This window comes from Bos indicus, chromosome 16 (assembly GCF_029378745.1).
Source record: "Bos indicus isolate NIAB-ARS_2022 breed Sahiwal x Tharparkar chromosome 16, NIAB-ARS_B.indTharparkar_mat_pri_1.0, whole genome shotgun sequence".
Classification (NCBI taxonomy): Eukaryota; Metazoa; Chordata; class Mammalia; order Artiodactyla; family Bovidae; genus Bos; species Bos indicus.
In genome coordinates, this window is record NC_091775.1 from 2,864,917 (window position 1) to 2,975,018 (window position 110,102).

The window sequence follows — 110,102 nt, forward strand, 5'->3', positions numbered from 1 at the left end:
AAAAAGGAGATTCACCAGGAGGTTATCAGATGGATCGCAGAATCAGAGGAGGCTACAGAAAGTGACTCAGAAATGGGTAGAAACAGAGGGAGGCTAGGTGGCAGAGGCAGCAAGGTCACATCTCAGGACAGCCTGCTCAGGACACCGTCACGAGCATCACTCACACTGGATGCTCCCTGCACGGGTGACAGAGCCGTGAGGGTCCCGCCGCCTCCTCTGCTGCAGTCCAACATGTGTGCCTCCCTCCTCTGACCCACACATCCCTCTGAGGCAGAGCATCTCACCTCTATTTTGCAGAAGAGGAAATTGAGGCTCAGAGAAGCCTAAGGTCACCAGACAATCAATACAGTGAGTGGGACTGGAATCAATAGCTGTCAGACGCCAAAGCCCATAGCCTTCCACTCTGTTCCGCACTGTCTCCTTCGAGGGGTACCACCCACCATTCTTATATAAGTGCAGCTCCCTGGATAGTGCTTCGTAGCAGCCCTGAAATTCTAATGTACTCGCTTTTTTTTTTTTTTTTTGTGCTCGCTTTTTTTGACTGCGTCTTTGGGGTATGTTTTTGGCCCTGACAGATTGTAGCAGGGAATATAAAGACAGCAAAGTCGGCACAAGAAGACCGAGCAAAGAGAGGGTCTGCACCCTGACATGGGTGGATTGAAGCTGCTTCCAGCAGATGACATCTCAGCCATCCGGGGATGCCAGACAGCAGGGCCTGGCCTGAGGCTCAGGGAGGCCTGCAGAATCTGGTCAAGGACCCGTGTCCTCACCTGCCCCCCCGGCTCCCATGTGCCCAGGCTGCGCGTTAGCCACACAGGGCGGGCTTCGTAAAGAGCACTCAGAGGCCGCTGCCCGGCAGCCCTGCCCCATCCAGGGCCGTGCTTTGAGGAGGAGGCCATCTTTGGTGGGGGAGTCTTCTGGCAAAGTCAAAACATGACCCTGCATGTCCTGGAGAGGCAGAGGGCAGAGCCCCAGACGGGGAACCCCAGCGCCCAATCCCAGCCCAGCTTCATCTCCACCGTTCCGGGACCTTGGGACAGCCTCTGGGCTTCGGTTTCCCCATGGCTCCGTCCTTTGTTGGCTGCCCCTGCCCTCCCACCCTCCACCTCCCACACTGGCCAAATTGTGCATAAAAAAAGATCTCAGAGTTCTTTGAGCTCTTTGGAGAGACCGCATAAATGCAAGGCATTATTAGCATCATTACTATTAAATATTAATAATGACATTAGCATTGTCCATTATAAGCCTGAAAAGAAGCTCCGAGAGCCCTGTGTTGAAATGGCTAAGAGAATAATTAGGCCCCTCTGGGCTGCAGGCCCCTTCAGGCCCTCACACAAAATTAGGAAGGCAAATGTGGGTGGGGTACTGAGATTTCCCTTCCAGCCCCCTGCTTAGTTCAACTTGGCTCCTCCCGGACCCACATGAATCATGCTCTTTCCAGTCCCCAGCAACCCATGCCAGAAACGGGTCCCCCACCTCTACACTGTTTATTCCAGGTCAGGAGGCACCCCCAACCCATCCACCAAAACCTTTGCCCTCCTCCTAGCTCCCGCTTTCCCCCATCTGAACTGTCAGAGCAGTCATTCTCCGCCATTTATTCACCAGTCAACAGATAGTTATTTGAGTCTCTGCTAGGCATCAGTCACTAGGTTAAGCTGGGGGTGGGGGTGTGGGAAACATGGGCATGAATGAGAAAATCTCTGCCTTCAGAGACTGCATGGTCAAGGGAATCATCACCAGTATTTTGCATGGCACTTCATACAAACTTGACTTCATCTCTTCCCCGGTGGCTCAGACGGTAAAGGGTCTGCCTCCAATGCCTACAATGTGGGAGACCTGGGTTTGATCCCTGGGTCGGGAAGATCCCCTGGAGAAGGAAATAGCAACCCACTCCAGTATTCTTGCCTGGAAAATCCCATGGACGGTGGAACCTGGTAGGCTACAGTCCATGGGGTGGCAAAGAGTTGGACACGACTGAGCGACTTCACTTTCATACAAACAGTGCCTATAAAAGTCATATTTTAATCTACTTGTCCTTACACTATTCTAAGTTAGGAATAGGATTGTTTGCATTTTGGTGATGAGAACCTGGATTCTCAGAGAAATTAAGTGTCCGTCAGTGACCTGCCATTGTCCTCCAGCTGGGTCATCCAGAGCTGAGAGTCCAGCTCTCCTGAAGGTGAATCCAGAGTCACCCAATCCTTGAAGCAGAGAAGGGCTCAGCCTCATGGGTACACGCACTCATTACAGATGGGGAAGCTGAATCCTAAAAGGGCCCAAAGGGAAGTGTGAATGTTTACTGAGTACCTACCATGTGCTTAATTCAGCATTCACACCAGCTAGGCGAGGTTTGTGTCTTCATCCCTGTTTTTCAGATGGAGAACCTGGGACTCTGAGATTAGTGACTTGCCTGGGGCCACACAGGACTCTGTGGCAAGCTGGTCTGGTTTCAGAGCTTTGCCCAACCCACCTGGCCCTCTTCCTGGAGGCTGCGGATGGACCATCCGGCTCCCACATCCAGACTGCTTCCAGAAAGGTTACAAGCACACTAAAAACAGACCATATCCGGTGGCTCTTTAACCCTCCGCTGTTCTAGGTAGAGACCCGGCTCCAAAAACACACGAACACTCCTGGGAGTGCTAGAAAACTTCTGAAGCCTGAGACCAGAGGTGAAGAGCCTGGTTGCAGGAGGGGCTGGGAAAGGCCATGTGAGGCTCGGGACTAACACGGGAGGAGAGCCACACTGTCAGGGGCCTGCGTCCTGGCAGAGAGCTCCTCCCCACTGGTCCCCTGGGGCTGACCCGAGGCCCCTCCTTGACCACGGGAGATCCCCTGGTGGGCAGGGAGCAGGTGGTCTGAGCAGGGTTGAGTGGCCCTCAAGATGCCTCCTGGGAGCCCCCACTTGGGGTCACCACATTGTCCGGCAAACAGTGGCCATTTGATTAGCTGCCTGATCATCTTCAGCTCGCCTTCTCTGCCCGTCTGGAAGTCTGCGGAAACCCAAATTGGAGATGAGGTGTCCCGCTCTAGACAACAGGAAGACACACTGCTTAGCCCCAGAAAAAAGAAGTGCCCCTTGTAATCAACTGTGCTGAGGATTCTGGGATCTGACAGGCACCTGTCCCCTGCTCTGTCCACCCCAGAGGGGCCGGAGGCTGGGGGCTGGAGTACGTGGATACTGGAGTCCGACCAGCATTCTCCACTTCTCTTCTTGTTTACTCTGAGCAGGTTCTTCAATCTCTCTGAGCCTCATCTGTAGAGCGAGCATAATAATAATAACACATACCCCCTTGGGTGGACAATTCAGTTAAAGCACTTAGTACAGTTCCTGGCTCGTTGGAGACACTCAAGTTGTTGTTAATAATTTATACAATAATTAATAATAATATAAAATGCCGTTGCCATTATCAATCTAATGGACCCACAAGCAAAACTCAGCCTAGACCCCCAAAGGCTCAGCCCACTCTTTTGTCAGAAACAGAAGCACCTGAGGCAGTGAGGAGCCCCCAAGCCCCCCATATCCCTCCGAGATGAAACTTTGGGAGATACTGCCCCAAATCCAGTCCTGGGCTCAGTTAGCACCCTTGTTTGCACTTACTGTGGCTTCTGGAGCCCAGGGGCAGGGCAGGCAGGTTGCAGAGGGGTCTGAGAACATCTTAGAGCCCCTAGTCACCGGTATCATTGGGATGGGAACCGTGGCCTCCCCAAGGACCCACCCCCCACCACAAAGGCGGCAGCTGTCCTAAAACAGTCATAAAGACAGCAGTGTCAATCTAAAGCAATCCCTCTGCAAACATTTCCAGACCATTGGCCCCTGAGTCAGCCAATGCCCAGTCCGCCTCTCCCAGGGCAGCAGCTGAGCCAACCCCTCTTGGCAGCCGTTTCTGCTTGGAGAGAACTCGGGGCGCTCTCATCAGAGCCTTGGTTGACATGGGTGGGGTCAGAGGGCAGGGCTAACCTCAGAAGCTTGAGGCCAAGTGCCAGCCTCAGGAAGACAGACAGACAAGGACAGCGTGGGCAGAGGCAGAAGGAAGGACATCCCGAAAGGGACTTGCTCAGCAGCAGTCCAAGTTATCCAGGAGATGTGGCTCACAGAGCCTCCATCAAGAACGAGGAAGACTGTCCCCGAGCTGGGAAAGCTACATGCAGGGGCAGCGGAAGGCCCTGGAGGGGGGAGAGTGGATGGGACCCGGGCAGGCATTCTGGCCTCGGAGGCTGAGCTACAGGCCTCCCTCAGACCACACCTCCTCCTCCCTTTCCAGGTCCCTTCTCTGTCGATCCAGGCCCGTCCCAAGCCTCTGTGTCCCCCTCCACTCAAAAATACATGGAGCCACGCTCCAGGCTTGACAGGTATGTCCCCTGAAAGCTCTGATGGCCATGCTCCAGGCTTGACAGGTATGCCCCTTAAAGCTCTGATGTTGGCCTGCCCCCACCAGCTGCTTCAGCATCTGGACCGCTCACTGGTCCCGTCTGTGCGAGCTAGACAGCAGGTGGACCAGGGTCGGGGCACAGTGACAGCCTGCCGGGCCACGGCCGCCACAGACGGCTCGTCCCTCCTCCTCCAGGCCCCAGCCTCCCGGGGCACGCCTGCCCAGGACAGGAGCAGAGAGGGGGAGACGTGTCACTCACCAAGTGAGCACCTAGAATCTCAGAGCCGGCAGGGACCCTGGCCATCTTTAGCCCCTTCAGGTGATCGATGAGGCTCAGGAAGACAACGCACTCAGCCTAGAACATTCAGTCAAACTAGTTGGAGGGCCCAGACTGCCTGCAAAGACCCAGACTCTTAGCCTAGTGGGCTTTTCATGACAACACACTGCGGGTTGGTTGAAAGTGTGAGAAGTGGCTCAAGGTCTACTATATAATTTTAAAATATTTTGCCAATCAATGATATATGAGGTGATCCATTTGCATAAAATAATACTAATAACCCATGTAATTATTTACATTAAATTAATAAACCCGGAGGCATGTAATTTAAATCTGCTAAGGTACATTCACTATCTATTTTAAAATTTCCTCTAATGTTCGGTTATCTTGACCAAGAGCCCACCTTACTCTCATAAACAGGGGAAACAATAAAGACGATCAGAGGCAGCCCTCCACCCCACTCGGCCCGCACCTCGTTTCTAATTTGCAGCCCTTCCTCTAAGGGCTGCATGGAGTTTGCTGCCATGGGTCTCAGGGCTTGAGGACTAAGCCACTCTTTCGTGCTTCCTCAGCGCACCCTCTCCAGCCCTTCAGCTCGGCGCTGGGCAGGGAGGGCGGGGGCAGAGGCCAGGCGGCGCAGGAGCTGAGCCGCCCGAGCCTCACGGAAGACGCGCCCGGCCCTTAAACACGGGAAGCAAATGAGGTGAAGCTGGGCGGCTGGGGAAGGGAGGGGCCGGGGCGCGTCTCCAGGCTGAGACCGAGCCAGCCAGTGAGTGGCGCCGACGAGAGGGAGGAGCACATCTCGGTGCAGAGATGCTGCAGTGAACCGGCGGCACACACGCGCACACACACGCACACGCGCACACGCGCGCCCTCGCCCGCCGCTGCACCAGGACGGCAGCGAGCGCTGGGGCTGAGGGAGCGGAGCGGAGGAGGGCGGCCCGGGGCCGGCAGACCGGCTGGCTCGGCTCCCCGGCGTGAGCGGCGTCCCCCTTCCCCGGCCAACACCCTCCTTACATCCCAGGTAGGTGCCAGCCGCTTTTGTCTCCTCCAGCCCAGGGGCTTCCCGGGGCACCGCTGTGGGCAGGGGCTGGGCGCTCAGTTCCTTTGCGGGGGGCAGGGCACAGAGGCAGAGCAGAAACCCCAGCCGGCTGGCAGGGGCCCGTCTGACTTCTCGCCCCAGCCCCCCAGGGGCAGCCGGGATCGAGACCCCTTCCGCCCTGTCAACATAGGTGGCACCCTGCAGGGCCCTGGCAGGCCAGGCCTGGCCGGGAAGCTGAACCCCAAGAGTGTGTCCAGGAGCTCAAGCCACAGGCTGGCAGCAGTGACTGCCCCCAGAGTGGGCAGAGGCCACAGCCCTGCCCTGTGCCCCTGGCCCAGGGCTTGACTGTCCGTGAGTGAGGCCAGGCCCCCGTGCCCCGGCCTGCCGTGTCCCTGGATGGGAGCAAACCTGACTGGCCAGACGCGGCCTGCCCGTGCAGGGTGACCTCTTTATGAAGTCCTGCTTCTGTTAGACAGAGGGGAGGCTGCGGGAGGTAAAGGGAGACTGGAGCACAAGTTTAGGCAAAGGCCCGTCCAGGGGCCCGGACTTAGGGAGGAGAACCTGGGTCAAGTCACATCCCTTCCGCCCTGCCCACCCTCCCCGTCTCCTCGGGGCCCCCCATCCTCGCCGGTGGCAGTGAAGGAGGCACAGAAGTTTGACTTTCCAGCGGGGGAGGGGATGGGCCGGAAGGGGGAGGGGTGCCACCTCGGGGGTCTTGAAAGAGAAGGCAGTCCTGTCCCACCATGGGGTTCCCCAAGCCAGAGGCGGGGGGCGCAGCCATCACCTCCTCCAGGAGGGGTCCCCACGTCTGGGGCGCGAGGAAGGAGGGGTAAGCTGAGACAGCGCCTGTGTGGAAGGAGAGCGTTCGCACGGGGACAAAGCCACAGACCGGTGGGGGCTGAGCCTGAGTCCTGGGGGAAAAGCTGTCAGTCAAGGTTGTTTAGAGGTTCTGGAGCTGGGAGTGCCCATGGCCCCTGCCCCGGAGAACCTGGACTTGCTCGCCCCCGGGTTTCCTGCTCCTAACTTCCCCCTGCTTTACATCCAGCCCGCAGCGGGTCAGACTCCTTTCACCCTTGCCTTCCGGCCTGACCCCCAAAGCCCCAGCCTCCTTCCCCAGCCCAGCTGGCATCCTGTCCTTCTGCTCGAAGGGAGGCGGGAGGAGGAAGACCCCACGTTAGCCAGGGTGTCGCTGGTCTCATCAAATTCCCGGCGGCCGTCTGGGACTCATCTCCCAGCCTCCACGTCCCTGCTTCCCAGGGGCCCTCAGAGAGACCCGATGGGACCGAGGGCAGCGAGGGTGGGCCGGAGGTGGGGCGGAGACATGCCCGACCCTGGCCTTGGGAGCAGGGAGGTCCACGCCCCACCCGGGGCCCACCATCTAACCCTCTCCAGCCAGGCTGCAGGTCCCCTCGAGGACAGCTTTCACCCAAGGTCAGAGTTCTCTCTCCTTCCCCATGAGATCTACCAGGAGCCCCCAGCCATCAGGAGGGGGTTGAGGTGAGACAGACATGGAGGGGCCGCTGCGCCCACGGCAGCAAAGTCCCCTACGCCCCCTCTCCTTCTGGGCCCCCCCTGAGCGGCAGGGGACGCAGAAGCACACTGCCTGAGCAGAGGGGCCTCGCTTATTCCCCTCTTACTCCCCACCCAGTGTCTACACCCCCAAGCTCTCTCTGCAGGCTCCCTGCTGGTCAAATGCACCCCACACCGTCCCCCCCACCCAGGATTTCACTCCTTATGCAACTCCGCTCCAGCACCTTCTCTGCCAGCAGTTGTTTAAATAGACACGTGTGGGAAGGGCCTCTGAGGCAGTGCGCTCAGCAGGATGGTCTCTGACTGGCTGACCAGACTCGCTCCTCAGGAGCAGTACTAAGAAAGAGGTGCCCCCAAAGTGTCTATCAGGGAAGCTGCACCCTTTGAGAAGGCACAGTGCTCCCGACCCCCAGAGATGTCCTCAGCCAAATGTTTGTGAGAAAGCTTATCTCAGAAACCTAAGGTCAGAACCACAGGGTTGGATTCACAGGGAAAAAAAGAACTAGAGCAACAGATATGCCAATGAAGCAAGAGGGACTGAAGCTAGACTGCAGGAGCGACTTCCTCACCAGGACGATGAGCCATGAGGAGTTGGGGCAGCCTTCTTTCCCATGACTGTGTGAGGGGCGGGGACGTGGGGTCCGGGCCAAGCTGAGAGGCACTCTTGCCTGGAGTAGAAATTGGGCTGGATGACCCTGTAAATTTCTCCCAGTTCCAGGTCATCCTGCAATAAATACAGGCGGGAGTGACTCAGGAATCCATGGGCAGACAGGCATCCTTTTCTCTCCCTCTTCCATGCTGGCCACCTCTCACCCTTCTCGACCTCTCCAGTCTAGACCAAACCCCCTGGGGTTTTGCTAACTTGGAATATTCATGGAAGTTTTTGTGGGTTCCATGCCCTGATGGTAACCATCCTGGAGTGAAGAAGTCCTTCCATGGGTTTAATGAGTTCTCTTGCTATAAACTGAGCCCACGTTTCCTTGTTTACCCAAAGAGGGTGCAAACCACAGCTAAGGTGTGTGATGGTCTCACCCAAAACCGAGCACACTCCATCGCAGGACATGGGCCGACCCAAGGGCACCTCCGCTTCTTTATCTGATGACTCCCACCCCACACTCAGGGCACCCCACCTGGATGAAACCTGCTGGTCTCTTCCAGCCTGCATCCTCTCCATGTCTGCCCGCCTCTTAGACCAAAGGCTTCTCCACCCTGGGTCTGGCGGAAGGGTGGCCCTCGTGCAGCATAGCCCCACAGGTGTGATTAACCGGGGCCCTGGAGTGGACACTAGCCGAAGGGGAGGAGCAAGTTCAAACCCAGCCCGGCCAGGTTTGGTTCTGAACCAGCCTGTCCAGAAACGGGGAAATCTCCTCTCAGCAGATCCTCTCAGAGAAGAGGGGACATGCAAAATTGCTCCACTGATTTATTCCTGATTTGGATCTTCCAAACCAAGTTGGAACAATTGCTCCCACTCCTGATGTCGCAGAAAGGGGCCCTCCTCCAAAGCCCTCTCCTCTTCTGCCCCCAGACCCCACGCTTAGCAGGCAGGCAGGCAGGAACCATGGAGTCTGGGCGCTGCATGCCCCACCTCCAGGTCCCCTCAGAAGCCCGCAGAACTTGCCCCTTCTGTCCACTCCCCACTTTGCAGGGTCTCTTCAGTGGAGAGGGTGGGCACGGGAGGGAAAGACTCCAGGCCTCAGATCAAGGGCCGACTCCGCCAGACCAGGGCCCAACGCTTAGGCAGATCCGCGAGCCTGGGAGTCTCAGGTCTCCCCAGAGGGCACGGTTGTGCCAGGGCAGGGCCTCAGGGCACCAGCTGCAAATACAAAGAGCTTGCAGAGACCAGTAGGGCCCAGGAGGGAGGGAGCACCGGGAGCAGGCCAGGGCAGGACCGCGGCCAGCCTGCCCTGTCCCCAAGCAGTCCCTGTTCCCATGGGGACTGAGGGGTTTCCCCTCCCACCCAACACACCCGGGGACCTGCTCCAGCTCAGGACATCAGCCGCCCACCACTGAGGCCTCTCAGGCACAGTCCTCTACCTGCCAGCTCCCGCCCCACTGGGCACGCAGCCCCACGAGGCCACTGCAGACCCCATCCTCCCAGGGGCATGGAGATGGTTTAGACCTTTCTGGAAGATGGTGGTCACATCCCAGGACCCCTTCATAGGCAATTCCTTTCATAGCCAGAGTCCCCCTCCCATCTTAGACTCCACAGGCAGGAGGTGGGGTGGCTGATGAGAAGTACCTGCTCGGGGAAGCCCACGTGTGTGTCCGAGCCAGGTGCCCTCCTGCACGCACAGAGTCTGGGTGTGACCGTGTGCCCCTGTGTCCTCGTCTGCAACAGCATGCCTGTGGGTGCTTGCCGAGGCCCCCCACACCCGCAGGGGTGAAGGGGGAAGGCACCCGTCCAGGGAGACGGGGAGGGGGGAGTCTATCAGTGTTCCCGATACATGTGAGTGTGGCCCAAATGTTGTGACCGTGTGGAAGCCAGGCTCACAGCCAGGCGTGGTGTCTGTGGGCACACTTGTGTGTCCCTCGGTGTGCTGGTGCCCGCGCTTGAGACTGGTGAGGGTTCTCAGTGACAAGCTCTGATGTTTCTCAAGCACTTACTATGGGCCAGGAATGCTGCTGACCTCACAGGAGTCCCGGGAGGTGGGTACATCCCCATTCTGCAGACAGAGACTGAGGCTCAGAGTTCAGTAACATACAGTAACTGGGGTTATATCGGTTGGTTATCCTAAGGTTACACTGGCTAGTAAGCATGAGACCTGTCAACACCAGACCCCCCCCCCCCCCGCCACCGCCTTTAAGCAGTGTGCCGGGTGCGGGGAACCCAGGGTGCCCCTGTAATCCCTAGTGGCTTATAAGAAGTCACTGAGTCTCTGCCCTCAACTGGGCTCCTAACTCCTTTTCCTACCCCCATTCATCCCAAACCTGCTCAGATCTCCGTTGTCAGGGGAAAGGAGAGACAGATTCCAGGGCCGGGAACTCAGTACCCTAGGGGAAGCACTTGGTGGAGGGCATCTTTCATCTGCTGATTGGCCCTGAGCAGGGGTCCTCAGCCCGCAGACCCTGGGAGAGTCCAGCTCCCAGCCTCCCAATCCCCAGTGGTCTCCCAGATCCTTTGTCCCCCAGGCCCAGCAACTCAGCCAGCTCCCCTGAACCTCGAGCAGCTATAAACTCCTACGTTCTCTCAGGACGGGTCCCAAATAGTGGCAGCCTGTGCCCGCCTGTGCCAGCCTGTGCCTGCCCACCCCCGTGCCAGGGCAGCTGCCTGGGGCCAGCTCTGGGCCTGGCATAGCTCCACTCCAGCCCGAGCTCCATCCTGGGTGTTCTAGAGTGTGTCACAGGGCTGGTGTGGGAGATGACTGACCCTTGAGGCTTTCGAGCACATCCTCCGGTTGCATTCAGCTGGGCAGGGGCTCTGCAAGTGTGGTGGTGTTGTTCCTGCCCACCCCTAATGCTTAGCACAGTGCCTGGCACACGGTCTTAAATATACAGTGGGGACGGACACAAGACAAGGCTGCATGCCAGTGCCTCCTATCTCTGACCCAGGCTCTGTAGGGGGAGCGGGCGGAGGGAGGGTGTGTGTGTGGCGGCGGGCGGGGGGGGTGTTCACACAAGGCCTTGGCTCAGTGCACATCTGGTTGAGTTGATCAGTCGCCAGTGATCCCAGAGGACAACCCTAGACACGCCCGGTCCCAGCCCTTCCACACCCACGTCTCCTCTGGGGCCACAGGTCTCAGTCCCCAGGGATGCCCAGGGTGCTTGAACCTAGAGGTGACGGATTGAAGCCCGGATTAAATTGAAGGATGAGTAGAGGGATCGTGTTATTCATGATGTGTGATAATCACTTACAGTAAGAGAGATAACCAGGGCTTCCCTGGTGGCTCAGCGGTAAAGAATCCGCCTGCCAGTGCAAGAGATGCAGGTTCAATCCCTGGGCGAGGAAGATCTCCTGGAGAAGGAAATGGCAACCCACTCCAGTATTCTTGCCTGGAAAGTCCCATGGACAGAGGAGTTTGGCGGGCTATAGTCCTTGGGGTCTCAAAGAGTCAGACATGACTTAGCAACTGAAAGAACAGCAAGCAAAAGAGATGGCAGATACTTCTGACCACTGTCATGTGGAGGGGAATGATCCAGGGTGCAGATCACAGAGAAGCAAGGCAGGGCTGGGTCCTCACACCCTGTGCTGGGCGGAGACGTAAGACACACACACTCACACACACGCGGAGGCATATACACAAAGAACAGATACTCCCCCCATACACAGACACACAGATACATGCATACACACAGAGACAGAAGACCAGACCACACACATACACAGGGACATACGGAACACACAGATGCACACAGACATCACATGCATGCATACACACGCACACCCATCCACTCTCTCCAGCACTGCTGGTGGGCACAGCAGCCCCCTGCCCAAGTCTGCAGACCGGCCTCCGGTCCCTGTCCATCCATCTCTGCGCCGCTCGGGCAGCTCAGGATAAGGGAACGTCTCCCCGAGCCTGCACCCTCACCCTTGTGAGCTCTCAGGACTGGCAGACAGAGGGCAGGCGGCGAACGATGACTGAGCACCTTCTCTGGGCCAGACTCTGGATGGGGCACACTGCCAAAGAGACGTTTTCAAACCGTTCGGAACCGCGGGTCTCTTTGTGTAGAGGGAACCTGGGAGGAAAGTCCAGTGGATACAGCAAATGTAAGGGAGCTGCTCTGGCTGAAGTGGGAAGGGGTCTGCTGCCCCGTCCTCTCTCCGTGCCCCCGCCCCCACCGTCAGCCAAGGCAAGTCCAAACAGCCCGAGGACTGCCCCTGCGGGACGCTCCATACCTCACTGACCACTCCCAACCGCTCTGGGAAGGAAGTGCTATGGTCTCCACTTGGCAGATGAGGACACTGAGGTCCACCAGGGAGGAAGACTCGGCCAAGCTCACAACACTGTTAGGAGACGAAGCCAAGGTCACCGACTCCTGTCTGTGATTCCAAAGCCTGAGGTGGTTTCCAGTGCCCACTGGCTCCCTGTCATGAGAACAGCTTCCTGCATTTGTGACGCTCCAGGGTCCTGCTTCTAGATTCTCCCATGACTGAGCACCCTGCTGACCCTAGCAACCTGAGAGCCTGTGTGAGACTGTGTGTGTGTGAGGTAGTGTGTGTGAGAGTAGGAGGGTGCGTGTGTGTCTGTCTGCCCTGGGGTAACTCTTAAGCAGGACTGAAGCCTGGTCAGCCCACTGTGTGAGTGTGAGTGTGAGCGTCTGACACGACAGCTGTTCTCAGGCAGGTGAGCCTGTTCTGCACCAAGGGCCCTGGGGGAGTGTCCGACACGCTGGAAGCAACGAAACCTTGGGTCGAGGTCTGGAGCGGAAAGGGACAAGAATGGGGAGGGGCAAGCGGTGAGGTGGGTCTGGGCCTACCTGACGTGGGGAGAGGCACGATGCTGGAGTTGGGGCAGGGGAGGGGGTGCACCAGTGTAAACCCACCCCCCACAGAACACCCAGCTCCTCAGCCCACATCGTCCCTGAGCCCTGCGGCCGCTTCTCCCCCCAACCTTCCCAGCTGCTGGGAGGCTGCTGGGGAGGCAGGAAAAGGGTGGTGCTGGCCCATGCTGAGGCTGAAAGAGGTTTGGGAGCCCCTTCTTTGCGGGGAGTGGAGCCCACAGTGAGGCAGAGAGACCCTGAGCTTGCCTGGTCTGCAGGTCCTGCACGGGCCCCAGGCCTCCACTGCCCACCCCGATTCAAGCCAGCATTCCCAGGCCCTCGGTCACCCTGCACTCGGGGGCACCGCTGTCTCAGAGCTGGAGGACACACCAGAGCACCCGCTTTCCACAGGAGGACGCTGAAGCACAGAGCACGTGGGTTTTGGAGCAAGCTAGCAGCGGAGTCCCCAGCCAGGCTGTCTCCCTCAACCTTTGACCCTCTCCTGCTCTTAGCTTCCTGCAAAGCAGGTGGCGGGGCTGAGAGGTGGGACCTGCAGCCGTGAGACCTCTCCCTGCAGCCTGGGGGCCCCGCAACCCAGGCTCACTCTGACCACCGGAAGGAGGCCCCTGAGACACCACACTCCCCCAAACTGCACGGGTTTGCCTGGAGACGGGAGTAGGCGGCCCCGCTCCTGCTCCAGGTTGAGGCCCCCGCCTCTCAGACTGAGGGAAAGAGGCTCTGATTGCTATTGGTGTCCCCAGGGAGCACGTTTTCCAGGTCTTCAGGATTTAACCAAGTCTCTGTTCATCCCGACTTCCCTGGGTAGCTCGGGCGGTAAAGAATCTGCCTGTAAGGCAGGAGAACCATGTTCGATCCCTGGGTTGATCGAACCTGGTTCAATTGATCCCAGATTGGATCCCTGGGTCAATCCCTGGTTGATCCCTGGGTTAATCGAACCTGGTTGTATTGATACCAGGTTGTATCCCTGGATCGATCCATCTCTGGGTCATGAGGATACCCTGGAGAAGGGCAACTCGTCTTGGCAGGCAGGAAGTTTGTCTAGGAGCTGCGTTATCTCTTGCCCAGAGGCCTGTCGGGACCGCTAGTCCATCTGGTTGGGAGCCTTGCTAAGGGGGCCACAGTTATGGCTCCATCATGCACTGCACATAAGGGCGAGAGGGGAGGGCTGAACCAGTGAAACTCCTCCCCACTGCTAGAAAATAAGGCTGGTTCCTGGAGACTAGAGGCAGCTCACAGAGGCCCTCATTACCCTCCAACCCAGCCACTTGGGGAGCGGGACCGGGGAGAGTGGGCCTGAGAAGATGGAGCTGGTTCCCCACACCCGGGCTCAGGCCCCGGCCCCTCCAGCCCTCCAGGAGAGCTGTTCCTGGTGAACAGGCAGCGCCTTCTTGCCTCCCGATTAGTCACTGCCTTCACTTCCCGAGCAGCACCACCCAGCGGGCGGCAGGAGGAGGGGAGGGGGCCCGGGGCAGGGCCAGACCCTCAGGGGGCCAGCAGGAGGCACTCAGCCCGGGAAGAGCTGCTGGGCAATAGCCAGGCTCTTCCCCGGGGCCCTGGGGAGGGTGGGAGCGACTCCAGCCTCTCCTCGGGCTGATTGCAGAAGCGTTGCCGGCTGGTGTGCCCGGAGCCGGGAGGGGTGCTGCTCAGCTCCGAGGCCTCCCCATCCCTCTGTCCCCCCAGGTCCCTCTCAGCCTCCAGCCGGATGCTCCCTGTGCTGGGCTGAGGCTCGTCTCTGCTGCCCACCCCAACCTGGAGCGCCCACCATGGGGACACCCCTCGGGAGGAAAGCACACCTGCTGATGCTGTTAGCTGTGGCCCTAGTCTCCACGCCAGGTAAGAGGGCTTGTCCGGGCTCCGGAGGCAGCAGCGATGTGTCGGGATGTTAGGGATGACTAGAGAGAGAACTGGCTCTGCACTGCTGTAGCACTTCAGCGTGAGGCCATTTCCTTGAGGAATTTTCGTGTCTGTGGATTTTACTTTTCCTGAGATTAGGAGGAGAGGGGACGAGTCTTTGTCTCATTGTAGATGAAAGAAACGTGATCCAGAGAGGGTGAGTGGCTTGCCTTGGGTCACACAGCAAGACTACGGCACAGTCAGAGCTCCACATTAGTGCAGGGTTGTAGCCCTTAAGGCTGCAAGATGAAATTAAAAATTAGCTGCTTAACTGTCCTAGCCACACTTCAAGGCCTCGTGGCCGTATTGGACGGCACAGATTATAGAATATTTCCATCCTCACATAATGCTCTGTTGGATAGGACCGCTCTAGGGTCCCCTGACCACAAAACTCTGGGAGGGAGGGCTCCTCAGGGCAATGCTGAGCCCTGGCAAATGGACCAAATGTGGAACAGGGTCTGCGCAGAGATGAGGCAGAGCAGAGGGTGCCCAGGAAGCAGGCAGGAGAGGCCCAAGGCAAGGTTCTCAAGCCGGGGATCCCAGGTGGCGGGGCAGGCAGAAGGGGAAGGGGTGGGGCGGAGCAAGCCGCAGGCTCCGAGGCCGGGCTGGCAGAGCCAGAGCGTCTCCAGCAGCCTCTGCCACTCAAGTGCCTGCTGGGACCGCTGCTCGGTCTCTCCTCCCTGACCCCCAGCCTAGACCCACAGACATGTCCTTTCCCTTTAAAGATCGCCACGGGAGAAAGCGTGCCCATCGTCTGATGTCCTTCTGGAGCCCTAACCGCTTCAGACTCCACCTTCCCGCCCTGCGGTCCCCTGCAGGGCTGCACACCTTAAATTCCTCGTCTGGGCAGAGAGGGACCCCACTGGTATACTGTCAGATGTCCTCATGTTCTGACCGCCTCCCAGCCCTGCACCCAGGTCAGTGAGGCTGCTAGGAAGTAAGAGAGCCTCCCAGGCGCCCAGCCCTGGCCTAGCTCCTGGTGCCGGGGCTCCCAGGCCTGGAGGTGCTGCTGGGCTAGGTAGCCCAGGCTTCAGGGAGCAGGAGACATCTAGCCCAGAGAGAGCAGAGGAGGGGTGCCTGGGCTCCTCCACATTCCAGACCCTCAGGGGCAGCTCAGTCCTGGGCAAACAGCGTGGGCAGCCTCCGGAGTCCTTAGACCCTGAGAGGCAGGAAGGCCTGGGGAGGTGGGACCTGGTCGGCCCCCTGGCGGAGCGGCAGAGGGAAGAGTGGAGTGTCCCACAGCTGTTTGTCCCGGAAGGGGCCTCGGCTCTTAGCTGTCTCTGTGCACCCACCGTGGGGACACAGTGTTGGACTCCTGCGCCCCAGTGCAAAGCCGCGCGGTGCGGCTTCCCCTGCACGCTCCCAGCTCCCTCTCTGCTTCCTCCGCGAGGCCCCGAAGCCTGTGCATTGAGGAGCAGGGTTGTCAGGACAGGGAATCAGGAGAGAATCAGAGAGGTTGTCAAACAAGGAGAGCATGGAGGGGGCGGATTTGCCCGGGAGTCTGTGTGTGTGTGTGTGTGTATGTGTGTGTGTGTGTGCATGCGGACGTGGGTGGATGTGTGTGGAGCCTCATAGGGAGGCATGGGGTGAGTGAGTGTGTGCCTGTGGATGTTTGGGAGGGTGGAGATGTGAGTGGGTTATTGCATGGAGGACATACTGCATTTGAGGGGATGACAAACGTGTATAGAAGTCCTTACACACAGTGCAGTGGCTCGCAACTCTAACTGCCCTTCAGAACGTCCATGCAGCCCCTTTAAAATCTAGATTCTTTGGCCTCCCTCCTAGAGATGCTGATTCAGTACCTTCAGGACGGATCAGCACCTCTGACGCTGCTGTTGGGAAACAGGTCAAGGATCCTGAGCCCTGTGGCTGAGGACGTGGCTCTGGGGGAGGCTGGCCAGGGGCCACACCCCAGATCTGCTCCTTCTCGCTGTGTGATTTGGGGCCAGTTTTTTAACCTCTAAGTCTCAGTTTTCAGATTAGCCAAACAATAAAATGGGGGTACCTATCTTGTAAAGAGGTTACAAAAAAGAAATGTGGAGCATGATATTTGATAAAGAGTAAGCCCTCAAGAGATAGCATCTATTTTGTGATTATTAATGCCTGGATATTATGAACGCCCATTTTGTATATGTATACACATATACAAGTATATGTGGACATTTGTAGCCGTCTGTGCGTGGAACCTGATGTGTGTATAAACGTATATATCTGACTCCTGGAGTAGCTTAGAGAGTCATGTATGTATATAGTGGATGTCTGTGGGCACGTGAGGAAGTGAGCGTACATGACAGGTGTGGAAAGTGTGCATGTGTGGATGTTGGGGTGAGGGTGTGTATATGGCCTAGTGCAGGGGGTCAAGCTTGGGATCAAGTGTAGAAGGAAGCCAGTCTTGAAGCATCAGCGTGCCCCGGGCCCACTCAGCCACCCACCCCCACCGTGCAGACAGACTTCCTGGAAGCTGCGATTATGCAGGGCTGTTCCCAGCAGCCTGGCTGCCTCCCCAACCCGTCTGCACAGTCCCAGCTGGGGCAGGGGTGCCTCCCCTCCACCACCATCATTAACTCGGGATTAAGCTGGGCCATCTCTGAGGCCCGGGGCAGCCATGAGGGAGAGAGACGGCTGCGGGTGGGGGGAGGCAGGGTGCCGTTTCAGGAAGCCCTGCCTCCCCCTCCATTCTGAGAGCTGCTTAGCAGCTGCCATCATTCCCAGGGGTTTGGAACCGGGCCTCAGCTGTGGCACGGGGTCCACCCCCGCCCCTGGACTAAGGCTGACAGCTGGATGAACCAGGAGAGTAGGCGCTAATTAGTTAATGGGGACCCCACCCCACGACCCTCCAAGGAGGCTAAAATCAGCTTCACTGAGGGACAGGAGCCAACTAGGGGTGGCCTGGCTCCTGCCTGACACCACAAAGGCAAGGCATGCCCGGCCACCCGGTCAGCACATTGAGGCGGGTGTGGGACTGCCCTTTGCCTCACATCCCCCCACAGGGAGCCCGGACCCGCGCCTGGAAGAGCAAGGCATCTGCTCTGGGAGGGGCCAGGCAGAGAAACGCCCTTTGCATGCGGGATGCCCATCCGCTCAGCAAACCCAGGAACCCAAGGTCCAGACCTGTGTGTGCCCCAGGCTTGCCCTGTGACGATGGGCAAGCCGATCCCCTTTCTGGGCCTCTCTTTCTTGAATTGTCACACGGAAATTTTATAAAAATGCCCCAAAGCCACCTGTACAGCATCCACCCGCCCCGAGCCTTCCTTCCCCTAGTCCGCGCCCTGCGCCTCACTTGGGTCCAGGAGCAGGCACTGAGCGCACAGCCTGTGCCGGGCTGGCCCTGCTGTGGGCCTCGGGAGGGGCGTTCATCTTTCCATTTCCCAGGTGAGGAAGCTGAGGCCAAGGGCCCTGTGACAGCCCACAGAGGCCCGAGCCCCAGCACATTCCCTGGGGACGCACCCCAGAAGGAGCACAGGCCCAGGGCCACATGTCCTCTCCCTGCTGCTTGGCCTGTGGCTTCCAGGCGTCTCTCCAGGCCCCTCTCACACCCCACAGGCCAGCTCTCCCGTGAGTCCTCCAGCCACTTCCACTCCAAGGGTCCCTGCACGTGAACCTCAACCCCTTTCGCGGTCCTTGCCTCCTTGCACTGTCAGCTTTCTGCCTTCCTTCCTGGACCCCAGGCTCCGTGTGATGGAAGGAGTCACCGTGCTACTCAGTCCCTAGCCCAGCGCTAAGTATACAGCAGGTACTCAGTACCTGCGAGGGAAGGGTGATTGACTGAACTTGACGAGATGGAGTCTGCCTTGTGGTTTAGTCATTAAGTCATGTCCAACTCTTTGCAACTGCATGGACTGCAGCACGCCAGGCTTCCCTGTCCTCACCATCTCCTGGAGTTTGCTCAAACTCACGTCCATTGAGTTGGTGATGCCATCTCACCATCTCAATCTCTACTGACTCCTTCTCTTGCCTTCAGTCTTTCCCAGCATCAGGCTCTTTCCCCAAAAGTTGGCTCTTTGCATCAGATGGTCAAGTATTGGAGCTTCCAATGAATATTCAAGGTTGATTTCCTTTAGGATAAACTGGTTTGATCTTGCTGTCCAAAGGATTCTCAAGAGTCTTCTCCAGCTTCACAGTTTGAAAGCATCAATTCTTCGGCACTCAGCCATCTTTACGGTCCAACTCTCACATCCATACATGACTACTGGAAAAACCATAGCTTTGACTACACGGACCTTTGTCAGCAAAGTGACGTCTCTGCTTTTTAATACGCTGTCTAGGTTTGTCATGACTTGTCTTCCAAGGAGCAAGCATCTTTTAATTTCATGGCTGCAGTCCCTGTCTGCAGTGATTTTGGAGCCCAAGAAAATCAAGTCTGTCACTGTTTCCGTTGTTTCCCCATCTATTTGCCATGAAGCAATGGGACCGGATGCCATGATCTTAGTTTTTTGAAAGTTGAGGGTTTTTTTAAATTTAAATTTATTTATTTTAATTAGAGGCTAATTACTTTACAGTATTGTATTGGTTTTGCCATACATCAACATGAATCCGCCACGGGTGTACACGTATTCCCACATGAGTTTTAAGCCAGCTTTTTCACTCTCCTCTTTCACTCTCATCAAGAGGCTCTTTAGTTTCTCTTCACTTTCTGCCATGAGGGTGGTATCACCTGAATATCTGAAGTTGTTGATATTTATTTCTCCTGCCAATCTTTATCCCAGCTTGTGATTCATCTGGTGTTTTGTATGATGTACTCTGCATATGAGTTTAATAAGCAGGGTGACAATATACAGCCTTGACGTACCTTTCCCAATTTTGAACCATTGTTCCATGTCCTGTTCTAACTGTTGCTTCTTGACCTGTATACAAGTTTCTCAGGAGACAGGAAAGGTGGTCTGATATTCCCATCTCTTTAAGAATTTTCCAGTTTATTGTGATTCACACAGTCAAAGGCTTTCTCATAGTCAATGAGGCAGATGTTTTTGGAATTCTCTTGCTTTTTCTATGATCCAACAGATGTTGGCCTTTTGATCTCTGGTTCCTCTGCCTTTTCTAAATCCAGCTTTTACATCTGGAAGTTCTCAGTTCACGTACTGTTGAAACCTAGCTTGAAGAATTTTGAGCATTACTTTGCTAGCATATGAAATGAGTGCAATTGCATAGTAAGCTGAACATTCTTTGGCATTGTCTTTCTTTGGGATGTGAATGAAAAGTGACCTTTTCCAGTCTTGTGGCCACTGCTGAGTTTTCCAAATTTGTGGTCTGCCTAACCTATTGAAATTGAAATTTTAATTAGTTATAATTAAATAAAATTTAAAATGTGGTTACTCAGCTGCACCAGCCGTATTTCAGGGGCACAGTGGCCAGTGGCTACTGTACTGGACAGTTCAAAAAATGGAACCTTCCCATCACTGCAGAAAGTTCTATCGGAGACCAGGCTCCAGCTGGCCCCGAGGCCCTGAGACCTTTGGTGATGTCCCCTACCTGCAGCTTGGAGCTCGGCTTGGGGATCCCCAGCTACCTTTGGGCCTGTCTTTGAAGAGCAGCCCCTTGGCCTGCTATTCCCAGAGGAGTCCACAGAGGAGAAGGTGACGCTGGCATGCCGCGCGCGGGCCAGCCCTCCGGCCACCTATAGGTGAGGCCCCGCGGTGGTGCCGGGAGGCCCTGGGTGACGGCAGGCTGTCCTCACATCAGTCCCCCCCACCCCCACTGCAGGTGGAAGATGAACGGCACCGAGATGAAGCTGGAGCCAGGCTCCCGCCAGCAGCTGGTTGGAGGCAACCTGGTCATCATGAACCCCAGCAAGGCCCAGGATGCTGGCGTCTACCAGTGCCTGGCCTCCAACCCCGTGGGCACTGTCGTCAGCAGAGAGGCTGTCCTCCGCTTCGGCTGTGAGCCCCACGGGGGGCTGAGATGCTGGAGGGGTGGCAAAGAGGGTGCTGGGAGGTGTCCAGAAAGGGCGAGTGACTCCTGCCCCACGGAGGCTGACGGGGCAGGGCCCACAGGCTTGAAGGCCAGCGCCTGAGGGCCTGGTTTCCACCTCCAGTTCTGCAGGAATTCTCCAAGGAGGAGCGAGACCCAGTGAAGACCCACGAAGGCTGGGGGGTGATGCTGCCCTGTAACCCGCCCGCCCACTACCCAGGTGAGCCAGGCCCCGGGCGATGCGGGAGGGTACAGGAGGCGTCCGGCCACTCACAGGAGAGGGAGGAGTAAGCGGTGGTGAGGGGCCCTGGAGTGCTGATCCCTGGGTGCCCAGCTCCAGATGACTCTGTGCCCCCAGCACCCCAGACTGGGAGTGTCCGCCGACCACTGCAGGCTGTCTCCCCAGCAGACCGCACTCCCTGAGAGTGGGGCTAAAGATGCGACTTCCCTCTGGGTCTCCCCCCAGCCCCAGTTCAGGGCCCCGTGGCTCTCAGGACCAGGTCTACAGGTCCCCAGCACACAGCGGGGTCCCAGCAGAGCTGCTCCATTGACCAGCGGCCCAGGTCCCTCACATGCCCCCTTCACAGGCTTATCCTACCGCTGGCTCCTCAATGAGTTCCCCAACTTTATCCCGACGGACGGGCGGCACTTCGTGTCCCAGACCACAGGGAACCTGTACATCGCCCGGACCAACGCCTCAGACCTGGGCAACTACTCTTGCCTGGCCACCAGCCACATGGACTTCTCCACCAAGAGCGTCTTCAGCAAGTTTGCTCAGCTCAACCTGGCCGCAGAAGGTCAGGGTTGGTGCGCAGGGCCGGGGGGAGGGGGCTGAAGGCTCAAGGTCGGTGGGAATGCAGATTTTCCGTCTAAAGCTGTAAAGAGCAGCTCAGAGGGCACAGGGTCCAGGCCTGGACCCCAGGGCCCTCCTGCGGCCCAGCCTCAGAGCCTTGCCCCAGACGCCAATGGGAAAGGAAATCAAGAAACACAGGCTCTGAGCTGCGCTAAGGTCACAGGCATAGGAGCCCTGACCTAGAACATTTGTCTGATGTGCACACTTCCCCTCTCCGCAGACACCAGGCTTTTTGCTCCCAGCATCAAGGCCCGGTTCCCAGCAGAGACCTACGCGCTGGTGGGACAGCAGGTCACCCTGGAGTGCTTCGCCTTCGGGAAGTGAGTAGTGGGGAGGGAGGGCACAGCCCCTCCGAGCCCCCAGGGAGAGGGCAGGGCCAGCTCTCAGTCATCTTGGTGCCCCCGCAGGGTCTAGCAGAATACTGGGCCCTCAGTGGGCACTGAGTCTGTAAGTGAGGCATCGTACATGCCAGGGCCCCGACACATGTCGGCTCACTTGGTCTTCCCAGCCCATGACCGGCTCAGGCAGCTTATGTAGCACCCCAGGCTGGAGGCAGGTAACGTGGTGTGTGGACCCAAGCTGGCCTGCCTTATTCAAACCCCAGCTCTGTCACTTGCTGACACGGAGACCTTGGGTAAATCACTTAACCTCTCTGAGCCTCAGTTTCCCTATTTGTTCAGTTCAGTCCCTCAGTCATGTCCGACTCTTCGCAACCCCATGAACCGTAGCACGCCAGGCCTCCCTGTCCATCACCAACTCCCGGAGTCCACCCAAACCCATTTCCATTGAGTCAGTTATGCCATCTAGCCATCTCATCCTCTGTCATCCCCTTCTCCTCCTGCCCTCAATCTTTCCCAGCATCAGAGTCTTTTCAAATGAGTCATCTCTTCACATCAGGTGGCCAAAGTATTCAAATTTCAGCTTTACCATCAGTCCTTCCAATGAACACCCAGGACTGATCTCCTTTAGAATGGACTGGTTGGATCTCCTTGCAGTCCAAGGGACTCTCAAGAGTCTTCTCCAACACCACAGTTCAAAAGCATCAATTCTTCGGCGCTCAGCTTTCTTTATAATCCAGCTCTCACATTCCCTACTTGTACCTAGCGTTAATAATAGTACCTACCTCCTGGGGTTGTTATGAGGTTTGCATGAACTAATATACATACAGTGCTTAGAACGGTATCTGGCATTGAATAAGTATTCTATGGATGCTAACAGTTACCTTTTAAGATAGAAAGTTTATAACAGAAATCTTCCCCTCTGGGGAGAACTCACTGGACCAGTGCTAAGCTGCTAGCAGGTGCTGGATAAATGTCCACAGAATGAAAGAAAGAATGTGACTTGACCATTGGTCCTGTCCTCCCTCCTGTATCTCCTGGATTACCCAGGATGCCCCCTGCTTTGTGGAAGGTGATTGGGCTTCCAGAAAACCCATATTTAAAGCACATAAGAGTCACTGATTCCTCAGTCAATTTAGTACACAGATTACTAACAGCTAAATCCCCTTTGAAAAGTAGAGGCCAGGCCGCGCTGGGGAGAAGGGAGAGGGACCGGTAGAGACTCTGGTCTCAGGCCGCCGCTGAGGAGGTGGGGCCCAGGAGAGGCCGCTGCGGGGTCGGAGGAGGGCAAGCCAGCTTCGGGGTGCAGACCCCCGGCGCTCTGAGCCCCCGGGAGCAGCTTCTCCCTGCCGGTCTCTCCGTCTCTCCTAGACCCCCCTTCCCTTCCCTACCTGCCCAGCGTCCCAGGAGGGCCGGGTCGGGGTGAGGGGCCGGAGGCCCCGGGCGTCTGCCCAGCCCCACCCAGCCCTCTGGCTCTGTCTCCCCGCAGCCCCGTCCCCAGGATCAAATGGCGCAAAGTGGACGGCTCCCTGTCCCCGCAGTGGGCCACGGCCGAGCCCACCCTGCAGATCCCCAGCGTGGGCTTCGAGGACGAGGGCACCTACGAGTGTGAGGCGGAGAACACCAAGGGCCGCGACACCGTCCAGGGTCGCATCATCGTGCAGGGTACGGCCGGCCGGCACCCGCGGCCCCGCCTTCCCAGTCGGTCCCGAGAGGCAGCCCTTGAGCTGCAGAGCGCACGGAACGCGCTACGAAGATTTAAGTCACTAAAAGTTACTGGCAGAGGCGCCAAGTGCCAGTTTTCATGAACTGCTTCTCCCCACCGCCCGCCACCCCCACCCCCCTCCCGGAACCCTCTGCCCTCTGCCGTCCGACGGTCCGGGGACTTAGCCCCGAGGCCCTGCCCGGCTCCGCTGCAGACGCTCCCTTTGGTCTCCATAGCTCAGCCCGAGTGGCTCCGCGTGATCTCAGATCGGGAGGCTGACATCGGTTCCGATCTCCACTGGGCGTGCGCGGCCGCCGGCAAGCCCCGGCCGGCAGTGCGCTGGCTGCGGAACGGGGAGCCTCTGACCTCCCAGGTAAGGGACCTGGGCCGTCCGTCCCCCTGCCACCCAGCGCACTGCGCTCTGCTCCCTGGTCCCCTCCCCCACACCCCCGGGGGCCCTCTGGGCCAGTTAGGGTGCCGGAGGGTAGTTCTAGGTGCTTCTGTACATCCCAGAGCCACGTCCTCCTGGTCAGCTGGAGAGAATCCTGACTGGAGGGTCCCGGGACTTGGGTCCGGGCACACCTCAGCCACAAACGCACCGGTGGGCCTAAGTGGGTCCCTCAGCCCCCTGGCTTCCATGTGCCCACGTGCGTGAGGGCTGGGGAACCTCTGCAGCCTGGGATCCAGGACTGGGAGAGGACCGCACATGGGGGCTTTGTCCAGGCAGCGCCCTCTCCACTGAGCCCCCCGTGAGCACCCACGCGGGCACTGCAGGGGTCCTGATGCCCCTCCCCTGCCCGGGGCGGGCGTTTCTGCACAGGCCCGGGTAGAAGTGCTGGCCGGGGACTTGCGGTTCTCCAAGCTGAGCCTGGAGGACTCTGGCATGTACCAGTGCGTGGCGGAGAACAAGCACGGTACCATCTATGCCAGCGCCGAGCTGGCGGTGCAAGGTAAAGGGCCCAGGGAGAGAGGATGTCCCCAGGGACACCCGGGGGGGGGGGGGGGCGGGTATCCGGGGTCAGGAATTCTGAGCAGCAGCATGTCTACATTCACACACTCACCTGGCAGTTTTCCAACAGCTTCTAAGTAGAACTCAGAGATTGAAGACAGGAGCTGAGGCACTAGACAGAGAGCTCCCAGAGGACAGGGTCTCCGGCTTGACCCACATCTGAAAGTAAATGTCTACTGCTGTAAAAAAAAAAAAAGTGGCAAAAGTCACTAGAAACCAAATCAACTAGACTTGGGTTTAATGCAGCCCCTTTGCTTATGTGACCTTTGGCAAGTTATTAACCTCTTTGTGGCTCAGTTTCTTGATTAATAAAATCAAGAAATCATCATCCAGCCCTCATACAGGCTGTGGGGTTAAAGGAGATGATAGAGCTAAAGCACAGAGAACCTGCCCATCACATAACAGGTGCCTACAAATGTCAGCTGGTCCAGCAGCCTTAGTTGTGTGACTTGAGCTTGCCGTCTGTGTCCTCATCTGTAAATTGGACAGAATGGTACCTATCTCATCAAGTTGTAGTGAGGCTTAACTAAGACTCACTCATTCATTCAACCAGTATTTCTTCAACACCTCCTAAGAAGTCAGTATGAAAGATAAGGTCTCTGCCTTCAAGTATCTTACAATCCAGTGGAGAGGGACAAATAAACAGAAAATCAAATAATTTAAAAGGATAATTTCAGATAGTCATAAAAAATACAGTATAAAGTTTTCTTTTTCCCTGAATGGTGGGGGTAAGGTGGGCCAGTTAGAGGGAATGGTCAGGGAAGACCTCTCTAAGGAAGTCACATTTGGGATGTGAGTCAATCATGTGAGATCTGGGCATTTTGAAGCAAAATCCATGGTAAGTGCAAAGGTCCTGAGGCAGGAAAAACCATGGCATCTTCACGGGACAGAAAAGAAAAAGGAAAAATGGCCCAGGTGATTGGAGCACAGTGAGTGCAGGAAGGAGCAAAATGCAATCAGAGTGGAGATGGCTGTGTGAGCCCTTGGGAGGTGTTGGGCTTCATTCTAAGTGTCTGACTTGTGTGTTTAAAAAGATGTTCCTGGCAGCTGTGTGGAGAAGAGTGTAGAAAGAAAATGCAAAAACAGGAAGACCAAATAAGGGGCTCTCGGTAGTCCAGCGGAGATTTGGTGGTAGTTGAGGTTGTGGGGGGTGAGGAGAAGGGGCTGGGTCCTGGCTGTTTTACAAGTGGTGCTGCTGGGAGTCACTCAAGGATTGGCTGTAGAGGGCCCATCAGATGTTTAGCGTGTAGCCAGGTGACGTCTTAATCAAGCGCAAAGGGGCACTCTTTTGACTCCCCGGGTGACTGCGGGGCTCTCCCCTTCTTCCAGCGCTTGCCCCCGACTTCAGGCTGAACCCCGTAAGGCGTCTGATCCCTGCAGCCCGAGGAGGAGAGGTCGTGATCCCCTGTCAGCCCCGGGCCGCCCCCAAGGCCGTGGTGCTCTGGAGCAAAGGCACTGAGATTTTGGTCAACAGCAGCAGGTACGAGCCCAGCCCCCTCCGCCCCCAGCGATTCCAGCTCCACTCCCTCTCCTTGGATTCCCACCCCCGTTGCAGGACCACAGGGTGTTCCTGGGTCAGCCAGCTGTGCTCCATCCTTGCTGCAGAGTGACTGTGACTCCGGATGGCACCTTGATCATAAGAAACGTCAGTCGGTCCGATGAAGGCAAATACACCTGCTTTGCTGAGAACTTCATGGGGAAAGCCAACAGCACCGGCACCCTGTCTGTGCGAGGTGAGGGCTGTGGTTTGGCTGCGGTCGGGGGCTCGGGCTCCGCAGGGCGCCCTCCCTCCCCACCATCTGGCTCTCGTGTTCCTGTGTTCCTCCCAGCTTCGTTTTTTTTTTAATTAACTTATTTTAATTAGAGGCTAATTACTTTACAATATTGTAGTGGCTTTCGAATCAGCCTCGGGTGATGGGATGGGGAGGGAGGGAGGTGGGAGGGGGTTCGGGATGGGGGACACGTGTTCACCAGTTCCATTTCGAGGCTACCCCGGGGTTTGGTCTCAGTGGCGACCACCATCCAGGATATGCGCCTCCATCCCTCCCACACATTCAGGGGGCTGCTGGCAGGTCAGGGTACTGTTCTCACGCAGCCTGTTCTCTTTTTTCTGGGGTTCAAGGCAAACTCTCTCTCCCTGGCCTGCTGCCCCACCGCAGCCTGCCTCCTCCTGCTGCACTCAGGGGCCCTTTGTCTTGGCAGATGCAACCAAAATCACACTAGCCCCCTCCAGCGCCGACATCAACTTAGGTGACAACCTGACCCTGCAGTGCCACGCCTCCCACGACCCCACCATGGACCTCACCTTCGTCTGGACCCTGGACGACTTCCCCATTGACTTTGACAAGCCTGGGGGTCATTACCAAAGGGCCAGCGTGGTAAGGCCTGAGGCCAGAGAACTCAGGGCTTCTCCCTCCTTGGTAGACAGGGGACCGAAGATGTCCTTAATCATCACCACCCCAAAGCCTTCCCCCTTCCCCCAGGAATGCTGGCAAGCCCATCCCTGGGTCCATAAACACCCTCCCTTAGACAGGCAGCTCCCTGGGTTCCACCCAAAGTCTGTGCACGCAGGAAAAGGTTAGGGGCAAGCCTGGATTCCCAGCATCCAGCAAGAATGAATTCCCACTGCTATCCTGCTGCCTTTCCCCCAAGGCAGATGATATCATTAACCTGAACCAACATTGACTGTCTTCTCTAAAAACAACAAGAACAAAAAAAAAAACTGCTGTTTAATCCCCAGTGGTACCAAGTAGAAAGTAGCTGATTCCTCCCACGAAGCAGAGAGGAACAGTGAGGTGACGAGGTCTGTGGGCATATCGGAGCAGAGGACCGTGAGCCGCACCTCCTGTCCCCTGGCTCACTGCAGGGGAGGGCCCTCTGACCTCCCCCACGCCCTGTCCCTCGTGTGCAGAAGGAGACGGTTGGGGATCTGACCATCCTGAATGCCCAGCTGCGCCACGGCGGGAAGTACACATGCACGGCCCAGACAGTGGTGGACAGCGCGTCTAAGGAGGCCACGGTGCTGGTCCGAGGTAAGGCCAGGCGGTGGTGGACGGTGCGTCTAGGGAGGTACAGGGTTCCCACCCCACCCCCACTATGATGGGCGTCTAACAAGTCTGTTGAGCTGAACTCATCCCGAAGGCCTTTGCAGGTACTGAATGAATAGAATACTCTTCCTCCAAAGCCAAAATTATAAAAATCTACTTCTAAACACATTCCAAGCCTGGAGAAATGTCCTGAGGCTGGAGAATGGGGATGGCAATCCACTCCAGTATTCTTACCTGGGGAATTCCATGGACAGAGGAGCCTGGCGGGCGCATTAGGAGGCCATAAGTTCGCAGAGTCGGACACGACTGAGTGACTGACACTTTCACTGGAGTGTCAGAGGCTCATGCTGGGAAATCTGTTCACGCTTCTGTGACTCCTCCAGCCTGGGACACGTCCTTCCTCCGGGAAAGCCCCCGTCACTCAGCCCGTTCCTTGCCCTCCCACCAAGCGTGTGTTTGCTGCGCCCTCTGCTGCTCCCCCCTGGTACTGCAGCGGCCCACGCAGGCCTGAAGGAGATTGGCTCCCATTGGAAGCTTTGCAATTCTGACCCACTTTGCTCTGACGTCTTGGTGTAGGTCCGCCAGGTGCCCCAGGAGGCGTGGTGGTGAGAGACATCAGCGACACCTCTGTCCAGCTCAGCTGGAGCCGTGGCTTTGACAACCACAGCCCCATTGCCAAGTACACCCTGCAAGCTCGCACTCTGCCTTCAGGGAAGTGGAAGCAGGTTCGGACTAGTAAGTGTGAGGTCCTACCTAGGTCAGTACTGGTTAGCCTGGTGGTTCAGATGGTAAAGAATCCACCTGCAATGTGGGACACCTGGGTTCGATCCTGGGTTGGGAAGATCCCCCGGAGGAAGTCATGACAGCCCACTCCAGTACTCTTGCCTAGAGAATCCCATGGACAGAGTAGCCTGGTGGGCTACGGTCCATGGGGTTGCAAAGAGTTGAATATGACTGAGCAACCAGCACACATGCACGAGTGCTGGAGGGGGTGGGGTTTAGGGGCCAAGGCTGAGCCTGGAGCTTCCAAGGGGGACAGGTGTAGGCCCCTCTGCCTGGAGGAGCTCCCAGGCCATTAGGGAAGAGGGCCACACAGGGAGCAGGAGAACAGGGCGAGAGTTGGAGGAGGAGGCTCAGTCCGCACCCTTGAAGCCCTGGCAGGACCGTTACTGGTGCGATGAAAGCATTCCTGGGGTACAGAGTGCTCACAGCGTCTTACAAAGGTTCCACGGTGGGGAGGTCTGCCTCCTGCTTCCCAGTCACCGATAGAAGAGGCAGTGACTTTTCGTAAACAGCAGGCACCAGTGTGAGAGCTGGGTGTAAGCACGTGATGCGCACCCAGTCCCTGCCCTTTGCATCCAGACCCGTGAGACACTGACTCCCTGTGCCTTGCAGATCCCACCAACATCGAGGGAAACGCCGAGACTGCCCAGGTGCTGGGCCTTACACCCTGGATGGACTACGAGTTCCGGGTCTTAGCCAGCAACATCCTGGGCACTGGGGAGCCCAGTGGACCCTCCAGCAAAATCCAGACCAAGGAAGCAGGTCAGAGCCCTGGGTGAGAAGTAGTGTCAGGGCACAGACACCAGCTCTCCTTAAAGGGTGCTCCAAGCCAACAGCAGTTACATGGAGCTCAACCCTGCTCACCAGATTTCGGACTCTAACAGAACAAATGCGGAAGGAACCTAAGTCAGGGCAAGGCGGCTACGCTGCACAACGCACTGTGCCTTGGTCCACAGGTAGTCGGGGCTGGAAGCCCTCCAGTCCAAACTGTTAACCCAAAGAAACAGGCCAACCTTACCATTGCATGTGAATCTACAATTATCTAAAAGTTTAATTTTTATTTTATTTTTGAAAAATATTTATTTGGCTGCACAGGGTCTTAGTTGTGGGATGTGGGATCTACTTTCCCAACCGGGCATCAAACCCAGGACCCCAGCATTGAGAGATCAAGAGTCTTAGCCACTGGACCGCCACGGGAGCTCCTAAAAGTTTAATTTTTTTAAAAAAATGGAAAAACCAAAGCTGAAGGAAGGAAGGGTCACACTGTCAGAACAGGGACTCGAACCCAGGACCATGGGGTAATGGGCAGCTCTCTTCCTTGGACAGACACGAGCTGCAGGAATCAGGTAGTGAGGAACGTGTGTGCTGTGCGGGGCACTAGGTGAGCAGCCAGCGTCTCTAAGTCCTTCTTTAGATGGTTTCTTTGGCAGCTGAAGGGATGGACAGCCTGCCCACACCCCTCCCTTACAGGCAGGTGGGGAAGGAAGAGGTGAAGGTGAAGCCCAGGACCACAGCCCTGGGCTCTCAAGGCCAGCAGCGCGGAGTTGGGACCTGCCTCCCCTTCCCCACCCACCCAGGGCCGCCCCACCAGCTGTGGGGCAAAGGTCTGCCTTTTTGTGTCCCTGAAACATGGTTTCCTATGTACCCCAGGCTGACTCTCCAGGCTCCTTATGGAATCAGTCAACATTTTTTAACTGGTACTTCTCCTGAGTAAGAATTCCAGAAGGAGCATTTTCTTTGACTGAACTTGGAGAGTCAAAGGTTGAGAAGTGGTCTCCTCCACCGTAGTATCCAGGAGTTGAGCACAAAGCCATGATGCAGAAGAGAGATGGTGAGCTTTCCAATCAGAAGACCTGAGTTCAAATTCAAACTGTGACATTTATTAGCTGTGTGACTTTAAGCAAGTCACTTAACTGCTCTGGGCCTCAACCTTTCCACTCCGAAAAGGGTAATAGGTGTTTAAGTACCCTTTGCAAATGAGAAGGCCCTCAACTCTCATCAGAACCAAGTGATAAGTCTCCATTTGCTGTGTCATCTGCAGAAACATTTGGACCTTCAGCCAAGTTACTCCCTGCCAAGCTTCACAATCTAATTAAATATATTGTTTTAATAGCAGCCTTTTTGAATACTAGAGAAAATTAGGAAATTAAATCTGCCACACACACACACCAAAAAACACCCTGTAACCCAGAAGAAATGTTTTTTGGATTAACTGCACTTCTGGATTATTTATTCCCCTTAAAGAAAACTGGAGTTGGTCTGTTGTTATTGAGTTTACACCAACTAGAGGAATGAGGCTAACGCTCATTTAAAGAGTGTATGCTCTATGTATATGCCAGCCACTGTCTTGTTTAACTCTGTTTTTCTTACAGCCTTTGAGAGAAACGTTATTATCCTTATCTTATGGAGAGGGGAATCAGAGGCTCGGAGAGGTTAAATAACTTGTCCAGAGAAACACAGCTAGTAAGTGGCAGGGGTGCAATTTGATCTCAGATCCACCTGACTCCTGAGCCCACATCCAGAGGGACCCGGCAGACAAAACCAGGGCTCATTGGAATAGTTTCAGAAGACAGATGTAAACTCTAATTGTTTGGTAGAATTTACCTGTGAAGCCATCTGATCCTGGACGTCTGTTTCTTGGGAGTTTCAAATTACTGATTCCATGTCAGTACTGGTAATTGGTCTGTTCCTATTTCCTTTTTCTTCCTGGTTCTGGTTTGGTCTCGGGAGACTACACATTTCTAAGAGTTTGTCCATTCCTTCCAGGTGGTCCATTCTGTGGGCGTGTAGCCAGGGCCCACTGGAACGAATCCTGACCCTGCGATGCTTCTCAGCGCAGCCGCAGGCCCGTCTCCACTAACTGTCTGTCCCTTGGCCCTGACAGCCCCCTCGGTAGCCCCGTCGGGTCTCAGCGGAGGTGGTGGAGCGCCGGGAGAGCTCACCGTGACCTGGACGGTAAGCAACGAGGACAGAGGCAGGAACATGCCTGCGCTGCTCTGGGAGGGCGGTTCTCCCCGACCTGCGGCCCACCCCGCCCCTGGGACTCATCTCCGGAGGGGCGCAGCGTGCAGAGGGCCCGACAGGGCCACTGCGGGGTCCTGACTCCGGAGCGAACGCGGGGCCGTGCCCCCTTGGAGGGGGAAGCCGCAGTCCGGGGGCACCCAGTCCCGGGGAAGCCGGGGGCGGAGAACGGGCAGGGCAGGCGGCCGCCGCCCCTCGCCCACGCGCTCTCTCGCCCGCAGCCCATGTCCCGGGAGTACCAGCACGGAGGCGGCTTCGGCTACCTGGTGTCCTTCCGCAGGCAGGGCGGCACCAGCTGGCAGACCGCGAGGGTGCCTGGCGCCGACGCCCAGTACTTCGTCTACAGCAACGACAGCATCCGGCCCTACACGCCCTTTGAAGTCAAGATCCGCAGCTACAACCGCCGCGGGGACGGGCCCGAGAGCCTTGTGGCCGTCGTGTACTCGGCCGAGGAAGGTGGGCCGCCGGGGCCACCAGGCGCCCCCACCCCTGCGGCTTGTCTGTGGGGTGTAGGGTGGGGGAGGGACCCCTCACCCCGGCTGGGCTCCACAGGCGGGGCAGGGGGGACCCCTGGCTGCCTTTCCAGCCCTGGCAGCCTCCGCCCCACTCAGGCCTGAAGGAGGAAGGCCCTCTGGGAGAGAAGTGGGCCCCCGGGGGTGGGGGGTGCTCTGGGAACCCCCACCAGGCCCCTACCCTACACCTCGGTCTTTTTAAAATCCTGCGCAAGGGCAGTCCCAGTTGGCGGCCGCTCTGCAGGACACAGGGAGGCCCTGGGAATCCACACCCATTCCGTGTTGGTCTCTAGAGCCCAGGGTAGCCCCTCCCAAGGTCTGGGCCAAAGCGGTCTCTTCCTCGGAGATGAACGTGAGCTGGGAACCCGTGCAGCAAGACATGAACGGTATTCTCCTGGGGTACGAGGTGAGTGCCGGCAGGGACTGGGAGAGGAAGGGAGCTTGGGATCAGGCGCAGGGCCACCTCGCAGTTCAGCAGTCTTCCTCCCAGAAGCTCTGCTGCCCTCACCGGGCACACCACATGCAGTCTCTGCAGCACCGCGTTCGCAGCCTCAGCTCAGCCCTCTGGCTGGTGCCTGTGGACAGCCTTGACGTTACTGCCCGGCTGGCCCCCTGGACACTGTGGGAGCCCGGAGGAGGAGATCCAGAAGGGGCATGGCCTGCCATGCCAGAGCCCAGCTGTCCTGGGCATGCTCATGGTGGCAGAGAACAGTACAGCCCCCTCTGTGTACCAGCCGATCATCCTGTTCCGGAGGAACTCTGGCCTAGCGGTTTCTGACCCAAGCCTTGAGCCCACTGGGGTCCATGTGGGGGTTCATGGAGAGTGAGACAGAGCAAGAGGAAGGGAAAGAAGGACCAGCAGAAAATGTTGTTGTCTGAGGGGGAACCATCATACTAGTGGTGCTGTAAACCCTAACCCAGTAGAGTCGGCTCTGGGCTTCAGCAAATACGCTAGGTGAGACCACTGGGGAGAGAGCTTCAAACCCTGCCCTGATTCGGAAGAATATCTAGAAGGTCTTGATGTCATGAGGACTATGCCGATGGGTTTGCATTTACTGGGGAGCCATCATAAGCTTGCTGGCGTGGGGGCTGGGGCACTGCTTTGCAAATATGCGTTCCGTGGCCTTGAAGAGTCCCCACAGGACTCCCGAGTTCATTGATTGGGGCTGGGTTTCGGCAGGCCATCTCTCAGTGGAGTATGTACCCACCCATCTGCTCCCGCATCCAGCCCAGGTACTAAGCTCTCTCCTTGGACTGGGCCCTCTACTGGGATCAGGAAGGGAGCAGCAAATCACACCGGCTTGTCTCTTTTGTGGGCCTAATGGTCGAGTGTCTAGTCTCTGAGCCTGAGACGGAGGGGCCAGGCAGAGCCGGGGTGGCGCAGCGCTGAGACCCGGGGTGTGTCCACTGACCCCCGGCTACACCCGCTCCCTTCAGATCCGCTACTGGAAGGCCGGCGCCAAAGCAGCGGCCGCTGAGCGAGTGAGGACGGCAGGGCTGGACACCAGCGCCCTGGTCACGGGCCTGCACGCCAGCACCAAGTACCACGTGACCGTGCGGGCCTACAACCGGGCCGGCACCGGGCCTGCCAGCCCCTCTGCCAACGCCACGACCATGAAGCCGCGTGAGTCTGGCAGCCTGGGTGCGGGAGGGGCGGGGGGCTCTTGGATCACCTTCCTGGACTGACAGGGCTCCAGCCCCCAAGGCCGCTCGTCTAACGGTAAGAAGGGAGCGGGGCTCACAGCCTCCGCGGCGCCACTCTTGTGCAGTCTCTGTTGGAGCTTGTTTCTCAGGCAGCGGTAACAGAACGTTCTGGGCACAGATGTGACGGGCAGATTATCTAGAAGTGGCCGGCTGAAAGCAAGGGGGCGCGTGGTGGGGAAACATCAGGAAGACTCCTCCTGACTCTCTCCTCGCTCTGGCAGCTCCACGGCGACCCCCTGGCAACATCTCCTGGACTTTCTCGAGCTCCAGCCTGAGTATCAAGTGGGACCCTGTAGTCCCGCTGGGTAATGAGTCTGCAGTCACCGGCTACAAGGTAAGGAGGGGTGAGCAGGCACTGAACGCTGAGGGACAGCGCATCTGTGTGCCCCGTAAACAAAAGGAGCTTCAGTTCCTATGTCTGAGTCAGATGTAAGCACAGCGTCTGGGACCGTGAGAGGCATGACTACGGGAGGGATTCTCCGGGGAGCGTGCAGTAGAGACTGCACGGAGGAAAGAGGTGTGACTGCGGAAACGCAGGGTTCACGAGGGCGGTGACAGACTGGGTGATGTTTGGGGCTCTTCTGGTCTGAGGAGCCTACAAGATCAGTTCAGCTGCTGGGAACAGGAAAGTGGCTCCAGGGAGGAGCTTATTCAAGAGGCTGGTCCTGGTCAACGGGCAACGGGAGGGGTGAGGGGGCAGGACCTCAAGGTCACAGAGCCACGTGGGCTCCTCCCCTTCTGGGGCCAGGGAAGGGAAGGATCAGCCCTGCTGTCGGGAAACCCCGCTGGCCAACCCCTTCCCACAGATGCTGTACCAGAACGACCTACACCCGACTCCCACGCTGCACCTCACCAGCAAGAACTGGATAGAAATCACAGTTCCCGAGGACATCGGCCACGCCCTGGTGCAGATTCGGACCACAGGGCCAGGAGGCGACGGGGTCCCGGCAGAGGTTCACATCGTGCGGAACGGAGGTGCTGTATCCCCCGTCTCCCCCAGGAAGATCAGGGTCCATCCAGACGCAGGGATCATCCCAGCCCAAGCCAGTCCCCAGGGAGACAAAAGGCGGCGTCAGGAACCTCGTTCAGAGTAGCCCTGGACCCACCCTTGCCTCCTCCCTCCTCCCCAAACATCCCTGAGGGCTGAGTGCGCCCCTTGCGAGGGAATAAGAGCAAAGGTCCTCCAAAACTCTGCCCGAGAAAGGCTCAGAGCGCCTCCCCGTCCTGAACACAGCACTCTGTGAGTCTCCTTAGGGAAGGTCTGGACTCTGTCCTGGGGGCGGGGCGGGGATGAGCCCCTCCAGCCCATCCGCCTGTTGGTTTCAGGCACCAGCATGATGGTGGAGAACTCTGCGGTCTGTCCAGCCCCACATCCAGACGCCGCCCTCACCCACTCCATGGCAGCGCTGATCCTCTTAGGCTACCTGCAGCTCTGATCTTGGCGCCCTGCCTCCCCGCCACAGCTGGGCACCCACCTTGATGGACAGCCAGCTGGCCCCAGTCCCTTCCCGATGCCAAGGTGGCCCAGCGCTGTGCCTGAGAACGGCTGGTTTCAAACACTGACTGTATTACAGAGCCCTTTTCGTAGGAGGTAGGATATGTCATATTCTGCCACAGGATAGAACCCATGCAAGGATTTTTTTTTAATCAAGAGGCACCAGGCAGTAACTTCCATGATGATACTGAACCCTAGGCCTGGGCCCTCTAGGGTGCCTGCATGGAAGGCAGGAAGAAGGGGGTTAAACGTGTATCTGTGTATCAGCGGAGTTGGCACTCTGGGATCGCATATGGACTCTGGCCCAGATGGCAGAATCCTAAGCCCAGGAACACTGGACAGGAACGGGCTGAAGTGGGACAAAGCGTCAACCGGAGCGTCGCTGTCTAAGGAGCGTCCCAACCTGAAGACCGGGACTCTTCTTTCTCCTCTGACAGGGCAGCGCAGCTGGATCCTGACATTGTCCCTGAGGACTCCCTCCTGGAGGCCCCCGCCACCCGCCCGGACGGCTGAGAACCAGTGTCCTGGTGTCAGCCTGGCAGCCTGAGCCCCACAGCTCTGGGTGGCCGTGCTCCCAGCTGCTGGGTGGGAGCTCCGAAGGGCTGAGAGGCTGGGCCTCCTGCTGGAAAGCTGCACCAGACTTGGCCTGAGGCGCAGTCACACCTTAGGTGTCGTCACCCTCTTAGCCGACACTGCCAACCCGACCCTGTCACCCCGAGTGACAGAAGCCACGACAGGTGGCTGGTGACTAAAGGGCTCGTCTTGGGGAGGTCCCCTACCACACCAAGACCCATCCTGCACGGTCCCGCCAGGGTCTGGGCAGGAGGTGGGACAGCCGTCGTGACCCACCGGCTTCATCCCACAGAACGAGAGCAGGCATCCTGTGTCTGCAGCCAGGCACCTTCTGAGAAGCCCAGAGGATAAATGCGGCCCTGCCCGCTCCCAGGAACGCTCCGGGCCCCCACGCGGCCTCGGGTGCTGCTCTGCATTTCCCCTGAAGACGAGGGGGCGAGTAAATGGGGCCCCCTGGCCTGCTCTTGGGCTGTGGTGCCAGTCCTGGCACATCGGAGCTGGAAGAGGCTTAGACCTCAGTGTGCCCAGGCCCCTCAGCTTGCCCAGGCCGCTGCTCTACCGGGAGGAAGCAGAGGTTGGGAAGAGCAGGGCCTGCCTCCGGTCACATAGCCCACCAGGGATGGGGCGCAAATGGCCCTCTTCTCCCACCGGTCCCTGGCCCATCGTCTGCCGAGGAAAGGGGCCATGCTGAATGGCCATGACCTGGTTAAGGTGGTCAAGAAGGGCAGAGGGGGCTGTGAAGATCCTGCTCAGGAGGCTCCGGTGGGTGACGGTGGGGTGATCGGCAGGGCTGGCTTCCGCCCACAGTATGTGCAGAGTGCCAGAGGTCCCGTCTTCCTTTGCCTCCTGAGCTGGCTTCTGCTGGGCCCTCAACACGCAGTGCTAGCTTGGAGCCCCCTGCGCCCCTTACTTACCCTTGCTTCAAGAAGAGAGGCCAAAGCAAGGACAGGGATTCCCCAAATCCAGGCAGCAGTGGAGGCATAACCAGGAGATTCCCAAGCCTATGTTGTGACAGGTGGCCCTTCGCGTACGGGAGCAGCAGGACAGGCATCGTGCGGGGGACGGGCCCCCTGAGCCTGGTTTCTGTAGTTTACAGTCAGAGCTCTATTTTGTTATGGTTTTTAAAATTTTTAAGTCCTGCTCTGTTGTACTGGGCAGGTTTATGTTGATGTTTACCCACTACAGTTTTTTAACAATGGAAGCTCACATGCCTTCTCTGTGCCACCACAGTACCCACCGCTCTGTCCCTGGCCCGGGGGACTGCCCCCCTGGGCCATCCGATCAAACCCTCCTCACCTGCCCCTGTCCTTCATCCCCATGCGGTGCTGGGGGCTCAGCTCCGTGACCGCTCTGCCACTGCAGAGACCCAAACCCGCCTAGCGCCCAGCCTGGTCCTGCATCGCTGTGAGGTGGCCTGTACCCTGCTCTTGGAAAGGGGAATCTGAAAGGAGGAAACCTCTTTCCAAGGTCTCGTTCTTTCTTCGTTGCCTTAGCTGCGGCAGAAGCAGGACAGGTGTCCAGATGCCGGCCAAGAGGGCTGAGCTGCTTTGGTGCAGGACCTGTGTGGCTGCAGCTGCGGCCCCAGGCTTACTTGAAGCCAGAGACACAACCAAGAGTCTTAGTTCTGAGGGGGGCAGACCAACCCTCTTGGAAACCCAGGAAGGATTTTTTATTAGTAACTAGGAAAACTCAGCCTCAGGAACACCTGAGCCCTGTGTAGGGAGGACCCAGAACTAGACAAAAACAGATGTTCCTGCAGGCTGAGACTTCAGGCTGAGAGCTGATTCAGACCGAATGAGACAGGTGACCTGAGGGCACGCAGGCGTGTAAAACAGAACAGCCTCTTGGGGCGGTGGCTGCACAGGAGCTTGCGTGGAGGCGGAAGGCGAGATGAGGCAACTTCTGAGTCCCTCCCTGCCCGAGGCCGGCCTGCCACCACCTCTGCTTGGATGGGCCGAGGCTCCCTCCTGCCGTGGTCATGCCGAGCCCCGGGCCGGCAACCAAGGGGGAACAGCCACAAGCCAGCGCTTCCCTCTGCAGCTCAGTGGCCAGTGAGTGCCTGAGGACTGAGGGCAGAGCGTGCCTCACAGCCTGGGAGAACCTCTGCTCTGCACACGCCAGGCTCGGCCTGGGGCCCCTGCCCTGGTCCTGGCCCCGTCGTGCTGTTTGCCGCACAGCCCCGATGTGCGCCTCAGCCGGGAGCGCTCTCTCCAGACGCAGCCTCAGGGCCCAGCAGTGTCAGTACCCCGCTGGGCCTCAGATGGCACAGGCGGTGCCAGAGAACAGGAGGGCTGTGGACCAGGGGCTCTTTTCGATAAAATGACAACAGACGCCAGAGAAGACGTCCGCAAGACCTTTCCTAGGGGGCTCTGAGGAATTCTGATGGCTGTGTCTTGGGGTCTAGGTGAGGTGATGACTGGAGGGGATGCTCTAAGTGTCCCTCAGGACTGGCATTCTTGGAATCAGAATCAGTGCGGGGGCCCCTGCACTGCAGGGGAGTGACTGCAGTCATTTGCGGGGGAGGCGCACCCCAGGCATTCTCTGCCCAGCGCACGCCACTGCCTCTTGGCAGTCCTGGGAGTGGTCTGGTCTCCTCTGGGCAAGAGCCCGGGCTGACTCCAGAGTGCCTCACCCCCTCGCGTCTTCCCCGCTGGAGGACTCTGCTCATCCTGGTCTCAGAGTGTGACTGCCTTCTGGCTCCTCTCTATGGAAGGGCAGCAGGGTGCTCACGCCTGGGTCTGCAGCACAGGGTTGGCGCCCTCTTTCCCTGGCTCAGGTCAGACCAGGCTTCATCCTGGAGACAAGCGAGGTGGCCGGAGAGGCCCCTGGAGTGGCACAAGGGGTAAGATGGGCACTTAAGGAGCTTCACGGAGAGCTCCACAGAAAGAGGTGCCCGGGAGCCAGCTGTATGTATAGGCTTTGGGAAGGCAGGACAATAAAGGAAAATGAAGAGGGAAAAGAGATGGGTCAGATAGCTTCCCCCAGTCCTAGGAAGCCTCATGCCTTCAGATGGGGTCCACCCTGCTCTGACCCCCAGACTCCCACTGACACACCCCCTCCGGGGTCTGCACAGCTTAGAAAAGCTTGCAAGGGCAAGGGCTGGGGCTTCATCGGACCAGTCAACTCGGCTTTTGTTAAAATGGACCCGCTCCCACTGATCTGTTATTACCTGCTTCTCTCACACTTCTTGTAATGGTAGTTATTTATTGACTCTGGTAGCGGGCAGTTCTTAAATAAAGATGGTTTCTCAACCTGGTGAGGCAGCTGCCACCAGCCGTGGGCGTTTTTATCCTCAGACTAAAGCGTATCTCCTTGTCGTGTTCTCTAACGCCAGGCAACCTTCCGCATAGCCAGCTCTAAGGAGGCGGCCCATGGTGCATGCGGCTGCACCCCGTGCTGCGAGGGGAGAAAAATCAGGCCAAGCAGCCTTAAGGCAGGCTCCACAGAGCAGAGCAGAGCTCCCTGTCAGGCTGGCTCTCCCTGCCAGGCGGGCAGGAAACCGTGTTCGTGTAACGATGCTGTTCTCCGCTCCCCTGCTTTTTAAGGCATGTGAGGTACAACCTTTCCTGCTGCTCAAACATCAAGTGTTCCTATGAACTCTTAAGCTGAAATAGTGTAAAGCAAAGCAATTACTTTTTTTTTTTTTTTTTTTTAAGGGAAAACCCTCTTCAGATATCTTTCAGTTAGTGAGAACAGGTACTAATGTAGGTTTCTCATAACTCCAAAGTGGTGGAAAGTGACCTTTCAAAAAGCAGGAGATACCTGTATCGACTCAACAGTACCAAAGTCGTCTCCCTGCAGAGACAGAGTGACCCCCTTCTGGGAAGTGGGTGCCTCCAGCCTTGGCTCGCAGCAGCCTAAAGGATTTGAATTTCTAGCCAACATTTTCCAACTACAACACTATTCTGCATTCAGCATTCTCCACAACATCTATTACACTTCAGACGCAGGACACACGCAGGTGGCTGTGTAAGTGTTCACTCTTTCAGCGCGAAGCAGGTAGGGCCCTGTGCTGATTGCGCCTGACAGCTTCCATCAGGGAAAACAAGGTGAGCGGAGGCCTGCCCCTGGCCTGCTGGGCACAGGGAAGCCGAGGCTGACAGTGAGCCCCCAAAGGGCCACACAGCTTCATTCCTGCTACTTTGCACCCAAAGGGATGCTGGAAGCACTGGCCACTCCGGAGCCCAAATCTGAGTCAGGCAGCATCTCCTTGATCCTTTAGAAACAGACCACATGCACAGAATTCAAAGAACTAAGTTGGGTTTGAGGCTGCACTAATGCATTTAATTGGGTTTTGTTCTCTTCCCAATTCAGTACCCTCACATCCTCAAACTAATGCAGAATGCTCTAAAGCTAGAGCTGTAAGATATTCCATCTCATGTTTGACTACTGGCTTACAATAGAAAGCTGGAGAAGTTATTTAGCTCTTCTTAGGTCTGTCTTTCCATCTGTAAAATGGGAACGCACTGCACCCCTCAACCCTCCTCATCAATGTAATATTTATGTTTTACGGTCCTCTTTCAAAGCAGAGCAAGCTCTCTCCTGAATGCTTCAGCAAAGTGTCCAGGACTGAGGTGACGGGCTTCATTAGTGACATTCCCCAACTCTGTGCGTGTCTGAGCTTCACAGCTTAGAGCAGTTTGACTCACAGGATCTCACCTGATCCTCACAGTCATGTGCTTCAAGGATGAGGACTGAGAAGGGTGAGTTAGCTTGCTCCGTTACACAGAAAGAGGACCAACCCAGGTCTTCTGAGTAACATCCCACCTGAGGTATAGAATGGGAGAAAGGGTGTGTGGAAAGTTTAAGGTCTTTTCAAAATAAGAGCAATAGTTAAAGACTCCCTATGCATGCGTGTAGGCCAGTGGTTCTCAACCTTTGCTATATACCAGAATTACCTAGAAAACTGAAAAACAAAAATGCTTTTGAACACATGATTTATATGTACATAGGACACACAAACGGCCTAGAAGCAGTGACCTTCCGGTGGCCATAAGCGCATCTGGCACCCACGCCGTGGTTTCTAAACACTGCTTCCCACACTAAAAGGAACCAGAGCCCCTTGGAAATTCAGGTTTGGAGTGCCTCTGAGGCATCTGGCTGTTGCAAGGACATGCTCCAAGTCAAATGGGGCACACCAAAAGGACAAAAGAGCTGGCTTGAAGGGACTCCTGGCCAAAAGTGGGAATAATTTGAACATCAAAAATATGACAACAGTAATGGGTTATATATAATTCACTGAATAAAAAGGAGAATCCACTGAAATCTCAAAAAAATAAAAACAGCGCTTAAGAGAAAAAATGCAGTGCAATAGATAGAAAAACAAATTAAAAAATCCATCATTTTTCAATCCCTAACATGTAATAAGGCAAAGATCATGGATTCCAAAACACCTGTGAATGTTTTTTAGAACCCAGATAATCACAAGGCGTCACCCCACAGATTACAAAAGGAAAACATATACAGGTACACCGCTGCAGAGATCTGGCAGTCACCGCCTTAACCGAATGATCACGCTCACAGTCAACAGCGGTCACCCCGACACTGGGCCTCCCGAGCTCATGCGATAAGTACATACCATTTTTGCCGGGCTCTTGTCAGAAATGTTTAAGATTCATTCCTCAGGAATCGAATCATGAGGAATTAACTGTGGGACATGTATGCAAGACCAATACCTCTGCAATATGAATGTCATGAAAAAAATGTAGGGGATCTGTTGTAAAATAAGACTTAGGAGAAATAATCAAATGTAATACATGAACCTTCACTTGACCCTGGATCAAACTTTAAAAGCTCCAAGAGTTTATAAGTTGGGAGAAATGAGGTATCAACTACACATAAGATTAGGGAGTTGTTCGTGTGATACAGTCGCTGCAGTTACACAGAGGAATGTCCTTATTGAGAGACATAACTGATTAAGGGTGAAAGGTCACTCTGTCCGTGACTCACTTTCAAGTGTTTTATGTAAAATCAGTATGTATTTAGAGAGGAAGAGAATTGGAGCAAACTGTTTGCAATCGGTGAATCCAGTTAAAGCGTCTATGGGTGCCATCCAAACTTTCAACTGTTTTATGGGCTTGAGGTTTTTATTTAAAACAGAAGAAATAACAGATCCATTGGTCACAATTTACACTGAGTTAGCATCCTCAGGCTGGGACTCAGGAATCTTATTTTTCAAAAGCTTATCTGGGTGACTCGGACATACGGACAGAGAAGATAACCACTGGTCCCAGTCTTATTTCTGCTACTTCTTCTGTACTGACAGCAAAGGGAAGAAATGCTAATTCTCTCAAACAGAATCAGCTCAGTTGGTGGCCCAAGAGCCATTTCCCTGAGGGTTCCACAAGCCAAGCCAATTACGTCAGACACAGCCTGAATGACCTCTTAAGACTGGATTTCCCGTTGAGGAAGGGAGGTACTAGTCCTCCCTCGGGGGACCCTGACTGCTCTAAGAAACCAACCTGACCTCTCCAGCAACATAAGCTTCAGGACACTGAAGTTGCTAGAAGGATAGGATCAGGGAGCAAGCCAAGAAACCGTTCAGGGGAAATCTACAAGCAGAAAAATCCAATGTTTCGCCAGGAATTCAGTTTGGCCCTGAGCACGGAGGCTTGGCCTGGGAGGTCTGAGGGTGGCCAATGACTTACTAACCTTCAGTGACCGTCTCTTACACACTCCAGTCTGCAGCCGTCATCACCCTTGGCTCTGCCACAAATGGGCTATGTCGCGAACAAAGCAGTTCGTTCAATGTCTGTTCTAAAAACTCCGGTGTGAGTTTAACCCAAAACCAGACTGATTATGGTCGGACAATTTAAACGACTGACAAGAAATTTTACACTAAAGAGCAGAAAAGGTTAGGTCTCCGTATAGTTATTGTGAATTATTTTAATGAAGAGGAAAAAACTGCTTTCACTAGAAAAGCTGTCATATCCTTCTACATGATTATACTCCTCAGAAGGGAGGTCACGGTAGGAGGCATACGAGCTGTAAAGTGCAGAAAATTAATGCAAACGTGGAAGACACAACTCGTCCCAGGAGCAGGGAGATGCCTGCAGTCGGGGTTCCCGGGTACCTGGTGGGCAGGGAAGAGCTGGAAGGGGTCCACCCAGGACACAGTTAGAGACTTGCCCACAGCTACCATCGTGCTGCCTGTCCCACACACTCCGCTCAGTTCTTTGGTAACGGAAGTCTCCCTCTTAGCCAGCCCACAAGCAGCCAGCCAGAACACCCCCCTGAAAACCTAGTCTGGCTTCCTGAGCATCCCGCCCTTTGGCAGCAAGGCCTGTAAGGTCTCAAGGCTGGCACTGCTGTGGATCACGCTCAGCCTGCCGCACAGCACGATGCTCACCAGCACACCACCAGTCACGCCACCGGCAACTCCTATTCCCACAGCTATGGCCACCTTCTTTTTCCACGGTGGGTGCTGAGGCCTGGAATAGTTGTCCAAATTCACTTCCAGGCCTTCGTCCACTAACTTCTGATCCTCAGTAAGGGACTGATGGAAGTTCAGGTTCACCAAATTAGGAGGAAGGACCCTCAGCCCAAAATAGAGCCTCTTGACAAGTCTCAAGTCTTTTAACAGCTGCACATCACACCGGTAGGTCCCAGAGTCATACTCTTGAATGGACTGAAACTTTATAAAGTAGGAACTGGCTCGGAAGGGTTTGAAGACTTCATCATCAGTTGAGATGATTCCCCGAGCAAGTCTCCAGGTGAATCGGAAAGCTCCTTGCCCGATCTCCAGGATGTCTGGACTCAGACAGCTCAGCTTAAATTCCTTCCCTATGAGAAGGGTGAAATGGAGCATCCCACAGAGCCAGTTGGTCAGACACTCCAGGCGCTGAGACTTACACTTCCTTCTCACTCCATCGGGGCCCACCTCACAGACAGTCTCTTCCTTAAAGCCAAGGCCACAGGTGACAGTACAGGTTGTGGCGTTGACAGTAACTTTGCCCACAGCTTCCTGCAGTTTCTCAGGGATGGCCAGCGTTTTAGGTGAAGTCGCCACCACAGGTAGACAGAAGGCCAACACCAGGCTCCCAGGGATGAAACTAGTGGCCGAAGTCTTCATGTCTTAGCAGGCATTTCACTACCCTCAGCCAATACCTGAGGTGTTCCAGCTATATCCACCACCACGTCATAACTCAATTCCTTTGACATAAGATAGCCTTCAAAGTCAAAAGATATGATGCATGCATCGTCAATAAAAAACTACAATTAAGGTCTAGTCCTTATTAACAGGTGAGGCCGCAGGCAGACAAAAGGCACAATACTGCTGCTTTACTGTCTGTTTGCTAACGACCACCTTCCCAAAGTCTTCACTCTTTTCACATCTTTTTAATGAATGTAAATCCGCCTCTTGGGAAGACAGATGAAAAGGCTTCAGAAGCTGAAGTGAATTTCCAAATAACCTCAATGCCCACTGAGGCTATACTGTTCCTCACCCTTCCCAAATTGTGGGATCTGAATTCAAACGTTCCAAAATCCCCGTTAAATCTGACCAAATAAGAAATCAAATACTAACTCTAAAAAGAGAGGATTAATTTGAATTAAGCTATCATCACCTTTAAATGCTCCTAAACCTTCTATTAAAAGGATTAAGGACTCTGGACTAAGATGCAAGTGACTTCCTCTTCCTAAATTTGTTTTCTCCTTTGTAAATTAACAACTGCTTGCCTATTTCAGGAAGGTCACTTTGAGCATCGTATGATAAACTGTACATGAGAACACTTTGTAAAGTGTGAAACACTCTTCATGTGTAAGGAATTTTAAAGAGAAATGAAAATTCATGAAGGCAAGGGCCACGAGGTCTTCTAGAATCAATGCTTAGCAAGATAGGCAATATTAAATACAGTTTCTCACTTTTAGGCACTCTTCCTTCCCAAGGTAACAAAAGATATATTCTGGGGGAGAGAATACCTAAATCTCCCTGCCTCTCAGTCTAGTCCCTCCACCCCACGAAACACGGAAGGAGCTCATAATCCGCTTGGGTCAAGGTTGCTAGGAAACAGCTGTGATGTCAGAAAGATTCTCAGTCACATAACAGGGAAGATTCGTAAATAGACACTCAGATTAGAGATGATTAAAATCAAAGACTTAAATATTCTTATTCTTTAGAGACAGTTAAGTAGTCAGTGGATTTCAAAGCTATTTAATTTAGGCAGAAAAAGTGCTCATGAAGAGGAATTTATCTGTAGTTACACTTTAAGAAAGACCCCTGGGAGGCAGGAGGCTCCTCACAAGTGTTTCTGTAAGCTCTGGGATGTCTCCTAGCGCTGCGGCCTCTGCAGTGTAGTCACACACTTACTGAGCAAAAGAATTTGGAGAGAGGTCACTCCTAAATGATCTAACACAAATTTGCTTTGTTTATTTAATATAATATTTTCCAGAGGCAGATATCTAGACTACCAGGCCACCTCTCAGCCCTTCCAGCTCTGTATTTCGATATAGAGAAGATCTATTAATAACATTAACCAAGTAAGCTGTATTTTCTGTTGCACAGAGTGAAGAGGCTGGTGACTTTCAGAAGTGATCAGTTGTCTACAAGCAAACACCTAGACCTGTTCTTTAATAAACATCCGATTTTATTTACAAAGCATTAAAGCTTCAGCAAGAAGTACCCGAGGCTAAGTCTCCTCTCATACAAAACTACAGGACATTAAAAAACGCCGAGGGGAGGGGAGGGTGACAGAAGGGAAAAAAGAATATGCATATATTGTACAAATCGAGAGAATCAAACTGAAACGGACACAAGGTTTCAGGAGCTGCAAACAATTCCAGAAGCATAAATAATTATTAGGAGCTGCTACCAGACACCCTGGCAGGGCTGACGTTGATTTTCTCAGGAGCCAGTTTAGGAGGCGGACAGAGGCTGAACACCCAAATGCTCAGGCAGAGGACACCCGGCTACTTTGCAGAAATAAGGCAGAGGCCGCCTGTATCACACAGTTTGCATACTGCTGCAGTGTACAGTAGAGAGAGAAATGAAATGGAAATAATGTCCGCAAAACAAAAACATGCCTAGTGACCCACCTACCAATCTCAACCGCTGGTCTGATATGAAATAGGAAATGAAATTCACAAAAGGAGCATCTGAGGAAAAGACAGTGGCATCTAAAAATATAGACATTTGGCCACTGGTTCAGGGAGAGCTCTTCAACTACTGAACATTTTGGTTCTAGAGACGGAATGGAAGAGACTCTTGCTGATGTGTTCTACTTTGATTTCTATGCTAAAATCCAAAAAGCAATCAACTTGTTTGGCTACCTATTGAAGCAACCACCAACCAACAGAGATTTCCCAATAAGCACAGTGTTTAACTCTCCTTTGAAAATACCGTGAAAATGATGATCCAGACTGAGCACTTCCAGTTAGCTCAAGCTCTACTCAGAGGGGCTAGAGAGCCTTCTGCACACCTCGTTTCTTCACTCTGGATTTTCAGAGAATTTCAAACACCTGGGGGACACAGCCATCCAATCTGCTAGTTTTTATACAAAGAACAGCAAAAGCAAAAATTAAAAAATTTTAAAAGCTAAGCAACCTTTCACAGAAAGGAAGTGACTGGAAACACGTAGGAAGGAAAAGGAGCGTGGGGAAACACGATGACTGATGGGAAGGACAGATGTCCACAAGCAATGATAAAAAAAAAAGGTTCCTTGATTTTTTATTTGAATTGTGTTGTTGCTGCTTTGATTATGGACGGTTTTATTTAGTCCTTGCATAGATTCCCCCACCCCAGTATAAAATAAGCTTGTTCAGAGACACCCCGGTTTGTTTTTGTCTCTGGAAGCCCGTACAGGTAAAGCAATATAAACTACTAATGATTCTTTGCTGGAGACCAAATGAAACTAGCTATCTTCATAAACCATGATTGAATGAACCAATACTGGAGAGAAACATGCAATGAGAAGAAAACCAAGAAAAACCCTGACCGTCTTACAGCCCAGCTTGAGCAAAATGTTACAGAATGTTAAAAAGAGGGGGCCTTTCCTATCTCTCTCTCAGAAAATCTGAAATCTCCAAGCACTTTCTTTTCTGCCCATCCTTTGTAACAGACTATGGAAATATAGGAGGCATCTGGTGAGTAGGTAACTTTAAAATGGAAGAAAGAATGTGCAAACCGAAGTTTTTTCTAGGATACAGGCAGCAAAATTTCAGGTAAAAGTAAGTCACTCAAGGACATGCACTGAGGAGCGAAGGCAAGTAGGAGATAGGAAGTGAGAAGCCGAAACGGTGCTGGGTACAGGGAAGACAGACGAGCAGACCAGCAATCTCCTCCAGCAACATAACGAGCATTTTTAAAGAGTCAAAACTCCTGTTTGATGTCTTCACAAATCCTCATTCCTGAGAGTCTATTTGGACTTATGCTTGAAAGGGAAGGGACATATACTCTTCTTCCATAATTCACTTCTTCATTCAAACATAAAATTCACTCCTTCCACCTCCTGGGTGGAAGACAGAGGCCTTTGTTTTAAATTAAAGTCAATCTCAGATGACTGACCACAGTGTCCAGAGGCCACATGATGGCAAAGTAGGGAAGAATGAAGAACTTCAAGGGTCTTCATAACAGTTCTGAGATTGCTCCTCCTGCTAAAGAGATTAGAAATAAAAAGATTTATTTAGTATCAACTTAGACCAGTTACTTTCAAGAACAGAAATACTGAAAGATGCTAAAAGAGGCATTCTAAGCAAACATGAGCTAAGAACTCCCCACCCCTCCACTTTAAGTTGAAACCAACTCCAACTCCCAAGTACCCTTTACCGAAGCAACAAATAATTCAAATCCCAAACCATGCCCCCAGGACTTTTCTCAGTGTTGCTCCCAAAGGGAGAAAAAGGGCAAAATGATCAGACTTCTACACATTTCCAGCTGCTAACTATTCTCCCAGGTGTGAATAATGCTTCATATTTCAAAAAGAGAAGCAAGCAAAGGATAGGAAATTCTAGGGTACTGCATCTTTCAATCTTTCATACATTAGACTAATTCACCACTAAATGATTAACGATGAGCAAAACACCCTTGTTCAAACACCCCTGTTCCCTAAGTGATACCCTCAACTCCTCAGAATGCAGAATATGGTGAAATGCGAATGAAAACCACTGCTGGCATTTCTGTGCACCAGCAACTGATTAATAATAGAACCCTAAATAGTGACATGAACACTTCCCTGGTCACTCCACAGAAGCTGTTCAATCTCTGAAGGACACCCTGAAACGGGCTGCTGTGGAACACTGACTAAGAAGTGGAAAAAGAGGACACGGTGAAGAGAGGCCCTCCCAGTGCTGTCTGCAATGGAGAAGGACGTGCTACTTGAAGGGGAAATGGTTTAAAATAATTGCCCAAGCTATTAAAAAAAAAAGAGTACCCACTTATAATTTGCTTTTAACCCGATTCTTAAAGTGCAAGCACATATGAAAACTGGCAATAAAAATAAATTCCAATTTGCCTGAGAACAGACTGAAACTCTCCTGGGTGCTACATGTTAAAAATATTTCCAGGCAGGAATACTGGAGTAGGTTGCCATTTCCTTCTCCAAGGGATCTTTCCACATCTGGGATCGAACCCATGTCTTCTGCATTGGCAAGTCGATTGTTAGCATTGAGCCACCTGGGAAGCCCCAGAAGTGTACTTAAGCTTTTCAGATATTTCAACATAAAATGTAATGATTAACCTCTTGATTTGTAAAATAATCTGAGATAAAAGAATCTACTCTACAGGACTTTAAATACTTTAAGGTAGCTTTCATGATCATTCCCACAAGGACTCTGACCAATCTAAGTTTAAAAAGAAGACACAACACTGACATTTTAAGCCTAAATCATGAGAGGAAAAGTGGTGTGCATTTTATAACGGCACTCAAGATGATTAATAAGCTACATTATACGGCTCATCTGAGGTCAGTTAGTGTTTTTTCTTATTGCCCTCTTCCTGTGAACAGACCAGAAACAAAGCTTGTTGAGGCGGCAGGCAACAAACCAGCACCAGAGCAGCACATCTTCGAGGAGGACAAGACACACAGAGCAGCGAAAAGCAGATCTCCAGGTGAGTTAAAATCTGCCCCGAATGTTATTCAGCTGCAACATAATAACAGAAACCTCCAGCGATAGAAAATTAAGAAAAATTCAGCTCATAGTGAACAGCTGCTATTGTTACCTCTCCAAAGCAGCTAAGCCAGGGTAGCCTAGAAAACACTGGATATTAATTTTCAAGCATTACCTTAGTCAGATAGTAAGACCACACAGAATGACAATACCCAACTAGCCATCTAAAAACCTGATCTTAGCAGGAATTCATAGATTAGTCTTTGAGAGACTGATCATGTTTTTAAAGGAAAGGGGCTGGGGGAAAGCCCCTACCAATCATTTAAAACCATCAGACTCACTAAATGAACAGGAAATGGTTCAGAGGCCCAAGGTGCGGGGCCAGAACCAGGAGCGCGGTGGCGCAGGGGAGCCTGAGGGGGCCTGTGGGCCTGAGGTGACAACTCCACTCAGCCTGGCCTCTGCCGCCCTCGAGAAGGAGCACCATCCCACGCCCTTCAGGCCCACCGTCCCACAAGGCCTTTAGACCCCATACGTGACAGACCACAGCTTGTCACCCTTCCTACTGACAGTGCTCACTGTCAAGGAGCCCTACTTCTTGGGCAATCCTTGAGTGGTCACGGGGCAACAGGGACTCTGGTGGTTCTGCTCACATCTCAGTTTTGATCCTGAAGACTGTCCTCTGGAAAGTGTAAGGTAACTAGGGGGAATCTGACAGATGGAGCAATGCTGATACAGACTTTCTGAGCAGTCCCCAGTTCAGAGTTTCCCCCGAGCTTCACTGACGGGCCCTACCACAGAAAGTGCGTCGTCATGGATGTGGGCCCACTGGTCCTATCCAATACTGATGAGCTGTTTGACAGGGAAGAATTTTCGAGCCCCAGATTCCAGATGGCTAGATTACTTTTATTGGTGCTCTATTAGTCTTCCAAGTGTCCCCTGAAATGCATAATCTCCTGTTGCAACATGCAACAGACCATAGCAGCTTTGTCAGGACTAATCCGCGCTTACTGAACAGTTTCTTCAGTTAACTGATCAATTATACATAGTAACAAACAGCTGCCATTTATCAACTTGAGCAGTAGCCTACACCTATAATCCTGCCTTCAAACAATTTGGCTCTAGTGCAAAACTAGGGCATTTGTGGGGAAGGAAAGTCCACAAAGCACTGAACATGCAAATACTGTACACCCGTCAGACTGATCTTTGAGGATGGTTCCTCCTCAGCCACTGAGGATCAAGCTTCATTTCTTAATATCTGGTGGAAAACCCACAATGACAGCAGCTGCTGCTTCACTGAAAACCTCCAAGATGTGGAAGAATGTGAGACATGAGTGTTTATTACCTCAAAGGCCCTGGGAAGCCAAGCGAAAATCAACAGCATGTGTTAGCCAGCCTCTGGGCCCTCCAAAATGGTACTGGATGAAGCCCCACCCAAAGAAATCCACACAAAAGACACGATAGGTTGTCTTGAAACGGAGACCTCTGACGGCCCACTACGATACTCAGTGTCAGCACTCTCCCCAAGAGTCACAGTTTTCATGAAGATCCCACACGGCAGCTAGTGGCTAAGGCCCTCTAAGGAAGGGCTGGCACTCAACCACATCACCCCTTTGGGGCTTTTTGACAATCCTGCTCCTCAGCACACTTTGGGGTTTCATCTGGCCATTTCGGAGATCCATATAGGAAAAGGGCAAGGAACCAAGGCAAGAGAACAAGATGGGAAGAAGGAAGTACAGATTATACAGGCAAATATGCAATGTACACAACCATGTCGTTCTTCAGTTGCTTAGTCCTGTCCGACTCTTTACAACCCCACGGACTGCAGCACGCCAGGCTTCCTGTCCTTCACTATCTCCCAGAGTTTGCTCTTGTCCATTGAGTCAATGATGCCATCCTACCATCGCATCCTGTCGTCCCCTTTTTCTCTCGCCCTCAACTGTTCGCGCATCCGGTTCTTTTCCAATGAGTTGGCTCTTCACACCAGGTGGCGAAAGTACTGGAGCTTCAGCTTCAGTCCTTCCAATGAATATTCAGGACTGATTTCCTTCAGCATTGACTGGTTTGATCTCCTTGCCATCCAAGGGACTCTCGAGAGTCTTCTCCAGTACCACAGTTTGAAAGCATCAATTCTTTGGCATGCAGCCTTCTTTATGGTTCAAATCTATATATGATTACTGGAAAAACCATAGCTTTGACTATACACACCTTTGTCTGCAAAGTGATGTCTCTGCTTTTTAATACACTGCCTAGGTTTGTCACAGTTTTTCTTCCAAGGACCAAGTGTCTTAATTTCATGGCTGCATTCACTGTCTGCAGTGATTCTGGAGCCAAAAAATATAAAGTCTGTCACTGTTTCCATTGTTTCCCATCTGTTTGCTGTGAAGTGACGGCACCAGATGCCATGATCTTAGTTTTTTGAATGTTGAGTTTTAAAAGCCAGTTATTTCACTCTCAAGTGCCCACCAGAGCAAGAAGCAGTTTCCCCCACAGTCAGTCCCTCCCATCAGGTTTCCTGCACAAGTCTCTTAACCTCATTCATCAGAGGGCAGACAGAAGAAACAAGAACTTTAATACCATGGCCCACAGAGAACCACCATCACAGAAAACTAACCAAAATGATCACATGGACCACAGCCTTGTGTAACTCAGTGAAGCTATGAGCCATGCCGTGCAGGGCCACCCAAGACAGGTGGGTCAGGGTGGAGAGTTCTGACAAAACCTGGTCCACTGGAGAAGGGAATGGCAAACCACTTCAGCATTCTTCCCTTGCGAACCCCAAACAGTATGATCATGAAAAGCTGGTAAAATGTTTGCAGTAAAGGCAGTTCTTTTGTCTGTGTTATAAGAAAGCACGTCCTCACTCTGGCCTTGTTATGTACAAGTCTCCCCTAGTCCTTTTAAAGGATGAAGTCATTAAAATAACTGCCTCTATTTAAGGCTGACCAACTGAAGTGCCTAATAACAATAATGTAGAAAATAAAAATCCAGTCTGAAGCACCCTGCTATTTCAAGACACAAGTTTTAGCCTTTAAGGAGGTTTTAACCCTCTTTTAAACTTGTCAGCTGAGTGAGTGGGAATAAACTCCTAACAGGCCTTGATAATGATAACCACTCTGCTAGAAGGAGCTCTGAAATGCTGACATGTACAAACACCATGTATTTTACACCTGCCTCAACATTTCAATGCAGTAGTTTGAGAACTTAAGGGAATAAAAGAACCTGTTCATTTAGGGCTAAGTAAACTTTGCAACATTCTGATTTTCAGTGTTATTTAGATGTTTTTGAAGCATAGCTAAAAAACACCACTGCTCTTATACACTGAGCCATAAAACATAGAGTACTTCATGGGACCTTTGACAAAAGCCCAATTTGGAAAGTGCCAAAAATATTTAGTTACTATTAATGGCCATAAGAAAAATCTGGTTTTTAAAAACTTTAAATGGTTTATTTACCATATACTTAGTATTAAAAGAGCAAATGGTTAATTACATAGATTCTGAAGATGCTGGGAAACTGTGTCAGAGTACTTAAATTAATTCAACATGTTTGCCAACATTTTAAATCATCCTGAAGCAATTTAGCATTTGAGGTCAGGGAAATTGGTTTGAAATTTAAATAGTTTCTTCTGTAGTAACATCAGCTTATGCAAGAAATGGGTTATGGAAGGATCATTTTTTATTTAGTCAATTACTGACCTGAAGTCTTTGTTAGCAATACCCATATAACTTGTTCTAGGGCCTTTTTTAAAATATATAGACATGGCCCTAAATGAACTGAATGCGGAGGTGATAAATCAGCGGAGTAACATAAATACTGTTATTGGGGAAAAAATGCTAGTGCCCTAGTGGTACGGTTTAAGACTGTGAAAATCCAGTGAATTTGAGGGGGAATACTCAGACCGATGAGTCACTGAGCCCGCTCCAGCTTCTTGTAGGAGAGAACTGATGTTCACAATGTGAACTGGCTTAAGGAGCTCTGGTTTGCATTCTAGTGCATATCCTCACATTTGGATGAACACAATTAAAATTTTTAATATGGTGGAAAAATCCCCTCAAATATAATCACTGATACATTGTTAGTCCTGCCTCCGAATTTATAGACCTGGCCACAGAAAACTGAGACTACTATGCTAACTAAAGCAGTGCCTGAAAGAAAAGTTTCCAAAACCCAACAATGTTTCAGTAGAATTAAGTGCTAAATTGATTACTGTTTTCCAAACAAAAGACCCTTTAGCCTAGATTCACAAGTATTTGATAGGAAACTGAAACTGTTCTCCATCCTCCAATAAAAATCCCTCAAACCTAGAGAACTGTGAAAACTTCGCTAAGTATCAAGAAGCTTAGGTATTAAGAAGCTACAAAGTTTGTCTTTTGGATAATCTCTTGTGTTGTTTTAAAAAAATAAAATAAAATAAACCTCATCTTCTTCCTTAACATGACAGTACTACTAACAACTCCATCATTGTTTCTAGAATACTGAGAGAGAGAAAAACACCACCTCTGGGATTTGAACAATTTGAAGAGAGAGAAAAAAGATGATACAGTTAAACAGTCAGGGGCTGTATAAAGAAGCTCATATTTTTGGTTATCTGCCTGGATCTTTGAGACAAAACAAAAAACACAGAGGCAAATATAGATGAAAATATTAATTAAACGAGGGGTTCTTACCCTTTTTGGGGTCATGGATTCTTAAAGGAATCCTGTGAAATGTATAAGCATCTCCCCCACAAAAATATTCACACAAAGTTTTGCACATAAGATCAAGGGAATGGAGAGCCCCTGAAATATAGTTGCAGACCCAAGGTTAAGAGCCACTGAATTAAGCCAAATCTGGTTGGGAAGTAGTTAGGCACAGTAGGACTTTGGGATTAAGAGACAGCTAGACCAGGCATCAACATTTAGAAATTATTCAAGTGTAGCAGGTAGTTAATGCTGTTAAAAAGAATTTTTGAGGGGGAAAAAAAAAGACCAAGGGAATGCAGATCCCTGAAACCTAGTTATGGACCCAAGGTTAACAGCCACTGAATAACGCCAAATCTGGTTGAGCTGCCCTTGGGAGCAGCTTAAAACTCAGAGAATTATCTGCCACTGGGGAAAAGGAGGGAAGGAAGGAAAAAAATGTTGCAGTTAAACGGAGTCAGGGGCTGTACAAAGCAAGGCCACGAAGAAAGCCAGACAGTGCTCCCAATGTGTCCTTACCTGTCAAGGGCTGGCTGAGCTCCGCCTGCACTTTACCCTTCGCTGATCCTTCCAGAGGTAAACCTCTGTCCCCTTTGTAGAGTTTCGGTTTAAATGGAGAATCTTTCTCTTTACCTTTTGATCCTTTAGGCCGGCCTGCTTGCTTCTTCTTGGATTTGCCATCCCCCTTCACACCCAGTAGTGGATGGACTTCTGTAAAAGGACAGATAGGCTTGGAAAGGAATCCACACGTCACCCCAAGCAAGCACACGCATGCCGCCTACCCATGAGCAAAGAGTTTTGCTTGTGTCCCAAGTCCACTAACACAAGAAGAAAAGTTTGTTTTTGTTTATTAATTGTAATACTACAAAAGAGCAGCCATTACATGAGAAATAGTTGCTTGGGCAAAAGGCACACATAGCCTATATGGTTCACACCAAGCTATAGCAGCTCTCTTAAAGCTCAACATTCAGAAAACTAAGATCATGGCATCCGGTCCCATCATTTCATGGGAAATAGATGGGGAAACAGTGTCAGACTTTATTTTTTGGGGCTCCAAAATCACTGCAGATGGTGACTGCAGCCATGAAATTAAAAGATGCTTACTCCTTGGAAAAAAGTTATGACCAGCCTAGATAGCATATTGAAAACCAGAGACATTACTTTGCCAACAAAGGTCCATCTAGTCAAGGATATGGTTTTTCCAGTGGTCATGTATGGATGTGAGAGTTAGACTGTGAAGAAAGCTGAGTGCCGCTTTTGAACTGTGGTGTTGCAGAAGACTCTTGAGAGTCCCTTGGACTGTAAGGAGATCCAACCAGTCCATTCTGAAGGAGATCAGTCCTGGGTGTTCATTGGAAGGAATGATGCTAAAGCTGAAACTCCAATACTTTGGCCACCTCATGCAAAGAGTTGACTCATTGGAAAAGACTCTGATGCTGGGAGGGATTGGGGGCAGGAGGAGAAGGGGACGACAGAGGATGAGATGGCCGGATGGCATCGCCGACTCGACGCACATGAGTTTGGGTGAACTCCGGGAGTTGGTGATGGACAGGGAGGCCTGGCATGCTGTGATTCATGGGGTCACAAAGAGTCGGACACAACTGAGCGATTGAACTGACTGACAGCAGCTCTAAATAGAAAAGGGAGATCAAAGACCCACTGATACTTTATCACACAAGTCAGAACAGGAGCACATGCACACACTGGTACGTAAAAGCAGAAAGTGAATGGGCTCTGGAACTCAGCAGACCAGGGTAAGAATCCAGGCTCTACCATGTGACTAACAAGGCTTCTAGAATTAAGACTGCCCAGATCTGACCAGTAGTATACTTTATCACCTAATGAGAATGTGGGAGGAGAGGTAGAGGAAGCCTGGTACTTAAACAAACTGATCCAGACGTCAGAAGACTTAAAGCGTGTTATCGTAGGAAAAGTACTGAGGGCAGAATCTCCCCCATTTTAAAAGAGAAGTGAAAGCAGATAAAATTGTTACAAAGCTGTAAAACACTACAAAAAAGACTCATGGAAAACTTCCTTTAAGGGAATATCAGCCAGAAAGGAGAGTGGGTCTATCAGGTGAGAGAGAGGAAATGCGGCCCTTACCATCATTTGGTACTCCTTGCAGTTCAATATTGGTTGTTTTGGGTTTCTTCTTAGGTGGCTGGGACCCGTCTGCTGAAGACTGCCTCTTCTTCTCTGAGCTAGCCCCTTCGTCCATCAGGGAGGTTTGGACTGCATCCGGTGGGGGGCCATAAGGATTTTCTTCTGGGTCTTCTACCTCAGGGGCAATGGGTAAATATAATAGAGCCTTTGAATCTTCCAGTTCTTCATCACTATTTGGAACAGGATCAGAAAAGGGATAGGAAAAAAGAGGAGAAAGTTGCTTAAACCATGAACCCTTCCTCTAGGGCAGAATCATCTAACCATAAGCAACAGGTAAGGACCTAAAATTTCACAAAAGCCAAGATGGATAAAAGAAAATCAGACAATATGATAAAATGAGTAGTAAAAATAAATGGCATAAAATTAATTACTTCACTTCCTTAAGATTTTCTATCAAGGGAGAATGGAAGGGACCTCTTGCACATCACAGGAGTTAACTCTTTGAGCCTAAAGGCAGACGGGACTGAGGAACAGTGGGGACTGAGCAGCACACCCAGAGACTGAAGAGGAGGCGCACCCTGAGGCCTGGCCTCCAGCTCACCTGCTACAGAAGGCCGCGATAGGGTCCACGCTGGTGACATCTACTTCCTCGTCCTCTGCGGCATCAGCCCCTGCAGGGCAGAAACACAGTAGGGCTGTGAGAAGAAGTGGAAGACTGCTGCTTACATGCAGCTTAGGATGTTCATAAACTGAAATCCAGGAGAAACAAAGGAGGCAAATCAGGCACACATTTAACTTAGTCGTCTGGCAAATTCGTGCTGAACTTCCACCATATGCTAGACACTGGGGATACAGCACTGCCCCAGAAAGTTGGGAACAGTTTTTTTGTAAAAGCCCCAGTAGTCTAACTGGGGAGACATAGAAACGGATAATTTCAGTTCCACAACGTGAGTGCTACAATAAAGGCATGTGCAATGTGCCAAGGAGATGGGAAGAAGAAACAACTTATGCACAAGTTTGAGAAGCTTTCCATGCAACACAATCCAATAACACCAATACAGTCCAAAATATCCTATAGTCCCGACAGTCTTCCTAAGATTCCTGAAGCATACAAGATATCTTATGTCACAGAAGTGAGGACCGGCACCTTCAGGCTGGAGAGAACTAACCTCAACGCCAATTCCTTGATTCCTGGCACCATCAAGAAGCCCAGCAGTCAGTGACAGTGCCAGCAGGGCACATTACGCATTCATACACACAAACCCCGCCAGACGCAAAGCCCTGTGCCCTGTGCTTATACACTAGGGGGCTATAAAGTGAGGTATTTATTCTCAAGGTGTTTCCTATTTAGAAGTTCAGAAGCCAAGAGATGGAAATAACAACGATCATGATCTATTAGAAAAGAACATCTGAATGCTCATTATAACCTAGCCACTATTGTGAGCCCTCTACACGAACTGTTTCATTTTCCCCACAACCCTAAAAGGCAGAGTTTTTACCGATAAGGAAGTTCAGGTTTAAAGAATAAGTATTCTGTCTAAGGCAGTCTGACTCGAGTCCATGCTATTTACCTCCTGTTACTGACAAAGGAATGACAACACCCAACAGCAGCTCAGCACCCAGCATGTGTGGGTGGCTTTGCTAGGTGCTGTATGCAAATCCTCATTAGAGAGCTGCTCAAGCCCTAGTAATGCCCATGTAAGCTCTGAGTCAATGCCTTACAAATAAAGATTCTATTAAAAGTGCAAGCTTAGAGGAAAAAAATTAGACTAAGTGCTGAAATGAATTTTCAGCACAAATTAACAATGAGTACTGAGTTAAAACAATCATTTTTCCTTTGGGAAATACTATCTGCAATTGAGAAATATTACCTGTCTGTTCAGGCTCACTCTTATCTTCATCTTCAATATCAAACTCTGATTCCCTTTCTTCATATTCTACATTTTCATCCAATTCTTTGAAGTCTGGCGCAAATGCACTCCAGTTTTCCTATGCCACAAACAAAATACACTACTTAACCATAGGAGAAAGCAACAGTCTGTAATCTAGACATTAAGGACATAAATGAAAGGCTTGGGCATAAGAGACTCAAAATTCTGAGACCAAATTTTGCAGATAATAAAAATTAGATATCTATAGGTTTTACTATCTTAAGACATTTCCTATCTTAAACATGCCATATTATTAACTGCAATTCTTTCATGAACAACTGTCTTCTTTAAAACATTTTAAGGATTTAAAAAATGATTTTACTTCTTTATTTGGCTGTGCTGGATCCTCACTGCAGCACATGGGCTTTCTCTAGTTGTGGCAAGTGGGGCTACTCTTCACCGCTGTGCATGGCCTTCTCAACGTACTGGCTTCTCCTGTTGCGGAGCACTGGCTCTAGAGCTCGGGCTCAGAGTTGTGGCACAGGGGCTTAGCTGTCCCACAGCGTGGGGGATCTTCCTGGACCAGGGATCGAACCAGTGGCCCCTGCACTAGCAGGTGGATTCTTAATCACTGGACCACCAGGCACGTCCTTCATCTTTTTAAGATGTAATTCTGAGGTAAAATGTTAAGTTTTCTTATGACTACATGGATTAATAATATAATTAAAGTTTTCAAAATAAAACCAAATGCAAAACAGAATCTAACTGAGCTGAAAATAGGAAAAGCACAAGAAAGCTCTATCTCAATAAGCAACAGAAAAATATACCAGGAAGTACCCTAGACTTTCTCCCTGAAAGCAGAGCTAGTAAACTGGCTTTGGACCAAGACCCTCCTCGTAAAGCAAAACTAGATGCAGAGAACCACGTGATCAGGTTAGAAGAATCTGTGGAAAAGAAAGTCAATAAAGGAACTTCTGTCTTACTACTTGCAAGGGTCACTGATACAGAAAGAGTATCTAGTTTCAAAGCATAACTAGAAAAGTACTTACTACTTGATTTTGTGCCCAGATAGATACCACTCCACTAGAAATGGACGCTATGATGGGTCGAACAGGATGCCACTAAATTTTAAAGAAGCAAAGAAAAGTCAGTTCTAAGAGTGAATCCAGTTTTCTGTGTTACGTAAGTAACAGCAGCAACCTCTCATCCTACTTACAGCTACATCCAGGAGGAGCTCTCCTCTGGTCCCATGGAGAATCTTTACCAGGTTGCCAATGCTCTTCTCCCAGATGTACAGGGCATGCTGCCGGGCTGACCCTGCCACTATGTACTCCCCATCCCCAGAGAAACAGCATTTCTTCCACGGGGTCCTAAGGACAAAGAAAGTACCCAAGGAGAACCAGAACCGGACCCCAGGTAATGAATGAGCACACATTCATCCGGGTTATGGCACGTACCTGTTCACCAAGTCCTGCAATTTCTGCATGGGTTCAGGCTCTCCATCTCTTCCACAGGTTAAGATTTCTCTACCGTCATAAACTCTGATTATTCGATCCGCTGTGTTAATTAAAAAGCAACTACAGAAACGATAAAAATATCAACACCAGAGGTCAGAAATCTGTTCCTGTTAACACTTTCCATGACTACCAGTTACTAAGAATACCACAAGACAACTAACAAATAAGGAAGAGAATGAGTAAAAATCTAAAATAATGGACCAGACTACTTATATATCTACTTGTCACCTTTCAAGCTAAAATATAATGTGAAGTGAGAAAATGCTTTATATCAGTACTTCCTGTGTAATCCCTGAACCCTATATGTACCAGTATTTGACTAAAATCCAAAACCTATATATTGAAACCAGTTTCCCAAATTTACAAGCTTACAGTTACATATATATAAACACTTCATTCCTCTGGCTTATTTTAGTTACAGTACAATATATTCTTCTTAATGAGTTAATATATCATTTGGATTGCCCAAATTTTTAACACTGGAAGTGTTGGAAATCTGTCTAAAATACAACTTATTTTACCACTTTCTTACAGACTTCACTTTTTCTGAATTCAAGAGAAATTGAACATGAATGTCTTCTAAGTGTGAACAGTGATTTCTATACAAACTAAAGTGACCATCACTTCTCTTACTGACAATTTCTCTTATTGACAACCTATTTTCTTCTTGTTTCTGTTGATATCTACTTCTAGTTGGGTAACCAAACTTACTAGGAAAACATCTGAAAGTAAGAGGATAAATAAGTTTCACGTAAGTAAACTGCATATTCAATTACTATGTGAATTCTGCGGTATCAATTCTGATTACAATATAATAAATAGCTCATCTCTGCCCAGTGCTTACCATGTGCCAGGCATTTTGGTTCTAAGCACAGACCACTCAGACATCTTTTCTGTAAAGCAACTGCCTGTGAAACTCCGGTAAGATGTGTCTGCTGGCTCAATGCAGTAAATTTTACAAACTTAAGAACCAGACAGTAACCGTTTCTACAAATATTTTTTAAATAAACTCTTAAAAAGTTTAAGTATAATACACACAAAAACTATGACTCTCAATGTATTCTGCGTTCTGCTCACTTTTAAGACTGTCTCTAAAGAGACAGGCCGCATTCACCTCCCCTTCCGGGCACTCACCTCCCCTTCCGGGTACTCACCTCCCCTTCCGGGCAAACTCTATTGACTTAATGGCTGTGGTATTGCTTGTTCCAGTTGTTACTCTGAAGGAAGCAACAAGATCCTGAGAATCGGTTTTTAGGACCAAAATCTAAAGTTTAACAGAGAAAAAAAGTAAGTAAATATTCTGATAATTTACAGTAATTAGATACGGGTTCTGTTTTTAAAATTGGGCAAAGACTGGGTGAAAACCTAAGTGTCTCTATTCAACTTGCTTTTACCCCTTCAATTAAAGACAATGTCTTAACCTATGTTTAAAAGACAGTGTTTAACATTATCCACAAGAGACAGAAAGTGGAAGCAACCCAAGTATCCATCAACAGATAAACAGAATGTGACATATACATACAATGGAATATTACTTGGATATGAAAAGGAAAGAAATTTTGAAGACATGTGCTACAACATGAATGAATCTTTAAGGACATTATGCTAAGTGAAATAAGCCAGTCACACACAAAAAATACTGGATGAGTTCCAACTTCATAGAAACAGAAAGGAGAATGATGGTTTCCAGGGGCTGAAAGGGAGTAAGGAACAGCAAGTCATTTAATAAGTACAAGGTAAGTGTGAGATGAAAAGAGCTCTGGAGATAAATGACGTTGATGACTGCACAATATCGATGTACTTTATACTACTGAGCTGCACGCTTAAGAATGGTTAAGACAGTACGCTGTAAGTGCATTTTACCACAAAAATACCCACAACACTGCCACTCTCTTAAGTAGCCATACTAACTGATATGACCCAGTCAAAAAGGAAAAAAAAAAAATGCAATGGAACTCAAACTCTAAAAAGTTTGAAAAGGATCCTAAAACTTACTTAACCTCTTTTTTTAACCTAACTTCTTACTACACAAAACAGATTAAAGTGGCCTAAATTATACAATATTTTCAGACCAAGATATCAGACATCTTGTTAGCAATATTCCATTGATGATTTTTAAATTTTATAATTTAGTAATGGCCCTTTATTGCTAGCACCCAGTAAAGGCCCTCCATCCTCTTCTAGATCGAATACTCTCTGACCACTCTAAATCCAAAGAACAGAAATTATTAAGGCATGTCAGAACAGGCTGTATTTGCCACAGGCAGGAAGCACACTCAGTCCAGGGACAGAAGAAATTTCAAAGAAAAGAGAACAAGTAAACACGAAATGAGCCAACATGCAGGATGACTGATGCTTACTTATTTCATCAGCTCCTAAGCTTCCAGGCTTACCTTGCCTTTTGCATTTCCTGTATAGATATATTCTCCTCGCCTATCAAAAGATGCAACCACGTTCAAATCGGAGTCATCGTCTACGGGCAGAACGACATGTTTGGAATCTGAAAGGGTCAACATGACAGGAGCAGATTTCATGGGACACACGAGAACCTTGTTCCTGTTTAAAAATATGAATAGCACATTGGCAGTTGCTATGGTATCAGAAAGCTGACTCTCTGCCCTTTTTCCCTAATTCCTATCCACTACCCTCATCAACCTATCCAGCCCAAGGATATTTAAAATAGTTGAAAAAGACTAAACTCTAAATTTCTAATAATAGGGAAATGACTGAGTAAAGTTATGGGATCCTACCTTGACAAAACAAAATGTAATCATTAAAAATAAATATGAAGATGTAGCAAACTGGTAAAATATGCATGAAAATGAAAAAGCAAAACATCAGTTAAAACTATGTAAAAATACATATTTGTGTACAGCTAACACAGACAAATGCTTTGTGAGCTAGTAAGTGCTTTGTGAGCTATGAAGCACTATATAATAAGCTTTAAACTTAATGAGAACTTAACTAAAAGAGAACCTAGAGAAATGAAAATACTTGTATCTCAGTAACTGAATGGTGGGTAACTCTATATAAACAGGAGAAGGCGATGGCACCCCACTCTTGCCTGGAAAATCCCATGGACAGAGGGGCCTGGTAGGCTTCAGTCCATGGGGTCGCGAAGAGTCGGACACAAGTGAGTGACTTCACTTTCATGCACTGGAGAAGGCAATGGCAACCCACTCCAGTGTTCTTGCCTGGAGAATCCCAGGGATGGCAGAGCCTGGTAGGCTGCTGTCTATGGGGTTGCACAGAGTCGGACACAACTAAAGCGACTTAGCAGCAGCAGCTACATAAATATAATTTTAAAAAATATTTTATTTATTTGGCTGTGCTAGGTCTTAGCTGCTGCATGTGGGATCCAGCTTCCCGAACCCAGGACCCCTGGCATTGGGAGGGACACAGTACTAGCCACTGGATTTCCAGGGAAGTTCCTTAAATGTAGTTTTCATAATGAACTATTTCCGGTACCAAAGAAATTCAAATAATTGGGGGAAAACCCCAGGTCAAGAACAGTTATTATACTTATTTCTATCTTTGCCCATTTCAAAGTTTTAATTATTATAGGCCAGTTTTTAATTGTAAACTACCACAACAGTATCTTTGAAATCTATTCAGAACCAACCAAGACAGAGAAATTCATTCATGTAGAAGAGGTTTCAAGAGATGTGTGCTTTTGCCTCCTAACACCTTAAACTGAAATTACCATGAGCTTAGAGATAATTTAGACAGAATCAGACCCACCCCAGGAAAGAATAGCTCAAATTAAACATACTGATCTCGCGGATGATACTGGACTTTTAAGATGGGTGAAGGGAATCGAAACCTCTGGTCGCAGTCGCCTGACAGGACATCCCACTGTGACACTATGTTATCAGTGGACGCGCTCACGAGCTTATGACCATCTCGACTCCAGCTGAGAAGGAAAAAAGGGTAACTTAGCACATATTCTAAGTTAAAAATACCATATCACCTTACAGATAAAAATGCATGAGTCACACTTATCGCCCTAACTGTATGGGTCACCAATGTTTCTTCTTCTTCATTTTTTAAACATATACTCAAATCTATAAGCTTTCCTAACACTAAGCAATAAATGTTTTCATGACAAGATATCTTCATATCTAGCAACAGAAGCTCTTAACAGTTCAAGATAACAATTTAGATGGCTCAGTGAAAAAAGAGACTCAAACATTTTAGAAGAGTGTAAAAATCAGCAGGCCCTTAAGTGTTGATTTAACAAAAGCAAGTTTTCTTCCCCTTGAAGGCAGAAGAAGGAGTAGTTGAATTTTCGGAATTTGGCCCTACAGTAGCACCATCAAAGTATAAGCTAAACAATAGAGATAGGTATCTGTTATTTAAAAGAATTAAGAAAGAAATTAATTCCTCCTGCTAAGTATAGTTAAACATCCTGGACATTATACAGAAAACAAAGGTAAAGAAGAGCCAGACTGGCTGGGTACGGTAGGATCTGAGGAACAACACAGCCGTGAGATCCTTAGGTTTTCTCTTTGCCTCATATGTCCTGGGCCAGGTGATGGAGATGTCAGCAACCGAGCAGCGTCAATGGGCACACACACTGAGCACACGCCCTCCCAGAGAGTCAGAGGACAACCAACAGACACTGCCATAGAGATAACACAGGTATTCGAACCTAACAAACATTTCAATGCAGCCATCATTAAAATGCTTCATCACGCAATTACAAACATGCTTGGAACAAATGGGGGAAAAAAGAAATCTCAGCAAAGAAACAGAAGATGACCAAATGGGAATCTAAGAACTGAAAAATATAAAAACTGAAATTAAAAAAAAAAATTCAAAAGACGGGTTCAGCAGCCAGTGGAAAAGAGGAAAGAATCAGTAAACTGGAAGACAGAATATAAAATTCCCAATCTTAACAAAAACAGAAAAAAATGCCATGAAAAAAATGAACTGAGCCTCTGGGACCTGTGGGACTGTAACAAAAGATCTAATATCTAATATCCATGGCATCAGAGTTCTAAGGAGAAAATAAAGAGAGTAAGGCTTAAAAGTATTTGAAGAAATAATGACTGAAATTTTTTCAAATTTGACAAAAGATATAAAACATACAGATTCAAGAAGCTAAGCAAACCTCAAAGAAGATGAATTCAAAGAAATCCACTCCAAGACACAAATTTCTGAAAACTAATGGCAAAGAAAACAGACCTTGAAAGCAGCAAGAGGAATGACATCTTATTTGTCGGAACAACAATTTACATGACAGCAAATTTTGCATCAGAAACCATGGAGACCCAAAGGCAGTGACATGTTGTCAAGTGCTAGAAGAAAAGACTTGCCGTCCCCAATTCTACATCCAGACAGCAACCTTCAGAAACCAAGAGGTAAATCAAGACCTCTGTCACCGGCAGACCTACCCTAAAAGAATGGCTCATGGAGGTTCTCTAAGCAAAGAAGAAATCTCACATCATCAGGAAAGAAGGAATCTTAGAACATCAGGAAGAAAGAATAATGAAAAGTGTTTAAAAAATTAAATACTTTTTCTCAAGGTCTGATGTTTGAAACAAATATCCTAACGCTGTCTTAGGTAGATATCAATATACATAGAGGAAATGTTTAAGACAATTATATTATAAACAAGGAAGGGAAAGAGAGGTAAAGTTTCTATGCTGCTCTTAAACTAGGGAAACGTCAACGTGAGTAGACTGTGATAAGTTATGTACATATTATGTAATATCTAGCAACCATTAAAAAGCTATACAAGCTAGACAAAGAAAGAAACTCAAAAATAATATAGATAAGTCAAGATGAAACTCTAAAAATAGGTCAGTAACCTACAGAAAGCCAAAAAAAAAAAAAGAAAGAAAACAGAGAAACAAAGAACAAACAAACAGAAAAAGAAACCCTAAATGAGTCTTAATTCAAATTTTGCAATGAATAGGATTTGCTACTTAGGAACTTATAGGAGGTAACACAGTTCCATGGTTAAGAACACAGGCTCAAGTCAGATTTATACTCAAGCCTAGACATTATGACCTTCTAGCTGTGTGGTCTTGGGCAAGTTATATAATCTTTCTGAACTTCAACTTTCTCATTTATAACATGGAAATAATAACAGTATCTGCAGACCAGAGAATTAAAATTAACGCACATAAAACTCTTAGCACTTACTGTGCTCAAAAACCATTATTTATATCAGAGACAAGATAAATGTATTCCCAGACTTGACACTCAACGCAGAGAAAGGCAGGCGTGAGCTGAGGAAGTGCGTGTGGCGGGACTGAGCTCACGTCTGCACACAAAGGACTCAGGCGCCTCTCCCACCACCTCTGGAACACTCCCAGTCCACAAGAGGACCTTTCTGGGAATGCCAACCGAAAAAGGAAGGTGCCTACAAACACTGTAACTTGAGGGTTGATAACAAAGAGGTCAATGGTCCACCCAATTTCAGTGGGTAAAGAGAGGGTAAGAGGGTGAGCCAAGACCCACATACACTGTAGTAAGAAGTCATGAGTAAGTTCTTGAAATTAAACTAACAGGAATATGCGTAAGTACTTTAGAAATGTTAAGACAAATATCAAGAGAAACCAGCCAAAAGAACGGAAGTACTGGGAATGGGAGAAGCTGGGGAACTGGGAGGGAGAAACGAGGGCCTTCTGCAGCACTCCTAGCACTGCAGGGCCTCTCACGACACGGCAGAACGTAGCTGTGACGCCACTGTTCCTTTAGACCCTCCGCACCTGAGTAACTTTTTGTTTTACAGCAGGCTTGTGTTTCTGTTATAGTAGAGGGAATTAACAGTACATTCTTCAGTTCCAAATTCCGTAAGTTCAAGAACGAGGGATTCTCGTACATTCTCACATCTGATAATACTGTTTCTTTCCAAAAGACAGACAGGTCTTGGAATCTTAAATATCATTTTTTCTACCTATCCCGTGGCCCCCATCCAGTGCTTGAATATCTTCTGCAGCAACTGTAAGAGACAGCAAGACCACGAAGGGCCCGTCCCACTGGTAAGTTCTTCCCTGGGCAGTCCACCCCATCCACAGGCACTCTGCTTGGGAGCTCTTCTCTATTCTAAGCTAACATTTGTTTCCCCATAAATTCCACTCACTATCTACGAGTCCTGCTGCTTCTCCTTAGGTCAATTTCTGTGTGGCATATGTCAGTTCTGTAATAGCTGAAGACAACTATTATACCTATCCGAAACTCCTCTTGGTGAAATGTTCTTAGTCCTTAATATGTACAAATATTATACAACAATTAATACATAAAGTCATACTCTAAGTGAGGCTGGATCAAAGAAAAATGCAAAATGTGTGTAATTACTGACCTTAACTCTCACGTATAAATATATTTAACAAAAATCAGGAACAGTTACGATGCACACATACCAAGTAATACTATACCTATGTACACACACACATATATATCAATACAGAAAAACATCTCCCATATATTAAGTGGAAGACGAAGCTATAAAACAATGTTTCCATTTTTAAAAAATACACATTTACTTGTGTATGTATATTTTTATATATGTGAGAGATACAGATAGATCTTACAGATAAAAGATATATTTCATTCTCTAATTTGGGCTTCCCTGGTGGCTCAGATGGCAAAGAATCTGCCTGCAATGCGGGAAACCTGGGTTCAATTCCTGGGTTGGGAAGATGCCCTGAAGGAGAGCATGGCGACCCACTCCAGTATTCTTGCCTGGGGATACCTCAAAGAGTAGACAAGGGGCTCTCATTTTCTACTCTATATACTCATATATTGTTTGCATGTTTTAAAGTTCTTAATAATCAAGTTCTGTGACAAAAACTCTTCATTAAGATACCCTACTCACCAAACAAGTGCGCACGTGTCTACTGTACACCAGGTATAATGCTAGAAGCTGGGAACACGGCAGTAAAGTGGCAGCCAAGGTCCCGTGTGCACACCCTTACCATATGCCAGGGCAGATACTCACAAAACAGCTGCGTGCAACAACGCACAGGAGACACACACTGCGATTCACTGCATCTCCCTCAGATCTTACATTAACATCTTCATCCAAGTGGGAGACCTAAGGGCCGTCATCGCGACTTCTCTACTTCACTCACACCCCTTACCTCATCAACGCCTATGCCCTCTAATTTCTACCGTCTCTCACATCTGCACCATCCAGCTGCTCTCCTATCGCATCCGTCCTCACCCTCTCTAACCCAGACCTCTGCACTCCTGTCCTCATTTGCCGTCCTCTTTCCCACACGCTGCTCTAGAGGCCTTCTAAAACGAAAGGCGAGCGTGTCACCTTTCTTCCCACAGAGCTTTAACGGCCGCACGGTACCACCCGGATGAGACTTCAGTGTACAGGGCAGCACCTACCGTGCTCCTCGGAGCGCGGTTTACCTCGGCTGCTGCCCTACCACATCGTCCACAGCACAGTCCAGCGAATCTGAACCGCTGCGGTTCCTCCTGTTCCCATGCTTGTACCAAGCTGACCTGCTTTTGTCTCTGCAGAGCTGCCTGGGATACAAGTGGGAAACACCCACTCATCTTACAAGTCTGAGGTTAGAAATCACCCTATCTTTGAAACTTTTTCTGACCGCTATTCTTCTCCAATACAATTCATCATTTCCTCCTTTGCCTCCACTAAATTTCAAATGTAGTTCTTATGTAGGACCTACAAACCTTTAGTACTTGTTTTTGTCTCCCCCAAACCCTAACTTTTACCCTAAATGCTTAAAACAATATCTGGCACATAATTCATGTTCAATGTTTGCTGAAGAAATGATTGTATGAGAGAAAAACTTTTATGTGCAAAGAGACTGACTAAACACTACATAGCAGAGAAACAAAAAATAATCAAGCAAACTATGGTTTATCTACCAGAAGATACATAGCCATTAAAAAAAGCTTTTAAAGGCTACACAAGCAGGAAAATGTCTGGTGTTAATGAGGAAAAAAGCAAAATATAAAACACGGCACACAAACTTTGCTTTTAAAAAATATATAGTAACAAATCAAAATATTTATAGTAGTTATATCTATGTGGTAAGACTATGGAAGATAGTCTTTCTCCTTTTTATTGCATTTGTATTTTCTTTAATTTTCTAAATATTATTATTTTATAATAAAAATATGAATAATTTAAGTGGCAGCACTTCTAAAATTAGATTGTGATGATAGCTGCACAACTCTGAAAATATAAAAAAGTGAAATGTGCACTTTAGTTGGGTGGATGTTACAACATGTGAACTATACATATCTTAATAAAGCTGATAAAAATGTATGTATCTACTTAAATCTTTATTGCAAAAGCATAATAATAAAAAAGAAATAAAATGCAAAAGAACTAGAAAGGGCCTAAGAAATTATATAGGCCAGTTCTCTCATTTTACATTTTAGAGAAAAGTTCTGGCCAAAGCTGCTGGTTCATTAGTGGCCAATCCTAGACTGGGATTCAGGCCTCCTCGCAAACAAGTGCTTTATAATACCACAGCTGCTTATATTTAGGCCAAAGGAAGTATGTTAGCTTAATAAATCTAGACCGGATAAGGGGTTTTTGATCCCAAGCTCATTTAAAAGAAGTGTTGCCCCAAAATAAAATGTTCGGAAAGAAACAGTCCCTGAGAGTAAGAATAAAATCAAAGGGAATTTATTTAATATCAGATTTCAGGTCAATATTTTTGATAAAAAGCCTTAATAACTACAATTCAATGAAGGAACAGGCATGTTTGTGATCACTACAACTGCTGTAATTTAGGAACAGGACAAGGCTGGACACCTGAACTTTCAAGCTTCCCTCCTAACCAAGATTTCTTTATTCTAATGAAAAGGTCAGTATCACAAATAAGACCTGCAATCTGCTGCAATCTGCAAATGTCTCATTTCAGTACTGCGGGATTCTCAGACAGCCTGACACTGATCCATATTGCAATGAATTTCTCCCCACAAGTGTTCAACATCAGCATGAGCCAACCTTTCTACAAGCTATGAGAAATTATGTTACTAATGGCCAAAGACTCAGAACTTTAAATACTAAAATTTATCTAGTTAGACTGGCAATTATACAGTTACAATTCATCCCAATTTAATTCATATTTAATACATTAAACTTTAAAACGCCTTACCATAAAGAACAGACAGGATGAATGTGTGCACTAATTATTTTAGCAATGCCTCTCGTCAAGAAATCCCAGATGACGATTCGACCGTCATTGCAGCCGACTGCAAGCAGCGTGCCCCACCTGTTAAAGGTGCAAGTCAGGGCCATGCTGATACAATCCAAAGTTCCATCAGCTTCCTAAAAATTGAAATGAAGGTGAGAAACAGACAGTAATACCCAGAGATCCAAATCATTTCTTTAAAGTTTCTCTAACATCTATGATACTTCTTTTGAATTTAAACTATGATACACACCAAAATAATCTATGTGTGTTCTTTTATTAAACTAACCAAAATAGAGAAATATTTATAAAAACTAAAAGAGAATTTTTACAAACAGATGTGACCAATCCTTTATATTACTACTGCGACTTTATACAAATTCTCAACAAGGCAATTAGGCAAAATAAACCAGGATTCACTAAGAGTCATCTTATTGATCAAGTAATCATAGTTCTTGAAATTTATTCCAAGAAAGATAATCTATTAATAAAACAAAACCCCTAGGAAAATCAAATAAATTTATATTAATATCAAGCCATGTAAACGCTCCAAGTATTACAAAATATTTCTACATTTTAAAAAGTAAAGCACACTTACAGTATACATATTATTATGTAAAAACACTAATCAAAACTATAAAAATACACAAAAAAACACATTTTCATACAGGTGATAGTATGATTTGTGAAAAATGCTTTAATCAAAGTCTTTTTAAATTTAAAGGGAAATGAACTATAAGATTTACAACATTGAGATTTCCAACCAATATGGACTGTCTACTTTCCACCCGGTTCAAAATTAAATTTTAGTTATTTTTATAGCAAAAGATCATCACACTTAATGCTTCTATTATCAAAGAAAAAAAGATGAAAATGTAGTTTTCACTCTACTCAAACATAAAAGCTAGCGAGTTATCATGTTTCTAAAATCACAATATTACACTCTTACCTCTGGATAATTCTGCCCAAAGGACTCTGCAACAAAACAAAGAAAGAGAGTTGATGGAACATGTGCAACATACCAAGAATCCTCCAGCGCACTGTGTACAGAGTGGCCTGCAAAGTGCGGGTGGGAACTGGGGCTTGTGCAGGGACTCCATGAGGTCACACTGACTTTCATTATCATACCAACATGGCACTTGACTTTACTCTCATTATCTCTTAAGTTTACAAATAAGTTCTACTGATGCTATTCAAGCTGTGAAACACTGTGAATACAGAATCCAGCCAACTTCTATTTGGGCAAACATTAAACAGGTTTGTAAAAATGCAAAACAATACCTCTCTTCTCACTGAATATTTTTTCTTTTGCAAATAGTTATTTTTCATTAAAATGTTTTTAATGTAAACATGTAGTGGTGTGTTTTACAGTTACTTTTACATAACAAACTTTAAAAGCTCAAATCAGTCAAGTTATCTTAAATCCCAACTACTCTCTTAAACCCTTCACTAACAGCAGTCAACCAACAGGATTCATCTCCAGTCCAAACAATAGCACTTAGGCTATAACACAATTTGGTAGTTGGTTAAACACATAATTCTCTATATTAATTTCCTCAGCAAATAACATTTTGATACACACATCTCTGAATGTCTTCTTTCCTATATTAAATTTGGCATTTACACATTAGTGTAAATTTTCTCTTAAAAATGTTTATTACTAATGTGTAAATGCCAAAATTACATTTGCTATGGTTTTTCCAGTAGTCATGAATGGATGTGAGAGTGGCACTATAAAGAAAGCTGAGCGTCAAAGAACTGATGCTTTTGCACTGTGCTTGTTGGAGAAGACTCTTCAGAGTCCCTTGGACTGAAATGAGATCAAACCAGTCAATCCTAAAGGAAATCAACCTTGAATATTCATTGGAAGGACTGATGCTGAAGCTGAAACTCCAATACTTTGGACACCTGATGCGAAGAACTGACTCATTTGAAAAGACCCTGATGCTGGGAAAGATTGAAGGTGCGAGGAGAAGGGGACAACAGAGGATGGTTGGGTGGCATCACAGACTCAATGGACTTAAGTCTGAGTAAACTCTGGGAGTTGGTGATGGACAGGGAGGCCTGGCGTGCTGCAGTCCATGGGGTCGCAAAGAGCCGGACGCGACTGAGCGACTGGACTGAACTGAATAAACATCTGAGCTACAGTATGGTGATACTGCCTGCTTGTCAGAAGTTTGTTTAATGCAGCAACAACTTTATCAATATTTACTTATGTTACTACCTAAATATTTTATTACAGTGATACTTAAACTATACTCTCAGAACTACAGCTCCAAGAAAGCTGTTTACATTTAGGATATCCAAATAAGATTCCATTTAAAAAAATAAGACTACTATTTTTAGTTTTTGACCATATGATCCAGCAATTAATGAAAACACTAACTCAAAAAGATTCATGCAACCTAATGTTCATAGCAGCATTATTTACAATAGCCAAGATAACAGAAGCAACCTAAGTGCCCATCAACAGATGAATGTGTAAAGAAGCTATGGGAAGTGTGCACATGTATATGTATGTGTGTGTATGTATATACATGTATATTTATATAAGAAATAATATATTTCTCAGTCATAAAAAAGAATAAAATGCTGCCATTTGTTACAGGTGGAGAGAGGGACAGAGGACAGGGAGAGAGGTACAAACTATTATGCATAAATAAACTCTAAGGAGATATTGTACAGCAGGGGAAAACAACCAATACTTCATAATAACTTTAAATGGAGAATAATCTATAAAAATATTGAATCACTATGTCGTATACCTGAAACTAACTAAAGTTGTAAATCAACTGTACTTCAATTTTTTCAAAAAGCTGATTTTTAAATATCTGAAAATAAATTTTATTACATTTTATCCTTTATAAAAATTAATAGAAATCTAAACAGTGAAAACATTAAAACTAGTCAAAACAAATCAGGCCTTAAAATTAAGAAAACTAAAAGACGAGTACAAAGCTGAACAACTGCCCCCCGCCAAGAAAGGCCATCATTTTGATTTATCTAACGTGTACCAAACTTTAGTGTGATTGCATTCAAATATTAAAGACAACAATGAAATGAAAAGCTGAAACCAGATCAAGATAGGCTTTTTTGAAAGAACTTTTTAAAAATTACTTAAGTAATACATATAAGTACTAAAATATGTGTAATTAAAAAATGATGGTTTCCTCCCTGCAACCCCCCAATTCAATTCCTGGGTCAGGAAGATCGGCTGGAGAAGGGATAGGCTACCCACTCCAGTATTCTTGGGCTTCCCTTGTGGCTCAGCTGGTAAAGAATCCTCCTGCAATGAGGGAGACCTGGGTTCGATCTCTGGGTTGGGAAGATCCCCTGGAGAAGGGAACGGGTACCCACTCCAGTACTCTGGCCTGGAGAATTCCATGGACTGTATAGTCCATGGGGTCACAAAGAGTTGGACACGACTGAGCAACTTTCACTCCCACTCTCTATGCTTATAGAAACATTAACATATTTAAGGTTTGTTTCCTAAATAAAATACTATTAGGTTGGTGCAAAAGTAACTGCAGTTTAGAATTGCTGAACTTTGCATTCGATACTGGAATACATTCTTAAATATGGTTATGTTATACATCATTTTAATGCACATTTGTTTTGTTTGTTACTAATGACTTATTACCTGCTGTTTATTTTATATTTTTTTAAACCTGGGAAATGATGCTAGACAAAAAGTAAATTCTAGCAATTTTCTCATTCAAGTTCATAAAGCAGTAAAGACAACTCATAACATCAACAGTCCATTTGGCCCAGGAACTACCAGTGGACATACAATGCCAGCGGTGGTTCAAGAAGTTTTGCAAAGGAAGATGAGAGCCTTGAAGAAGAGGAGCACAGTGGCAGGCCATCGGAAGCTGACAAGCACCAATTTAGAGGATCATCGAAGCTGAAGTTTGCTAAACAGCTTGACAATGACAGTTGTCCAGCATTTGAAGCGAATAGGAAAGATAAAACAGCTTGACAAGCTTTTTGCAGCCTCATAAGAGGACTGCAAATAAAAAACAATTGTTTTGAACTGTCTTCTCTTACTCTACACAACAACAAACCATTTCTCGAAGTGTGATGTGCGATAAAAAGTGGATTTCATAGGACAATGGGCAATGATCAGCTTAGTGCAGTGACTGGACTGAGAAGAAGCTCCAAAGCACTTCCCAAAGCCAACTTGCACCTAAAAAAGGTCATGGTCACTGTTTGGTTGTCTCCTGCCCATCTGATCCACTACGGCTTTCTGAATCCTGGTGAAACCATTACATCTGAGAAGTACGCTCAGCAAATCCACGAGATGCACCAAAAACTCCAAACCTGCAGCTGGCACTGGTCAACACAAAGGGCCCAATTCTTCTCCGTGACAACGCCTGATCGCACATCACACAACCAACGCTTCAAACGCTGAATGAACTGGGCTACAGAGCTTTGCCTCAACAGTCATATTCATCTTACCTCCCACCAACCCACTACCACCTCTTCAAGTATCTCAACGTTTTGCAGGGAAAACACTTCCACAACCAGCAGGAGGCAGAAACAGCTTCCCAAGAGTCCATCAAACACTAACGCGTGGGTTTTTACGCTACAGGAATAAACAAACTTACTTCTTTCTCATTGGCAAAACTGTGTGATTGCAATGGTTCCTATTTTGATTAATAAAGATGTATTTGAGCCTAGTTTTAATGATTTAAAATTCATGGTCTGAAATCGCAATTACATTTAGGTACCAACCTAACACACATAACATACGTATTGTATTAATATGCAGTATGAACAAGAGAAGACTCGACACATGGACATCACCAGATGGCCAACACTGAAATCAGACTGATAATATTCTTTGCAGCCAAAGATGGAGAAGCTCTATACATTCAGCAAAAAGAAGACCAGGAGCTGACTGTGGCTCAGATCATGAACCCCTTATTGCCAAATTCAGACTTAAATTGAAGGAAGTGGGGAAAACCACTAACCCATTCAGGTTTGACCTAAATCAAATCCCTTATGATTATACAGTGGAAGTGAAAAATAGATTTAAGGGACTAGATCTGACAGACAGAGTGCCTGATGAACTATGGACAGAGGTTCATGACATTGTATAGGAGACAGGGATCAAGGCCAACCCCAGGAAAAAGAAATGCAAAAAAGCAAAATGGCTGTCTTGAGAGGTCTTACAAATAGCTGTGAAAAGAAGAGAAGTGAAAAGCAAAGGAGAAAAGGAAAGATATACCAATTTGAATGCAGAGTTCCAAAGAATAGCAAAGAGAGATAAGGAAGCCCTCCTCAGCGATCAATGCAAAGAAATAGAGGAAAACAATAGAATGGGAAAGACTAGAGATACCAAGGGAACATTTCATGCAAAGGTGGGCTCGATAAAGGACAGAAATGGTATGGACCTGACAGAAGCAGAAGATATTAAGAAGTGGCAAGGATACACAGAACTGTACAAAAAAGATCTTCACGACCCAGATAATCACGATGGTGTGATCACTCACCTAGAGCCAGACATCCTGGAATGTGAAGTTAAGTGGGCTTTAGGAAGCATCACTATGAACAAAGCTAGTGGAGGTGATGGAATTCCAGTTGAGCTATTTCAAATCCTAAAAGATGATGCTGTGAAAGTGCTGCACTCAACATGCCAGCAAATTTGGAAAACTCAGCAGTGGCCACAGGACTGGAAAAAGTCAGTTTTCATTCCAATCCCAAAGAAAGGCAATGCCAAAGAATGCTCAAACTACAGCACAATTGCACTCATCTCACACGCTAGTAATGCTCAAAATTCTCCAACCCAGGTCTCAGCAATATGTGAACCATGAACTTCCAGATGTTCAAGCTGGTTTTAGAAAAGGCAGAGGAACCAGAGAGCAAATTGCCAACGTCCACTGGATCATTGAAAAAGCAGGAGAGTTCCAGAAAAAGATCTGTTTCTGCTTTATTGACTATGCCAAAGCCTTTGACTGCATGGATCACAATAAACCATGGAAAATTCTCAAAGAGAAGGGAATACCAGATCACCTGACCTGCCTCTTGAAAAACCTGTATACAGGTCAGGAAGCAACAGTTAGAACTAGACATGGAACAACAGACTGGTTCCAAATAGAAAAAGGAGTATGTCAAGGCTGTATATTGTCACCCTACTTATTTAACTTATATGCAGAGTACATCATGAGAAACGCTGGGCTGGAAGAAGCACAAGCTGGAATCAAGATTGCCGGGAGAAATATCAATAACCTCAGATACACAGATGACACCACCCTTATGGCAGAAAGTGAAGAGGAACTAAAGAGCCTCTTGATGAAAGTGAAAGAGGAGAGTGAAAAAGTTGGCTTAAAGTTCAACATTCAGAAAATGAAGATCATGGCATCTGGTCCCATCACTTCATGGCAAATAGATGGGGAAACAGGGGAAACAGTGACAGAGTTATTTTTTGGGCTCCAAAATCACTGCAGATGGTGACTGCAGCCATGAAATTCAAAGACGCTTACTCCTTGGAAGGAAAGTTATGACCAACCTAGACAGCATATTCAAAAGCAGAGACATTACTTTGCAGACAAAGGTCCGTCTAGTCAAGGCTATGGTTTTTCCAGTGGTCATGTACGGATGTGAGAGTTGGACTACAAAGAAAGCTGAGCACTGAAGAATTGATGCTTTTGAATTGTGGTGTTGGAGAAGACTCTTGAGAGTCACTTGGACTGCAAGGAGATCCAACCAGTCCATCTTAAAGGAGATCAGTCCTGGGTGTTCATTGGAAGGTCTGATGTTGAAGCTGAAACTCCAATACTTTGGTCACCTGATGCTAAGAGGTGACTCACTGGAAAAGATCTTGATGCTGGGAAAGACTGAGGGCAGGAGGAGAAGGGGACGACAGAGGATGAGATGGTTGGATGGCAAAACCGACTCGATGTACATGAATTTGAACAAGCTCCGGGAGCTGGTGATGGATAGGGAGGCCTGGCATGCTGCAGCTCATGGAGTTGCAAGGAGTCTGACACAACTGAGCGACTGAACTGAACTGATGAACAAAATATCCTATATATCTTTCCAAAGCAATAATAGAGATCTATATTCACATGATTAAGAGAAAAAAGGAATATTCATTTAAAAATTAAAAACAAAACAAAAAAAACACAATCTTAAACTACAAAGTCCTCAGGAAGGAGCAGAGCATGACTTGCTGTGTTCAGAGAAAGGAAAGCCATATTTAAGATTCTGAAAGGACTTCGCTTGGGGCCCCAGTGATTCTGACCCAGCGCTTCCACTGCAGGGGGCATAGGTTCCATCCCCTGGTCCGGGAACTGACATCCTGAAAGCCATGCAGCATGGTCAAAAACAACAACAAAAAAGATTCTGAGGGAATCCAGAATCCTTGGGCCACTTTAATGTATGATTATGCTTCAACACAGACTACTCCTGATTTTGTACTTTTGTTTTATGCACTGGATGGGTTTTTCCCCCTTTTTTTGAAGGTCTGTGTGCTGTGCACTAAGTCACTTCAGTCACTTCCAACTCTCTGCAACCCTATGGACCGCAGCCCACAATGCTCTCTCGTCCATGGGATTCTCCAGGCAAGAAGACTGGATCCTTCTCCAGGGGATCTTCCCAGCCCAGGGATAAAACTGCATTGGCAGGCAAGTTCTTTATTATCTTTACTACCACCTGGGAAGCCTTTTTGAAGGTCATCCTAGTTAATAGGACGGTAACAAGGAATCTAAAGGAACACAAAGAGAAAGTGATATAGGGTTATGGTAGCACAAAACCACTTCCCCCAGAGGTTTAAGGCCGTTTTTACATCCTCCATCTCCCACCATCTAACATTTAACATTCTGTTACAATTAGATTCCTGGGCTTGGTTTTAAAGACCATGGAGTGGAGGAAAAAAGATCCCCAAATACAGCTGCCAAGGAGAAATAAACCCTAGTTGGATTTAACTTCACAATACACTTGATAATTCAAAAAACATGAATGACTCTTACAACAAAAGACGTATTTCCAAAACTGATTACAGAAGAAAAATTCTTGACTGGATCAAAGAGGAAAGAACACACCTAAATGTTGTTAAAGACCTGTCATTAAAATAAAAATGTTTTAATGTTTAATATTAAAAAAAGGACAGCAGGCCCATATGGTTTTATGAGCCATATGGTTTTTTTAATGGTTTATTCCTCCTAAATCTCAAGGCACGAATAATTATAATGTTACTCAAGCTATTTCTAAGCAGAAAAAATATAGTGTCTTATAAAACCAACACAACTAATAACAAAACCTGATACAGATGGGTGAAAAAGAAAACAAGTCTCTTTCACTTAAGAACATAAATGGTACAAGGTTTATGAATCATCTATAAATTCTACAGAAAAGTAGTTTCTAGCAACGTAAATAACTATAATCAAATTCTAAACACAAAAAATCTAAAGTTTATTATTCTACCATATAAGAAGGCATATAAGAAGGCATACAGCAAGGGGAGCGGGGAGGGGAGGAACAAGCCCACTCCGAACTCGTTCCAAAGGACAATGCGTTCCAATGTATATCCCTGGTCAAGAATGTTTAAGTCATACAATCCTATGAGTGGATACTGAAAAAAAATTTGCTAAAACTCAATAGCTCTTTCTAATAATAGCCAATGGAATAAGAAAATGAAACAATTGGTTTAAACATTAAGATAGGAAATAACACTATTTCTCTTTTCTGGTATCAATATCTAGAAAACAGAAGAAATGTTAATTTAAAAAACCACTACCAAATTAGTAAGAAAATAAGGTAAGGTGGTTTTATATCAGGAAAACATTCAAACATTAATAGCTTTTCTCTACATTGGCTATTAATATCCAGAAATGAAAATGAAGGGGAAAATTCCATTCACAGTAGTTACAAACATCAATATTTAAGGGAAAATGTAATAAGACATGCCAAGTATAGAGAAGAAAACTATAAAATCTTAGTTAAGACTGTAAAATATGAATAAGTGAAAAGGCAATCTACAACGCATTCTGGGATAGAAAAGCTTAATGGCTTTCTCCAAAAACTAATAAATTTTATGCAATTCCAGATGGATTAAAGACAAATGTAGAAGCAATTCTAAATGAACTACAAGGCTGCTGATATATGATAAAAATGACATTTCAATTTAGCAGAGAATTTATTTTATATGGATGGACAACTATCCATCTGAAAGAAAAAATAGCTCCGATTCCTCTCTCATATCACATATAAAAATAAATTTCAGGTAAATTAGTGATTTTTAAAGTCAAAAATCTTAGAAAAAAATTTGAGAGATTCCATGTATAATATAGGGTGGGGAAGACCTTAACAAAATTAGAAAACCAAAAGAAAGAGAGAAATACATCTGATTATATAAAAACTGGAACATTTTGCATGGCACAAGTTCCCATAAACAAAAGACTTACAAAAACTGGCAATGCAGATGACGGATGAGAGTTGGTATCTATACTATAAAGCAAGTCTATACAACAATAAGGAAAAACAATCAAAAAGAAAGGCTAAAGAATATGAATAAACAAGAAGAAATAAGATGGCCTCTAAACAAAGGAAAACATCAAATACAGAGAAATGTAAATCAAATGAAAAATGAGATGCCACTCTCATCCATCAGACAGGAAAATTCAGACAGCGCACTTGCTGGGGGCGGAATGTGAATAAAGGAATATTTTCAGTCACTGTCTATAAAAATGGGAATTGTTATAGCAGTTTGGAAAAGGAATCTGACAGCATCTATTAGAAGCAAAAATATCCCTCATCTTAATAATCCTACAAGTGGAAACCTAAACACAACAATGTACATAAGGACAAGGGTTTTTAAAGTATTGCTCTTGATTGCAAAAAAACCCCCAAAAAAACCAACTCCTGCCGCCAACTGGAAACAAGAAACAAGGTAAACGCCTGTTATTATTAGTGGAATGAACGAACCGCGGTACGCAAACACGGACTGTTGCCGTGTCGTCACTAAGTCGTGTCCAACTCTTTTGTGACCCGCCAGGCTCCTCGGTCCATGGGACTTCCCAGGCAAATATGGATAAATTACACTAATTCTCTTGAAAATTTTTATTTGTGCTACTTAAGTGAAAAAAGACACAAAGTATATATAACCCAATCTCATTTTTTTGTTAACATGTGTATATACACACATATGAATACGCAGAGAGAAAAATACAGAAGGAGATACATGGGATTATCAACAAAGAAAGGAGGCAGGGGGAAAAAAGATCACTTCAAAAAAATAAACATTTATAGTGAATTCTCTGGTGGCTCAGCAGTTAGGACTCCACACTTCACGCAGAGGACACAAGCTCAATCCCTGGTCGGGAATGAAGATCCCGCATGCCATGGCAAATAAAGACATAAGCAAATAAATAAGCACTTACAGTTATAATTTTATACCATGAGTGTGTATCTAACATGAGTGCATTAAAAGTCATTAGCTCTGTCACCTCCTGATGTGTAGAATAGGCCTCCCAGGCGGGTAAGTGTTAAAGAGTCTGCCTGCAAATGCAGGACACGTGCGTTTGATCCCTGGGCTGGCAAGATGCCCCAGAGAAGGAAATGGCAAGCCCTTCTAGTATTCTGGCCTGCAGAATTCCATGGACAGAGGAGCCTGGTGGGCTACAGTCCATGGGGTCGCAGAGGCAGACATGCTTTAGCAACTAAACACTTGCATTGTTTGCACTGTTGTGATAAATATTTATTGTATCTGTTAATTTGAAATGCATAAAGAAATTTAATGAGTTTCTAGACTTGAACTCATGCTGGCTTATTATTGCTTTCAAGTGCTCAAACGTGCATTTATCATGAGCAGCTACCCTTACTAAATGCTTGTGTGTCAAACTCTGTACTGAGATTTTCTGTGCGCTATCTCAGTCAGTCCTCTCCATTCACTGTTAAGTGAGCACTATTGTAATCCATTTCACACTTAGATTAAAAGTCATTTCCCAAACTGACAGTGAAAAACTGGCAAAACTGGAACCTGGCCAAGCAACCGTACTTAACTGTAAGTGCACTAAAGTCTATAAACTTGCCCAGATTTGACCTCAAGGTTACTAGTCTATGATTTACAAAACTCACCTGTCCTTTACTAAAAGTCAAAATTTTGCCCATCTCCTTTATTTCTGCATGTCTTTTCTCTCCCCAAGACACAAAGATCCTCAACACTATTCCACATGCAAGTTCCTTCAAGCCCAAGGAAAATAATTCAACCGAGAGGAGTGAGCTAAGTGACCTACCTAAACTCTCCCTATGAAGGACTTTCCTTCGCAATGTCCAGTGACCACGTCATTTGCCCCGCTGCCCGCCATCCTCCTTGCCTTCACACTCCACATAATGAAGCCGCCTCATTTCTACAGTATTGGCCTTTGATCACATTAGCTTTCCTGAAACTTTTTTCTAAATTATTACCTACAATTCTTTCTTTTTTTGATGTGGACCATTGTTCCTGCTTGGTTTTCGGGTGAGAGGCGTGTGGAATCTCAGCTCCCTGACCAGGGATTGAACCTGTAACCCCTGCACTGGAAGGTTAAGTCTTAACCACTGGATCACCAGGAAGTCCCTCCTGGCATGCTTCTTAAAAGTGGTGCCAAGCAACTATATGCCAATAACTTAAAAATAAATAAAGCTGGTGCCACCCTCACACACTCACTTTCAGCAACACACCCTTCTCTTTTTGAGAATCTGACTTTAGACTGCTTTCAGTGTGAGCACACCAGTTCCTGCAGGGGCCTCCTGTCTTTTTTCTAGTTATAATCCTTTCTCCAAACTGCCGTTTTGCTTTCTGGGCCTTTAGAGACTTCCTCCTCCCAGTCTGATGACATGGAATAACACCTATTCCCTGAATTGCTGCACGCCTTCCTCTTTAAAAATCCTGGTATCAGGAACTCTAAAAGTTCATGGTCCTTTTCTCCCACTGCAAGTATTTTGGACTTGCCAACTAATTCTTCCCTACTGTAACAGTTAGGTCCAGAGTAGCAGTTTCCATTCCACTTCCTCAATCTAACAGGTGATGACAAGAGTCAGCACCATTTCTTTTTAGAGAAATGCAACTTGCAGGTGGCTAAATAACTGATCTTACCGCAACCTAATCTGACACCATGGCTGCTGCAATTACTACATTTCCCTGGCTCCAGTCTGGCCTCCATTATCAATCCTTAACAAAGCTGCTACCTTTACAAATCCTTAAGAAAGCTGCCTGTTTTCTAAGCCCCAAATCTCACCACATCACTTACCTGCTCAAAAATCTAAACAATTTATGATTGTTAGAATCAATCAAAAATAAACAATATACTAAAATCCTAAGCATAATTTTAGAAAGCAATAATCTGGCCCCTACCACTATTACCATTTTACCTTTAACTCCCCATTAGCACCTGGGACAGAATCTGGCATAATCCACCCTAAGCACCAGCAGTAAGCTACCAGCATGTGAGTATTCATCACATGTCCATGCCTCAAGCTTGCCCCCACTGTTCTCTGCACTGGTAATCACCTTCATCATCTTTTCCCTTTGGAAAAATCCTACTCCATCTTTACTGTCTGACTTAAACAACGCTTCTGCTATAAAATCATCCCCAAATTCTACTGCGGCCGCAACAACGCAGAATTAACTGCTCTTTCAGCTGGATTCCCATAATGGATTCCTACCATTTATTTTGGTTCGATATCATACAGTCATTCGTTTACACCCCTCTCCTCCTGTGTGCACGTCAGTCGCTCAGTCGTGTCCAACTGTTTCTGATCCCATGCCCTGTAGCCCACCAGGCTTCTCTGTCCATGGACTTCTCCAGGCAAGAATACTGAAGTGGACTGCCATTCCCGTCTCCATAGGATCTTTCTAACTCAGGGACTGAACCCTGGTCTCCTGCATCACAGGCTGATTCTTTACCATTTGAGCTACAAGGAAGTCCTCTCCTCCTAGTTCTGCGTATCTATCCAGGGCAGAAACTGTATCTTATTTCAGGGTTTATCAAACATTAGGACCCAATCCACCACAAATGGATAAACCATTCAGTGAGCCACACAAGTTCTTTAATAGATTAGAACAGAAGATACCAGAGGCCACTGAGCAAAACAACAATCAGTATCATTGTGGGAAACTTAGTTACATGTATATATAATGGGTTATGACAAAATATATTTCTTATTGTGAATTGACTTAAGTTTGAAAAACTCTTACTTAAATTTTATCTCTAGCGCATACTGCCTAATACACTGCAAGGCCTCAGTGGCTAAGACTCAGTGCGCCCAATGCAGGGGGCCTGGGTTTGAACCCTGGCCAGGGGACTAGATCCCACACGCTGCAACTAAGACCCAGCAGAGCCCAATAAATAAATACATTCCTTTTAAAGAAAGAAAGTGGTTGCAGAGGTAAAAGTATTTGAAAGTCCATATTAAGAACACATTATCATTCCTTTATCTGGCCAGATATGCTTTAGCATGCTCCCACAATCACTTCTGTTCCTTCCTCCTTTTTATCTGCAATAATTAACTTTCTCACTGTAAAAAATTCAGTCATTCCCATAGAGAATTATATCCTGAGTCCAGTCAGTCTTCTACACTGTCTAACCTTCCAATGCTACTGTTCCTTCCTAAGTTTTCCTGCATGAGACCTCTGTCCTATACATGAAACTCCGTCCTACGACTCTGCTCTTCAAGGTATGCGCCTACTACCTCTCCTCCATCCCCAAGTTTCTAAAAATAAGAATCAACTCTGCCTCCAGTCCATCTCCCACATCTTCCTAAATTGTAATTAGTTTCTGTTCAAGTTGCTAACGAGTCCCAAGTTGCCCAAAAAGTGAGCAGCGCTTTCTCAGCTCTGAGCCTCAACTGCTCCACAATTGCTTCTGTGGAAGCTGCCACACTAACCCCTATTCTCTTTTACCTTTAATGAATACATATATGAAAAGCACTTGAGATGAGGCCGAGCTCACAGTAAGCAGTACGTAACTGTTAGCAGATATATTATCATCTATTCCTCCTCTTCTCCTTGAGACATAGATTACCATCCAAGAATCTGTCCTCCGCAGTTTCCTTTTCTTCCCCTCCCACTTTCTCCCTGGGTCTTATCATCTACCCACAAGGTTTTGATTAGCTTACTCGTAGGAGTATTATTGGAGAAGGCAATGGCAACCCTCTCCAGTACTCTTGCCTGGAAAATCCCATGGACAGAGGAGTCTGGTGGGCTGCAGTCCATGGGGTCGCTAGGAATCAGACACGACTGACTTCCCTTTCACTTTTCACTTTCATGCATTGGAGAAGGAAATGGCAACCCACTCCAGTGTTCTTCAGGCCCTGGAGAATCCCAGGGACGGGGGAGCCTATGGGAGTCTATGGGGCCACACAGAGTCGGACACGACTGAAGCGACTTAGCAGCAGCAGCAGCAGGAGTATTATAAATCTCTCTCTTAAGTACAAACCTCTCTCCTAAATCCCACGTCAACACTTGACATACCCAATGTTAATTGTCTTTTCCAGATGTTCTTAAATGTTTAGGAACAGCACCATTATCGATTCCCATTATTTTTCACTTCACTCTCTTCCTCACCACCAGCACCACCATCACCATGATATGCAATCAATTTTCAAACTGTCAACTCTACTTTCTCTGTGTCTTTTCTTCCCATTTTCTAGTTCAGATCTTCTGTATCCCTCATCTACTCTAGCCCTCCAAGCTGGTTTCACAACTTCCAAGACTTCCACCCCACACTGCTGTCAGATAAATCTTTTTTTAAAGATAGGTCTGACTGAGTTACTTAGCAGGTCAAAACCCTTTAATGCATCTGCTCTACTTTCCTTAAAAAGCAACACTTCTCAGCTGGGCATTCAAGAGCCTCCAAAGACCAGAAAGCAACAACCCGGTCTCTTCACCTTCTCACGTTATTCACAGCATCCACAACCTGGCCAAGCAGGAAAATATCTTCGGGATTCATTTCACTGACACCTTAGCTCAAACATATTCCTAAGAAGCATTCCTCCCAATATTTTCAACATTTTGCCAGTCTTAAATATCCACTCAAAACTCCAAATCCTCCACAGGTTTTGTTTTTCTTTCTAGATTTCCTTTCTTGCTACTGCTAAGTCGCTTCAGTCATGTCCGACTCTGTGCGACCCCATAGACAGCAGCCCACCAGGCCCCCCCCCCGTTCCTGGGATTCTCCAGGCAAGAACACTGGAGGGGGTTGCCATTTCCTTCTCCAATACATGAAAGTGAAAAGTGAAAGTGAAGCCGCTCAGCCGTGTCCGACTCTTAGCGACCCCGTGGATTGCAGCGCACCAGGCTCCTCTGTCCATGGGACTTTCAGGCAAGAGTACTGGAGTGGGGTGCCATTGCCTTCTCTGACCTGTCTTGCTCTGCCCCAAAGATATTCACTCCCCTCTTTCAGATGTTCTTAGCCCTCTGCTGTTGTTGTTTAGTGGCCAGTCGTGTCTGACTCTTTCGTGATCCCATGGATTGGCACTTCCCAGGCAAGAATACTTAAGTGAGTTGCCATTTCCTTCTCCAGGGCATCTTCCCTACCCAGGGATCAAACCTGAGTCTTCTGCATTGCAGGCGGATTCTTTACCGCTCAGACACCAGGGAAGCCCTTAAAAGCAAAAACCATTCCTTAAAACGCTTTAGGGCTGTCAGCGTATCTTCTGAATTTAATTTTTTTAAAAACAGAAACAAACATAGCAAGTCACTGAGAAGTTCTTGAAAACCTGACATCCTTGGGCTATGATGCTTAACGTTACCTGATGAAAACCCAATGAATCAGAGAGAGTGACAAAAGAAAACGTCCTTCCAGCTCACTGCTCAGTGTTTTACACAACGTCCCTGGTAAGTAACATAAACAGAAAGTCAAGACAGCTGGACTCCAGTGCCAACTGTGCCACTTACTTGCTTAGCGCCTTCAGGTCAGCAGCCTCTGAGAGTTTTTCATTTACTCAGTGAGGCACTGCTACTAGAAGACACACAAGTTCCCCTCCTTAAGCACCCATGTTTCACCAAACCCTGACAAGTGCTCAGAGCCTCGCCTCCCTTCCTAGGTTCCCGCCCCAACGTAACTCTGGTCCTGCTCTGGGCTCCTGCAGCACCTGGGATCCCTGTATTCGAAAGTAACTCGCAAACTACCTGTCCCTGTCTTTCCACAACTGAACTGCAAAGCGCGCTCTAGGAGAACGACGCACTCCGCTCGGGCAGAAGCCCGGCTTCCCGCTCCAGTCGCCGCTCCTGACCGAGGCGCCCACAGATCCGTCCAGAGCCGGGTCCCGGAGGCTGCAGGCGCGTCCCCTCCGCCTGGGCCCCTCCTTTCCAGGACCGAAGCTTCCCCAGGACCCAGCCACAGCCCTCCTCACCCAGCAACTCGAGGTTCATGCCTGAGGACTCCGGCCGCCCGGCCTCGGCTCAGCGACGACACCCGCGCCCGCGCCCGCCCGCGAAGCCCGCGTCCGAGTTGGGGGCGCCGCAGAGCGCCGGCGCAGGCCCCGGAGACTCCCTGCCTCAGAGGACCCCGCGGCTTCCGCCGCCTGCCCTCGCTTCCGCCTTCGTTTCCGGCGGGCTATCCACGAATATGCCTAACCAAAAAGAAGACGGACCGCCTTCGGAACCACTTGACTGTGGTATTTTTTTAAGGAACGAAAATGCTGTTGTCACTCGGCTTTTTCCACGTGCCAGAGTTTTGGGCTGTCCCTCCGAGGCTCGAGGTAAGTGAGTTAGAGGGTTCAGGCACAAACTTAGAGGACTCACCCGCCCTCGCTGTGTGCTCCGCGCGCCGTTCCGGCGGGGTGCCTCTGCCGCGGCTGAAAGGTTCCGGCTGGGCGCCGTTGAAGTAAAGGAGCCCGCGGGACAGGTCGGTCCCCGAGATTGCGGTGGGTCTCACGGCGGTCAGGGCGGTACTCAGTCCCTGCGCGCGCTGCTTGTCGGGTACCTGTCTCAGTCTGGGAAAGTTATTTCACGTTTGTAAAGGTATGTCGTCGATCCCACAGAAACGTCCAATGGCATTTATCCAAGGATCTACAGTGTACCCAGCGTTCGCCAGGACGCCGAAAGTGAGGGGGAATGAGAGGTGACTGCGTTCCCTGGAGCTCAACCAGGCAAGGCTGTAATGAGATACCCGAAGCAACGACAGAAGAACGGTTGATGTAACTAGCGAACGGGCAAATTCTATATAAACGAACTTTGTGGATGTTGTGGGCAATCATAAAAAAAAAAAGCAAAGATGGGCATAAGTTGGCAGCAAAAAAAAAAAAAAAAAGGACTGAAGCTAGATCCTCTTAAGTAGATTTAAAACCAGTCATCTCAGCTTCACTCTTAGTCCTGACTTTACCCTTTGGGCAGTATTTTGTCCTCTGTGCCTCAGTTTTGTTATATGTAAAATGGGGGTGGTGCTTACAGGATTATTGTTAAGATTAAATGAGTTAACACATATGAAATACTTAGAACAGCAAATGCTTACTAAATGTTAACTATTACTACTTTCCCCTAAATTATCTCACTTCCTTGAGCCCGTTAAGGTAGCTAGTGATCCCATTTGACCAAGTGCAGTAATTGAGGCAAGAAATTAGACATGTTAAAGAAAAAACCACGAACCCAAAAACGTCACTAGAGCCGCAGATAACCAAATCTAGATCTAATACCTGACCTGAGTGCTGTCTCTGCCTTCCCCATAAAGTCTTTATCGGCTTATCTGAAGTTTTCTGGTTAGCACCAACCAAGTTATTCTCTCCTGGGCCCTCTCCACTCCTGTCTCCACCCTAAACTCCCCCTGAAGGAGCAATCTGCATGATAAAACCCCTGCCACTTCCTTCCTCCCTGAAAGAAGGTTTCTTGGCCTAAAAATAATCTTTTCTTTTCTTCTGCTAATAGCTCCCTTACCCCACCCTTCTTCCTATAAGAAGCTTCTGAAATGGCAACCCACTCCAGTACTCTTGTCTGGAAAATCTCAGTGATGGAGGAGCCTGATGGGCTACAGTGCATGGGGTTGCGAAGAGTAGGACACGACTGAGCGACTTCCCTTTCTTTCTGTTCTGTACCGTCTTCCGGAGTGCCCTTCTGTTTACTAGATGGGATGTTACCCATCTAGTTTAATAATGCCAATTAGATCTTCAAATTTAGTGGGTTGGATTTTGGTTTTTAACAGGCAGCTTGCATTCCTTCACATATCCAAAACAAATGTCATCCAAAATATTTTACTATTAACAATGACTGTAGGAGTATTTCTGCACACCCTTGTGATCATTTGTTATTAACCTGTCCTCTGAAACTGCCAATTGGGGATAGGTGAAAAAATGTCATGGTTACATTTATTTCTTAATGAGGATGATCATCAGTTTTTCACATGTACAGATGTGTATTTTCCTCTTCTGTGAGGTGACCTGTGCATATCCTTCACCTATTTTTTGGATGGAGTATTCATTTTGTAGGATTTTTAGGCAAGGAATAATCTGATCAGATTGATGTTTAAGAAAGAAAATAAGGACAGTGTGGAGTAGGGATTGATTAGAGGGGTGGAGAGTAGTCAGGAGATTACTGTAGTAATTTTGTAGAAATGAGGAAGACTTAGAGTCACAGTGGAGGAAAGAGAAGGCAATGCATTCAAGAGCAAGGTACCAGACAGAACTGACCAAATGGGAAGGACATCTTGCATGTGGAAAGTAATAGGAGGTCAGTAGGCTGGTGTTGCTGTAGGAGATGGATGGGCTCCAGGTTAGGCATTTACAACTGGCCTGCTGCTTACATTTCATGGGGGCATGAAGAAGTAGGCTCCAGGCTGGATACTTAAAACTGTTAGCATTTCTTGGGCTGAAAGATAGGTGGGCTCCAGTTAAGGCATATTTACAGTCAGCTTCCTGTTTACCCTCTGAAATGGAAGTAACAACAGAAGCAGGGTATACAGCCAGTGTTTGAATCTTGTAAATACCTAAGGTGATAGTCACGGCAAGGACCCAGGGGCGAAACCCTGTTAGAGTAAAGAATTAAGGGGTCTCCACTCCCCGCTCCTTTTGGACAAGGGAGACACTATACTTTTGCAGAAAGGCTCCTTGTGGGTCCACAGTCAAGAGATTCTGCCAGGCCATAATGAACCTTGCTCCTCTCAGAAACCTGCACTTCGAGATCCATATTGGCTGAGGGGTACGTGTGTACCCAGGGGAGGGTCCCAGGTAGGTCAGGTGTGGGAAGAGAAACCAGATGATTGCCCAGAAGGAAGACAAAGACCCAACAGAACTGCCCTTTGTAAAGACCTAACTGCCTCTTTACCGTGCCCCTCCTCACTAGTGGAGATGCCCACACCCTTTCTCTCTGGGTGTGCGTCTCTGCTTTGCTTCTGTCTTAACTGTCGTGGCCTGGGCTCGGGTTGGAAAAGAATTTCCAGACATGAGACAGAATGAGAGGGAAATAAAGTTTATTAGAGTGGGAGACGCTGTTAGAATAGCGGGCCAGCTCAAGGGAGAACCGACGTTGAACAGGGTCCTTAGTCCACTTTTATAGCCAGGGTACAGGGAGTGGGATAGGGGTCTTTCGGGGCATTAGGGGATGGGATGAGGCTTGTATACTGGGTGGGGGTCGAGTAAGGCAGATACCTCCTCCCTGTGGGGTGGCAGGTAGACAGGTTATACTGCTCAGGAGGACCTGAAATCCATTAATAGTCACAGCATGGGGGAGGGAAAGATGATAAGGGTCTGGTTTTTCCCATCCTGCATTCCAAGACCCTCCTCGGTTTCATCTGCTCCTTTGTCCTTGGGTCACCACGTTAAAACATCTCTCTGAGTGCTGTCCCACTTGTGTGATGTCTCGAATGATAAATTTGTACCTGCATTTACAGTTTCGGCCTCCATAATAAATGCATTTTTCACTGGTGGCTAGGATTCCTGATCTAGCTTCATGCCCCGGCTCGGCGCTGCCTTGCCAACATCAGTATAAATTACATGTTTCTAATTTGGTGGTTTGCTTTGCCAAAATAGAGAATGTAGGGAAAGGAATAGCTTTGGTAATGTAGGTGAAGAGTACCCCAGTGGGCCACGTTAGGCTTGAGGAGCCTGTGAGAAATTCAAATGACCCTATAGACATGAAGTTCAGAGAAGTCTAAGCTAAAGATCTGTATTTCACGAATTCTAATGTGTATACTTTCCCACATTTAAATATCTCTGAAATAGAGATGTTTCTTACATTTGATTGTATCTCATCCCTGGTGGCTCAGATGGTAAAGCGTCTGGCTACAATGCGGGAGACCTGGGTTCGATCCCTGGGTCGGGAAGATTCCCTGGAGAAGGAAATGGCAACCCACTCCAGTACTCTTGTCTAGAAAATCCCATGGACAGAGGAGCCTGGTGCAGGCTACTGTCCATGGGGTGGCAAAGAGTTGGACACGACTGAGCGACTTCACTTTCACTTTCATAATTATTTAGCAGTGGGTTTGTTTCTTAACACTAAGAATAACTAAGATGGGATAATCAGGTGTATTATACTTGTAGTATCTTTGCTTTGATGAAAGTGTTACTGATAGACTTTTGCTTTACAAAATCTTTTTTTTTCCCCCAGACAAGTTGTATAGCATGCGAAATCCTAATTCCTTAACCAGAAATCACACCTTTGCCCCCCTGCAGTGTAAGTGTAAAGTCCCAACCACTAGACTGCCAGGAAATTCCCTACAAAGTGGTATTAATACTACCAACTGCAAAGGAAGGTACCCAGATTTGTGTGTTGAAGGAGAGAGAGGGAAATTTAATATTCTTCCTTCTCACCCTGAAGCAACTTGTACCAGTCATTCAGATTGTATGTAAGAAAGAATTTTTTTTTAGCTAGGCCCTCATTAAAGGCTTTGACAGATCCTCCTGAAGTTAAGCCAGCAGGTGTTTAACTCTTTTCCAGGTAAAAATCAGGAAATCTCTGAGTGGAGCACCTCTTGATCAGCCAGAGTATGTTCTGCAGCTGGCTCAAATCACAGGGAGTATGGTGAGGGTCAGGAGAATATTGTAACATTTCAAGGATATAACCAGTGGTTCTCAACTTTAGCCACACACTGGAATTTCTTGGGCACTTCAAAATAATATAGGTGCCTGAGTCCCACTCCAGAGATCTTGCATTCATTACAGAACCTACCTAGAACACTCCTAGGCATGTTATATTAAAAAACTCCTAGGTGATTTTAATGTTCAGACAAAGTTGAGAACCACTACTGTAGTACAAGGCTCAGCCAAATTATTGGCTGAGACAAAGAGTGAAGACTTTCTCAGAAAGGCTCAGAAAGTACTCCTGTTCACAATCTATGCTTACTGTCAGAGATTACAGACTTCAAAGGGAGAGCTAAGAAAGAAAACATTTTATGGACAGTAACATTAGCACAGCGCCCAGTTCCTAAAGAAAGGAAGGATTGGAAGAGGAGAGTGATCTGTGACGATCCTCTGACAATGGAAAAATACACATACACATACTGTGTGTAATTGCAAAATATTGGAAACCACCCAAGTCTTCATGGGCTTCCCTGATAACTCAGGTGGCAAAGAATCCACCTGCAATACAGGAGACCTGGGTTCAATCCCCGGGTTGGGAAGATCCCCTGGAGAAGGGAATGGCAGCCCACTCCAGTATTCTTACCTGGAGAATCCCATGGACAGAGGAGCCTGGCGGGCTACAGTCCATAAGTTGCAAAGAACTGGACACGATTGAGTCACTAAGCACATAAGTGCTCCTACATTCGTGGCATACTATGCAATGGCATACTCAGCAGCTACTTTTAAAAATGAGGAAGGGGACTTCCTGGCGGTCCAGTGGCTAAGACTGCACTTCCAGGGGGCACAGTTTCAATCCTTGGTTGGGGAACTAAGATTCTACATACTTCATGGTGTGGATAAAATAAAAAAAATAAATGAGGCTCCCCTGGTGACTCAGTGGTGAAGAATCCGCCTGCCAATACAGGAGACACGGGTTCAATCCCTGATCTAGGAAGATCCCGCATGCCATGGAGCCACTGATCCTGTGCCCCGCAGCTGCTGAGCCCACATGCACTACTGAGGCCCCAGCGCCTGCAGAGGGTACTCAGCAACAAGAGGAGCCGGCACGGGGGAGCCCCCAGTTGCCAACCAGAGAAAAGCCCACACAGTGGTGAAGACCCAGCACAGACAAAAACAAGTAGATAACACTTCAATTTTTAAAAATGAGAAAGAACTCTGTGAACTGATACAAAATAGTTGCCAAAATGGGCTACCCTGGTAGCTCAGCTGGTAAAGAATCTGCCTGCTATGCAGGAAACCTGGGTTCTATCCCTGGGCTGGGAAGATCCCCTGGAGGAGGGCATGGCAACCCACTCCAGTGTTCTTGCCTGGCGAATCCCCTTGGACAGAGGAGCCTGGCGAGCTACAGTCCATGGGGTCTCAAAGAGCCGGACACAACTGAGCAACTAACACACACACACACACACACAAAACACAGTTGCCAAAACATACTGCTAAAAGAAAAACGCAAAGCACAAAAGGTTTATCTTTAGGATGCTGCCCTAAGAAAGAAAGGAATTCGAGAGAACATTCTACGTTTGCCCATCTGTGTGTAAAGAAATACAGAAAAGATAAATCAGAATCTAAGGGGACTGGTTACCTATGGGGAGCAGGTGTGAAGAGAATGGAAGAAGTTGGGGGGAGGTAAACGTGAATGAGTAACGCACGTGAGGAAGTAGTGATAGTGTGTTTTTGTATGACTCTGACCCTTAGAACCACAGTGGTGTATCACATACCCCCAAATAAACTAAAGCCAACTAGGAGGTGGAGAGAACCCAAGTGGAGTAAAAGTACTAACAACGAGCCTACCATAAAGCAGTAACAGCCACGCTAAAAAGGGTGGGAAGAAAAGAACTAACATGAATTCTGGGAAACAGCATCTTGATTGGATACCAGAAGCCTGAAGACAAAAAGAACTATAGAACTTTCCTGGTGATCCAGTGGTTAAGAATCCACCTTAATGCAGGGGACATGGGTTCGATCCCTGGTCCTGGCCCGGGAAGGTTCCACGTGCCTGGGGGCAACTCAGCCCATGATGGAAATTACTGAGGGCTGGCTCCTCAACCAGAGAAGCCGCCCAAGTAAGAGGCCTGAGCACCACAGCTGGAGAGTGGCCCCTGCTCCCCACACCTAGGGAAAGCCCACGAAGCAACAAAGACCCAGTGCAGCCAATAAATAAATACAGTCTTAAAAAGAAGTAAAGAAACTATCACCATTAGGTAGACACTGGTAGTTGGTGCAGACTAGTTCCTTTAATGAGTGATACGCGCAGACGTTTGAGAAGAAACAGCATTTGCATACTCTCAAAATGTCTACCTTAAGATGCTTATTAACAATGAAGGAGTGATTTTACAGTGAGAAGCTCAGTAGAAATCACCTTAAGTGATAAATGTTAACATCACCAGTAATAAGCTGCATAACATCAGGAACCTGTGATATAATTCACTGAGGGTGCCCATCATACCTGTAATATTCAGTCTACTTATGCTAAAACATCAAATTGAGGCACCTTTGACAACAGAACTAACTAGTACTCTTCAAAACAGTCAACGATGAGAAATCAGGAAAGACTAGGAGCTTTTACAGACTGCACTAGACTGCACAGGGAGAAAGAAGCAAGTACAATGTGGGGTCCTGGACAGGATCCTAAAATAAGAAAAAGACTTAGGGATGGAGCATCATACCGAGTGAAGTGAGTCAGACAGAGAAGGAAAAATATATGACATCCTTTATACGTGGAACCTAAAAAGAAATGATACAAATGAACTTTCTTAACAAAACAGAAAAATACAGACTTAGAAAACAAACTCATGGCTGCAGGGTGTGTGTGGGGTAGGGATAGTTAAGGACTTGGGGAAGGTCATGTACACACTGCTATATTTAAAATGGATAACCTACAGAAACCTATTGTATAGCACATGGAACTCTGCTGAAAGTTAGGTTCCAGCCTGGATGGGAGGCAGGGGTCTGGGGGAGAACGGATACAGTATATGTATGGCTGAGCGCCTTCACTGTTCACTGTCAGGTCTTTAGTTAGTAGTCTTGCAACAATGTTAATTTTGGGGGTTCTGATAATTGTCCTGGAGTTATGGTACAGATGGTAACATTAGGGGAAAATGGAAGGGGGATATATGGAAACTGGTAAGCCTATCTTTGCAACTTTTCTGTAAGTCTAAAATTAATCCAAGTTAAAAAGAAAAAGGACAGAGGCTCCCCTGGTGGTTCAGTGATCAAGAATCAGCCTTCCAGGGCAGGGGACATGGGTTCCATCCCTGGTCCAGGAACTAAGATCCCACATGCCATGGGGCAACTAAACCCAAGCGCCACAACTAGAGAGAAGCCCGTGCACCTTAAAGAAGATCCCATGTGCCACAATGAAAAATTGATGCAGCCAAAAATAAATACTGCGTGCTGCCACTGCAGGGGACCTGGGTTCCATCCCTGGGGGGGCAACTACAGTCCTGCATGGGGCTCGATGCCACCAAAACAGAAAGAGACGTTATCTTCAGCTCTTCTCATGAGAGTGGTTCATGCAAATCGATTTTGCCTAACAATAAAATGAAGGCACAAAACTTTTAAAAATAAATGGGTGGTCCAGTGATAATTAATGTAAATAATTCAAGCAATTCCTCATAAATTACTGGGTCTGATAAGAAAGTCCGATAATGGTGGAAAACATGTCAATCTAAAGTTATAAATTAAAAAAAAAAAAAAAACAGGAAACACTGGTTCCAATTCCAACACACAGAATCTAGAAACTCCTTTTGGAGGCTCTTCATCCAGGTCCACAGAGTGAAGCAGCTTCAGGGCATGAGACCTGTGTGGTCACATAAGACCCCACACTTGGAAGGGCCACACGTTTGGTTTAATGTTCTGCTGTTGCATCTTGAAAGTCTTAATTTTTGAACAAGGAAGCCCTGCATTTTCATTTTGTACAGTCAGTCAGTTCAGTCGCTCAGTCGTGTCTGACTCTCTGCGTCCCCATGAATCTCAGGACGCCAGGCCTCCCTGTCCATCACCAACTCCCGGAGTTCACCCAAACCCATGTGCATCGAGTCGGTGATGCCATCCAGCCATCTCATCCTCTGTCGTCCCCTTCTCCTCCTGCCCCCAATCCCTCCCAGCATCAGAGTCTTTTCCAGTGAGTCAACTCTTTGCATGAGGTGGCCAAAGTACTGGAGTTTCAGCTTTAGCATCAGTCCTTCCAATGAACATCCAGGACTGATCTCCTTTAGAATGGACTGGTTGGATCTCCTTGCAGTCCAAGGGACTCTCAAGAGTCTTCTCCAACACCACAGTTCAAAAGCATCAATTCTTCAGTGCTCAGCTTTCTTCACAGTCCAACTCTCACATCCATACATGACCAGTGGAAAAACCATAGCATTGACTAGATGGACCTTTGTTGGCAAAGTAATGTCTGCTTTTTAATATGCTATCTAGGTTGGCCATAACTTTCCTTCCAAGGAGTAAGCGTCTTTTAATTTCATGGCTGCAATCACCATCTGTAGTGATTTTGGAGCCCCCAAAAGTAAAGTCTGACACTGTTTCCCCATCCATTTCCCATGAAGTGATGGGACCGGATGCCATGATCTTACTTTTCTGAATGTTGAGTTTTAAGCCAACTTTTTCACTCTCCTCTTTCACTTTCATCAAGAGGCTTTTTAGTTCCTCTTCACTTTCTGCCATAAGGGTGGTGTCATCTGCATATCTGAAGTTACTGATATTTCTCCCGGCAATCTTGATTCCAGCTTGTGCTTCTTCCAGCGCAGCATTTCTCATGATGTACTCTGCATAGAAGTTAAATAAGCAGGATGACAATATACAGCCTTGACGTACTCCTTTTCCTATTTGGAACCCGTCTGTTGTTCCATGTCTAGTTCTAACTGTTGCTTCCTGACCTGCATATAGGTTTCTCAAGAGGCAGGTCAGGTGGTCTGGTATTCCCATCTCTTTCAGAATTTTGCACAGGGCCCTGCAAATTACATAGCTTGTCCAGTCTGTCTCCGTTTGTTAACCGCAAGTGTGCAGAAAGAGGACCTCGGGCACATGGTGCACAGTATCCCCCGCCCCGGTTGACTGCTCTGTGGGTAGGACCCTAATTCAAACTGTACTCAAGGAGACTTCTTACCCCAGAATTTGAAGTAGGAACTAATTGGCCTCCAGGCTTCCCTGGTGGTTCAGTGGGTTAGTCTGCTTGCCACATGGGAGACTGGGTTTGATCCTCAGGTGGGGAAGTTCCCCTGGAGAAGGAAATGGCAACCCACTCCAGAACTCCAGGAAAATTCCATGGATGGAGGAGTCTGGTAAGCTACAGTCTATGGGATTACAAAGAGTCGCACACAACTGAGCAACTTCACTTCTCACTTCTAATTGGCCTCCATAGTCTGACACATCTAGTGAAGAGAATAGACGTATTAGAGGGCCATTTGCTCCTAAACCATGATGGTTGGCCGCAGATTGAATAATAAAGAGCTTCAGAAACAAGTCAAAGATGATACTTTCTGCCCCCAATTTGTCTCCAAGAACATACTGTGTTAATTTCCTCTCATTCTGTTAGATATCCTTGGACCTTTGTAAAAGATAACCTTTTGGTGTTTTTTTGGGGGGGTGGGGAGCGGGTGTGCCACATGGCATTCAGGATCTTATTTCCCCAACCAGGCCCCCTGTATTTGGAAGGTATGAGTCTTAACCATTAAACTGCCAGAGAAGCCCCAAAGACAGCCTTTTGGTTTGCGCTATCCCAAAATATTTTTACTGATTACAAGAGTCCTAACTAATTCCACTCCTCAGCAATGGAGAGTGTTCAAACCCCCTGTTGTGTTGGAAAGGTTTTAAGGTAGGAAGTATCATTTCAAACAAAACTATCTCTAAAACCAAACCCAGACATTCAAAAAATCACTTTACTAGAGAAAATCCACAGTTGCTCCTCTTTAAAGACAAGAAAACATTGCATAAAGGAAAAAGCAACACTTAAAACCTTGGTTAGTTCCTGCTCAGTTCTCTGACCCCCCAGTTCACTGTGATTATTTCCGTCATCTCTTGTGGACTGGATGCTAATATACTTGAAGTTCAAATTAAAGCCCTTCAAGAACATTAGACAAACCTGATGGGATTTTCAATGCAGTTTTCCCCCATATACCTTTGTACCCCTTAGTCTAATAGGGCCTTTTTTTTTTTCAAGGAAACTTATGTAACTTGTTATAGAAGTCAGAGTTCAAGCTATGCGTGCTCCAAAAAATAGAAAAATTGCTCTGTTTGGCAATAATCTTTATAGAAGGAAAAAGAAACTTATTTTCCAGTATCTTCACCCTCAATTCTCTGTAAATGGAATCTGAAGTCCACCTCATGCCAGAACCTAGTCTCTTTTTAAGTTAGAAGTGAATATCTTTATTAATTTTTAATACACTTTTTAAAAAGCAGTTTTAGGTTCACAGCAATATTGAACAAAAGGTACAGAAATTTCCCATATACCCCTTGCCTCCACGCATATATTGCCTCCCCCATTATCAGCATCCCTACCCGAGTGGTAATTTTTTTACAACTGGTACATCATTATCACTCAGAGTCCGTAGTTTGCCTAGGGTTCACTCCTCGATTATACATCCTGTGGGTTTTGACAAATCTATAATGTCATGTACCCGTCGTTATGGTATCAGAGTAGTTTTATTGCTTTAAAAACCCTCTGTGCTCCTTTCATCTTGCCTTCCCCATAACTCCGGGCAAACACTGATCTTTGAACTGTCTCCATAGTTGTGCCTCTTCCAGAATGTCATAAAGTTGGAGTTGTACAGTGCGTAGTCTTTTCACACTGGCTTCTTTTATTTAGTAATATGTGTTTAGGTTCCTTCCATGTCTTTTCATGGCTTGATCGCTGATTTCATTTTAGTGCTAAATAATGTTCCATTGTCTGAACATATCAGGCAGTGTTTATTTGTCCACTTACCTGCTGAAGGACACCTTGGTTGCTTTCATGTTTTGGCAGTGAGTCGTCTATAAACATTTGTGTGCAGGTTTCTGTGTGAACATAAGTTCTCAGTTCCTTTGGATAAACACTAAGGGCATGTTACTGGTCTGTATGTAAGAATATGTTTAGTTTTGTAAGAAACCACCAAGCTGCTTTCCCAGTTGACTACCGTTTTCATTCCCGCCAGCAATGAATGAGTTCTTGTTGCTCCATAGCCTCATTAGCATTTAGCATCGTCTGGTGCGCAGCGGTATCTCATTGTTTTAATTTGCACTTCCCTGATGACATGTGATGTGGTGCATCATTTCATATGGTTATTTGCTATCTGTATATCTTCTTCGGTGAGGTCTATTCAGAACTTTGCCCATTTTTAAAACAGATTGAGTTTTAAGAGTTCTTTTCCTTTTTCTTTTGGTATTATATCTAAAAGCCATCACCATACACAAAGTCATCTAAATTTTCTCCTGCCATTGTTTAGTCACTAAGTCGTGTCTGACTCTGTGACCCCATGGACTGAAGCGCTCCAGGCTTCCCTATCCTTCGCTATCCCCCGGAGTTTGTTCAGATACATGTCCATTGAGTCAGTGGTGCTGTACAACCATCTCATCCTCTGTCACCCCCTTCACCTTTGGCCTTTAATGTTTCCCAGCATCAAGGTCTTTTCCAACGAGTTGGCTCTTCACATCATATGGCCAAAGTACTAGAGTTTCAGCTTCAGCATCAGTCCTTCCAATGAATATTCAGAACAGATTTCCTTTAGGATGGACTGGTTGGGTCTCCTGGGTTGATTTCCTTTAGGATTGACTAGTTTGATCTCCTTCCTATCCAAGGAACTCTCAAGAATCTTATCCAGCACCTCAATTCAAAAACATCAATTCTTCAGTCCCAGCCTTCTTTATGGTCCAACTCTCACATCCATACATGACTACTGGAAAAACCATAGCTTTGACTATAACCTTTGTCAGCAAAGTGATGTCTTTGCTTTTTAATATTCTGTCTAGATTTATCATAGCTTTCCTTCCAAGTAGCAAGCGTCTTTTAATTTCATGGCTGCAGTCACTGTCCACAGTGGTTTTGGAGCCCAAGAAAATAAAGTCTCTCACTGTTTCCATTGTTTCCCCATCTATTTGCCATGAAGTGATGGGACCAGATACCATGATCTTCGTTTTTTGAATGTTGAGTTTTAAGCCAGCTTTTTCTCCTAGGAAATTGTTATATTCCAGGAATTTTATAATTTTGCATTTTACAGTTAGTTCCGTGATCCATTTTGAGTTAAATTTTATGAAGGTATAATGTCTAAATCTAAGTTCATTTCTCTGCATGTGGATATCTAGCTGTTCCAGTACCATTTGTTGAAAAGACTATCTTTTCTCCATTGTATTGCCTTTACTCCTGTTCAAAGGTCAGGTGACTATATTCATATGGTTCTATTTATCTATTCTTTCACTAATATTGAAACGGAGCAGGGTCCTATGGTCCTTGCCCTGCTCTGTCTGTGGAAAACCTTTAGCCAAACAATAAATTTAATCAGAGAAGTGAGAAAATGCAGAAACAAAGGAAAAGTCAAATGAGACCAAGTAATAATGATGTACACATTAAGCATAGTCAAGGACCTTCAGTTCCTTCCTAAGGGTTATAGATAATATTCCGAGCCATATCCTGTGAGTTGTCTCATAGATACTGAAACGCCCACCAGGTAGAAGTTAACTACTGATGACCAGACTGTACCCATGACTTAAGCGGCCACAATTCCGAGAATTGGCCTCAAAGCAATGGAAACAAACTGCCCCTGGAACTGAAGACTAACTGTATTTAAAGTAACCAAGATGACGCTGGTCAGATCCCTGATGACCGATCTGAGGATGACTGTCAGAGCTGACTGTTTCTGCGTGTAGCCCTCTCCCTTTGTCTATAAAAGCTATTATCCCCTGATTGTCAGCAGGGGGAGTCGGCCTTTGACAGAAGTCCACTTCTATCCGTCTCCCTTGCCGACCCCCACCCCAACCCCTGGCATTGTTGGCATCCAAAATAATGCAAACTTTCCTTTCCATCAGCCTGGACTCTTTAATGACTTTGAGCAACGAGCAGCTGGACCCCGCTTTGGGTAACAGTATCACACTGTCTTGATTAGTGTACCCTTACAGTATGTCTTGAAATCAGTTAGTGTCAGTCCTCTGAGTTGGTTCTTTTCCTTCAGTATTGTGTTGGCTGTTCTGGGCTTTTGCTTCTCCATATAAACTTTAGAATCAGTTGGTCCATATCTACAAAATAAGTTGCTGGGATTTTAATTGGAAATGCACTGACTTTGTAGAATTATGTTGGGAAGAACTGATACCTTGATAATATTGAGTCTTCCTACTGGGCTTCCCTGGTGGCTCAGACGGTAAAGAATCCACCTGCAAAGCAGGAGACCTGCGTTCGATCCCTGGGTTGGGAAGATCCCCTGGAGGAGGTCATGGCAACCCACTCCAGTATTCTTGCCTAGAGAATCCCTGTAGACAGAGAGGCCTGGTGGGCTACAGTCCATGGGGTTGCACAGAGTCTGACACAACTGAGTGACTAAGCACAGCACTGCACCCAACAATATGGAGTATCTTTCCATTTATTTAGTTCTGCTTTGATTTCTTTCATCAGAGTTTAGTAGTTTTTCTCATATAGAATTTATACATATTTTGTTGGATATATATATTTTATTTTCCACTTGTTCATTGCCAATGTTTAGGAAAGCATTTGATTTTTGTGTATTAACCTTGTAGCTTGCAAACTTGCTACAATCACTTACCAGTTCCAGGAGGTCTTTGGAAAGTTTTATTTCTTCCTTCCCATTCTTCTATTACTGCATTAGCTAGGACTTCCAGTATGATGTTGAAAAGGAATGATGAGAGGGCACTTCCTTGCCTTGTTCCTGATCTTAATGAGAAAGCTTCTATTTTATCACCATTAAGGATGATGTTGAATGTAGAATTTTTGTAGATATTCTGTATCAAGTTGAGGAAGTTCCTCTCTATTTTCAGTCTCAGAGTTTTTATCAGAAATGGATGTTGGGTTTTGTCAAATGTTTTTCCTATATCTGTTGATATGATCATGTGATTTTTCTTCATTAGCCTGTTGATGTAATAGATTGCAGTTGACCCCTGAACAACCTGGGTTCAAACTGCCTGGGTCCACTTGTATGTGGATTTTTTTCAATAAATATGTAGTTGGCCCTTGATATCTGTGGGTTCTGCATTTGAGGCAGATCAAAAACTTAATACAACCATGTGTGGTTGATGGATTCCACAGATGCGAACCCGTGGATACAGAGGGTTGATTATGGGATTTGAGCAACCAAGGGTTTTTGTGCCAGTGGAGGTCCTAGCACCAATACCCGATGGATTCTAAGGGATGACTGTACAATAATTGATTTTTGAATGTTGAACCAGCCTTGAATATCTGGGATGTGCTGTGTGTTCAGTCGTGCCCAACTCTTTCCAATCCCACGGACCGTAGCCCACCAGTCTCCACTGTCCATGAAATTCTCCAAGGCAAGAATACTGGAGGAATATCTGGGATAAATCCCACTAAATCATGGTATAATTCTATAATTCTTCATAGACGTTGTTGGTGCTAATATTTTATTGACAATTTTTTGCATCTTTGTTCATGAGAAATACTGATCTGTAGTCTCATATTCTTGTATTATCTTTGTCTGGTTTTAGTATCAGGGAAATGCCCTGGTAGAATGAGTTGAGAAGCACTCCGTCTGCTTCTGTCTCTTGGAAAAGATTGTAGAAAACTGATACAATATCTTCCTTAAATGTTTAGCAGAATTCATCAGGGAATGATGTAAATGGCATCATCACAGACCTAGTTACCTAAGCCAAAACCTGGGGATCCTTCTCAGTGCTCCCTTCCTCAGCAGATCCATATCCAAATTACAAGCAAACTGTGTGAGCTCAATCTCTGCAATCTAACCAGAATCCATTTACTCTGCTCCACCTCTATTGTATCACTACCAACCTTCAGTACATCTCTCTGCTGCTTCTATGGCTCCTCTGTGACCCACTGTCTACCCAGCAGACACCGCTTCCGTGTTTCCTCGCTGCACTAACAATCTACAATCCTTAACCCTGGCCGTCACAGCAGATTGTAAATTAGTCCTGACTGCCTCTCCTACCTAACCTCGACCTCTCTCCCTTGCTTTCTGGGCTTCTCCCACCTTGATTGTCTTATTTCATAGACACACCAAGTTTGTTACCATTCAGAGCTTTTTCTGCTCCTACTGCCTAGGACATCCAATCTCCCTTGCCTTCCCTCTAGCCCTCCAACTTTGTATATAGCTTATAAATCTTTATTATTCATTTTTCTTCTCAAATGTCATTGAGTTATTCTTCATAGAGTTATTTCCTGACCACCTAAATTAAAATGCCACCTCCCATTTATTGTCTTCTATCTTGTTTTTCATGCACTTACCTCTTTCTGGCATTAAGTTATGCTCTTAGGTTTTTATATGTCATTTTATATCAAGTGCCATTGGAAAATCAGTTCCAAGGGAGACTTTCTTATTCACCATTGTATCCCCAGCATCAAGAACAAGGCCTGACAGTAGCAGCAACTCACTAATATAGGAGAAAAGGAAGAAGGAAGGAAGGAAGGGAAGAAGAGAGGTGGGGTGGGATGGAGAGAGGGAGAGAAAGAGGGAGGGGAGGCAGAGAGTGGGAGGGAGCAGAGGAACGAACAGTAAGACTTCAACTGTGAAGATGCTATAGAAACCTGGAAATCTGTTAATATGGTGATATGAAGAAAACAAAAGCCACAAGACATAAATAAAATAAATGAAAAAGAATCCAAATTACAAATGAGCCCAGGGTGGGCACAAATACTGCAAGTTGCCACAGATATCGGAGAAGGCAGTGGCACCCCACTCCAGCACTCCTGCCTGGAAAATCCCATGGACAGAGGAGCCTGGTGGGCTGCAGTCCATGGGGTCACTAAGAGTCGGGCACGACTGAGCGACTTCACTTTCACTTTTCACTTTCATGCATTCGAGAAGGAAATGGCAACCCACTCCAGTGTTCTTGCCTGGAGAATCCCAGGGACGGGGGAGCCTGGTGGGCTGCCGTCTATGGGGTCGCACAGAGTCGGACACAACTGAGGCGACTTAGCAGAGCAGCAGCCACAGATATACTTTTTTTGGTACCTTCTTTCTTTTCCCATGCTATATAGTTGTTGTTCACTCACTAAGTCGTGTCCAACTCTTGTGGCCCCATGGACTGTAGCCTGCCAGGCTCCTCTGTCCATGGGATTTCCCAGGCAAGGACCCTGGAGTGGGCTGCCATTTCCTTCCTCAGGGACTCTTCCCGAGCCCGGGATCGATCCCACGCCTCCTGCACTGGCAGGAGGATTCTTTACCACTGGGCCCCCAGGGAAGCCTGTGCTATGCAGTACGTTCTCACTGGTCGTCTGTTATATGTGGTAGTGTATATGTATCAGGCCCAGTCTCCCAGCGTATCCCGCCCCGATGCCCTCTTGGTATCTTTACATTTGCCCTCTGCATCTGTGTCTCTATTTCTGCTTTGCAAAGAGGTTCATCAGCACCATTTTTCTAGACTCCATGTGTTAACATGCGATGTTTGTCTTTCTCTTTCTGACTCATCCTCACCATGTCTGACAGTTTCTAGGCCCATCCACGCCTCTGCAAATGGCACAGTGCTGAGTAGGAGTCCACTGTATGAACCGCATCTTCCTTATCCGTTCACCTGTCGACGGACATCTAGGTTGCTTCCACGGCCTGGGTATTGTATGTACTGCTGCAATGAACACTGGGGTACATGTATTTTTTGGAGTAACGGTTTTCTCCTGGTATATGTCCAAGAGTAGGATTGCTGGATTATATAGTAGTTCTATTTTTAGTTTTTTAAGGAACCTCCATACTGTTCTCCAAAGTGGCTGTACCAATTTACATTCTCTCCAACAATGTAAGAGGGTTCTCTTTTTTCCATACCCTCTCTAGCGCTTATTATTTGTGGATTTTTTGATGGTGGCCATTCTGACTGGTGTGAGGTAGTACCTTATTGTAGTTTTGATTTGCATTTCTCTAATAATTAGTGATGTTGAGCATCTTTTCATGTGCCTCCTGGCCATCTGTATGTCTTCTTTGAAGAAATGTCTATTTAGATCTTCTGCCCACTTTTTGATTGGGTTGCTTTTTTTTTTGAGCTACATGAACTGTTTGTATATCGTAGAGATTGCAGGTACAAAGCTTCTAGCCAACGGTGTTCCAACCCATGTCCAGCGCAGTATCCAGCCATTGTCTTTGAGTGGCAGCAGCTGCTGTAGCCTGCAGGCCTTTCCCAACAGTCCCTGCAGCCCTGACTCCTCTTCAGCTAGTAGGAAGATTTGCTCCAGGGCTGCACACAGGGCTGCCTGTTAACACCCCTCCTGTACTCACTGCTCTCAGCTCCCTCCTCCCATCTCTTCAGCTGCCCTCACTGGTTTCCTCCAGCCCTGCTCCCCATTTTCAGATGCTCATGGTCTCTGTGAAGCAAACTTCTGATGGGAGGAAGGCAAGCTGAGGAGGAGGCTCCTTTTCTCCCTCATGGGAACTTCTCTTTAGCCCAAAGAACTCACTGACGTCCCCAGCCTCAGGGTGAGGGACAGAGACCTCCCCAGGAAACCTGCCACCCCTCAACAGATATGGTCCTCAAATCTACCTGAATGGGGCCTGACAAAGATTCTTTGCTTTACCAAATAGTCAGGCTCCTGAACCTTTTCCTAGGCTCATCTGTGCACTTCCTTGTAAAATCTAGTTTTAACAAGAACCCTGCTGAGTTAGTTGAACCAGAATCCCCATTCTCGATACCTGATCACCCTTGATTTCTGATCAGGTTCATCACCCCGCAGGTGATGTCTGATTACCCTGGCCTTGTCTTTAGCAAGAACCCTGTTAGGTCAGTTTAGCCAGGATTCCTCTTACCTCCTCGTTTCCTGTCGGTAATTTTCCACCTACTGACGCCCTCTTTGTTCCCACTTGGCCATGCTGTATTTGGAGCTGAACCCGACCTCTCTCCCCTACTGTAAAGATTCCACTGCAGCGGTTCCTGGGCCTGTCACAGTGGTCCAGAATAAGATCTTTAGCAAGTGTCACTGAATAGTTTTTTCTGTAACAGGCCCGCTTTCATCACAGTGGCTTCTGCTCCTCGGAGCCAACCCCTCCTTGACTGTAGTCATCAAAATGCAGCAGGTTGTCAGTCTAGATCACCTCTCCTTCTCCTGGTGATTTTTATTTTCCTACTTTGGCTTCTTGAAGGATCACTTGAAATAGAAGGAGAGAAGAGAAAAGAGTGAAGAAAGAAAAGCTGAGGAGGGTAAAAAAGGTGAGCAGGGCCGGCTACAGGTTTGCTTAATCTCTCTCTGGCTTTTTCTCTATATATTTATATAAATATATTCCCTACACACACACACTAAGCAACTCTTCATGTATTATATCACCAGTCCTCACAACTTTACAATAACTCTGCAAACATGATGAAAATAACTGACATCACTGTTTTCACCTGAGCTGCTAAGGCTCTAACAAGAGAAATGACCAGATACATGGACTGGCTAAGGGGCAGAGTCTGAATTTGGCGTGTCCAGCCCCAAGGACATGCTCTTCCTGTAAACTAGAGACTAACGGGCTGCAGCTGACTCCACTGTGCCCCCAGCACTGTGGCAATACTGGGCCTCTTTCAGCTGAATAGCACTTCACCCTGAGATGGGTGCGTGCGTGCATGCTAAGTCGCTTCAGTCGTGTCCGACTCCATGCGGCCCTATGGACTGTAGCCTGCTAGGCTCCTCTGTCCATGGGATTTTCCAGGCAAGAATACTGGAGTGGGTTGCCATGCCCACCTCCAGGGGACCTTCCCAACACAGGGATCTGACCCATGTCTCTCATGTCTTCTGCATTGGCAGACAGGTTCTTTACCTCTAGTGCCACCTGGGAAGCCCCAAGGAGATGGGTGCCGCTGCTGCTAAGTCGCTTCAGTCGTGTCCGACTCTGTGCGACCCCACAGACGGCCTCCTACCAGGCTCCTCTGTCCCTGGGATTCTCCAGGCAAGAACACTGGAGTGGGTTGCCATATCCTTCTCCAATGCATGAAAGTGAAAAGTGAAAGTGAAGTCACTCAGTCGTGCCCGACTCTTAGCGACCCCATGGACTGCAGCCCACCAGGCTCCTCCGTCCATGGGATTTTCCAAGCAAGAGTACTGGAGTGGGGTGCCATTGCCTTCTCCGAGGAGATGGGTATGTCCTCCCAATCCTAGGATGTGGGCAGGCAGCTGGGGGCTCCTCACCAGGAAATGCATGTTTTCTGGACAGTAAGATACTCGAGGACACGCTGGGGCACGGGGCCACTCAGCCTGGACCTGTGGAGAGTGCAGTCCTCTTGCTTGAGTTCCTTGTTGTGTGCCCAGGGAGGGTGAGACACTGGGCTGAGCATCTCTCAGAAAGCCTGCGCCTTACCGTCCCACTGAGCCTGCTGAGAGTGAGTGGCTTGAGCTCCCAGCCCATCTGCCCACCCCTGCCCTGCAGTGTCGCAGCTCGGTCACCCATGCTCTCATTTTCCCATGGTGTTGGCGGTCTGCCCTTTCTGCCTACCAACTTCACAGTGTAGGGAAGGGAAAGAGGTAGTGACCGCTCAGACTTGCCGCTTAATTACAGCGCTACACCAGTCACCTCCCTCCTCCCACCTTGTCCTTGTGCACGAGGATCAGGATCCTGTTTTCAAAGGACATACTGGTAGGTTCCATGGTCAGGCCCTGCAAGTCTGGACATAGTACAGGTTCACGAGGGAGGGAAGGCAGTCACAGGCTTGACGGGTAGGTGCACAGCTATCCCAATCTCCTTCCCTCCAGGGTTCCAGCACCAGGGACAGCATCCACCTAGCCTCTGCCCACACTTTTCCTCTGTCCAGAAGCTGCCATGAAAATCTTTGTCCCTCTCATCCAGTGGCTTGGCCCACTGAACAGGTCTATGACTGACAGGTCCTTCTCCATTACTCGGAAACATCTGTTAGGACCACACACACCAAGACAGCACACAGAGCTCTCCTGAATATAATAAGCTCAAGAAGTCCAGGACCTGGAGCCAACAGCTGACAACTGAAAGCAACAAATGGCAAAAATCTTCCAGCTCCTTGGGTCAGCTTTACCTTCTGAGATGGTCTCCAACCTTGCTTAGCTCACCAGGCCCACCGAAGACAAATGGATACGTTCTGCAGCTGCCCTTCTCTGCTCTGCCAGGCCCTTCTCTTCCTGCTGTAGTTGGCTCTTCTGGATCTAGCTTGCCGTGTTGTCCAGCCAAAGATCCTCCTCCCCTGTCTGGGGAGGGGAGAAGTTACCTCTCAGGGAAACCCTGGCCCAGCTGGGGCCCCAGTCCCCAACCCCCAGTTTGTGAGTGCTTGATGACATCCTCAGGCTGCCTCCATCCTTACCTGCCCTGGCCTGCACCCTTCATCTCAGCATCTGGTTCAGCAAGCTCTTTTACTTAAGTTGTTCTCACATCCCAGCATCCCAGGCCCATGGGGTTGATGATATCATATACCACAGACACCTGCTTAGTACCAGGCATTGGATAGGGGTCCCATATGTGGGGTTATGCCAGACCGCATGGCTGGAAGAGATGAAGGAGCCCATCTCCCAGTCTCCTTTCAGCTCAGAGGGCCACTGGGAATAATTAAGAAAGGAAAACTGGCCTGGGGGTCAGGGACATGGGTGTTAGTCTTGTACTGGTCTCTAACTAGCTGTGTGGCACCCTTTCCTCTTGGGATTGCAGAGTCCTCTGCTGTAAGAGAGGGGCTTAAATGGGGTGCTTTAGAAAGTCTTTCCAACTCCAAGTCTGTCTCTGAAAGTCTCCTGGGCTACTGCCCAGGGATCACCTCTCTTAGGAAAGAAAAGAGGAAACAGCAAAGATATTTTCCCCAGCTTCTCAGTACCCTTTCTAGGTCTTCATGATGCTAAATGATGAAGCATGACCAGATCTGGTTCTGGCACCAGAAGCTGAAGGAGAAAAAGGTGTAACTCTGTGCTGAGAACACAGGCCTCAAGGTCTACCAGCTCACAGCTCCAGCCTCTCCTGAGTGCTGTGACATTTAAAGTGGCAGAGGCTGTAGGCTCCTGCCCTGCACTCTCCAGGTAGACACTTCTGAAGTACTCTAAGGTCCACAGCTCCCATGGATAGGCTGGGGCTGCCTTTGCAGCTTCACTGAACTTGCATTCTCCTCTGCTTGCTCTTGCTTCCTTTGCGTCTTTAAGGTATTGATCCTAAGGGGTCTAGAGATCTCCCCAGTAGCTTCCTATAGATAAATATTGACCCCAGAGGTCTCAGGGAACTAGACCTATAGGAACATAACTCATGGCCTACAGGGTCCTTTGTGATCTGGTCTCTGCCAATCTTTCTAGTCTTATTTCCTTCCAGTGGCCCCCTTGCACTCTATTCTTCAGCCTCACTGAACTCTCAGTTCCCCAAAACCAAGTTCTTTCTCTCTTGCATTGTGCAAAGTTGTGCATGTTTTCACATAATTTATTCAACAAATATTAATTATGCTACTAATCAGTCATGATGCCGTCAGGAAAGAGATGGTATACTCAAAAGGGGGGACTGAAGTTTAATGAAGAGGCTATTTAAAATGTAAGCAGGACTTGGGGAAATTAGCAAAGCGTCCTAAGATTAACAGCAGTGGGACGCGCCTAGCGGGATGGGGAAACGGGAAGCATGGCTAGTGGAAGGTACACTGCCAGAGCTGTAGCTCCCGACGAGAGCCCTCACACAGGAGCTGTGACTTCGGGAAGTGGACAGCCTTTGCCAACCCAGCCCAGCTGAAGTGAGCTATGGTGAAAAATCCCCCAATCTCTGTCTCCTGCCACCCTCCAAACTCCCACTGGTACAGCTGAACCCAATGGGAAACCCCAGAGAAAAAGGTGTGGCCCACAGAGCTGGGTGGAGAGGTAAGAGTGGATGTGGAGGGGCGAGGAAGCACTCGGTGCAATCCCTGCCATGCACCCCACATGAGCGGCACAGAGCAGCGGTGCCCGCAGCTGCTCACAGGCTAGAGGGGAACGGCCTCCATCAGCGGGCCAATAAACAGCAACAGAAATACCGACTACTTTCGTGCTCACAACAAACACTTATTAAAAATTCACCATGAGCTAGTCATAGAGTAAGTTCCCACAACTTTTTTAAAACTGGCATCACATGGACCATGCTCTCTGCCCACAATGTAATTGCTATAAATCATTAACAAAGAAGGAATTTATCCTCATAGTCAGAAACTTAAAAACATGCCTCTGTAAAACTTGGGGCAAAGAAGAAATCACAATGGCAATTAGAAAACAGTTAAAACTGAATGATGACAAAAATGTTACAGATTAAAATTTATGGGATACAGCAATAGTTTGTATTTAAAGGGAGATTCTGAACATAAATGCTTACATTAGAAAAGAAGAAAAGTTGAAAATTCATAAGCTAAGCATCCAACTTAAGAAGATGGGGGATGGATAATAGAAAAACCCTAAAAAGGAGAACAAAAAAGACAATTAAGACGAGCAGAAATTAATGAAACAGAAAACAGAGATACAATGGGGAAACAACCAAACCAAAAGGCGGCTCTCTGAGAAAAAGCAAACGGCTCAGCTGCAGTACGTGTGCACGTCAGAAGGATGCACTGCAGTAAAGACGGATGTGCTACAGTGACAGCAGATTAGCTTGGGTGAAATCAGAGGCTTGCGAGTGAAAATAAAAAGCTACAGAAGGTTAAATACAGGTAACACCATTTTTGTAAAGCTCAAGAACACGTAAAACCAAGTTATGTATTACTCAGGGTGTATCTGGGAAAAAATTTTTTTAAAGCAAGAGAATGAGAAGCACAATCAGGACTGGCATCTGGGAAGAGCCCAGAGGGGCCTCAAGACCATGGGAATGTTCTGGTCCACAAATTTACAAGGATGCTTGTAAATATGATTTTTTGCAGGTATCTAATAATAATTTTTAAAAACTGTAAGCAAATCCTGGTCAGTAGAATGTCTCAGACTAACTCTGCATCGTTTCTCTACGTGTCAGTATGGAACCGTCTCATCCTCTGCTGCCCTCTTCTTTTGCCTTCAGTCTTTCCCAGCATCAGGGTCTTTTCCAATGAGATGGCTCTTTACCATCAGGGGCCAAAGTACTGGGGCTTCAGCTTCAGCAATAGTCCTTCCATCGAATATTCAGGGTTAATTTCCTTTAGGATTGACTGGTTGGATCTCCTTGCAGTCCAAGGGACTCTCATGAGTCTTCTCCAACACCACGGTTGAAAAGCATCAATTCTTTGATGCTAGGCCTTCTTTATGGTTCAACTTCCACATCTGTACATGACTACTGGAAAAACTATAGCTTTGACTATATAGACCTTTGTTGGCAAAGTGATGTCTCTGCTTTTTAATACACTGTCTAGATTTGTCATAACTTTTCTTCCAAGAAGCAAACGTCTTTAATTTCATGGCTGCAGTCACCATCCACAGTGATTTTGGAGCCCATCTGAGCAGATACAAACTACTATATATAAAATAAGTAAACAAGGTCCTACTATATAACGTAGGGAGCTATATTTAATATCTTAGACCCTGATGCTGGGAAAGATTGAGGGCAGGAGGAGAAGGGGACGACAGAGGATGAGATGGTTGGATGCCATCACCCATCATGGACATGGGTTTGGGTGGACTCCGGGAGTTGGTGATGGACAGGGAGGCCTGGCGTGCTGAAAGAGTTGGACACGACTGAGCGACTGAACTGAACTGAAACTATTTCTTACTTATTCATTTATTCGGCTGTGCTGGTCTTACTGTGGCACAGGATTTTGTCTTTGCTGTGGTGTGCAGGGTCTTTAGTTTCAGGATGTGGGATCTGAGCTCCTTGATCAGCAATCAAACCCGGGCCACTTGCATAGGGAACATGGAGTCTTCGCCACCACGCTACCAGTGAAGTCACCTATATCCAATCTCTTGTAATAAACTGTAATGGAAAAGAATATAAAAAAGAATATGTGTATGTATAACTGAAATACTTCTCAACACCAGAAACTAATGCAACTGTAAATCAACTACACTTTGATTTTTTTTAAAAGCCTATAGCCCATTGCTGGATGCTTGAGTGTTTTTATGGTTAATCTCATTGAGAAGCCTTGCTAAGAAAACAAGGAAATTGGAATAAAAACCAAGGAGGTCTTCTTACAATGAAAGCAAGCCCAGAGGTTGAAAAATGAACCTCCTGGAAACCTGGCTGTTTCCCCTCCATGCACAGGCTCCAATCTATAAACCTCCTTCCCT

At 47.9% G+C, this 110,102-nt stretch overlaps 3 protein-coding genes and 1 long non-coding RNA gene across 10 annotated transcripts; 2 read left to right on the forward strand and 2 right to left on the reverse strand.

The window, feature by feature from the left end:
• The first annotated feature begins 5,460 nt into the window (after positions 1–5,460).
• CNTN2 (contactin 2) lies at positions 5,461–38,754 on the forward strand. Of its 2 annotated transcripts, XR_011560699.1 has the most exons (24): positions 5,461–5,671; positions 14,339–14,491; positions 20,027–20,171; positions 20,252–20,427; positions 20,583–20,678; positions 21,046–21,255; positions 21,532–21,631; positions 23,139–23,314; positions 23,591–23,727; positions 24,175–24,304; positions 25,693–25,843; positions 25,969–26,096; positions 26,566–26,741; positions 27,275–27,395; positions 27,987–28,145; positions 28,806–28,955; positions 31,078–31,148; positions 31,436–31,670; positions 32,020–32,132; positions 33,164–33,350; positions 33,652–33,764; positions 34,237–34,405; positions 34,757–35,021; positions 35,363–38,754. XR_011560699.1 is itself a non-coding variant. In XM_070767803.1 (23 exons), the coding sequence occupies exons 2-23, from the start codon at positions 14,422–14,424 to the stop codon at positions 34,864–34,866; spliced, it is 3,123 nt and encodes a 1,040-aa protein (XP_070623904.1). In that variant the 5' UTR covers positions 5,461–5,671; positions 14,339–14,421; the 3' UTR covers positions 34,867–38,754. The 2 variants fall into 2 exon arrangements, 1 of the variants encoding a protein (XP_070623904.1); XM_070767803.1 differs by having other exon boundaries at positions 34,757–38,754.
• Positions 38,755–38,856: 102 nt separating this feature from the next.
• TMEM81 (transmembrane protein 81) lies at positions 38,857–44,912 on the reverse strand. The gene has a single exon (XM_019976481.2). The coding sequence runs from the start codon at positions 43,567–43,569 to the stop codon at positions 42,739–42,741; it is 831 nt and encodes a 276-aa protein (XP_019832040.2). The 5' UTR covers positions 43,570–44,912; the 3' UTR covers positions 38,857–42,738.
• Positions 44,913–46,144: 1,232 nt separating this feature from the next.
• Positions 46,145–85,336, reverse strand: RBBP5 (RB binding protein 5, histone lysine methyltransferase complex subunit). 6 transcript variants are annotated; one of them, XM_019976477.2, is made up of 14 exons: positions 85,184–85,336; positions 69,795–69,820; positions 68,810–68,982; positions 62,485–62,625; positions 61,106–61,268; positions 59,867–59,976; positions 58,653–58,772; positions 58,412–58,565; positions 58,245–58,316; positions 57,196–57,313; positions 55,926–55,995; positions 55,325–55,554; positions 53,741–53,932; positions 46,145–47,087 (listed from the first exon to the last, which is right to left on the reverse strand). In XM_019976477.2, exons 1-14 carry the CDS (start codon positions 85,200–85,202, stop codon positions 47,059–47,061), a joined length of 1,617 nt encoding a protein of 538 aa, XP_019832036.2. In that variant the 5' UTR covers positions 85,203–85,336; the 3' UTR covers positions 46,145–47,058. The 6 variants fall into 6 exon arrangements, 5 of the variants coding, with proteins under 5 accessions (XP_019832036.2, XP_070623907.1, XP_019832039.2 ...); XR_011560701.1 differs by lacking the exon at positions 85,184–85,336 and having other exon boundaries at positions 53,855–53,932; positions 55,325–55,495; positions 69,795–77,546; XM_070767806.1 differs by lacking the exon at positions 85,184–85,336 and having other exon boundaries at positions 46,145–47,084; positions 53,855–53,932; positions 69,795–77,547.
• Positions 85,337–85,627: 291 nt separating this feature from the next.
• On the forward strand, positions 85,628–86,013 carry LOC109570487 (uncharacterized). Its single transcript, XR_002182482.2, has 2 exons — positions 85,628–85,696; positions 85,814–86,013. It is a non-coding gene; the product is annotated as an uncharacterized lncRNA (long non-coding RNA).
• The last annotated feature ends 24,089 nt before the right edge of the window (positions 86,014–110,102 follow it).

Excerpts from the sequence above, each read along its gene's own strand:
- TMEM81 (XM_019976481.2), bottom strand. The coding sequence starts at position 43,569 with ATGAAGACTTCGGCCACTAGTTTCATCCCTGGGAGCCTGGTGTTGGCC.
- CNTN2 (XM_070767803.1), top strand. The coding sequence starts at position 14,422 with ATGGGGACACCCCTCGGGAGGAAAGCACACCTGCTGATGCTGTTAGCT. Across the intron at positions 31,671-32,019 it reads CGTGTACTCGGCCGAGGAAG|AGCCCAGGGTAGCCCCTCCC; the intron begins GTGGGCCGCCGG and ends GTTGGTCTCTAG. Across the intron at positions 33,351-33,651 it reads CGCCACGACCATGAAGCCGC|CTCCACGGCGACCCCCTGGC; the intron begins GTGAGTCTGGCA and ends TCGCTCTGGCAG.
- RBBP5 (XM_070767805.1), bottom strand. The coding sequence starts at position 69,971 with ATGATAATGAAAGTCAGTGTGACCTCATGGAGTCCCTGCACAAGCCCC. Across the intron at positions 58,773-59,866 it reads GAGTTTGCCCGGAAGGGGAG|TTGCTTTTTAATTAACACAG; the intron begins GTGAGTACCCGG and ends TCGTTTCTGTAG. Across the intron at positions 55,555-55,925 it reads ATCGCGGCCTTCTGTAGCAG|TGATGAAGAACTGGAAGATT; the intron begins GTGAGCTGGAGG and ends TGTTCCAAATAG.